Source organism: Borostomias antarcticus, assembly GCF_949987555.1.
Source record: "Borostomias antarcticus genome assembly, chromosome: 1".
Lineage (NCBI taxonomy): Eukaryota > Metazoa > Chordata > Actinopteri > Stomiiformes > Stomiidae > Borostomias > Borostomias antarcticus.
Window position 1 is genome coordinate 10,447,654 of NC_140234.1, and position 144,179 is coordinate 10,591,832.

Below are 144,179 nucleotides of genomic sequence, written 5' to 3' on the forward strand. Positions count from 1 at the left end.
TAATACAGCTCTGACTAGCTGCACCACCAGCACTAACATTACAGTTTACAGGCATTAAGTAGGACGCAAACTAAACTATTATCATTGATACAACTCTGTACAGAAAAATAATTGTCGGTCAACATATTGTATTCCCTATTGTTCAATAACTTCAATCTTACTTCTGCTTAATCAAAATTCCCGCTGTTGCCGACAGTCGATGCTCGATGTGCTGTGAGCTGCTGAGCTCGCGAGGCCCTCGCTGGGTCACAGAGGGAGGGAGGGAGGGGGGAAGTAGGCTACTGTACATTGTTGATTGGATAGCTTGCTGAACGCAGCTGTCAACCAGGCCTTAATTCCCAACCGTTTTGTTTCGCAAGTTGTGAATGGTAATTAAAAACTACAGTTTTCACTCTGTATTATTTTTGGTAGGGACAATTCGTGTTTCCGTGGCTTTGGTATGGACATGTCCATAGCGTCCATACCTAAAACTAGGCCTATCCCTACTAACACAGTACGTAAAACTGACGGGACACATTGGTGTAATTGTGGTAACTTTGCGACGTCACCAGCAGCGGACCTAGCTGACACCTAGCTGACACTTGCCTTTTCAGTCGCAAAATAACCAAAATAGCCGTCCTCAAGGAGACTGTAAGGGAACGTAGCCGCCACTGCTGCTTAAATCCGTAACTACGATGTAATTAAATAACGTGACAATGTGGTTACATCACAGTCCCAATCTGACTTTATTGGAAATGTGTCACAGTGGGTCAGAACATTTGTAAATTACTTAGGTTTTAAAATAAATTTTGAAGTCATACAGTTACAGAATTGTAATAATGAGGAGAAATCCTGCATGTCTGCTTTGTGTGTAATTTCTCATTTACAGTTAATATTAACACTAAAGATTTGCAGTCTAGGCCTAATAAAAATAATGATAAAAAATATGCCTATGAATAAAGTCCTAATTTTGCAACCTAAATGTGAGCAATGAACGCTGAGCAGTGAACGTTCATTCGAACATTGGGCTACTTTCTTAGTGACACATTTTAAGAACTAGACAAACAAGTTACACACTCTGTGCCAGTAGGTGGCGGTATGCACATTAAAGTTGTTTGCGTGCGATCCGCCACTAAACCCAGCGAAGAAGAAGAACTAAACTTCCGCTCCGTTTGAGACAGAAATGATTGAGAAAGACCAACATGTGCTGTCTTTGTGTCGACAACACAGATCATGTAAGTATCTCAATTTCAATGTATACATACATACTATGTATTTTGGTATCGTCCCAGATAAAACACCAACGTTATGTGCAAGCTACCCTTTTGTAATGATTATCTGCAGATGCTCTCTTTCCAATGTTGGCTAACTAGCTAGCCAGCTAACGTGATTAGCCTTTTTCTGTACATGGCTAGCTAAGTAGCCTACGTAAAATTACTCTCGCAATTATTGTTAAAACGTTCGCTTTTGTGTAATTGTAGCTTAAATTATAATGTTGGCTTGGCAACGTGAGAATATTTCAGTTGTGTACACTATAACTTTTATGAAGTGTTGTCGTGGGCCATTGTTTCCTAATTACGGGCAATGGTGGAGTCTTCTCAAGTCTAGCAGGCTCGCGCGAGCTCCTGCACGTTCGTACTGTTTCATCGCTTGGAATAAAATGCGATAATTAGCTTACTCATTGATTTCGCATTAACCCACGACACCGTTAGTATGTGTTTGTTTTTAGGCATTCATTTTTCCGATTTTAACGTTAACAGAATACAAGAAGCCCCAACAACGGAGCTAGGCTAGCTAGCAGGATTTGTTATAGCAGCCATCTTGGCTTTTGGCACGTGGTCCTGTGGAGTGTGCATGTCAGCCAACGAGAGGGTCACCCACCCACTCTCTCTCTCTCTCTCTCCCTCTCTCCCCTCCCATGCTCTCAGTTGCCAACCTCCCAGTTCTTGTTTGAACTGAGCAAGAAGCAGGTGAGCGGGGCAGGAAGAGGCGCTAAGACGGGGACAGGCATGGCCAGGGGCAGTCCTGGGACAGCACCACAGGCTCTGTGAGTCATGTTCAGTTGAATGCCCTCATGAGTATTAACAGAAGAGCACCATATACATATGCACACATACACTCTAACATGTCGCTCTCTCCTCAGCTCAGCCCAATGGTCTCTGATGGTTCTGTCTGGCCAGCCCTTAGGTGGAGAAACACCTGATCATCAATATAGGCACACGTAAGTACAAATGCACATACGTTTCCATAGACGGGATAAACAAATGGGAATATTGATATTGAGTTAGCGGTAGACATGTGAGATTCATAAGACGCATCACTGACGCCAGTGACGCCACAATATCAGGGAAATTGAGCAATTGCTTCCCTGTAGTGCAAACTTGCAAGATTCGCTCAGTTATTAACCCTTCTTGCCTTTTTTGTTGTTGGTTTTCTCTCTCCTCCTTCCTCTCTGTGCAGTTCTCCTGTGTGCTGAGCCGCTATCCCATGTATTGCCACTGCTGACAGGGTAGAGCTCAGCCCCATGCAGAAGTGAGTGATGAGGAGAGGTAAGATCATTTTCCCGTTTTTTTTCCCTCCAGTTTTAGGAACCGTCTCAAGAATGTGTTCCCCACTTTTATGCCTTTAAATCAGGGTTGGAGTATTCCAGGTGTGTGGCCATGGCCATGAACATCAGTAGAGGAGGGAACCAAGTGTCTCATTCTCTCTCCACAGTTGTGTGGTTGTAACCCCCCACTAGCTACATATTCATTCAATCTTTATTTAACCTCGTGAATCAATTGAGAGTAATCTCTCATTTACAATGACGTATAATCACTCTATATTTGAACTTGTACTACAGGTGAGATAATCCTTTTTAATGGTCTCTCTCATTGCTGTGCAAGACTTGGGTGTTCTCCTGCTCTGAGTGCCCATTCTCCTATACCTCCCAGATCTACCTCCACAAGCACATCAAGAGGAGCCATGACAACCTCTGTCTCTGCTGAGGAACACACAGAGCATTATGAAGTAGCCAGTGCCTTGGCGAAGGTGTTTGAGCAGCAGTCATCAATGGATTAACTCCCAAGACACAAGGAAGAGACAGCGCAACACACGCTATGACTCCAGTGACAAAGGTAATATAATAAAGTGCATTCAACAGTCCCAAAAGAGTACTACTTGAGTTGACTAATCTGAGCTAATTTACCTCTACTATATGTTCCAGTGCCCAGGCAGCCGGTCGGCAGAACTCAGACCAGACCAGCTATGCCAGGTGCCAGAGCCGGAAGGCCTGCTCTGCCAGTTATCAATGCAGGTATCCATGCATGTTTGTGTTGGTGAAATGTCTATGCATATTTGCACACTTACAGTTAACTCAGGACTGTCTGAAGACTCATGTACTCAGTTCACTAATTCGCTCATCTCACATCTCACTACTCGGCAGTAGATGTTCATCGCCCGGGTCCTTTGAGCCAAGGCGCTGTGGGCCCAGGCCCTTCAGCCCTTCAGACGTCCAGGCACGAGCAGCATGCATCAGCGATTAGCACCCCGGCCAGACCAGGTCAGGATCTGACATGTCTCATGTCGAGTTGATTCTTCCCCTTATGCCAGAATCACTACGCCGCCAGCACCATAGTTTCCTGCTCATCCCTTTATCCTCTGGTTTTCAGGTAGTTCTCTGATGCCATCGCCTGTGAGACCAACAGCTCCAGCAGGGTTGCCATCAAGCTCTGCAGATGCTGGTATGCTGAATTTTGTGAACTACTTCATGCTGCATGTAGGGATATACTTTGAGCTGAATATCCATTATGGGACTGTACAATTACTTATAGCCACATCTGTGTTTAATATCCAGACTTCCAGAGGATGATGTGTCAGCAGTTCTCCAGCGTCATGCAGAGTCTGAGGGAGATGGCACAGACAATGATGAGGCTGGAGCAGAGGCTGGAGCAGAGACTGTCCGGCGAGTCTGCAGACAGCTATCGGGGAGCAGTACTGGATGACCTGCACCCTGCTAAAACGGAGGAGGAGCTGCTGGTCTTGGAGGAGCAGCTGAAGGACAAGGATCATCAAAGGAAGATGGTGAGTAACTTCAAGGCAGAACTTTGTTCCTTATTTTTGCAGAGAAGTGTTAAGGAAATGTAAAAGTAAATGATTGTCTTTATGTTTTGCAGACACGATATCTGAGTTCCATTGGCGGCAAAGATCTGCCAGATGTGGTCCGGCGGGTGCTGTCAGCCATTGCCATACACAGTGTGGTGTGTCTACAGCGTCCATGGGAAGAGGGGGAAGAAGCCTCTGAAGAATATGACCCTCTACAATGTCATATTACGTAAGGGATTGTTCATATTTTCGCAAAATAATACATTGTCTTTGCTTCATGCCATGTGCATTGAAACCATTCCCTTTTTGGTTAAAAGGTGCAGTTATGGCCTGTAAGCCAAGCACCACTGTGACGGAGGTGTCTGCCCAGCTGCAGGAGATGCTGAAACATGCCCCTGCTCGATGCAAAAAGGTATGTGATGTCAGGCAGTTAATTTTCTCGTATCCAGTGACATGGCACGCTTCCAATGAACGTATGCGACTTGCTTTTACAGCCATTTCATTATGTCCTTAGGCATCTGCTCCAGCCCAGCTGACCTCCCCAGCCCAGCCCCTGACCGCAGCTCCAGCCCTGACCACAGTGGAGTATTCAGATGAGGATGACCTCTTCTGCCCAGACCCTCGATTCAGATGTGGGTGACCCCCAGCCCGTCTCCCTAAACCTGCCTTTCCAGCCCGCCAGGATGGATGCCTTTTTTGTTAATAGTTTTTGTAAATTTTAACCTTTTTTTTGTGGGATACAACGGTCTGTTCCCGGTCTGCCTGCCACAGAATGCGCACTGTTTCATTTTTGTTTTTAGAACTTTTGCAATTGTCAGATAATGGGTTGCTAGCCAGAGCTTGTACATGCTTTTTTTTTGCTTTTCTGGCTATGCGTAATGTGACAGACCGTAAACCTCATCCTTGTAAATATGTATACTTTTAATTTGTAATGTACTTTGTGTAATAAAATGTTCTATACTGTTCAGTCTTATATTGGTTTGTATCATAATGCTTGCTGCTATATCCCCATATAGCATTAATTCGTTTTTGTACTGGTAAATGCTAAATATAGCCAGTGGTACTGCAAATGCTAAATATAGCCAGTGGTCAGGGTTTAGTAAGTAAGTGACCATATTTGCACCGTGCGAAAAAGACGTGCAGACCAAGTCATATAAATACCTGTAAATCTAGTGTCAGCCAAGTGAGTTTATGACGGAGGTTCCTGCCCACGTTTTTTGCACGCGGCCGCACCGTATTTGCACCGTGCGAAAAAGACGTGCAGACCAAGTCATATAAATACCTGTAAATCTAGTGTCAGCCAGGTGAGTTTATAACGGAGGTTCCTGCCCACGTGATCACGTGCGTTCTTTGCACGCGGCCGCAACTTCGGAATGACGTGTCGTTCTTACGTAGCGTCTACTAAACGGCAGATCTCGCGTTTCCGTAAATGGCCGCGTAATTTCCGCACGCGGCGCACACGAATCGTCACCTATAGCGGCCGTATGTCGAACGTTTGCGCAACCTGCGTGTGTTAGTAGGGATGGCTGGATGACCAGTGAAGTCAGTCAAGGAGGAACCAGTACCGTCTTCAGAGTTTATAAGCTACATGACAAGCGATCAAAGACATCCCTTCTGAGAAACAGTGGCTTGGTATGCTATGGAAGCCCAGAGACAGGATGTACACATCTACTGTAGGTGTTGACTGTAGAAGCGCGCGTCCTCTGAGGTAAATGTGAACGATTTTCTGTGCGCGAGTAGCCTCACGTCACCAGTCTCTCCTAGTGCGCGAGGCTCCGCAACAGTCATGTGACTGAAAACTTTATTTGGTGCAGCGGGGGAGCAACACACAACAAACAGAACGCCGGTCTATGGCATGGATGTGGCGACATCGCACGCATACTTTATTACATGACTCTATTGGTACAATTTACATTTACCCGCCAGCGTAGCGGATAGCCTCCGAAATTTAGTCGCCAAATGGAAATTTTATCCGCCATTGGCGGGTGTTAATTTTCAACCCTGCCTGCAGCCCATAGATTACATGTTTTATAGGGTGTGTTAGGGTACTTATTTTCCAAAGTATGGTACAATGAGGTCTTGGGGCGGGTAAAAGGATCCATGATACGTTTTCATTTGCGTTTATGGTCTTCTAACGTTAGACTAGTCAAGATCCTGCAGTAGCCTATTCATATCTGCCTGGTTAGATTTCTATCTGATGTTGGCTAGCTAATGTTAGCTGGTGGTGTTATTAGCAAGCTGGCTGGATTTGGACCTGATCCAGGGCTCTTGTTCTTGTGCATTCCATTCATTTCAATATGAGAGGTGTGAACGGCCTATTGGTGGTATTTGGCGCAGCTGCACAGCGTCATGAGTTCATTTTCATTGATGAAGCTGGATTCAATCTATCTAAAACCAGGCGTCGGGGCCCAGATGTTACAGGACAAAGAGCTGTTGTGAATGTCCATGGGCAGCGTGGGGGAAATATCACCTTGTGTTCCTGGAAGAAGAATCAGTGTTTTGTGTTGTGTGGGAGCAGGTCTGTGAGCTTCAAGAATGTTAAGTTGGGGGAGGGGGAGAGCCCTTTCCACTAGCCCAGAGAGATAAGGAGGAGGAGGTCTTAAGATGAGGTCATTTTGGCTGAAGTATGAGACTCATTGTTTTCTGACCACACATTTGTACTCTGATATCCCTGCTCTGGAGATCAGACATACCTTGTGAGCTCACAATAAAATCATTTAAACATGCCTTAGTTTACGGAATATAATTACTAGATTGATTATCAACCTGCAAAAACCTAGATATGGCCTTTGAGGGCTGAAAACATTTTCAAGAGGTTCCTACATCTGCAAGGAGTTCTCCATCACCATGCCACCCTAGGTCCATCCAGTACTGCACACATGATCACGTTCTGATGGGGCGGCAGCAGCTCAGGAGGTAGAGTAGCCGTCTGGGAGCCTCCAGTTCAATTCCAGCTATCTCCTCTGCTTCGTTGACGTGTTCTTGAGTAAGACACTAATTTATCCCAAAGAGCAGGCTAACACCAGCTGGCCACCATTGGTGAGTGAATGAGAGAAGATATTGTAAAGCGCTCTATGCTTTAGAAGTGCACTCCACTCACAATGACATATCTGGTGCTCTATATAATGCAGTTGTACAGGATGGAGCAGAGCAGCCCAGGTTTGTTGTCATGTGGGATCATGTTAGTTTCCACCGGGCTGCTCTGGTCTGGGACTGGTTCACCAACCACCATACATAACTTCACAGGTGGATACACCGTTACCCCCTTACTCCCCATTCCTCAGTCCCATTGAGGATTATTTTCACTTTGGTGTTGGAAGGTGTTGAATATTGGTTGATTTTCAGAGAAATATTGGTTTAATATGATCCTGTTAGCTGTTCCTAATTATAATGATTGACCTCTGAGTATGGCTGTAGATGGAGCTTTCTGTAAGAAATGGTGTCCCTCTTCCATAGACTTATGAGATAAAGATGACATTCCATGGCTGGTACACTCTGTGCCAAACAGCAATTGTTGTGGTTAGCGCCAAGGCGGCGTAGGTTGACTTGACAAAACAAGGCCACAGAAGAGACCAGAAAGACAGTCTTATCGGAGAAGAGATGAGGGGGGGGTGGGGGCACTCAAACCACATAAGAACCGTGCTCGAGCTCAGATGATTTGATTTGAGTCCAGACATCATACAGACAGGTCAGCTGTACATTAGACTATATGCCATTGTCTTTTGTATGTTAAACCTTCTGTAATAAACAGCTTTTGATGTCGCTCAAATCCTGTGTTGGAGAGATTCATTTGGAATACACCTAAAGAAGGGACACTGGACTGTGTGGTATTGTGTGAGATCTGGGGCCGTCTTTTATTGTAATCAAAACACAACGCAGAGCTATAAGGACAATAATAAAAGACAACGAAAGTCAACAAAGGTCTATGAACACCAACCAGACACCTGCATGACTCTCCCTGGGAGCAATGGAAGAGGCATGCAGAGACACTGAGGTGGGGTCAGTCCAGGGTTGGATACTGAGGTTGGGTCAGTCCAGGGTTGGATACTGAGGGGGGGTCAGTCCAGGGTTGGATACTGAGGCAGGGTCAGTCCAGGGTTGGATACCGAGGCAGGGTCAGTCCAGGGTTGGATACTGAGGGGGGGTCAGTCCAGGGTTGGATACTGAGGCAGAGTCAGTCCAGGGTTGGATACTGAGGGGGGGTCAGTCCAGGGTTGGATACTGAGGCAGGGTCAGTCCAGGGTTGGATACTGAGGTGGGGTCAGTCCAGGGTTGGATACTGAGGCAGGGTCAGTCCAGGGTTGGATACTGAGGCAGGAACACAAATGAACACACTCTACAGTACCTCTCTCAGGTTACACAATGTTTATTAAAAAGGCTAATGAAAAAAAAATAAAAAAAATAAAAATTCTGAAAAGTTAGTTTAAAATGCCATCCAACCAACGCCAACAGTCACCAACAAATACATTTCCATCCCAGTTTGTATTCCATGTGTGGAGCGCATCCCCTGCTTTTAAAATAATCTCAAATCCAAAATGATACTCTACTTATTCCAATCTCTAATTGCAATCTGCACTGCTGTGATAACAATATTATAGCCTACCATTACTACTGGGAAATACATAAATACAATCACAGAAAAGGAGAGAACATAACAAGCAGAAATACAATCAAAATACCAGCAACAAATAGAAGTCAGTACAAAACTAGTTTGTTTAGACATAACAGAATTGATTTTGCAGAATAAAATAAACTGTAGGCCTACCTATGAAATATACTATAGACTTGTGTTGTATTGCATTTTGATAATGGCTAATGTTAGTTCAGCAATCTAGAACCAAGATTCCTTGCGAATAAAACATGCGCAGAGCACAAATTAATGTTCCTTTTGGTGGGAATAAACCGATAAGCGTATACATGACCCAATATTCGGTTTGGAAAAGGAATAAACCAGGGGACTTATTAGTTTTTTTAATATTTGGAATATGCCCATATTCTGTTTATTCAAACGGTTTATTGATGTTTACATGGCCATTGTCAATATTCCGTTTAAGCAAGGTTTATTGAGTGCATGTTAACGCACTCACTGGTTCACCCGAATAAACCAATTGCTTGTAGAATGATTACAGATCTGACTTCAGAATATTATTCCAGATTAAACTGTACAACATATTTGAGGGGTTCTTTTGCAAAAGCAAACATCTGCTTTTACTGGCCTATTAGGTATCCTAAATCATGTTTGCTCATATCTGTGGTGCGGTTTAAAATAGTAGGCTTATTCATCTCGATGGTGATGTTTTAGAACGACACCATGCGGGACAGACAGTTGGCATATTCGTAAAAACATATTACGTCATAATATGGGAGCTATATCGTGAGGGAATGGATGAAGGACTTAAAACAAACTGATTGTACACAATGATTTTGAACAATACATTGGAACATTTGGACTGTATTTGAGTATTGAATAGAGATATTATTGAAAAAGAAAAGGGCAGGAGTGCTGGGAAGTTCAGACAGGTGTGATCAAGGTGATATTTGCTGTTTGTCGGGAACACAAAAGACTGAGCTAGGGATCCTACCCACACGTGTAGCAGCATACCTCAATATATATCTTATATAGCGATAGCTCAATAAAAAGGTTTAACAAGAAAACTTTTTGCTAGTTTCTTTTAACAAGATAATTGAGGTGTCTACTCTTGTGTAGGTTATGATTTGAAATGTCTTCTTTTTGGGTGGAACCTGCAAACATGGAATACAGTTAAATTCCTCCTACGATATTATCCGCTTGTCTGATTAACTATAGTATACAGTAAGATACTATGTAGCTCAAACTCATGAATCATCTGTTTGATTGTTATAAGGTGAAGTGAACACAGAGTTACAGTGTAGCCCTATTCCTATAGTTTTTTTTTTCCAAAGGCCTCCAGATCTGCCTATTACACTAGAACGCATCGCCGGATTTCAAGCACCAAAACGTAGCCCCGGACGTATCGATCTGCCTCCGGGTTCGAGCCTCATTTTGGCCTCAGTAGTGTAACTGCCAGGCGCAGAGGTAGGTGAAAAAGCAGTAGTGTAATCCAGGCCTAAGGCTAGGGCTATGGGTTCTCTCCTGTATGAACACGCTGGTGTTTCCTGAGATGGTCCGTTTTAATGAAGTTCTTTCCACACTGTTCACAGTGGTATGGCTTCTCTCCTGTATGAACACGCTGGTGTGTCTTTAAATGTCCTGACGTAGTGAAGTTTTTTCTACACTGGACACAGTGGTATGGCTTCTCTCCTGTATGAAAACGCTGGTGTATCTTTAACTCTCCTGACGTAGTGAAGTTCTTCCCACACTGGTCACAGTGGTATGGCTTTTCTCCTGTATGAACACGCTGGTGTATCTTTAACTTTCCTGAGTCAGTGAAGTTCTTCCCACACTGGTCACAGTGGTATGGCTTCTCTCCTGTATGAACACGTTGGTGTTTCTTTAAATGTTCTGACCTAGTGAAGTTCTTTCCACACTGGTCACAGTGGTATGGCTTCTCTCCTGTATGAACACGCTGGTGTGTCTTTAAATATCCTGACCTAGTGAAGTTCTTTCCACACCGGTCACAGTGGTATGGCTTCTCTCCTGTATGAACACGCTGGTGTGTCTTTAACTCTCCTGACGTAGTGAAGTTCTTCCCACACCGGTCACAGTGGTATGGCTTCTCTCCTGTATGAACACGCTGGTGTGTCTTTAAATATCCTGACGTAGTGAAGTTCTTTCCACACCGGTCACAGTGGTATGGCTTCTCTCCTGTATGAACACGCTGGTGTATCTTTAACTCTCCTGACGTAGTGAAGTTCTTTCCACACCGGTCACAGTGGTATGGCTTCTCTCCTGTATGAACACGCTGGTGTATCTTTAACTCTCCTGACGTAGTGAAGTTCTTCCCACACTGGTCACAGTGGTATGGCTTCTCTCCTGTATGGACACGTTGGTGTATCTTCAACTCTCCTGACGTAGTGAAGTTCTTCCCACACCGGTCACAGTGGTATGGCTTCTCTCCTGTATGAACACGCTGGTGTTTCCTTAAATTTCCTGACATAGTGAAGTTCTTCCCACACTGGTCACAGTGGTATGGCTTCTCTCCTGTATGAACACGCTGGTGTTTCTTTAAGTATCCTGACATAGTGAAGTTCTTCCCACACTGGTAACAGTGGTATGGCTTCTCTCCTGTATGAACACGCTGGTGTGTCTTTAAATGTTCTGACGTAGTGAAGTTCTTTCCACACTGGTCACAGTGGTATGGCTTCTCTCCTGTATGAACACGCTGGTGTGTCTTTAAATGTCCTGACGTAGTGAAGTTCTTTCCACACTGGACACAGTGGTATGGCTTCTCTCCTGTATGAACACGCTGATGTGTCTTTAAATCTCCTGACGCAGTAAAGTTCTTTCCACACTGGTCACAGTGGTATGGCTTTTCTCCTGTATGAACACGCTGGTGTATCTTTAACTTTCCTGATTCAGTGAAGTTCTTTCCACACTGGTCACAGTGGTATGGCTTCTCTCCTGTATGAACACGCTGGTGTTTCTTTAAGTCTCCTGAAGTAGTGAAGTTCTTTCCACACTGGTCACAGTGGTATGGCTTCTCTCCTGTATGAACACGCTGGTGTGTCTTTAAGTCTCCTGACGTAGTGAAGTTCTTTCCACACTGGTCACAGTGGTATGGCTTCTCTCCTGTATGAACACGCTGGTGTTTCTTTAAGTCTCCTGACGTAGTGAAGTTCTTCCCACACTGTTCACAGTGATACGGTGTTGGCTTGTCTGTGTCTCTCTGTCTCTGGGCGGGAGCTGGGGTGAGGGGGGTGTTGGAGGTGGTGATAGGGAGTGATTGAGAGGAGGAGAGAATCTCTGGTCTGATCTGTCTGCTCGAGAGACGAAACAGAGAGACGTAGAGGTTGTCATGGCTCCTCTTGAGGTGCTTGTTGAGGTAGATCTGGGAGGTGTAGGTGAATGGGCACACAGAGCAGGAGAACAACTGAGTCTGGGACAAGTCTGACATCACTCCTGGGAGAGTGAAAGAGAAAGAGACAAACATTAAAAAGGATTCTCACACCTGTATTACAAGTGCAAATACTGTATAGTGTTTATACGTATGTAACTAGTGGGGGGCGAAACACGACACCACAACTTCAGATTGAGGACAGGAGAGAGAAAGATATGTAAGAGGTTCCTCTGGCTGAGCTCGAGTGAAGGAGAGCGACAGAGGAGAGAGAGGAGTGAGAAAATGAAAAGAGGAGAAAGGAGAGAAAACAAGCATGAATACATTGAAGCCCACGGCAATAGCTACCTTAGATAGCTAGAGTAAGCTAGCACTCCTAAAGATAAGTCAAGCTACCATGTTCCATGGCAACTAACAGCATTCCATTTTGTTCTGAGCAAGTGTGTCTGCCTAATATTGGCAATTTGCGTGCCTCACAACAGCGATTTGCACAGGCACCATTGCAGTTCATGACATAGTGCCCTCTGTATCGTTGCATCCATGAGTGTCCTGAATTTCACGCTGTATGCCCATGTCTTGCCTGCTGGCTGGCACCATGGGAAAAAGACAGAGGAGAGGAAGGATGGTAGAGGAGAGCTACTTGGACAGCGGTTATTATTATGACCAGCAGACCTCTGGTTCTTTCAGCTTTAAGGAAAGAGGTGGATGAGAGAGAGATGGAGAAGACAGAGGGAAGAAGAGTTGAGGACAGATACCTCTAGCGGTGGTCTTTTCTTCCCAGACGTAGTTGAAGGAGATGCTCTTGTATCTGTACTCCTGTCCGTACCAGACCAGCAGCTCCTTCCCGACAGCCAGCAGCCGCGAAACAGGATCCCTCCACGGTACTGAAACACTACCAGGTTCTGCTCTTCCTCAGTACGGGCACAGTTCACATACCTGGGGGAGAGAGGGGGTGGTTTCATAAGAACAAACAGGTGAGGGAGGGAGAGACAGGAGGAAGGAAGGATGAAGGAAGAGAGGGAGGGAGAAAAAGTGGGTGAGATGTAGGGACTGACTGTATGGAGGGAGGAAGGGAGGGAGGGAAACTTTCAAGACTGGAGAGATGGTTTATTTTGAGTGAGAGCAGCAGAATAGATTCTGGAAATATGAGAAATGAGCATGTGTTCATATTTCTTCACCTGATTGTAATGCCTAATTATTCTACAGTTTACACATGCAAAGATCATCAAAGATGACACGATCTCTAAAAAGCCTGCCTATTGTTGTCCTGTTTTATTGTTCATGAAGTCTTTCCCTTAACATAGCCTTTTAATTTGCATCTCATTGTTTATAGGCCTCTGGATTCATTTCTAGTTGCTTCTCTATGAACTTCCTTCTGTTAGTTCTATCACAGTCCCTTACCATCTCTGGATCCTGCTGTTTCTGTCTCTCTAGTGACATGTTCATATGCGCAGTTTGACTTTTTGATCAGGGGGGCAGTCAGTCCCAGCCTACTTCTAACAATATAGATTAGGCCTACTTCTATCAATATAGATTAGGCCTACTTCTAAAAATATAGATTAGGCCTACTTCTATCAATATAGCCTAGGCCTACTTCTAACAATATAGATTAGGCCTACTTCTAACAATATAGCCTAGGCCTACTTCTATCAATATAGCCTAGGCCTACTTCTATCAATATAGCCTAGGCCTACTTCTAACAATATAGCCTAGGCCTACTTCTAACAATATAGCCTAGGCCTACTTCTAACAATATAGATTAGGCCTTCTTCTATCAATATAGATTAGGCCTACTTCTAAAAATATAGATTAGGCCTACTTCTATCAATATAGCCTATGCCTACTTCTAACAATATAGATTAGGCCTACTTCTAACAATATAGATTAGGCCTACTTCTATCAATATAGCCTAGGCCTACTTCTAACAATATAGCCTAGGCCTACTTCCAACAATATAGCCTAGGCCTACCTCTAACAATATAGATTAGGCCTTCTTCTATCAATATAGATTAGGCCTACTTCTAACAATATAGATTAGGCCTTCTTCTATCAATATAGCCTAGGCCTACTTCTATCAAGATAACCTAGGCCTACTTCTATCAATATAGCCTAGGCCTACTTCTAGCAATATAGCGTGAGCGCAGCCAAATAGATTCTGGAAATCTGAGAAATCAGCATGTGTTCATATTTCTTCACCTGATTGTAATGCCTAATTATTCTACAGTTTACACGCACAAAGTGGAGTCCATCTATTTGTAGGCATCTGGCATGACGTGCACATAGTCCTCCGTGGGAGCAGTGAAAACAAGTGCCAGGGGAATGCTCAAGTCCAAGGCCATGTCAAACATGTACAAATATTGGGATTGCGATACATTTCACAGGAGAGCATATTGAGACTGGTAAGATTACACCCTGTGCTTCCCGTCTCAGTAAAAACTCCACCATACGAGAACAAAGCTGTATATGTACACCAGAGATAGTGTAGGGGTGCTAGGCAAGATGTACACACAAGTCAGTTACAAGGGGCAGACCAGACAGTTGCCATTGATAGTAGTAAGAGGGGAGGGGCCAAATCTCTTGGGGATAAATTGGCTAGAGGCCATTAGGCTAGACTGGAGGGCCATTTTCAGACTACATACAGGTCAGCAGCAGGAGTTGAGTGAGCTACTCTCAACACGGAGAGGTGTTTAAGGTGAGCTGGGCAGTTTAGTGGGAGCTACAGCAAAGATCTCTGTTGACCCCGAGGCCAAGCCAAGGTATTTCAAAGCCAGGCCTCTGCCATATGCCCTCAAGGACAAAGTTGAGACAGAGTTTGTTAGATTAGAGAAGGAAGGCATCATAGAGCCTGTGAGTTCCCGAGTGGGCCGCTCCCATAGTTCCTATACTTAAACCAGACAAAACAACTAGAATATGTGGGGACTATAAAGTTACCGTGAATCCAGTGTCTAAGATAGATAACTACCCAATTCCAAAAACTGAGGACTTGTTGGCAGTACTGGGGGGGGACAGAAATTCACCAAACTAGACATGTCTCAGGCATACCAGCAACTCCCACAGGATGAAGAATCTAAGAAGTTCACAACAATTAACACCCACCGCGGTTTATACCAGTACACCAGGCTACCCTATGGGGTGTAATCAGCCCCAGGCATAGGAGAGAGAAATGTGTCTTCATGGCACCAGAGGTGGTGTACCTGGGATACAGGATCAACGAAAAAGGAATTCATTCCGTAGCAGATAAGTGTTGAATCTGGCTGATTTTCAAAGAAATATTGATTTAATCTGATCCTGTTAGCTATTTCTAAATTATTATGATCGACCTCTGAGTATGGCTGTAGCTGGTGTGTTCTGTAAGAAAACGGTGTCCCTCTTCCATAGACTTATGAGATAAAGATGACATTCTTAGGGCTGGTACATTCTGTGCTAAACAGCAATTGTTGTGGTTAGCGCCGAGGCGGCGTATCTTATCTTGACCAAACAAGGCCACAGAAGAGACGAGAAAGACAGTCTTATCGGAGAAGAGACGAGGGGGGGGGGACACCCGAACCATAAGAACGTTGCAACGAGACCAATGCTTTAATTTGAGTTCAGACAGCATACAGAGAGGTCAAGTGTACATTAGACTTTATGCCATCGTCTTTTGTATGTTAACCCTTCTGGAATAAACAGCTTTTGATGTCGCTCAAATCCTGTGTTGGAGAGATTAATTTGGAATACATCAGAACAAGGAGACACTGGACTGTGTGGTATTGTGTGAGATTAGGGGACGTCTTTTATTGTAATCAAAACACAACGCAGAGCTTAATAAGGACAATGATAAAAGACAACGAAAGTCAACACAAGGTACAGGCCATTGCAAGCGCTCCACAGCCAAATGACCAGACACAGTTGAAGTACTTCTTGGGCTTCATGCTTAACTACAGTAGGACCCCACTAATCCCAACTTCAGAGATCCCAACCTCCCGGTCTACCGGACAGGCTTAAAAAACTTTTATTTTTAGCCTGCTATCTGGTTACTGGTGGGATTTTCATTACAGTACTGTACTTAAATCTGTCATAGTAAACATGTACTGTATCCTACTGTGAATAAAAACTGAACTGTATGTAGACCTACATGTTGCCTGTAGGCTGTAGCCTATTGTCACGTTTCATTTCTTTGTTACTCTAAAGCGGGAAAATGTCGAGCACAAAACGCAAACAAGTCGTACGAAGTACTGTATTTGATCAAAGCACGCACTCAAGTGGAAATTTGTTTATTTTATTATAGGCTATGCTATATGAGTTTAGTTGGCCATTTGATTGCAATTTTGATGCATTTTCACAAGTAATTAAGGGTATTTATCGGTGTATTATGAGTCTATATGAAACAAGTATACCACTTATTGAATTTGGTGCATTTTAACATACGTTTCAGTCATCCGGACATTTCAAGAGATACGAACGACCTTCGGTCCCGTTGGGTTCGGATAAGTGGGGTCCTACTGTACTACTTCCTTCTAGTCTAATAAACATGATGAATCACTTGAATATCTTTCCTACCTTGTAATTTCTTCGGAAAATGATATTTAGCTAATGTTTTGAAAACAACAAAGATGTGTGAAGCGTCACCATTATGTGCTCCACGTATTGACGCAATGACGTAGTACGCGATTTTCGGGGACCACCTCAAATTTGCTCTAGAGCGCATACTAATGGTCAAAAACTACATTGGATAACTTTTAAGGAGTAGTAAAGGGAAAAATCATGTTTAGCCTTGTTTTAAGGTTACTTATGATCATATACAAGAGTTTAACATTTTTTGAATGATTTTCCACAGTGCTATCCCACATCCATTGTATGACCAAAGCGGTGGTAGAGCAATTATCACACTTTCTCAAAAGTGCTAGTTTTGTCAACTTTTTGATCTGAACCATTGTATATGATCATAAGTAACCTTAAAACGGGGCTAAACATGATTTTTCCCTTTACTACTCCTTTAAGAAATTCCACCAGTATCTGTTTGGGAAACACTGCACCATTGTGACAGACCACAAACCGCTGCTGGACCTCCTGGGAGAGTAAAGGCATCCCACACCTCGCCGCAGCCAGAATGCAAAGATGGGCACTGATTTTGGCAGCTTATGAGTACACCTTGGAGTATAAGGAGGGCTCAAAACACGGGAACGCGGATGCACTGAGCAGGCTCCCCCTGCCGATCACGTCCGCTGCCACACCACGGGAAGAAGAGGTGGTAATGCTCATGGAGCACATGAATGGCACACTACAGTTAACGCAGATATGGGAGGGGACCCGGCGAGACCCCATTCTGTCCAGAGTACATCAGGCTCTGCTGCAGGACTCCTGGCCCTCAGAGTACTGCAACAACCCAGAAATGCAGCCATACATAAGAAAAAAGGAAGTGAGCGTGGAGGAGGGGTGCATACTGTGGGGAAGTAGAGTGATAATCCCACCTCAAGGAAGACGAATCATGATTGAGGAGCTTCATGAAGCTCATCCGGGGGTCCGAGGGTGTCATTAATGAAGTCTTTGGCCCGCAGCTACGTATGGTGGACAAACATGGACGGGGATTTAGAGTCCGCTGTGCGGGAATGTCATGCATGTCAGTCCTACCAAGCCACCCCTGCAACAGCACCGCTACACCTGTGGGAGTGGCCAGACCAACCATGGATGAAGCTGCCTCTGGACTTCTCTGGGCCAGTATTGGGGAATATGCTCCTCATCGTCGTAGATGCCTATTCAAAATGGATCGAGGCTCACCCAATGTCGTCTATTACTTCATCCATGACTATCGAGAGACCGAGAAGCATTTTTGCCACCCCTGCAGTGATTGTCAGTGATAATGGGACTAGTCTGGTCAGTGCAGAGTTCAAGAACTTCCTACAAAAGAATGGCATACAGCATGTCACAACAGCACCATACCACCCGTCCTCAAATGGCTGTGCAGAGCGGGCGGTGCGGGCGGTCAAGGAGGGACTCAAGAAGGTGGGGGAAGGTAATCTGGAGACAAAGCTATCCAGGTTCCTGTTCAAGTACAGATCAACCCCCCAGACCACCATGGGAGCCACGCCAGCTGAGCTGCTCATGAACCGCAGGATCAGGTCTCGGCTAGATCAGGTGCGTCCCTCGCTATTTACAAGTGTCTGATTCAGTCTATGTGAGGGGATACTCAGGTCAAGGTCAACTTTATTTATAAAGCACGTTTAAAATCAACCGAAGTTGCACCAAAGTGCTGTACAATATATAAAACTAGAAAGTACATTTCCTGGAGAAAATGTGAGGTGGGCTAGCTGCTGCAGCTGTATGTAACAGCTACTGCTAGAACTACTATGGACCAGGCAATCTCCATGCACCCACCAGCGAAGACCGTGGGTCTCTACCCCACTCTATAACGTGTTTGTTATAAGTACTACACTCAAAAATAGATAAGACCACTCATCATAACTCATAGTTTTATTGAGTTCAATAGCTGAAAGAGGAGAAAAGGAAGGAGGAAAGGAAGGATGGAAGGAAGAAAGGAAAGAAAGGATGGAAGTAAGGGAAGGAAGGAAGGAAGGAAGGCAAATGAATGAAGGATCGAAGGAAAGAAAGAAAGAAGGAAGGGAAGGAAGGAAGGAAAGAAAGAAAGAAGGAAAGAAGGATGGAAGGAAGGGATGGAAGGAAGGAACGATGGAAGGAAAGAGAAAGAAGGAAGGGAAGGATGGAAGGAAGGAAAGCGAGGAAAGAAAGCAAGAAGGAAGGAAGGAAGGAAAGAAGGAAAGAAGGAAGGAAGGGAAGGAAGGAAAGAAAGAAAGAAAGAAAGAAGGATGGAAGTAAGGGAAGGAAGGATGGAAGGACGGGAGGGAAGGAAGGAAGGATGGAAGGAAGGAAGGAGGAAAAGGAAATGAATGAAGGATCGAAGGAAAGAAAGAAAGAAGGAAGGGAAGGAAGGATGGAAGGAAGGAAGGAAAGGAAATGAATGAAGGATCGAAGGAAAGAAAAAAAAAGAAGGATGGAAGGAAGGAAGGATGGAAGGAAGGAAGGAAAGGAGGAAGGATGGAAAGAAGGAAGGGAAGGAAGGAAGGAAAGAAAGAAAGAAGGAAAGAAGGATGGAAGGAAGGGATGGAAGGAAGGAACGATGGAAGGAAAGAGAAAGAAGGAAGGGAAGGATGGAAGGAAGGAAAGCGAGGAAAGAAAGCAAGAAGGAAGGAAGGAAGGAAAGAAGGAAAGAAGGAAGGAAGGGAAGGAAGGAAAGAAAGAAAGAAGGATGGAAGTAAGGGAAGGAAGGATGGAAGGACGGGAGGGAAGGAAGGAAGGATGGAAGGAAGGATGGAAGGAAGGAGGAAAAGGAAATGAATGAAGGATTGAAGGAAAGAAAGAAAGAAGGAAGGGAAGGAAGGATGGAAGGAAGGAAGGAAAGGAAATGAATGAAGGATCGAAGGAAAGAAAAAAAAAGAAGGATGGAAGGAAGGAAGGATGGAAGGAAGGAAGGAAAGGAGGAAGGATGGAAGGAAGAAAGGAAAGAAAGAAGGATGGAAGGGAAGGAAGGATGGAAGGAAGGAAAGAAAGAGGGAAGGAAGGATGGAAGGAAGGATGGAAGGAAAGAAGGATGGAAGGAAGGAACGATGGAAGGAAGGAAGGAAAGCAAGGAAAGAGAAAGAAAGCAAGAAGGAAGGAAGGAATGGAAGGAAGAATGGAAGGAAGGAAGGAAGGAAGGAAAGAAAGAAGGAAGGGAAGGATGGAAGGAAGGAAAGCGAGGAAAGAAAGAAAGAAAGCAAGAAGGAAGGAAGGAAAGAAGAAAAGAAGGAAGGAAGGGAAGGAAGGAAAGAAAGAAAGAAGGATGGAAGTAAGGGAAGGAAGGATGGAAGGACGGGAGGGAAGGAAGGATGGAAGGAAGGAAGGAAGGATGGAAGAAAGGAAAGAAAGAAAGAAGGAAGGATGGAAGGAAAGGAATGAAGGATCGAAGGAAAGGAAGAAAGAAGGAAGGAAGGAAGGATGGATGGATGGAAGGAAGGAAAGAAAGAAAGGAGGAAGGAAGGAAAGAAAGGAGGAAGGATGGAAGGAAGGAAGGATGGATGGAAGGAAGGGAAGGATGGATGGAAGGAAGGAAGGATGTAAGGTAGGAAGGAAGGAAAGAAGGAAGGATGGAAGGAAGGGAAGGATGGAAGGAAGGAAGGAAGGATGGAAGGAAGGAAGGAAGGAAAGAAGGAAGGGAAGGAAGGATGGAAGGAAGGAAAGAAAGCAAGAAGGAAGGAATGGAAGGAAGGATGGAAGGAAGAAAGGAAGGATGGATGGAAGTAAGGGAAGGAAGGATTGAAGGACGGGAGGGAAGGAAGGATGGAAGGAAGGAAGGATGGAAGAAAGGAAAGGAAGGAAGGAAAGGAAGGAAAGGAAGGAAGGATGGAAGAAAGGAGGAAAAGGAAATGAATGAAGGATCAAAGGAAAGAAAGAAAGAAGGAAGGGAAGGGAGGATGGAAGGAAGGAAGGAAAGAAGGAAAGAAGGAAGGAAGGGAAGGAAGGAAAGAAAGAAAGAAGGATGGAAGTAAGGGAAGGAAGGATGGAAGGACGGGAGGGAAGGAAGGATGGAAGGAAGGAAGGAAGGATGGAAGAAAGGAAAGAAAGAAGGATGGAAGGAAAGGAATGAAGGATCGAAGGAAAGGAAGAAAGAAGGAAGGAAGGAAGGAAGGATGGATGGATGGAAGGAAAGAAAGAAAGGAGGAAGGAAGGAAAGAAAGGAGGAAGGATGGAAGGAAGGAAGGAAAGAAGGAAGGAAGGATGGATGGAAGGAAGGGAAGGATGGATGGAAGGAAGGAAGGATGTAAGGTAGGAAGGAAGGAAAGAAGGATGGAAGGAAGGAAGGAAGGATGGAAGGAAGGGAAGGAAGGATGGAAGGAAGGAAAGAAAGCAAGAAGGAAGGAATGGAAGGAAGGATGGAAGGAAGAAAGGAAGGATGGAAGGAAGGAAAGGAAGGAAGGATGGAAGTAAGGGAAGGAAGGATTGAAGGACGGGAGGGAAGGAAGGATGGAAGGAAGGATGGAAGTAAGGAAAGGAAGGAAGGAAAGGAAGGAAAGGAAGGAAGGATGGAAGGAAGGAGGAAAAGGAAATGAATGAAGGATCGAAGGAAAGAAAGAAAGAAGGAAGGGAAGGAAGGATGGAAGGAAGGAAGGAAAGGAAATGAATGAAGGATCGAAGGAAAGAAAAAAAAAGAAGGATGGAAGGAAGGAAGGATGGAAGGAAGGAAAGAAAGGAGGAAGGATGGAAGGAAGAAAGGAAAGAAAGAAGGATGGAAGGGAAGGAAGGATGGAAGGAAGGAAAGAAAGAGGGAAGGAAGGATGGAAGGAAGGATGGAAGGAAAGAAGGATGGAAGGAAGGAAGGAACGATGGAAGGAAGGAAGGAAAGCAAGGAAAGAGAAAGAAAGCAAGAAGGAAGGAAGGAATGGAAGGAAGAATGGAAGGATGGAAGGAAGAAAGGAAGGAAGGAAAGGAAGGATGGAAGGAAGGAAAGGAAGGAAAGATGGAAGGAAGGATGGAAGGAAGGAAAGAAAGATGGAAGGAAGGGAAGGAAGGAAACGAAGGAAATGAAGGAAGGATGGAAGGAAGGAAAGAAAGAAAGAAAGAAGGAAGGATGGAAGGAAAGGAATGAAGGATCGAAGGAAAGGAAGAAAGAAGGAAGGAAGGATGGATGGAAGGAAAGAAAGGAGGAAGGAAGGAAAGAAAGGAGGAAGGAAGGAAAGAAAGGAGGAAGGATGGAAGGAAGGAAGGAAAGAAGGATGGAAGTAAGGAAGGAAGGATGGAAAGAAAGAAGGAAGGAAGGATGGAAGGAAGGGAAGGATGGAAGGAAGGAAGGATGTAAGGTAGGAAGGAAGGAAAGAAGGAAGGAAGGAAGGAAGGAAGGAAGGAAGGAAGGAAGGAAGGAAGGAAGGAAGGAAAGAAAGAAGGAAGGGAAGGAAGGATGGAAGGAAGGAAAGAAAGCAAGCAGGAAGGAATGGAAGGAAGGAAGGAAGGATGGAAGGAAGGAAGAAAGGATGGAAGGAAGGAAAGGAAGGAAGGAAGGAAGGATGGATGGATGGAAGGAAGGAATTAATGAATGAATATGAATGCTACCACAGTAGTCAATAAAGGGTGCCTGTACAGAGAGCATGCACAATATGTTCCCCAAATTCAAATCCCAACTGACACTGAGCATCCTCTCATTCACTTGTCCACTTGACCATTCACATGCACCCAACCGTGAAAACGGCGTCTTTAGCCAACTCAGGGTCTGAGATGTGGGGACGGTGGCATGGATAGTGGCATGGTGGCGAGACTCCGCCGCCTCAGGTCAGAGGTTGTGGGGGGCAGGTCAGTGATTGCCAGGCCATCCCCATGCACCCCTCATTGGAGACCATGTGTCTATAGCCCACCCCGGGCGGAGCAGTAGCTGTGGAGGTGTTGCAGTAGGTGTTTGTTATAAGTACTGCTAGTACTACACTCAAAAATAGATAAGACCACTCATCATAACTCAGTTTTATTGAGTTCAATAGCTGAAAGAGGAGAAAATATAATAATATGAGTTTGCAGCCTGAAAAAGAGTGTCATTGAAAGAAAGAAAGAAAGAAAGAAAGAGGGCAGGTCAGTGATTGCCAGGCCATCCCCATGCACCCCTCATTGGAGACCATGTGTCTATAGCCCACCCCGGGCGGAGCAGTAGCTGTGGAGGTGTTGCAGTAGGTGTTTGTTATAAGTACTGCTAGTACTACACTCAAAAATAGGTAAGACCACTCAACATAACTCAGTTTTATTGAGTTCAATAGCTGAAAGAGGAGAAAATATAATATGAGTTTGCAGCCTGAAAAAGAGTGTCATTGAAAGAAAGAAAGAAAGAAAGAAAGAAAGAAAGAGAGAAAGAAAGCAAGAAGGAAGAATGGAAGGATGGAAGGAAGGAAGGAAGGAAGGAAGGAAGGAAGGAAGGAAGGAAGGAAAGGAAGGATGGAAGGAAGGAAAGGAAGGAAAGGAAGGAAAGATGGAAGGAAGGATGGAAGGAAGGAAAGAAAGATGGAAGGAAGGGAAGGAAGGAAATGAAGGAAATGAAGGAAGGATGGAAGGAAGGAAAGAAAGAAAGAAGGAAGGATGGAAGGAAAGGAAGAAAGAAGGAAGGAAGGATGGATGGATGGAAGGAAAGAAAGGAGGAAGGAAGGAAAGAAAGGAGGAAGGAAGGAAAGAAAGGAGGAAGGATGGAAGGAAGGAAGGAAAGAAGGATGGATGGAAGGAAGGATGGAAGAAAGGGAAGGATGGAAGGAAGAAAGGAAGGATGTAAGGTAGGAAGGAAGGAAAGAAGGAAGGATGGAAGGAAGGGAAGGATGGAAGGAAGGATGGAAGGAAGGAAGGAAGGAAAGAAGGAAAGAAAGAAGGAAGGGAAGGAAGGATGGAAGGAAGGAAAGAAAGCAAGCAGGAAGGAATGGAAGGAAGGAAGGAAGGAAGGATGGAAGGAAGGAAGGAAGAAAGGAAGGATGGAAGGAAGGAAAGGAAGGAAGGAAGGAAGGAAGGAAGGAAGGATGGATGGATGGAAGGAAGGAATTAATGAATGAATATGAATGCTACCACAGTAGTCAATAAAGGGTGCCTGTACAGAGAGCATGCACAATATATGTTCCCCAAATTCAAATCCCAACTGACACTGAGCATCCTCTCATTCACTTGTCCACTTGACCATTCACATGCACCCAACCGTGAAAACGGCGTCTTTAGCCAACTCAGGGTCTGAGATGTGGGGACGGTGGCATGGATAGTGGCATGGTGGCGAGACTCCGCCGCCTCAGGTCAGAGGTTGTGGGGGGCAGGTCAGTGATTGCCAGGCCATCCCCATGCACCCCTCATTGGAGACCATGTGTCTATAGCCCACCCCGGGCGGAGCAGTAGCTGTGGAGGTGTTGCAGTAGGTGTTTGTTATAAGTACTGCTAGTACTACACTCAAAAATAGATAAGACCACTCATCATAACTCAGTTTTATTGAGTTCAATAGCTGAAAGAGGAGAAAATATAATAATATGAGTTTGCAGCCTGAAAAAGAGTGTCATTGAAAGAAAGAAAGAAAGAAAGAGGGCAGGTCAGTGATTGCCAGGCCATCCCCATGCACCCCTCATTGGAGACCATGTGTCTATAGCCCACCCCGGGCGGAGCAGTAGCTGTGGAGGTGTTGCAGTAGGTGTTTGTTATAAGTACTGCTAGTACTACACTCAAAAATAGATAAGACCACTCATCATAACTCAGTTTTATTGAGTTCAATAGCTGAAAGAGGAGAAAATATAATAATATGAGTTTGCAGCCTGAAAAAGAGTGTCATTGAAAGAAAGAAAGAAAGAAAGAAGGAAGGAAATGAAGGAAGGAAATGAAGGAAGAAAGGAAAGGAAGGATGGAAGGAAGAAAGGAAAGGAAGGAAGGAAAGAAAGAAGGGGACGGTGGCATGGATAGTGGCATGGTGGCGAGACTCCGCCGCCTCAGGTCAGAGGTTGTGGGGGGCAGGTCAGTGATTGCCAGGCCATCCCCATGCACCCCTCATTGGAGACCATGTGTCTATAGCCCACCCCGGGCGGAGCAGTAGCTGTGGAGGTGTTGCAGTAGGTGTTTGTTATAAGTACTGCTAGTACTACACTCAAAAATAGATAAGACCACTCATCATAACTCAGTTTTATTGAGTTCAATAGCTGAAAGAGGAGAAAATATAATAATATGAGTTTGCAGCCTGAAAAAGAGTGTCATTGAAAGAAAGAAAGAAAGAAAGAGGGCAGGTCAGTGATTGCCAGGCCATCCCCATGCACCCCTCATTGGAGACCATGTGTCTATAGCCCACCCCGGGCGGAGCAGTAGCTGTGGAGGTGTTGCAGTAGGTGTTTGTTATAAGTACTGCTAGTACTACACTCAAAAATAGATAAGACCACTCATCATAACTCAGTTTTATTGAGTTCAATAGCTGAAAGAGGAGAAAATATAATAATATGAGTTTGCAGCCTGAAAAAGAGTGTCATTGAAAGGAAGAAAGAAAGAAAGAAAGAAAGAAAGAAAGAAAGAAAGAAAGAAAGAAGGAAATGAAGGAAGGAAATGAAGGAAGAAAGGAAAGGAAGGATGGAAGGAAGAAAGGAAAGGAAGGAAGGAAAGAAAGGAAATGAATGAAGGATCGAAGGAAAGAAAGAAAGAAGGAAGGGAAGGAAGGAAGGAGAGAAAGGAGGAAGGAAGGATGGAAGGAAAGGAGGAAGGAAGGAAGGAAAGTAGGATGGAAGGAAAGAAGGATGGAAGGAAGGGATGGAAGGAAGGAACGATGGAAGGAAGGAAGATGGAAGGACGGGAGGGAAGGAAGGATGGAAGGAAGGATGGATGGAAGGAAGGAAATGAAGGAAGAAAGGAAAGGAAGGATGGAAGGAAGAAAGGAAAGGAAGGAAGGAAAGAAAGGGAAATTAATGAAGGATCGAAGGAACGAAAGAAAGAAGGAAGGATGGAAGGAAGGAAAGAAAGGAGGAAGGAAGGAAGGAAAGGATGGAAGGAAGGAAAAAAGGAAGGATGGAAGGATGGAAGGAAAGAAGGATGGAAGGAAGGGATGGAAGGAAGGAACGATGGAAGGAAAGAGAAAGAAGGAAGGGAAGGATGGAAGGAAGGAAGGAAATAAAGCAAGAAGGAAGGAATGGAAGGAAGGAAGGATGGAAGGATGGAAGGATGGAAGGAAGGAAAGAAGGAAGGAAGGAAGGAAGGAAAGGAAGGAAGGAATTAATGAATGAATATGAATGCTACCACAGTAGTCAATAAAGGGTGCCTGTACAGAGAGCATGCACAATATATGTTCCCCAAATTCAAATCCCAACTGACACTGAGCATCCTCTCATTCACTTGTCCACTTGACCATTCACATGCACCCAACCGTGAAAACGGCATCTTTAGCCAACTCAGGGTCTGAGATGTGGGGACGGTGGCGTGGATAGTGGCATGGTGGCGAGACTCCGCCGCCTCAGGTCAGAGGTTGTGGGGGGCAGGTCAGTGATTGCCAGTCCATCCCCATGCACCCCTCATTGGAGACCATGTGTCTATAGCCCACCCCGGGCGGAGCAGTAGCTGTGGAGGTGTTGCAGTAGGTGTTTGTTATAAGTACTGCTAGTACTACACTCAAAAATAGATAAGACCACTCATCATAACTCAGTTTTATTGAGTTCAATAGCTGAAAGAGGAGAAAATATATTAATATGAGTTTGAAGCCTGAAAAAGAGTGTCATTCTGAATATTTCTTTGAATATAAGAAAGAAAGAAAGAAAGGAAGGATGGAAGGTAGGAAGGAAGGAAAGCAAGGAAAGAAAGAAAGAAAGCAAGAAGGAAGGAAGTAAAGAAGGAAAGAAGGAAGGAAGGGAAGGAAGGAAGGAAAGGAAGGAAGGAAGGAAAGAAAGAAAGAAGGAAGGATGGAAGTAAGGGAAGGAAGGAAGGATGGAAGGAAGGATGGAAGGAATGGAAGGAAAGAAGGAAGGATGGAAGGACAGGAGGGAAGGAAGGATGGAAGGAAGGAAGGAAGGAAGGAAGGAAGGAAGGAAGGATGGAAGAAAAGAAAGGAAGGAAGGAAAGGAAAGGAAAGGAAGGAAAGGAAGGAAGGATGGAAGGAAGGGAAGGAAGGAAGAAAAGGAAATGAATGAAGGATCGAAGGAAAGAAAGAAAGAAAGAAAGAAGGAAGGGAAGGAAGGATGGAAGGAAGGAAGGAAAGGAAATGAATGAAGGATCGAAGGAAAGCAAGGAAAGAAAGAAAGAAAGCAAGAAGGAAGGAAGGAAGGAAGGAAAGAAGGAAAGAAGGAAGGAAGGGAAGGAAAGGAAGGAAGGAAGGAAAGAAAGAAAGAAGGAAGGATGGAAGTAAGGGAAGGAAGGAAGGATGGAAGGAAGGATGGAAGGAATGGAAGGAAAGAAAGAAGGAAGGATGGAAGGACGGGAGGGAAGGAAGGATGGAAGGAAGGAAGGAAGGAAGGAAGGATGGAAGAAAGGAAAGGAAAGGAAGGAAGGAAAGGAAAGGAAAGGAAAGGAAAGGAAAGGAAAGGAAAGGAAAGGAAAGGAAAGGAAGGAAAGGAAGGAAGGATGGAAGGAAGGGAAGGAAGGAAGAAAAGGAAATGAATGAAGGATCGAAGGAAAGAAAGAAAGAAGGAAGGGAAGGAAGGATGGAAGGAAGGAAGGAAAGGAAATGAATGAAGGATCGAAGGAAAGAAAAAAAAAGAAGGATGGAAGGAAGAAAGGAAAGAAAGAAGGATGGAAGGGAAGGAAGGATGGAAGGAAGGAAAGAAAGAGGGAAGGAAGGATGGAAGGAAAGAAGGATGGAAGGAAGGAAGGAACGATGGAAGGAAGGAAGGAAAGAAAGAAGGAAGGGAAGGATGGAAGGAAAGCAAGGAAAGAGAAAGAAAGCAAGAAGGAAGGAAGGAATGGAAGGAAGAATGGAAGGATGGAAGGAAGGAAGGAAAGGAAGGATGGAAGGAAGGAAGGAAAGGAAGGATGGAAGGAAGGAAAGGAAGGAAAGATGGAAGGAAGGATGGAAGGAAGGAAAGAAAGATGGAAGGAAGGAAAGAAAGAAGGAAGGGAAGGAAGGAAAGGAAGGAAATGAAGGAAGGATGGAAGGAAGGAAGGAAAGAAAGAAAGAAGGAAGGATGGAAGGAAAGGAATGAAGGATCGAAGGAAAGGAAGAAAGAAGGAAGGAAGGAAGGATGGATGGATGGATGGAAGGAAAGAAAGGAGGAAGGAAGGAAAGAAAGGAGGAAGGATGGAAGGAAGGAAGGAAAGAAAGGAGGAAGGATGGAAGGAAGGAAGGAAAGAAAGAAGGAAGGAAGGAAGGATAGAAGGAAGGGAAGGATGGAAGGATGGAAGGAAAGAAGGATGGAAGGAAGGGATGGTAGGAAGGAACGATGGAAGGAAGGAAGGAAGGAAAGAGAAAGAAGGAAGGGAAGGATGGAAGGAAGGAAGGAAAGAAAAAGAGTGTCATTGAAAGAAAGAAAGAAAGAAAGAAAGAAGGATGGAAGGAAGGAAGGATGGAAGGAAGGATGGAAGGACGGGAGGGAAGGAAGGATGGATGGAAGGAAGGAAATGAAGGAAGAAAGGAAAGGAAGGAATGAAAGAAAGAAGGATGGAAGTAAGGGAAGGAAGGAAGGAAGGAAGGAAGGAAGGAAGGGAAATGAATGAAGGATCGAAGGAAAGAAAGAAAGAAGGAAGGAAGGAAGGAGAGAAAGGAGGAAGGAAGGATGGAAGGAAGGAAAGAAAGGAGGAAGGAAGGAAGGAAAGAAGGATGGAAGGAAGGAAAGAAGTAAGGATGGAAGGATGGAAGGAAAGAAGGATGGAAGGAAGGGATGGAAGGAAGGAACGATGGAAGGAAGGAAGGAAGGAAGGAAAGAGAAAGAAGGAAGGGAAGGATGGAAGGAAGGAAGGAAAGAAAGCAAGAAGGAAGGAATGGAAGGAAGGATGGAAGGATGGAAGGAAGGAAGGAAGGAAGGAAGGAAGGAAGGATGGAAGGAAGGAATTAATGAATGAATATGAATGCTACCACAGTAGTCAATAAAGGGTGCCTGTACAGAGAGCATGCACAATATATGTTCCCCAAATTCAAATCCCAACTGACACTGAGCATCCTCTCATTCACTTGTCCACTTGACCATTCACATGCACCCAACCGTGAAAACGGCGTCTTTAGCCAACTCAGGGTCTGAGATGTGGGGACGGTGGCGTGGATAGTGGCATGGTGGCGAGACTCCGCCGCCTCAGGTCAGAGGTTGTGGGGGGCAGGTCAGTGATTGCCAGTCCATCCCCATGCACCCCTCATTGGAGACCATGTGTCTATAGCCCACACCGGGCGGAGCAGTAGCTGTGGAGGTGTTGCAGTAGGTGTTTGTTATAAGTACTGCTAGTACTACACTCAAAAATAGATAAGACCACTCATTATAACTCATAGTTTTATTGAGTTCAATAGCTGAAAGAGGAGAAAATATATTAATATGAGTTTGCAGCCTGAAAAAGAGTGTCATTCTGAATATTTCTTTGAATATAAGAAAGAAAGAAAGAAAGAAAGAAAGAAAGAAAGAAAGAAAGAAAGAAAGGAAGGATGGAAGGAAGGAAGGAAAGGAAGGATGGAAGGAAAGAAGGAAGGATGGAAGGACGGGAGGGAAGGAAGGAAGGATGGAAGGAAAGGAAGGAAGGAAGGAAGGAAGGAAGGAAGGAAGAAAGGAAAGGAAAGGAGAGGAAAGGAAGGATGGAAGGAAGAAAGGAAAGAAAGAAGGATGGAAGTAAGGGAAGGAAGGAAGGAAGAAGGAAGGAAGGAAGGAAGGGAAATTAATGAAGGATCGAAGGAAAGAAAGAAAGAAGGAAGGGAAGGAAGGAAGGAGAGAAAGGAGGAAGGAAGGATGGAAGGAAGGAAAGAAAGGAGGAAGGAAGGAAGGAAAGAAAGAAGGATGGAAGGAAGGAAAGAAAGAAGGAAGGATGGAAGGAAAGAAGGAAAGAAGGAAAGAAGGAAAGAAGGATGGAAGTAAGGGATGGAAGGAAGGAACGATGGAAGGAAGGAAGGAAGGAAAGAGAAAGAAGGAAGGGAAGGATGGAAGGAAGGAAAGCAAGGAAAGAAAGAAAGAAAGAAAGCAAGAAGGAAGGAATGGAAGGAAGGAAGGAAGGAAGGAAAGAAGGAAGGAAGGGAAGGAAGGAAAGGAAGGAAGGAAAGAAAGAAAGAAGGAAGGATGGAAGTAAGGGAAGGAAGGAAGGAAGGATGGAAGGAATGGAAGGAAAGATGGAAGGATGGAAGGACGGGAGGGAAGGAAGGATGGAAGGGAGGATGTAAGGAAGGAAGGAAGGAAGGAAGGAAGGAAGGAAGAAAGGAAAGGAAGGATGGAAGAAAGGAAAGGAAAGGAAAGGAAGGAATGAAAGGAAGGAAAGAAAGGAAGGATGAAAGGAAGGAAAGAAAGAAGGAAGGATGGAAGGAAGGGAAGGAAGGAAGGATGGAATGAAGGAAGAAAAGGAAATGAATGAAGGATCGAAGGAAAGACAGAAAGAAGGAAGGGAAGGAAGGATGGAAGGAAGGAAGGATGGAAGGAAGGAAAGAAAGGAGGAAGGAAGGAAAGGAAATGAATGAAGGATCGAAGGAAAGAAAGAAAGAAGGATGGAAGGAAGGAAGGATGGAAGGAAGGAAAGAAAGGAGGAAGGATGGAAGGAAGAAAGGAAAGAAAGAAGGATGGAAGGGAAGGAAGGATGGATGGAAGGATGGAAGGAAGGAAAGAAAGATGGAAGGAAGGAAAGAAAGAAGGAAGGAAGGGAAGGAAGGGAAGGAAGGATGGAAGGAAGGAAAGGAAGGGAATGAAGGAAGGATGGAAGGAAGGAAGGAAGGAAAGAAAGAAAGAAGGAAGGAAGTAAGGGAAGGAAGGAAGGATGGAAGGAAGGAAGGAAAGGAATGAAGGATCGAAGGAAAGGAAGAAAGAAGGATGGAAGGAAAGAAAGGAGGAAGGAAGGAAAGAAAGGAGGAAGGAAGGATGGAAGGAAGGAAGGAAAGAAGGATGGAAGGAAGGATGGATGGAAGGAAGGAAGGATGGAAAGAAAGAAGGAAGGAAGGATGGAAGGGAAGGATGGAAGGAAGGAAGGATGGAAGGTAGGAAGGAAAGAAGGAAGGATGGAAGGAAGGGAAGGATGGAAGGAAGGATGGAAGGATGGAAGGAAGGAAAGAAAGCAAGAAGGAAGGAATGGAAGGAAGGATGGAAGGAAGGAAGGATGGATGGATGGAAGGAAGGAATTAATGAATGAATATTAATGCTACCACAGTAGTCAATAAAGGGTGCCTGTACAGAGAGCATGCACAATATATGTTCCCCAAATTCAAATCCCAATTGACACTGAGCATCCTCTCATTCACTTCAATGGAAAGGCATGTTGGCTTCAGACAGCTCTCTCTCAAAAAGTATAAAGGTGCCAGCCTAGATTTTGACACCGTATGAATCCTGAGAAAATGCTGAACATTTTAGGCTATTATATGTCCGTGTATCTTAAAAACTGTAGGCATGGCGACGAGTTAGAAAAAGTGTAAAAATGCAAAATTAGCAGCTCAAAAGGTAGAGTGTGGGCCCATACGTTTCAATGGAGAGCGCAGTTGCCAAACAAATCGTCATACAGCGAAAATTATAAGTTACACGGCTTAGATACTTACAGATGTGGGAACATAAGAATGTAACTTGACCCGCGGTATTCTAACAGGCGCTTTACGTCATTCCGCACCATCGCTCGCCTGCCCATAGGGGCGCAGTAATACCCCTCATTGACCCATTGCTGTAGCTCATCTCGCACATTAGATGAGCCTACCATTCTCAAACTCCTTGTTCTCTGTCTGGTTGTAATTTAATTATTACGAACAAAGCCTATCTATTTATATCTCTGTAAATGTCCCCGGGTCTATATCTGTTAACTGTCGGGACAAGTAGAAGTTTAATACATTAGGCTGAGTGTTCTCATATGGAACATGGCATCAGGACGAGTAAGATGGCTAACGGAGATGACCAGAGATGTGTTTGAAATGGTTCACTCACTCCCTCCCTATTACCATGGATGTATTGAGTGCGACTCATAGTGAACTACATGGGGAATGATTTAACAGTTTTGGGACACTACATGGAATGTAACTGCGTAAGATATTCATGACTCAAACAAGCAGATCACTGATGGCAGCAGGTTGAAATATCAGGTAGTATTCAGGTTCCATGTTTAGTTGAATGATAAATCCCATATAAATGGTTGGAATTCTAATGATGTGCAAGTGTGATTTTGTCAACTTTAGTGCAACTTTAGTCTGTTAATAGCAGGCTGTGAAGCTGCACGATAAGACCGTGATAGCACGTTAGCTCACGACAGCAGCTTCCATAATATTAACGGTAGCTGTCGGTGGCTAAAAAGCAGATAGCCAACTTTACAACAATGATTCCTGTAGCTATTTTGATTTTGATGCTATTAGTTCAACTTCTGTTTCTCGGGCAGGAACGGAGACAAACTCGCATTAGCAGCAAAGCAGCTAGAGGAATGATCTTAACATTAGCTAACTGCTTTAGCTACTGCTGGCTACCGTCTTCTTCACTTCTCCTTCGGTAAAACATGACACCGTTGTGTTGTGGTATTGTGGAGGGCTTAGGCAGAAGCAGGAAGAGAAACCACTTTTGCCCCATATAAGTAAAATAATGGTCTCATAAGCATTTTCGATTGTAAAATTGTGTTCACTTGTTTTAGTTTGCAAACATATGCAATTTTCTTAGCATATCTACTGGCTACATGATAACATAGGTTTCAAGTTTCGTGCGAGCAAGTCGTGCCTGCAAGCCAGGGAGAAATGACAGGAGACCGTGGCGGGGCTTAGAACCAGAGGGGTGCGCGAGTGACATTTGGGCAGAATGAACAGGTGAAATGAAAGCTCTCGAAGAGATCTTTCTAATGCTATTGGTCAGCTTTGTATGTAGTTTTAATGTGAAAGATACATCTTGAATGCAGTCAAGACAAATTATTTTGCCTCTTAACTTTTGTCAAACCCCCTGGTTCCAGTCAATTGGATTATAGGCTATAGGTACAATGACGTTACGTTATGAACACAAATAGCTTAACCTATAGGCCTACATAAAAACAATAGCCTAAAACCATGTTTATTTACAATGCATTTTCTTTCATTGATAGCATGCCAATAGTTAGGGTGAGGAACGACGCGCAGTCTCTTTAGCCCTGAGACCATCATCAGGCAGGCAGCTCAGGAGGTTGTTGGCTATATATATTATTATGATATTATGTCTAATAATACATTCGTTGAAAGTACACAGGCTGATCTACTATACGGAATTGGACCGAGGAGTGTTCTCATATGGAACTATGCTGCACACGCCCGCCCGCGACAAGAGCTGAATTGTAGTCATCTTTCCCCTCTGCGCGCAGGACGCGTGCGTCCCCCGCTCCGAGCGAGAACGCAGGCGGAATATCGCTCCCCGTCTGAAACGGCCTTGACTCCTGGAATCCCAAGGTCTTTCATATTGAAATTCTCTTGATGGTCTGGTAAGTTGCGAGACGTGTTAAGGGAGTGCATCAGTCGTGATCCTTGACAGTAGGCTACCAGCCTGCGCTGCGCTCAGCACAAAGTTGGATGAATGGATAGACTTATTGGAACCGTGGAAAATGTTTATTGCGCTCTTAAAATCATGAAAGCATAAATGTAAAAATGCAGCAACAGAAGTAGTCTAGATGAGATGGTGGTTTAAATGAATGGCAACACATAAATTGAGACATAAATTGAGACTGGTGATAATGCTGATAATCTACAGTAGGGCCTACCTCTGGCTGAGTTCATGGTTACAGCCATTCATCTCTTACACACGGGCCTATACAATACTTGCACAATCTACTTTGGACGTTAAATCCATCTATCAATCAAACTAGCGAATTCAATGGCCGGTCATGGCAAAGCACCCGCTAACGCAGGCTACCCCCCTCCCCACGATCCAGGGCTAGGAAACCGGTTCATCCAGTTTATTTGAATATAAAAGAATTTGGGGGGGGGGGGTTACAATAGTCTAGTCCAGGTTCGCTGGCGAGTGACGAGCTAGTCAGATGGCGCATGCATGTGTGGACATTGTAGGCCGATTCTGTGAAACCTAAAGAATAAAAGTAGGCTACGTTCAACATTCATTGGAGTGGTCCAGTTGGATAGGCTAGTCTAATCTAAATAAATTGAGGACCTGTATTTTCAGTGTTTGCTGGTAGCGAATGAATGCCACAGACAGACAGGGAGGAAATCTATTCGTTTCATTGTTTGTGCTCTGTATGCACAAGATAGTTAATGTTCGGATATAAATGGCAGTATAGCGGGAAAAAACCCTATCAAAGGCCAAGATTAGAAGGGATTTGAAGATGTAATTGGTCCTTTTAAATGGGCCTACTTTATCTTTTGATGCCTATTTGAACGGACTGCATCGATCAATGCAATGACTCTCCATGTTTTTAAGTTTTACCCTTTTCATCAATAAAACATCATTTTTACAACCATGTCTCATTGATTGGGAAGGCATTTAGAGCTGCCGGTCTATTAGCCTACATTCGGACTCAGAGGATAACATAACTGTTTATTGAGAAACAATTGCAGGCTGGCCTATATAAAGAAATACCACAATGCATGTAGTCTAGATATATTACATTATGTTTAGGCTATAGCCTACACTTTATGGTAGACTGCCCTCTCGCTCGCTAAGCAGGCTACATTGTGGCTGTTTTGTTCATCGCAGAAGCCTATAGCCTAGGCTACACATTAAAAAAATGTTGTTTTTTTATATAGACCTAGAAGGAATCAGAATATGTGGAAATTTAATTTTAGCCTATTTTAATACAATTCAAATTCTGCTTAGAGGGAATTATTTTAAACGGACATTATGACCTGAGCATAATTAATAATTATCTAAGTTAATATAGGCCTATGAGAACGCTTTTTACGATAGGCTAGGCCTATGCGTCTTGTGATTGTTCTGTAGCCTAGGCTACAACTTAAGGCTTATTTGGCCCTATTGAATTAATTTAAGCCTACTAGGCTACTCATTATCGAATTATCTAGTTGATATATGAATAAAACAATAAGCCGTTTTAATGGCTATGGGCTACTAGTTGTAGCTATACACGAGTTGATGCGCTCTGCTCTTACGCACGGTTGAGGCGGCAGCTCAAATACACTTCGCACATATCCTCTGCTATAGCCTCTCACAGACAGCTAGGTGCACTTCATGCATTGGTAGACAGTTCTGTTCTTGCTGCAGCTTGTCTTCACCATGCAGGTATTTTGGTGGGGGTATTCTTCTGTGGACACTGCGAGGGGCGCAGCCGGTGGCTGTTTGGAGGCCAGAGCGCGCAGCTCTTCAGCCAACTGGAGGATGTCGCGTCTGGGGAGGCTCTGCGTCTCTCCACCAGTCCCCAGTGAGTCCAAGCTCCCCCAATGAATAATACTTATTTATAATAGCCTACGTAGCGCGAAACTGTGCATATGTGACCGCCGCTGGTAATTTGGTCCTCAACTAGGCATTTTCATTTTTCAGTTTTTTACAGATTATGAAAGTGCAGATTGTAAGCTTTCAAATGAGGTCTCATACATTGAAATCTGAACATATTTGAAGAAGACATGCTTATTTGAATGCTAGTACTGCCAAATCAACTTAGCTGAGAAATCCCCCTCCAAAGTTCTCCAACATTTTCACACCTCTGACTGCCAGGTAATGAGCGTGAACAATAGCCTGGTAACCCCTCCCCCAGCCACTCCCCCACTGGACGATCTGTCATTATCTGTCAGAGTGGCTGTCAACTTGGGGTATTACCTGAGTGGCAGCCAAGTGGGGTGCTCTCTCACTGATGACCCCACACTCTTTGAGTCAGTATTAATCTTGTGTTGTGAATGCAGTTAAGAACAATATAAGATGAAGTTCAAATTTAACGTTCTTTATTGTCACATACATGATATAAAGTACAAGCATAAGTAGTTAAGTGTACAAAAAAAGGCAACAGTCTAAGTGTTAAAGTGTACAGTCAGTTGTCTGTTTTATAGACAAGGTGCATAGTGTTCATTGTGATCAAGTGTACAACAAAGTAATAACAGTCCCCAGCTCAATACTCAAGGTAATAACAACAGTACTCAGCTCAGTATTCAATATTCTAACAATGCAGTCTGTGCAAGTGTGGGCAAGTCTGTGCAAGAGAACAAGCAACGCTTCAGTATACAAACAGGAAAACAGGAAAGGCTGTGGCCTTTCTCCTGCAGTGCTGTCCGTCCTGATGATCTGCAGTGAATCTACAAGCGGACAGTCTTGTTCTGAGCTGCTGTGGAGTTTGGCGGGGGACATGTGACGTCTCGTCCCTCATCAGAACAGAACTCTCTGATCTTGTCAAAGAGATACATCTGTCTGGCCATGTCCAGTCCGGGTGGGGCTTGCACAAGAAGACCTTCTCTGGGGGGCAGGACATCAGGCTTGCGCCGGTGCCGGTGCATCACAGTGTTCTCTGGCCACAACCATGCCAGGTCTCTCAGCATCAAAACTGCAATAGAATAGAAGGAGGAAAATACATTAAACTATTGCCCACAGTACTGGCACTCCATATAGATAAAATAGTACCAGAATGTGTTGATTAAATAGACTAGTTAATGCATGATAGGATGAACGTATTCTCACCTGTTGTGCAAAATCAAAGCTGTAGTGCATAGTGATCTTCTTGCTGGCTGGTATGAAGGGAGAGCTGCAATTCCTTACAAGCTGGAGCTGGTTTTTGCTCATCCTGTAAACAAAACAAAGAAAAAGGTGTCAGACTACCATAGCTCTCATGCTCTCTCATTCTGTTTCTCTCTATAATATAGCTACCTAGCTCGATATTAGCTACCACGCTGGCTAGTTTAGGAACAAAGGGCTAGCTCAGCTAACTAGCATGTTAGCTAACGTTAGCTAGCTAGCCTTTGTTATGCTAGCTAGACTTAGTCACTTGTTTAGAAAGGAGCTTCTGCTAAACGACTAACGTTAATGTAATATAAACAGCACAGATAGTATAAAGATCAGCTTACCCCAAAGCAAAGCAGAATGCTTGGCGGTGGTGTGAATCTGGTACGTCGTTCGACGCAACTCTGCGCTTGGTAGCAACAAGTTGATACAGTCATCTCTGTATCACAGGTCATCAAGAATAAACTCCGTGTACGAACGAGTCCTGCTCTGCTGGAGTTTTAGCTGCTCTTAAAACTCTTTCCATGCCCTGGATGCCATCCCCGTCTTCTCTTTAGCAAACGCTGGAGCATCCATGGTTAAACTTGGGACAGTAAAATAATTGAATGTAAACACCGGCGTGTTGGGGAAGGGTGGGGGCGGAGAACCCGGAAGCAATAGCCAATGAAACCAAATCATGCTAATCGATCTGCCCGCCCCCAAGCCCGGCTCGAAATCAGCTAAAAACGAGCTTAGTTTGCAGACTAATTAAACGTATTTCGTGACCCTAAAACTGTTGTCTGTTATAGTAAGTAGGTTCTTCACAACTTCAACTTTGGTAATACACCAAAAAACAAAAAACGAAAAAAAACGTTTTTTTATATATTTTGCCCTCTAGCGCATTTCGGGGTTTGCCGAGTTGCGGACCAAATCACAAGCCGCTGTCACATATAATAGGCTGTAGCCAGCGCGAAACTGCGCATTCCCTATAGCCGTTCATGGAACGACTGGCGGCCGGTATAAATAAATAAAAACATACACGATATTTTCTTATTTGAATGATCTTGAATATATATATATTCAAGATCATTCAAATAACAAAATATTGTGTATATTGTGCATGTGAAGGCACTCACTGTCAAACCTGCCGCTATCTATGCACAAGATAGTTAATGTCCGGATATGATTGGCAATGAGTGATCTTTACTCATGGCAACTATGTCAATTTTGTATGGATCCACAAGTCGATCAAGCTTATTTTTTCTTTGTATCGTGCTGAAGCCATAAAGCCTACTGCGCTCAGACTTGGCTACATTAGCTGGTGCCCCGTCTTCAAATCTACTTCCGGGGTTTACGAGTAGCCTACCAGTTGAATGCGTTCCAGAAACAAAACGCAAAACCCCCACGTTCACCACATCTTTACTAACAAATATATTTACAATACTGTTATTTTGCGCATTTGACCTAACAGACACCACGTCTTGACCCGACGTCAGTTGCCAAGATAGATAGGCTACTGTAGGCCTAGATATAGGTGTTCGTAATAATTAAATTACATCCAGATGGCGAAAACATGTGTTTGAGAACAAGGTAATAATAACAATTAAACGTTATTTGTATAGCACCTTTCATACAGATAAATTCAGCTCAAAGTGCTTTACAACAGAGCATTTAAATTAAAGAATGTGAAACTTAATGCTTCATTCGTAGACTATAGGAGAAAAACAGAGCCCAGCCTGCTAAATCTACTCAGACGCCACCTGGCGGTGGTGCATCACTAAAACGAAATAACACCCGTCTGAAATCCCACGAGATTTCCAACGGGATTTCCCTGCCAAATACCGCGACGTGAAATGCTGCAGCATGTGACATTTCTAACTTCCCACATCTGTACATTGTAAGAATCAGCACAGTTGTGTGAAAGTTTTTATGTATAATACGTGTGAGCTTTCAAAACTGTAGCAGTGCCAGCAGTTTACAAAATGTGTAAATATTTTCAAAGCAACAGCTGCCACCACTCTAAAAACATAATGATACTGAACATTCCACCAGCAGTTTCAATGGCACAAAAATGACTATTAAAAGTTAAATTACTAAAAAACTATAAAAAATATCAAAAATCTGAATACATCTGTTAAAGAGCTAAACATCGTGAACATTTTAAAGTTTGAATGAAGTTTCTAGCACAAAGTATGAAGAAGTTATAAAGGAGACAAAAACGGGGAGAATAAAAAGAAGAATAACTAGAAAGTATATTTCCTGGAGAAAATGTGAGGTGGGCTAGCTGCTGCAGCTGTTTGTAACAGCTACTGCTAGAACTACTACAGACCAGGCAATCTCCATGCACCCACCGGTGAAGACCGTGCGTCTCTAGCCCACTCAGGGGCTGAGTTGTGGGGTCTGTGGCGTGGACAGTGGCATGGTGGTGAGACTCCGCCCCCTCAGGTCAGAGCTGGTCGAGGACAGTGTACCCCTCTCCGCGCCACCTACCCGCCTTCACCAGTGAAGACTGTGTGTCTCTAGCCACCTCAGAGGCTGTGTTGTGAGGTCCGTGGCATGGATAGGGGCGTGATGGCGAGACTCCGCCCCCTCCGGTCAGAGCAGGTCGGGGGCAGTGCACTGACATCCGTGCAATCTCCATGCACCCAACAGTGAAGACCGTGTGTCTGTAGCTCACTCAGGGGCTGAGATGTGGGGACAGTGGCGTGGATAGTGGCGAGACTCCGCCCCCTCGGGTCAGAGGTTGTGGGGGGCAGGTCAGTGATTACCAGGCCATCCCAATGCACCCCTCATTGGATACCCTGTGTCTATAGCCCACGCCGGGCGGAGCAGTAGCTGTGGAGGTGTTGCAGTAGGTGTTTGTTATAAGTACTGCTAGTACTACACTCAAAAATAGATTAGACCACTCATCATAACTCATAGTTTTATTGAGTTCAATAGCTGAAAGAGGAGAACATATATTAATATGAGTTTGCAGCCTGAAAAAGAGTGTCATTCTGAATATTTCTTTGAATATAAGGAAGGAAGAAAGGGAAGGAAGGATGGAAGGAAGGATGGAAGGAAAGAGAAAGAAAGAAAGTACAATCAAAAATAGATTAGACCACTCATCATAACTCGTAGTTTTATTGAGTTCAATAGCTGAAAGAGGAGAACATATATTAATATGAGTTTGCAGCCTGAAAAAGAGTGTCATTCTGAATATTTCTTTGAATATAAGGAAGGAAGAAAGGAAAGGAAGGATGGAAGGAAAGAGAAAGAAAGAAAGAAAGAAGGAAGGGAAGAAAGATGGAAGGAAGGAAAGGAAGGATGGAAGGAAGGAAGGTAAGGAAGGAAGTAAAAGGAAGGAAGGATGGAAGGAAAGGAAGGATGGAAGGAAGGAAGGAAAGGAATGAAGGATGGAAGGAAAGAAAGAAAGAAAAAAGGAAGGATGGAAGGAAGGATGGAAGGAAGGAAAGAGAGAGGGAAAGAAGGATGGAAGGAAGGGAAGGATGAAAGGATGGAAGGAAAGAAAGAAAGAAGGATGGAAGGAAGGAAGGATGGAAGGAAGGAAGGAAAGAAAGAAGTAAAGGAAGGATGGAAGGAAAGAAAGAAGGAAAGAAAGAGAGAGGGAAAGAAGGATGGAAGGAAGGAAGGAAAGAAAGAAAGAAAGAAGGGAAGGAAGGATTGAAGGAAGGAAGGATGGAAGGACGGAAAGAAAGAAAGAAAGAAGGAAGGAAGGATGGAAGTAAGGGAAGGATGGAAGGAAGGAAGGATGGAAGGATGGAAGGAAAGAAAGAAAGAAGGGAAGGAAAGAAAGAAGGAAGGAAGGAAGGAAGGAAAGAAAGAAGGATGGAAGGAAGGAAGGAAAGAAGAGAAGGAAGGAAGGACGGAAGGAAGGAAGAAATAAATATGAATGCTACCACAGTAGTCATAAAAGGGTGCCTGTACAGAGAGCCTGCACGTGTCCCCAAATTCAAATCCAAACTGACACTGAGCATCCTCTCATTCACTTCAATGGAAAGGCATGTTGGCTTCAGACAGCTCTCTCTCAAAAAGTATAAAGGTCACAGCCTAGATATTAACACCGTAGGAATCCTGAGGAAATGCTGAACATTTTAGGCTATGATATGTCCGTGTAGCTTAAAAACTTACATTGTACGAATCAGCACAGTTATGGGAACGTTTCAATATATAATATGTGTGTGAGCTTTCAAAACTGTAGCAGTGCCAGCAGTTTACAAAATGTGTAAATATTTTCAAAGCAACAGCTGCCACCACTCTAAAAACATAATGATACTGAACATTCCACCAGCAGTTTCAATGGCACAAAAATAACTATTAAAAGTTAAAATTACAAAAAAACTATAAAAAATATCAAAAATCTGATTACATCCGTTAAAGAGCTAAACATCATGAACATTTTAGAGTTTGAATGAAGTTTCTAGCACAAAGTATGAAGAAGTTATAAAGGAGACAAAAAACGGGGAGAATAATAATAACGAGAAAGTACATTTCCTGGAGAAAATGTGAGGTGGGCTAGCTGCTGCAGCTGTATGTAACAGCTACTGCTAGAACTACTACGGACCAGGCAATCTCCATGCACCCACCGGCGAAGACCGTGCATCTCTAGCCCAATCAGGGGCTGAGTTGTGGGGTCTGTGGTGTGGACAGTGGCATGGTGGTGAGACTCCGCCCCCTCAGGTCAGAGCTGGTCGAGGACAGTGTACCCCTCTCCGGACCACCTACCCGCCCGCACCGGTGAAGACCATGTGTCTCTAGCCCACTCAGGGGCTGAGTTGTGGGGCCGTGGCGTCGATAGTGGCGTGAGTGTGAGACTCCGCCCCCTTGGGTCAGAGCCGGTCGTGGACAGTGTAGGCCATGCCGGGCTACCCACCTGCCTTCACCAGTGAAGACTGTGTCTCTCTAGCCACCTCAGAGGCTGTGTTGTGAGGTCCGTGGCGTGGATAGTGGCGTGATGGCGAGACTCCGCCCCCTCCGGTCAGAGCAGGTCGGGGGCAGTGCACTGACATCTGGGCAATCTCCATGCACCCAACAGTGAATACCGTGTGTCTGTAGCTCACTCAGGGGCTGAGATGTGGGGACAGTGGCGTGAATAGTGGCGTGGTGACGAGACTCCGCCCCCTCGGGTCAGAGCCGGTTGAGGACAGCGTACTGCTCCCCGGACCACCCACATGCACCCAACCGTGAAAACTGCATCTTAGCATCTTTAGCCAACTCAGGGTCTGAGATGTGGGGACGGTGGAGTGGATAGTGGCGTGGCGGCGAGACTCCGCCCCCTCAGGTCAGAGGTTGTGGGGGGCAGGTCAGTGATTGCCAGGCCATCCCCATGCACCCCTCATTGGAGGCCATGTGTCTATAGCCAACGCCGGGCGGACCAGTAGCTGTGGAGGTGTTGCAGTAGTTGTTTGTTATAAGTACTGCTAGTACTACACTCAAAAATAGATTAGACCACTCATCATAAAACTATGAGTTGAGTTCAATAGCTGAAAGAGGAGAAAATATATTAATATGAGTTTGCAGCCTGAAAAAGTGTCATTCTGAATATTTCTTTGAGGAAGAAAGAAAGAAAGAAAGGATGGAAGGAAGGAAAGAGAAAGAAAGAAAGAAAGAAAGGATGGAAGGAAGGAAAGAGAAAGAAAGAAAGAAGGAAGGAAGGAAGGAAGGAAGGATGAAAGAAGAAAGGAAGGAAAGAAGGATGGAAGTAAGGGAAGGAAGGATGGAAGAAAGGATGGAAGGAAGGAAAGGAAGGAAGAAAAGGAATGAAGGATGGAAGGAAAGAAAGAGAAGGAAGGGAAGGATGGAAGGAAGGAAAGAAAGAAAGAAAGAAAGAAAGAAAGGAAGGAAGGAAAGGAAGTAAGGGAAGGAAGGATGGAAGTAAGGGAAGGAAGGATGGAAGGAAAGGAAGGAAGGAAATGAATGAAGGATGGAAGGAAGAAAGGAAGGAAAGAAAGAAGGAAGGAAGTAAGGGAAGGAAGGAAGGATGAAAGGAAAGGAAGGAAGGAAGGAAAGGAAGGATAGAAGGAAGGAAAGGAATGAAGGATGGAAGGGAAGAAAGAAAGAAAGAAAGAAGGGAAGGATGGAAGGAAGGAAGGAAGGAAAGAAAGGAGGAAGGAAGGATGGGAGGAAGGAAGGATGGAAGGAAGGAAGGCAATGAAGGATGGAAGGAAAGAAAGACAGAAAGAAAGAAAGAAAGAAGGGAAGGATGGAAGGAAGGAAAGAAAGGAGGAAGGAAGGACGGATAGAAGGAAGGAAGGAAAGGAAAGGAAGGATGGATGGAAGGAAAGGAATGAAGGATGGAAGGAAGGAAAGAAAGGAGGAAGAAAGGAAGGAAGGAAGGAAAGCAAGAAGGAAGGAAGGGAAGGAAGGATGGAAGGAAGGAAAGAAAGAAGGAAGGGAATGAAGGATGGAAGGAAAGAAAAAAGGAAGGAAGGAAGGAAGGAAGGGAGGAAGGAAAGAAGGAAAGAAGGAAAGAAGGAAAGAAGGAAAGAAATAAAGAAAGAAAGAAGGAAGGAAAGAAAGGATGGAAGTAAGGGAAGGAAGGATGGAAGGAAGGATGGAAGGAAGGAAGGAAGGAAATAAGGAAGGATGGAAGTAAGGGAAGGAAGGAAGGAAAGAAGGAAGAAAGGAAGGGAATGAAGGATGGAAGGAAAGAAAGAAAGAAGGGAAGGGAAGGGAAGGAAGGATGGAAGGAAAGAAAGAAAGAAGGATGGAAGTAAGGGAAGGAAGGATGGAAGGAAGGATGGAAGGAAAGGAAGGATGGAAGGAAGGAAAGGAATGAAGGAAGAAAGGAAGGAAGGAAAGGAAGGATGGAAGGAAGGAAAGAAAGAAAGAAAGGGAAGGAAGGAAGGATGAAAGGAAAGGAAGGAAGGATGGAAGGAAGGAAGGAAGGAAAGGAAGGAAAGGAATGAAGGATGGAAGGAAAGAAAGAAAGAAAGAAGGGAAGGAAGGAAAGAAAGGAGGAAGGAAGGAAGGATGGAAGGAAGGAAAGCAATGAAGGATGGAAGGAAAGAAAGAAAGAAAGAAAGAAGGAAAGGATGGAAGGAAGGAAAGAAAGGAGGAAGGAAGGATGGAGGGGAGGATGGAAGGAAGGATGGAAGGACGGATAGAAGGAAGGAAAGGAAGGAAGGAAAGAAAGGAGGAAGGAAGGAAGGAAGGAAGGAAGGATGGAAGGAAGGGAAGGAAGGATGGAAGGAAGGAAAGGAATGAAGGAAGGAAAGGAAGGATGGAAGGAAGGATGGAAGGAAAGAAAGAAAGTAAGGGAAGGAAGGAAGGATGAAAGGAAAGGAAGGAAGGATGGAAGGAAGGAAGGAAAGGAAGGAAAGGAATGAAGGATGGAAGGAAAGGATGGAAGGAAGGAAAGAAAGGAGGAAGGAAGGAAGGAAGGAAAGGAAGGATGGAAGGAAGGATGGAAGGAAAGAAAGAAAGTAAGGGAAGGAAGGAAGGATGAAAGGAAAGGAAGGAAGGAAATGAATGAAGGATGGAAGGAAGAAAGGAAGGAAAGAAAGAAGGAAGGAAGTAAGGGAAGGAAGGAAGGATGAAAGGAAAGGAAGGAAGGAAGGAAAGGAAGGATAGAAGGAAGGAAAGGAATGAAGGATGGAAGGGAAGAAAGAAAGAAAGAAGGGAAGGATGGAAGGAAGGAAGGAAGGAAAGAAAGGAGGAAGGAAGGATGGGAGGAAGGAAGGATGGAAGGAAGGAAGGCAATGAAGGATGGAAGGAAAGAAAGACAGAAAGAAAGAAAGAAGGGAAGGATGGAAGGAAGGAAAGAAAGGAGGAAGGAAGGACGGATAGAAGGAAGGAAGGAAAGGAAAGGAAGGATGGATGGAAGGAAGGAAAGGAATGAAGGATGGAAGGAAGGAAAGAAAGGAGGAAGAAAGGAAGGAAGGAAGGAAAGCAAGAAGGAAGGAAGGGAAGGAAGGATGGAAGGAAGAAAAGAAAGAAGGAAGGGAATGAAGGATGAAAGGAAAGAAAAAAGGAAGGAAGGAAGGAAGGAAGGGAGGAAGGAAAGAAGGAAAGAAGGAAAGAAGGAAAGAAGGAAAGAAGGAAAGAAGGAAAGAAATAAAGAAAGAAAGAAGGAAGGAAAGAAAGGATGGAAGTAAGGGAAGGAAGGATGGAAGGAAGGATGGAAGGAAGGAAGGAAGGAAATAAGGAAGGATGGAAGTAAGGGAAGGAAGGAAGGAAAGAAGGAAGAAAGGAAGGGAATGAAGGATGGAAGGAAAGAAAGAAAGAAGGGAAGGGAAGGGAAGGGAAGGAAGGATGGAAGGAAAGAAAGAAAGAAGGATGGAAGTAAGGGAAGGAAGGATGGAAGGAAGGATGGAAGGAAAGGAAGGATGGAAGGAAGGAAAGGAATGAAGGAAGAAAGGAAGGAAGGAAAGGAAGGATGGAAGGAAGGAAAGAAAGAAAGAAAGGGAAGGAAGGAAGGATGAAAGGAAAGGAAGGAAGGATGGAAGGAAGGAAGGAAGGAAAGGAAGGAAAGGAATGAAGGATGGAAGGAAAGAAAGAAAGAAAGAAGGGAAGGAAGGAAAGAAAGGAGGAAGGAAGGAAGGATGGAAGGAAGGAAAGCAATGAAGGATGGAAGGAAAGAAAGAAAGAAAGAAAGAAGGAAAGGATGGAAGGAAGGAAAGAAAGGAGGAAGGAAGGATGGAGGGGAGGATGGAAGGAAGGATGGAAGGATGGATAGAAGGAAGGAAAGGAAAGGAAGGAAGGAAAGAAAGGAGGAAGGAAGGATGGAAGGAAGGGAAGGAAGGATGGAAGGAAGGAAAGGAATGAAGGAAGGAAAGGAAGGATGGAAGGAAGGATGGAAGGAAAGAAAGAAAGTAAGGGAAGGAAGGAAGGATGAAAGGAAAGGAAGGAAGGATGGAAGGAAGGAAGGAAAGGAAGGAAAGGAATGAAGGATGGAAGGAAAGGATGGAAGGAAGGAAAGAAAGGAGGAAGGAAGGAAGGAAGGAAAGGAAGGATGGAAGGAAGGATGGAAGGAAAGAAAGAAAGTAAGGGAAGGAAGGATGAAAGGAAAGGAAGGAAGGATGGAAGGAAAGGAATGAAGGATGGAAGGAAAGAAAGAAAGGAAGGATGGAAGGAAGGAAAGGAATGAAGGAAGGAAAGGAAGGATGGAAGGAAAGAAAGAAAGTAAGGGAAGGAAGGAAGGATGAAAGGAAAGGAAAGGAAGGAAGGATGGAAGGAAGGAAGGAAAGGAAGGAAAGGAATGAAGGATGGAAGGAAAGAAAGAAAGAAAGAAAGAAGGGAAGGATGGAAGGAAGGAAAGAAAGGAGGAAGGAAGGATGGAGGGGAGGATGGAAGGAAGGATGGAAGGACGGATAGAAGGAAGGAAAGGAAGGATGGAAGGAAGGAAGGAAAGAAGGAAGGGTGGAAGGAAGGATGGAAGGAAGGAAAGGATGGATGGAAGGAAGAAGGGAGGAAAGAAGGAAGGATGGAAGGAAGGAAAGGAATGAAGGATGGAAGGAAAGATGGAAGGAAGGATGGAAGGAAGGAAAGAAAGGAGGAAGGAAGGAAGGAAGGAAGGAAGGAAGGAAGGGAAGGAAGGATGGAAGGAAGGAAGGAAAGAAAGCAAGAAGGAAGGATGGAAGGAAGGATGGAAGGAAGGAAAGAGAGAAGGAAGGAAGGATGGAAGGAAGGAAGGAAGGAAGGATGGAAGGAAGGGAAGGAAGGAAGGATGGAAGGAAGGAAGTTAGGATGGAAGGAAGAAAGGAAAGGAAGTAAGGTTGGAAGGAAAGGAAGGAAGGAAGGAAGGATGAAAGGAAGGAAAGAAAGAAGGAAGGGTGGATGGAAGGAAGGAAAGAAAGGAGGAAGGAAGGATGGAAGGAAGGAAAGAAAGAAAGAAGGATGGAAGGAAGGGAAGGAAGGATGGAAGGAAGGAAAGAAAGGAAAGGAAGGATGAAAGGAAGGAAAGAAAGAAGGAAGGAAGGAAGGAAAGAAAGGAGGAAGGATGGAAGGAAGGAAGGAAGGATGGAAGGAAGGAAGGAAGGAAGGATGAAAGGAGGGAAGGAAGGAAAGGAAGGAAAGGAAGAAAGGAAGGATGAAAGGAAGGAAAGAAAGAAGGAAGGATGGAAGGAAGGAAAGGAAGGAAAGAAAGAAGGATGGAAGGATGGAAGGAAAGAAAGGAGGAAGGAAGGATGGAAGGAAGGAAGGAAAGAAAGGATGGAAGGAAGGGAAGGAAGGAAGGAAGGATGGAAGGAACGATGGAAGGAAGGATGGAAGGAAGGATGGAAGGAAGGATGGAAGGAAAGAAGGATGGAAGGAAAGAAGGATGGAAGGAAGGAAGGAAGGGAAGGAAGGAAAGAAAGAAGGAAGGAAAGGATGGAAGGAAGGAAAGCAAGGAAAGAAAGAAAGCAAGAAGGAAGGAAGGAAGGAAGTAAGGAAGGAAGGAAGGAAGGAAGGATGAAAATATATTAATTAAGGAAGGAAAGGAATGAAGGATGGAAGGAAAGAAAGAAAGAAAGAAGGGAAGGAAGGAAAGCAATGGAGGATGGAAGGAAAGAAAGAAAGAAAGAAGGGAAGGATGGAAGGAAGGAAAGAAAGGAGGAAGGAAGGATGGAGGGAAGGATGGAAGGACGGAAAGGAAGGATGGAAGGAAGGATGGAAGGACGGATGGAAGGAAAGGAAGGATGGAAGGAAGGATGGAAAGAAGGAAGGATGGAAGGAAAGGAATGAAGGATGGAAGGAAAGAAAGACAAGCTGAATCCCAAATCGCGCACTTAGGCGAAAGTGCAGAGCACTCGCGGCCTTGTGGCCTTACATGCTCGTTCCCGCTAAGTCCACAAGGGCTCAGGGTAGTTCCAAAACGGAAGGGAAGGATGGAAGGAAGGAAGGAAAGAAAGCAAGAAGGAAGGAAGGGAAGGAAGGATGGAAGGAAGGATGGAAGGAAGGAAAGAGAGAAGGAAGGAAGGATGGATGGAAGGAAGGATGGAAGGAAGGGAAGGAAGGAAGGATGGAAGGAAGTTAGGATGGAAGGAAGAAAGGAAAGGAAGTAAGGTTGGAAGGAAAGGAAGGAAGGAAGGAAGGATGAAAGGAAGGAAAGAAAGAAGGAAGGATGGATGGAAGGAAGGAAAGAAAGGAGGAAGGAAGGATGGAAGGAAGGAAAGAAAGAAAGAAGGATGGAAGGAAGGGAAGGAAGGATGGAAGGAAGGAAAGAAAGGAAAGGAAGGATGAAAGGAAGGAAAGAAAGAAGGAAGGAAGGAAGGAAGGAAAGAAAGGAGGAAGGATGGAAGGAAGGAAGGAAGGAAGGAAGGAAGGAAGGAAGGAAGGAAGGAAGGAAGGAAGGAAGGAAGGAAAGAAGGATGGAAGGAAGGAAGGAAGGAAGGAAGGATGAAAGGAGGGAAGGAAGGAAAGGAAGGAAAGGAAGGATGAAAGGAAGGAAAGAAAGAAGGAAGGATGGAAGGAAGGAAAGAAAGGAGGAAGGAATGATGGAAGGAAGGAAGGAAAGAAAGAAGGATGGAAGGAAGGAAGGAAAGAAAGGAAAGGAAGGAAGGATGAAAGGAAGGAAAGAAAGAAGGAAGGATGGAAGGAAGGAAAGAAAGGAGGAAGGAAGGATGGAAGGAAGGAAGGAAGGAAAGAAAGGAGGATGGAAGGAAGGAAGGAAGGAGGGAAGGATGGAAGGAAGGAAGGAAAGGAAGGATGAAAGGAAGAAAGGAAAGGAAGGAAGGATGGAAGGAAGGAAAGGAAGGAAAGAAAGAAGGATGGAAGGATGGAAGGAAAGAAAGGAGGAAGGAAGGATGGAAGGAAGGAAGGAAAGAAAGGATGGAAGGAAGGGAAGGAAGGAAGGAAGGATGGAAGGAACGATGGAAGGAAGGATGGAAGGAAGGATGGAAGGAAGGATGGAAGGAAGGATGGAAGGAAAGAAGGATGGAAGGAAAGAAGGATGGAAGGAACGATGGAAGGAAGGAAGGAAGGGAAGGAAGGAAGGAAAGAAAGAAAGAAGGAAGGAAAGGATGGAAGGAAGGAAAGAAGGATGGAAGGAAGGAAGGAAGGAAGGAAGGATGAAAGGAGGGAAGGAAGGAAAGGAAGGAAAGGAAGAAAGGAAGGATGAAAGGAAGGAAAGAAAGAAGGAAGGATGGAAGGAAGGAAAGAAAGGAGGAAGGAATGATGGAAGGAAGGAAGGAAAGAAAGAAGGATGGAAGGAAGGAAGGAAAGAAAGGAAAGGAAGGAAGGATGAAAGGAAGGAAAGAAAGAAGGAAGGATGGAAGGAAGGAAAGAAAGGAGGAAGGAAGGATGGAAGGAAGGAAGGAAGGAAAGAAAGGAGGATGGAAGGAAGGAAGGAAGGAGGGAAGGATGGAAGGAAGGAAGGAAAGGAAGGATGAAAGGAAGAAAGGAAAGGAAGGAAGGATGGAAGGAAGGAAAGGAAGGAAAGAAAGAAGGATGGAAGGATGGAAGGAAAGAAGGAAGGAAGGATGGAAGGAAGGAAGGAAAGAAAGGATGGAAGGAAGGGAAGGAAGGAAGGATGGAAGGAAGGATGGAAGGAAGGATGGAAGGAAGGATGGAAGGAAGGATGGAAGGAAGGATGGAAGGAAGGATGGAAGGAAAGAAGGATGGAAGGAACGATGGAAGGAAGGAAGGAAGGGAAGGAAGGAAGGAAAGAAAGAAAGAAGGAAGGAAAGGATGGAAGGAAGGAAAGCAAGGAAAGAAAGAAAGCAAGAAGGAAGGAAGGAAGGAAGGAAGGAAGGAAGGAAGGAAGGAAGGAAGGAAGGATGAAAATATATTAATTAAGGAAGGAAAGGAATGAAGGATGGAAGGAAAGAAAGAAAGAAAGAAAGAAGGGAAGGAAGGAAAGCAATGGAGGATGGAAGGAAAGAAATAAAGAAAGAAGGGAAGGATGGAAGGAAGGAAAGAAAGGAGGAAGGAAGGATGGAGGGAAGGATGGAAGGACGGAAAGGAAGGATGGAAGGAAGGATGGAAGGACGGATGGAAGGAAAGGAAGGATGGAAGGAAGGATGGAAAGAAGGAAGGATGGAAGGAAGGAAAGGAAAGGAATGAAGTATGGAAGGAAAGAAAGACAAGCTGAATCCCAAATCGCGCACTTAGGCGAAAGTGCAGAGCACTCGCGGCCTTGTGGCCTTACATGCTCGTTCCCGCTAAGTCCACAAGGGCTCAGGGTAGTTCCAAAACGGAATTGCTAGGTCCACAAGTGCGCCACGCCGCCATTTTGCGCACTGTAACCGCACTTACCGAAAGTCCGCAATTTCACAGACTTAGGAGCAGAAAATACCCACAGCCCACAGCGTCTCATGTGACACAGTGCATGAGTGCATCCGAGTCATGATCCGAGTGCATCACACATAAATGATGACATTTGCAGATAACATTTATCTTGAAATCCACATGCTGCAAACATATCCCACCCAACCTAATTTTTTAATTGTTATTAAATTAAAACAGACGTCAATCGGTCAATTTGCAGAGCTGAAGGGAGCGTCAGAGCAGCCTCTGCGTCGGAGGAACGCGGCAGCCAATGAAAACGAAGTGGAGGGGCCTTGAGCGAAACTGGAGTGCTGTCCCATTTAATTCACGGCCCTGCACCCTCTGGCCCTTCCAGCTGACGTCAATTAAGTGCTCAGGCCTCAGGCCACAAGTGCGAGGGGCCGCAAGTGCGGTTTGCACACTCAGATTGGGATTCAGCTAAAGAAAGAAAGAAAGAAGGAAGGAAGGGAAGGATGGAAGGAAGGAAAGAAAGGAGGAAGGAAGGAAGGATGGAAGGATGGAAGGAAAGAAGGAAGGAAGGAAGGAAGGATGGATGGATGGAAGGAAGGAAGGAAAGAAAGCAAGAAGGAAGGAATGGAAGGAAGGATGGAAGGAAAGAATGAAGGATGGAAGGAAGGATGGAAGGAAGGAAGAAAAGAGAGAAGGAAGGAAGGATGGAAGGATGAAAGGAAGGAAGGAAGGGAAGGAAGGATGGAAGTAAGGATGGAAGGAAGGAAGAAAAGAAAGCAAGAAGGAAGGAATGGAAAGAGGGAAGGAAGGAAGGATGGAAGGCGGAAGGAAGGATGGATGGAAAGAAGGAAGGAAGGAAGGAAGGAAAGAAGGAAGGACGGAAGGACGGAAGGAAGGAAGAAATGAATATGAATGCTACCACAGTAGTCATTAAAGGGTGCCTGTACAGAGAGCCTGCACGTGTCCCCAAATTCAAATCCCAACTGACACTGAGCATCCTCTCATTCACTTCAATGGAAAGGCATGTTGGATTCAGACAGCTCTCTCTCAAAGTATAAAGGTCACAGCCTAGATATTGACACCGTAGGAATCCTGAGAAAATGCTGAACATTTTAGACTATGACATGTCTGTGTAGCTTAACTGTAGGCATGGCGACGAGTTAGAAAAAGTGTAAAAATGCAAAATTAGCAGCTCAAAAGGTAGTGTGGGCCCATACGTTTCAATGGAGAGCGCAGTTGCCAAACAAATCATCATACAGCGAAAATTATAAGTCACACGGCTAAGATACTTACATTGTACGAATCAGCAAAGTTGTGTGAAAGTTTTGATGTATAATAAGTGTGTGAGCTTTCAAAACTGTAGGAGTGCCAGCAGTTTACAAAATGTGTAAATATTTTAAAAGCAACAGCTGCCACCACTCTAAAAACATAATGATACTGAACATTCCACCAGCAGTTTCAATGGCACAAAAATGACTATTAAAAGTTAAATTACTAAAAAACTATAAAAAATATCAAAAATCTGAATACATCCATTAAAGACCTAAACATCATGAACATTTTAAAGTTTGAATGAAGTTTCTAGCACAAAGTATGAAAAAGTTATAAAGGAGACAAAAAACGGGATGAATAATAAAGAAAGAAAGAAATAGTGGGAATATCACAAGTTGGGCTAGCTTTTACAAGCTAGCCCACCTAATAAAGAAAGAAAGAAATAGTGGGAATATCACAAGTTGGGCTAGCTTTTGCAAGCTAGCCCACCTGGGAATTTCACAAGTTGGGCTAGCTTTTGCAAGCTAGCCCACCTAATAAACTAAAACAAAAAACAGAATAAAGTGCACATAATCGCAGAACAATAAAAGGACAGGACACAAACAGGACAGGGGATGTAGGCTATCAGGCCTCAAAAGCCAGTGAAAACAAGTGCGTTTTAAGCTGAGACTTAGAGCCCTAGGTTCTGTGCGTGTCTAATGTGTGGAGGGAGGCTGTTCCAGAGCTTTGGGCCAGCCACCGCGAAAGCTCGGTCACCCTTGGTCTTAAGTCTCGATCTAGGGACTATTAAAAGAGTCTCGGAGGAGGACCTCAGGCCAGAAGTGGATTCCGGCAACTTACAGAGAGGACCGGTCCAGTCTCTTGGAGAGTGAAAACACTGGATGGGAAACTGGTGAGACGACATCAGGATCAGATACGGCCAAGTTATGATCACAACCTGACTGACCCCTGTCTCTAAGAGGAGAGTGTTCCTGTGGACACAGCAGAGGAAGAACTAGAAAATCAGGCACACGAGGTAGTACGGGCACCGCCACAAGAAGCAGAGGATCCAGGCATACAGGTGCCGCCAGCAGAACTAGAGAATCCAGCACCAGATGCAGTGGCACCGGGGCCTCCAGACATTGGGGTTTTGGGAAATTGTTACCCAGTGAGAGTTAGACAGGCACCCACGTATCTCAAGGACTAAGTGGTAGCAGGGGCAGAATAATCCCCTCGTAGAATCAGACTAGGTTCAAGTGAATTTGTTCAGCACATAAAAGAAGGATTTTTGTAGACTATGGGGGGAGGAATGTTGTAATGTTCTGATTCATGTTGTATGTTATATTCAGTCAGGCAGTCAGGCGATATAAGGAGAGGGGCTTAATGTAGAGGGGGACCGGAAGTAATGTTCAGCAAGGAGATAACCACCAGAATGCGTAGTAATGGGGTCTGAAGTGCAGAATGCAATAAAGAGTAAATAATTGAGAGTGTATGATCCTTGACTTTATTACAGTAATTGTATAGCAACATGTAAACCTCAGTTGCTGGCGGTCCATCTGATGCCTGACCAGCCTCAGTGCAAATGTATAACTATGTGTGTTTATTCTATCCAGAATAAATCAGCCTTCAGCAGCAAGAAGTGGTCCAGCTATTTAATACACAATGCAGAAACACATGCGTACAAGACCAGACCGGTCACATCAGCAATTTGTTTTCAGTCAGCACAGGTGGTAGACTCTAGATAAGCTTATGAATTACGTTATACGGCCATGCTCTCCACTTAATGTCACCAGCGAATAAAAGAAGTGAACGCACGCAGCAACAGCGAAATTCACTGAAAACAGACCGCATGTCGGTATGTTCGCTTCACGCGCTTCCCTCTCAACATGGTCATACAAAACAGCTTGCTGAATTCCGAAAAGATGAATGAACTATTCTGTTTTCGATTCAAATGTGTAGCTATATGACCCTCCCCTGGACTCAAATTAAAAAGAACAGTAACCCTCTCCTGGACTCAAATTCAAAAACAGTCGTCTAACCCTCCCTTGGACTTTCGAAGTTCACTTCCTAAACCGAAGCCCCAAACGGCTGCGCTCTAATCTTTCAAAAATAAAAAATAACATACAACTTACCGAATTGAGGATTGTCGTAGCCTACAGTGAAAGGCTAGTGAGTAGGTTGTGATGGAAACGTTTGTTTACTCAAAAAGAATAAAGAGCTTGTCTCTTGTTTTCTTCAGATGGATAAAAAAAATCTTTGCAATGGGGAATCTTTACAGGCGTGACAAACAATGTTCAACTGTGAAAAGTTTCCAAGGTAGAGAGAGACACACATTACGAACACAATTTATATACACTTTTGGTCGTGACTGCTAGTCTTTTCAATGCTCTTAACCAATCGGTGAAAGCCGGGAACAATGACGCGTATCACTGTTCAGACCATAGACATAATAAAGAACTAGACTGGCCATTGTGCTGTAGAATTCCAATGGACTCACGTCCGACGTGGCAGCCATCTTGTGCAGGGCATCTCACTATGTGACGTCAATGATCCCACAGATTCACTGTGTAATGGTAGATGTTAGATCATCTGGGAGAAAGTCCCTGTAATTGTGCATAAGTGGCATTTCCTATCACTGGGATTAGCTGGAATGCTTGTATATTTATATTGCGACAAAAGACAAAAATGTTTTTTATTGTGACTTGCCAAGAGATTATAGATGCAGCCTGCCTCTGCCTCCCCCGCCAGTATACTGTTAAGGTCTACTCTGTATCTGGTGTATTCTCCAGGGTTCCCACTCATTTTTACCAATAAAAATTACAACTTTTCCATGATTTTTCCTTAACGTCTTGATGACCATGGGAACCCTGATACCCAGTAGCATCAGTATCAACTAGAAAAACAACGTAGCGGCTAAATGCCTCCGCCCAACAATGCAAGTTGCAGTTAACATTCAGTTGATCTTGAGAGAGGGCCCCTGTGTTGATGTGGATGGTGCTTGTGTACGCTAGCTTGCTGGTATTCTAGCTGTAATGCTAGCTAACACTAATGCTAGCTAGCATTACAGCTAGAATAGCTGTATCTAATTAGCATTAGATAGCTAGCATTAGCTAGCTAGCGCTAGTTTTATTGTTAGCGTTAGCATTAGCTAGCTAGTTTTAGTATTCAAAAGTGCCTTTTGTTTGACCTTGATCTTTGACATTTGAATACCAAAATCTTATCCAAATAATCTAATTAAATCCAACTGGCAAGGCTCCGAACCGGTTCGAGGAACGGAAACGAAAACCGAAAACGAACGGTATTTTATGAGGAACAGAAACAAGAACGAAAACAAAATGGTCTTTAATTGTTCCAGAACAGAAACGTTAATTTGAAATCTTTAAAACCGGTTAATAACGTTATTTTTTCGTTCTTTGTAGTAGGCCTATAAAGCTTTAAATAATTTAAAAAAAGAAGAAAATAAACAAAAAGCTGAGCCTTTTATGGCCGAATAGGCTAAATTGAATTTATTACATTTGTAGCCTACATCTTGTCCTGTTTTTGTAATGTAGCCTAGGCCCCTAAATCTGTTATTTCACAGTCGGGATCTTAAATGCTTTCTTAGCGAAATGAAGAGATTTAGATATTACAAAGACACTATAGCCTAGTTCAGACGTTTATGGTATGGTTAGAGATTATTAGCGTGTCGATACAGTCGTAGCCTATACCATATAGGCCTAGTGCCGTCTGAATAGGCCACGAGTAGGCCTAACGAAGCGCTCCGTTGAATGGCTATAACTTCCAGTCAGGTAAGGGCTTTTTATCGGCCTAGTGATCAAGAGATAGGCCTATTAAATGTTTTGCACTAAATTATATTTGCTGTCTTATAGGCATACAAGCAGCAGCAGTCTGGTGGATGTCTCTGAAATGTGTATCGCCACAAGAGAATATTTATGTTTGCTATCTCAACTGAACTCAAATTTGATTTATAGAGCACATTTAAAAATGACTGTGGTCGAGCCAAAGTGTTGAACAGGTAGGTGGCAAGACATAAGTTAATACATAATAAATAAATGACATAAAACATTATAAAACAAAATAAAAACAAACAATAGGCCTACAGGCGCAGAATAAAATAGCTTGCAGCAGCAGCAATATTTTTTAAAAGGATGATGAGCTATCATGAAGACTTATGATAGACCTGCACATTGTTTACGGTGTGGATTAAGGGCATACGGGAATAGGACTAATGTTGCGTATTTCTTGTAAGATAATCAACAAGGCTTCACTACAGCACACATCACCAAGGCTAATATTGTTTGCAATAAGGCCACCACAACCCTAGACTTGTTGATTATACCTTACAAGAAATACTGTAGGCCTATAGAGTCTTAATAGGTTAACACCCCCGGAACGGTGAACGGAACGTTATTTTTCGTTCTTAACCGGTTCAGGAACGCTACGCTGGTGGCGGAACACGAGAACGGAAACGTTAAATATGCTGGTTCTGCTCGGAGCGAACCGATTGAAAAATAATTTCGTTTTTAAGCCCTGCCAACTGGACATTTTGGCCGAATATGTACAAATTCTGTCAAGCCGTTCTTGAGATATCATGTTCAGCAGGCCAAAAACACCTTTTGTGATGTCAGTGACCCTTGACCTTTGACCCCCACAATGTAATCAGTTAATCCTTGAGTCCAACTGGACATTTTACCTAAATATGAACAAATTCTGTTAAACCGCAAAATACAAGTTTGACAATTAGCTATATGAGGGACTATCTCTATATACCCGCATAAAACAAGTCAAGATACTACATTATATAAAACTGTGTTAATAGTCGATGTGAGTGGAATAAATTATGTTATCTGTGTAATGTTAGCTTAGGGCAGCTAGACCAGTCTGTTATCCTAACCAGTTAGCTATGCAATTTAATTGTGAGATAAGTTAATAATTACCATTACAATACCCATATTAGGCTACCAACGTTATCAGACATACCTTGTGAGCTCACAATAAAATAATTTAAACATGCCTCAGTTTACGGAATATAATTACTAGATGTATTATCTTTGTTGTTGGACTTCTGTGCTAGTCACGGTTTGTAATAACAAACACCATGTTCGAACACAAGGATGCCCACAAGTACACCTGGCATCAGAACACCTTAGGCCGAAGGTCGATGATCGATTTTGTTATCGTATCATCTGATCTGAGGCCATGTGTTTTGGACACTCGGGTAAAGAGAGGGGCAGAGCTGTCCACTGATCACCATCCGGTGCCTGACCAGGACGTGGACTGAGTACTTGGACTTGGTCTCCGGGCGCCATGAACGATGGCTGCCCACTGCTCCTGGCTGCCCCTGGGAGAGGTAGGCTTGGGATGTAATAAAAACAGGGAACAGTTTCCACCGGCGGCCCCCGAAAGTTGCATGTGTGTGTGTGCCGTGTCGCCGTTCACTATGTAATGCGTGTGTCACTGTATGACAAAATAAAGACCCCCCCTGTCATTTTTTTAGAATCAGACCAGCAGAGTACTGTGCTAGCTTGGATGCTAGGGGGAGCAGCTATGGCTGGTGTTAGCGGACCTACAGTAGGAAGGGCCTCCTTGGCTTCTGCGGGCGCGTTTCTGCATCAGCTTACTAAATGGCAGTTCATAAGCCTTACTGGGTCATCATGGCTAGCTGAGTTGGTTAAGGCGCGTGGCGCAATGGAGGCCTCCCCTATGACAAGGACTGATTTGATAGCATTGCTGAAAGAGCAATTTTCTCTAGTGGCTCTGTGGGTAGAGCAGAGGAAAGAAAGGGAGAGAGCAGCAATTTGAGCTTGAGGAGAAAGACAGGGAGCTTGTAGAGGAAGAGAGAGAAAGACAGTTTCAGTGGGAGCTGGGGAGGATCCAGAGTTTGTCTTCTCTGGGTTGGTGTCGGTTGCCTCCTTGTGTTGGTATCTGTTTGCTAGTGAGACTGTTTGGTAACATGCTACTCCCTGCTTTGTGCCACCCCAGGAAGTATTACAAATTTATCCTGACGCTCATCTCTGAGGCCCTGAATACCAGAGGGAACCAAGTGTATGTATGGATGCATCTGCAATGAATTTACTTTTATATTGTAGTAAGTAAGTAAGTAAGTAAGTAAGTAAGTAAGTAAGTAAGTAAGTAAGTAAGTAAGTAAGTAAGTAAGCTTTATTTATATAGCGCTCTTCACAGCACGGATGCACAGAGTGCTTCACAGTTATAAATTAAAATGGCAATACAACTCGAGACAAAATTAAAACGACACAGAACAGAAAAAAACAACAACATTGCGAGCAGCAAGGCGTTATAGATGGCCGAATGCCTGTCTGAACATATGTCTTAAGAAGTTTTTTGAACATGAGTTCAGTGGATGGCTCTCTCAGGGCCTGGGGAAGAGCGTTCCAGAGTCTTGGCGCCACCGCCTCAAATGCTCTGTCACCCTGGGTTTTTAGTCTGGTCCGGGGCACCGCCAGGAGACCCTGGTCGGATGACCTCAGAGACCGACTCAGAGAGTGAGGGTGTAAAAGTTCTGAGATGTAGGCCGGGGTCCGTCCGTGAAGAGCTCGGTGGGTGAACACCAGGACTTTGAACTGGATCCGGAGGTGAACTGGGAGCCAATGCAAGGAGGCCAGGATGGGGGTGATGTGGCATGTCTTCTTTGACCTAGTGAGTAGTCTTGCAGCAGCATTTTGGACTAGCTGAAGTTGTCCCACAGAGGATTTGTTGAGGCAGGTAAACAGTGAATTGCAGTAGTCAAGTCGTGATGAAATAAATGCATGGACAGAGATTTCTAATTCAGTATGTGATACAATAGATCGGAGTTTGGCAATATTTCTGAGGTGGAAAAAACAGGAACGCGTTAGGGATTTGACATGTTTGTCCAAGTGCATAGCTTGATCAAAGAAGACACCCAGGTTTCTAACAGAGGGCCTAACATTTCCCTTGAGGGACCCCATGTGGTTTACCACTGTAGCGGCAGTCTTGTCATTAGAACGAACAAACCTTTGGTGCTTGGCCCCCTAATAAACGTTGCGATGCCTTGTTGGCGGATGGTCAGTCAGGGCAGCTTTTCCCAACAGTTCATAACACTTCACCCTCAACTGTCCACTTGTGCCCACACATGCAATGGCTATTTAGAGTGATCTGACACTTTCTTATACCTGTTCATCCCTTTCAGATCCATGAGGGGACGTCAACAAGTGCTCACTCAGAAGAGGAAGAGAAAGGAGATGCAGCCTTATGTCCACACATGCCAGACTGTGGTGGAATAGTAGCTACAGTACACTAGAGAGGGGTGAGGTTGTTATATACCAGCTCTGTGGCCTAGTGGTAGAGTGTCCGCCCAGAGACTGTGAGGTTGTGGGTTCGATCCTTGGCCGTGTCATACCAAAGACTATAAAAATGGGACCTTTTGCCTCCCTGCTTGGCACTCAGCATCAAGGGTTGGAATTGGGGGGCTACATCACCAAACGATTCCCGAGCGCGTCACCGCTCCCCCAGGGGATGGGTCAAATGCGGAGAACAAATTCCACACACTCAGGTGTGTGACAATCAGTGGAACTTAGTCTTAGTCTACAGTACCCTAGAGAGGGGTGAGGTTGGGGACAGATAAAATAAGACTGTTAATCTAGCAGGGAAAAGCTGTCTGTTTAACCAGGCTTGGTTTTGCAGTACAAACAAAGTCGGAAGCCTAAATAAATATTTTGCATCGGAGCTAGAGTGTGCAGCAACTCCCATTCTGCCAGCTGGCAGCCCTTGAATACATGGGCACTCAGTGTCAACCTACAGTGCAGTGCAGTGCTGGTGGGCCAGGCTAGGTTGGTGGTAACAGCTCCAGCTTCTCAGAAGTAGAGTTGTGGTTGGTGCATGAGCTCGAATCCTTGCATTCACCCCAAGATGTCTCGCAGTCCAAGATGGCGCGGACCAAATCTGCAGCCATCGTGTCGGTTCCGCTTAGATTGAGCCATTTGTTTCAATCAATCAATCAATCAAAGCTTTATTTATATAGCGCATTTCATACCCAGAGGCAACACAATGCACTTTACAGAGAACAAGGGAGGTGGGTATATGACCCACCCCTACATATTCCAGAGGGAAGGAAAAAAACAGTAATCACCCGGGGGCCAGATAAGTGAGCTGTAAAAATTATTCCCTGACCCCTCTCAACAAGGCGATCGAGCAAGCTCCTGGAGTATGTTTGTCTAACAGCTAAGAACATTTATAAAGCAACAAATTACATTAAATTACATGTTTGCTATTTGGGGGTACTTGATACTAGGTGCCACAGTGCCCATTCAAAATGTGCACACAGCTCCCTGTGGCCGCTGGGTGGTTTATATCAAATTGTGCCCAATGTGTGACACAATGACCTCAATACAGGTAGATGGCGCTCAAACCCTTCTGGAAAATCCAGCTAGAACCAGCTACAAACCTTAGCTGGTCATTATCTGAGCCCTGTACTACGAAGCTGGATTACGGGGTTAGCGCGATAACTTCAGGTTCAAGACTGGTTCATCCGTATCACGAAGGTGGATCTCTTTTCACCGCGTTATATCTCCATTATGCTGGCGAGCTAACCTGCTCGGTGGCAGGTTAAATTCCAGATTACGGCTCGACGCTATAAAAACACCGGTAGTCAACCAGTCAATACATGCGGAGAATGGCTTGTCCTTTCTTAGAGGATCCCGTGGAGCTCGGTGCGTGAATAGTTAGAGGGTCTCTGAGGAAGGCGAGAGTATTTAAGAACAGACAAAACCCATTAGAGATTCAGATGACTATTTATATGAAAGATACCGATTTTCGGCAGAAGGGATCATTTATATCTGTCAGCTGCTTGAGCCACATGTAGCTTGGTGTTTCTCAGAATTCGGGCTAATTTCAGTCCCCAGGGTGTATTTTCAATAAACACAGAATTTACACAAGAAATTCACATATCATTAGTTAGTATAGACAAAAACAAACCTAGAACTTTTTTTTATGGTTTCTCTAGCCCATGGTTTTAGCACATTTTATGTTTTGTTTTGTGGTAAAATGTGCTGTTTTGGTATTGTCCCCAACCCAGACTTTTCAAAGGTATTGCCATATCTCTCACATTATTTGTTATAAATGTATATATTTTTTAATATAAATTACTTCAATGTTACTTAAACTAATATATTGCATGCACACATTAATCATACATATCCATTTTGTACTTGATTTTGTTGATTATCTACCTGTCCCTCAATATCGCAGTCATCACCATCACGCTGTACATAATGCACTGTACAGCCTTTTTTTGAACAAATGTTTATTTGGTAACCATGGTAACCTGAGGTCATAGAGGAGCTCTTTGCTGTCAAGCAAAAAGACTGCTGTCTTACTGTCAAGAGAAGTAAGTAAATCTAACCTTTATTCTTTGTGTTAGGCTTGTGCACTTATTAGGCGTCATTACCATATACGTTGTAGTTCTGTATATTTAATGAATGTGAATGATGTTTTACCACTTTTACATGTAATTCAATGTAAATCATATGTAGCTAGCTATTTGACAGCCAGTTTCTAGTTAGCTGCTTGTTTTGGAAGGAAAATTTGAAAAAATGTCATCACCATCACATAACAACTTGTGATGGTGATGACACGTTGTGATGGTGATGACGCCACATACATTTATTCTGATTTCATGCTTAATAGCATCTTGAAAGAAATAATATAAATATGCATTTGTTTATAATATTTATATAGTAGGATACATTCATTTATTCATTAAATAAAGTGACATTTTTGTGTTTAGGTGTGACATGGCTCCGAAAACAGCCAGTCAACGAGCAAAAGCTTACAGAGACAGATAAAAAATGATCCAGAGAAAAATCAATTGAACTCTCAGAGAGAGAGAGAAAGATATCGTAAAAGAAGGGATGCAGGAAAATGGAAATCGGTTACTGTGATGAGCCCACGAGATCACAGACAAGAAAAGAAGAGATTAAATTAAAAGAAGAGGAAAATTTATCAGCAGAGGAAGAGAGCAAGGGACAAGAGCAACAGAGAACTGCAAGGACATATTGAAAATGAAATGGAAGATCCTGAGCTGTTTCTGTTCGGCTCCTGAAGATGCTCCAGAATCTGTGGTCCTCAACAAAGAGGTAAACTTTTCAGCAATACAAAAAAAGGAACCGACCACACACACACACACACACACACACACACACACACACACACACACACACACACACACACACACACACACACACTCACTCTCTCTCTCACCTCTAACTCCACAGGTTGAATGTCATGAGGAGAGGAAGAACATGAAGAAGGACACAAGACTGAGGACCCTGCTCCCCATCATCACCCCTGATGCCCCCTGGCTCCCTTCCATACCGGTAAGCTGTTGCATGACCATACTCAGGGAGCCCCTTACACCCATATTTCACACTGGTCATCTCATCTCAGCAACTTCCTCCAGCTCGTGCTTTTTTAAGTTGCTCAGAGTCCTCACACACTTTCTAGATAGCATTGCATTTGGGGCTATAGCAATTAGTGATAGGTCAGTGAGTCCATATCAGTAGTAGTAGTCAAAAACCAGTCAGTGTAAACACACCTGGTGGAGAACCCACGCCAGCATAATGTTAAACCCATTTGCTTTCCCCAGATTCAGATGGGTGATGCTACCTTCCTAGAGGAACCCCTCCACTTGGGCCCCTCTGTGGTCAGGCCTCCACCCAACCCAGGGCCAAGCACATCAGCAGGACCTGTGCTGGAGATACAGCCACGCCATCCAATGGTTATTACAGATAAAGAAATAACAATGGCTTTAGTAGGAGAATGGTGTGTGGTCTCCTATGATGGTGATATTTACCCAGGTGTGATCCAGGATGTCGATGATGAGTGTGTCCAGGTTAAAACAATGAGCAGGATTGGTGTCAATCGTTTTTTTTGGCCTGCAAGGGACGACATTATCTGGTCCAGGTATGAAGACATGCTTGGGCTCGTGCCAGAGGCTAAACCAGTCACTAAGAGGCATAAGATGCTGGATGTTTCTGTCTGGAATGAAGTTTCATCCATGATGGCAGAGAGGTTGGATGTCTAGTGTGTCTAACTGACTTGAAAAATCAAAAATTTGACCCTAAGGATGCACTTATAGTTTTACATTGCAATTTCAGGCAAATAAACTAAGTGTAGTTCACAGGTAAGATTAATTTTGTTGTGGTTACACTATGAATTTTGAAAGTTTGTTTAATGGGAGATCAATTTGATGTTCATGATTTTGAATCGTTCTGACTGACTGATGTACAAATCCTGTTCACAAAGAATGGGATGCACTTGTTTTGTTTTTTTTAAAGAAATTGCATTTATGACATGCTTGGGCTTAATAAATAAATGTGAACAGATTACTATCTGGTGTTTTGACTGAAAGTCACTTAAAATCGAATTATACTACTACAAACTTACATCAAATTACGATCAAAGGTTAGTATCATATGCATTTGTCATCACCAGAACAAAGGGTCATTACCAGAACGGCATTGTCATCACCATCACACTGCCAATATTTTAGCTTAAATTATGGTAAATTAAAATAATATGCAACAATTCTATATTATTTCAAGATGTTGGATAGTCTGAATGACCACTATATTACAATGCCTTTAATATTCGCCATTTATTCAATATAAAGTCATATTTCATGCCTGGGTCGAGTAACTGATCAAGAAGGATGACGCAAAAGTCACTATAATTCATGTTTCAACTACAATTCAGTAACTTTATTAAGTACTTGATAAGGTAGACATTATTTGAATCTGTAAAAAGTACAGATTTATCATTTAATTCATAGTTTCTCCATTAATTAGTGGATGTGATGGTTATGACACATTTTCCTGGCATAGTCAGAAAACCAACCAAAATGAATAAATTCCTTCAATTTATGGTCTCAACCAAGTTAATAATGTTATTCCTCTCAAAAGGACAGTTGAGTTGATATATACCAATTACTCATATTTGTAACTTCATTTTGCAAGATTCCAACAACCCAATTCGGCCCTTATTCTGAGAAACACCCAGCTACAGTCAAGTCATGCGCTTACAGTCCCACAGACTGTATGTATTGCTTTGCGGTTTCTTGCTACAGGTAGCTACATGGATGCTGTCGGCGATGCAGAAAACCTGAGTAAGAACACGGTCTGTCGCGCAATACGCAAGGTGGTCGTTGCCCTTACCAAGCTGCTTGACGCGTTTGTGACCTTCCCAGGCCACTTGCCCATAAAGTCCATAAAAGAGGGCTTTTATGAAATGGCAGGTAAGAACCTACTTGATATAGCCTACTGTAAACCAATATGACGTTTACTGTTGTAGCCAATGCTGCCCACTCTTTGCATAGGTTTCCCCAGAGTGATCAGTGCTATAGACTGCACACATATCCCAATCTCCGCCACCCTTGGAGAAAATGAGGGGGATTATGTGAAGCGCAAGTCATTTCATAGCATCAATGTGCAGGTAAAGACACTTCAATATTTGGCCTTCTCATTCCTTGATATGATTGTTGCAGGAGCTGATGAAAGTTAATTCCTTCATGGCACATATGGAAATATTCACATCAATAAATATCACCCCCACCTTTCAAATTCAATTCAATGTCATTATGAGAAAAGCACATGTACAACCAAATTAGTGTCAACAGGAGCAGCACAGAACAACTATACATCATCACATATCAAAAAAGAAACCATCATACCCCACCCCCGCACCATCAACAGTCTAGTGCAGTCCCTGTGTTCATTCAATAATAAATAGTCAGCAGACATGTAGCAGTAATTCAGTCAAATGCACATTCTACATTCACTTTTAATTATATGGTCTTATGTTGTGAACCACAAATACTTTTGCAGATGACGTGACCACAACGGCATGATCACCAGCCTTGATGCGAAGTGGCCTGGGTCAGTGCATGACTCCCGGATCTTTAGGGAGTCTACACTGTGCAACAAGTTTGAGCAAGGTATGGCAACTGTAGCCTACATAGTGTTTCTCATGTTATTTCCCACAATGCATGTGCGATACTGACCATGGCAATATTCCTCTTCACCTTCAGGGCTTTTCAATGGAGTGCTGCTTGGGGACAGGGGGCATGCGTGCATGCCCTTCTTGATGACACCCTATCCTAACCCAGAGCCACAAAACACATTCAATGTGGCCCTTACCAAGACGAGGGTCAGGATAGAGATGGCTTTTGGGGTTCTGAAAGGCCGCTTCAGCTGCCTGCGCGGGCTCAGGGTGGCCCCAGAGAGAGCCTGCCAAATTGTGTCGGCATGTGTTGTACTCCACAACATAGCTGGCATTAGGAAGGAGAGCCCCACCGGTCACCATGCAACCCCCTGATGTCGTGGACCCCATCACTTTGGATTACCCTACTGGCAGGGCTGTGAGAGGCCATCACCCAGCAATTTTTTGCATGAACATTGAACAGGAGGCATTTTGTGAAGTAACAACTTTTTATTGAAATGTAACTCAGATGTCCTCTCGTTTCTAGGAACAAAGAGAGAGACATGTTAGTTGAATTGTCATCCATGCCGGGAAATAAATGACGTTCTTACTGATGTACCTTCTTTTCATACTCCAGTTTCTCCACCTCACACCTCCACAGCTACAGCAAATGGAACAGACAAAGAACAAGATGGGAGCTACTGTACATGTAGGCTAGAAATACTGTACACATACTAACGAGGCAGATGGAAACCAATCAAACAATCAGTGGCACAGGTCTCTCAATCAGAGCCAATTTAGCCAGTTGTAGTCCTAGGTCCGCTATTGGGGCGGGGTTGCCAACAACAACAAGTACTGTACACATGTAAACATGTTGTCCCCCACCCATTATGCATGTTCCCTTGTGGTATCAAGCCCCCTGCTTCTCATTAGGCGTTTTTATACAGAGATCCCACTTTATTGCCCTGTAGAAGACCCCTCAATTTTCTGGCTTTGTTTGTTTATAATGAACCAAAGAAAGACAGCATAATGTGTGATTTTAGCATGCCGGCAATCTGTAATCGAGAGGCATGACCCTTGGACGCAACATTCACTAGTTGTTAAACAAATCCATGCACCTGTATGGTCAAAAGTCCTATAATGAATGTTGAAATACAGACATATCTGGTGCTACTAATGTCACATTATTTGTATCAATGATTGACCAAAGTAAGCTCCCTACAAACCATGGTAGAGTGAATAAGAGTACAATAACGTCTCCATCTAGTGGGCAAACAAGTCCATGCTCCTGTATGGTTTAAAGTCATATACTGTAATGAATGTTGAAATACAGACATATCTAGCTCTACTAAACACCTCAATCTCTACTCTCTGCAGATGTAGAAAGTACATTGTTTTAGTGACTTAGTCCTCTTGACCCCGTTCAGGGGCATAGGACGCCCACCAGAGCTCTCCATCTCCCTCTCTTCTGGGCCTGGGCATGTGCTTCCTGCCAGCTCACTCCAATGTTCTTCAGGTCTTGGAGTGTGGAGCTATTTTAATTCCACTTTCTCCTATTGACGGTGGTAGCTATGTCGTCCTGGTTTCTGATCCCTCACAGCTAATCATTTGTGGTCTTGATGGGCCACCATAGCTTGAGGATGTAACGCAGGCATTTGTTAACAAGAACCTGGATCTTTCTTGAGAGGCCCTCGGTTGTTTAACTAACATGAGGTTACATACAGCACTATGCAGATTAGCCTACTGACATGACACTATTCAGATTAAATGCAGCCTACTGACATACTTGCACTGTGCTGTATCTTTCCTAGATTAGATTGTTCAATACTCCAGCCTCTGACATTTAGGAGTGAGTGACAGAACCTTGGGGGCCGCCTCCCTGCTGACTTCAAAGTCCTGGTAGGAACCGAGAGAGAGAGAAAGAGAGAGCAGTATATCCTGGGAAATGGGGGGGGGGGGTTATCTGACAGCAGGTAGTTACTGTAGTAGGTATTTAGGTAGGTAGGTAGTTAGGTAGGTAGGTAGGTAGGTAGGTAGGTAGGCAGGTGTAGTTAGGTAGGTAGGTAGGTAGGTAGGTATTTAGGTAGGTAGGTAGTTAGGTAAGTAGGTAGGTGTAGTTAGGTAGGTAGGTAGGTAGGTAGGTAGGTAGGTAGGTAGGAAGGAAGGTAGGAAGGTAGGTAGGTAGGTGTAGGTAGTTAGGCAGCTAGATAGGTAAGTAGGTAGGTAGGTAGGTGTAGTTAGGTAGGTAGGTAGGTGTAGTTAGGTAGGTAGGTAGGTAGGTGTAGTTAGGTAGGTAGGTAGGTAGGTAGGTAGGTAGGTAGGAAGGTAGGTAGGGAGGTATGTAGGTGTAGGTAGGTAGGTGTAGTTAGGTAGGTAAGTAGGTAGGTAGGTAGGTAGGTAGGTAGGTAGGTAGGTAGGTAGGTAGGTATTGATCCCTGAGGGGAAATTACAATGGTACAGCAGAAAGAATACAAGCGCTGACAAAAACAGGCATAGTTAAATACAAATGTACAGTAAACATATCAAAATATACAAAGGGTAAGAATGAATAAACAAGTCTAAATAGGTTGCCTAGTAATGCAAACATATGTTGAGCCTACTGTAAATTGTGCAAAATACAACATTTCTAGAAATCAAGCTTCAGGGCCGTGATAGTGTCCTTTTTGTATTTGTTTCTTGGATTTGAATGGAGCATCTCTGCCCTCACACTTTATTTGATAGGTTCAGTCGTCGTTCATATTTTGTAATAATAAAATTGTTATCTGTGAATCCCTGTCTCTGTGCTTCATTTAGTTGAAGGCTCGTGGGTAGGAAACATTATGGCTATAGTTCCTGTGGAAGTCCCTAGGCGGCGCTGTCGCTCCACTACCACTCACTACACTGGCGCTGTCCGCAGCATCAGTGAGCAGAGACGGTGGTGAGTGGAGATGTATGACGTTAAGGCTAAAAAGTTAGCATTTCCGCCATTGTGGGGTGCAGTCCAAAAATGCCCAAAACAACTCACAGAATAGTTTTGTTCTAAAAGTTCAAATACATTATTGAAGATGAGCAATAGGCCTATGCTTAAAGAGCATTTCAACAAAGTTTTGTGTTGGAGTGTTATTGTACATTTTGACACCAAGATTTTCATTTTTACTGCAAATGTAGAAGATTATTATTCTTAATTTCTTCTTCTTATTATTGTTCTTATGATTATTATTACTACTACTACTACTATGAACTATGCTGAGTATTCCATTAACTATGTTGAGTATTCCATTATATTAATCAGCCTAGACTGTGAAAATCCACCCATTGTGATGTAACAAAAGACATCTAGGCTACATTTGCCGATGTAACAAAAGAAATCTATTAGCTTATGAGTGTCAACTTCTACCTGCCCAAGCACATTCGGATAACGCCAGCAGCATGTCTACATTAGCTCGTGTAGTTGTTTTCACAATATTTCTATTTTCACAACATATTCATTTTAATTCAATCTACGAGACGGTCAGTGATGTTGAGGGAGAGGCTGTGAAGATCTTTGACACGGCGTTTAACTCTCAAACTTCTGAGACAGACGTATGGGATGGGGATGTAAGTAGGCCTATGATGTGGGTGTATGGATAATTCTGAATTTGTATCTGAAATGTTGGTAGCTATCACTTTTACTAAAGATGAAATTAACTACCCTGCAACCGTGACAGCAGAGTGAACATAGTAGTTAAAGGAGAATGCTCGTTTTTGACAACCTGGACCTTATTTACGTCATATTATAAGACGTTTGACTCACCGAGATAACTTTGGTGTATTTCGGAGGTCTGTAGAAGAAATTTAAAATCCAGCGCGAGCCAAGTATATCCATGTAATGGCGGCGGACGGGGCACTGAGAATGCAGCTTCTAAAAAATCTATTTTCTGCCGCGAAACGGTTGTTTTCATCAATCTGTCTTTCTGAATCGCTATTTGTAGCTTGTTGTGGTTTTTCACATGCCTCTGTAATATGATCTTTAGAAACGTCTTTAGAAACTAAAAAGCTTCATCACTTGCTCCAGCACGCATGCGCACAGCGCGCAAACTGGCTATTCTCCGTTACGTCTGTAGGCTACACTCGCGGCTGTTATAGTAGTAACTACAATGCAATTATATTTAGTCTACATTACAGTACATTACATTACAGTTGTAGTATATTTTTATACTGTATTACATCAATACATCTGTATTACTAAGAATAATGAGTAAACTTCACTTTAGGTAGAACTCTGTAATTACAAGCAACCTAACATGTAGATTACAACAGAGGCTCTGTCCTGAGTAAACATTCCTTTGTCCTATGGGCCAATAAAGATAACACCTCTGAAGAAGAAATCAGGAAGTCTACAGTTGTAACGTGACACAGGAAGAACCTAAGATTGCCCCCATGTCCGGAGGGGGGCAGAGCTCAGTGACCTGTTGACCAATTACAAGACTAGTTAACCAGATCTGTGTTAAATGCACATCCCTTGTATGCAAATTTGTTTGTCATGTGATCTTGGCCTGAAGCCAAGTATATAAGCTCGCTACCTCGTAAAAAGAACCTTAGTATTGCCGAAGTTTTGACCTGTGAAGGCATGCTCACTAAATTGTTGTTTTGACCGCATTTTGCTCCTGAAGTCCTTTCATTATGCCCAAAAGTTAAGAAGAAAAGATACCACACAGTCATTTAGCAGACCCTTTTATCCAAAGCATTTAGCGTAGTCAGTGTAGGCCTACTGTTACTCACCAGGGGTGCGTTTCCCAGAGGCATCGTAGCGCAACGTTCATCGTAAGAACGGTCCCCCTCTAGAGAGGTCCCCCTCTAGGTGGCGATGCGTTTCCCAGAGCCTTCTTAGGTCAAGGTATACCTTGGCTACGAAGGCTCTGGGAAACATGGAAGTGAATGCAGCTGACCGCTCACTATGGCTCATTCACTTCCATGTATTTACAAACGCGAAAACTATGGCAGGGAAAAACAATCGGAGTTTAGTAATGATGAGTTTGTAATTCCATTAGTGTATTCAGCCTGTTATTTTGACTATTTTGGTTCTTGAAGTGGTGTTTTTATAATGAACCTTTAACATTGGAGTCAACGGGCACTTCTGCATTCTCCCACCTGATTAGGCTACGTCAGACTCGACCAATATGGCAGCCACGGGAAATAAGCGTATAGACAGAGACGTGGTCTGTGTAGAGACATACAGAGGAGAGACGTGGTGTGTGTGTGTGTGTAGAGAGAGAGACAGAGGAGAGACATGGTGTGTTTGTAGGGAGACAGCAGAGATATGGTTTGTGTATAGAGAGAGCAGAGACATGGTGTTTGTGTAGAGACATACAGAGGAGAGACGTGGTGTGTGTGTAGAGACATACAGAGGAGAGACATGGTGTGTGTGTAGAGACATACAGAGGAGAGACATGGTGTGTGTGTAGAGACATACAGAGGAGAGATGTGGTGTGTGTGTAGAGACATACAGAGGAGAGACGTGGTGTGTGTGTGTGTAGAGACATACAGAGGAGAGACATGGTGTGTGTGTAGAGACATACAGAGGAGAGATGTGTGTGTGTAGAGACATACAGAGGAGAGATGTGGTGTGTGTGTAGAGACATACAGAGGAGAGACATGGTGTGTGTGTAGAGACATACAGAGGAGAGACATGGTGTGTGTGTGTAGAGACATACAGAGGAGAGATGTGGTTTGTGTGTAGAGACATACAGAGGAGAGACGTGTGTGTAGAGACAGAGGAGGGACGTGATGTGTGTGTGTAGAAAGAGAAAGACAGAGGAGAGACGTGGTGTGTTTGTAGAGACAGAGGAGAGACATGGTGTGTGTGTAGAGACAGAGGAGAGACGTGATGTGTGTAGAGACAGAGGAGAGACGTGATGTGTGTAGAGACAGAGGAGAGACGTGGTGTGTGTGTAGACAGTCAGAGGAGAGACGTGGTGTGTGTGTAGAGACAGAGGAGAGACGTGATGTGTGTGTGTAGAAAGAGAAAGACAGAGGAGAGACATGGTGTGTTTGTAGAGACAGAGGAGAGACGTGGTGTGTGTGTAGACAGTCAGAGGAGAGACGTGTGTGTAGAGGCTCCTCAGAGGATGGGGATTAGCAGAGAGCACACATCTCTGGAACCAGGAGGCTCTGCTCTACCAGGAGGCTCTGCTCAGGCATCTCTTCGGTCCAGCTGCTGGTACCAGTGGTCTGGGTCTGCTGGTACAGTACAGACTGGTACCACTGGTGTGGTTCTGCTGGTACAGTTTTGAGCCAGTGGCGAAAGATGGGCAGCGACTCTGCTGTCCTGACGTCAGTGGTCAGTTTGTTCCACCTAACCTTGCATCACCAGGCTGTCCTCGAGGGAGAACCTGGTTTCTCTGTTCGCTGGTTTCACTGTTACTGTACATTACATTACAGTACATTACAGTCATTTAGCAGACACTTTTATACAAAGCGACTAACAATAATTGCATTTAACGTAGGAAAAGCCAATGTACTACTACTTGCCAGAACTCACAAGTGCATCTTCTTTCTAAAACAAGTGACTAAGAGCATAATCTAGTGCTGAAGGCAAAGTGCAAGAATAGCAATCAAAAATACAGTACAATACAATATAATAGAATAAAATACAATACGTGCTTAGGAGGGAGGATTGTTGTAGTACTTCTTGAAGAGATGAGTTTTGAGGCTGCGACGAAAGATGGGCAGCATCTCTGCTGTCCTGACATCAGTGGGCAGTTCGTTCCACCACTGCGCGGCCAGGACAGAGAAGAGCCGTGACCGCGTCGATCGACCGCAGTGGCCTCCATTACATTACAGTCATATCTTTTCAGTGGTTGGTTTTCACTCTACTCCAAAACTAGATCCGGTTCATGCCGCAGTGTTATCGTCCCTTGCCAGTCGCTAGGAGTTAGAATGCAGTCAGACTTCAGGGTTAGACTCAGAGTTTTTTGAACGTCCTGGAATACCCCCATGTGTCTGTTGTCTCGCTTGCTGGTGTTTACATTTCCATTAGGTCCTGTAGCTCTAGGCTGTACGTATTCAGCAATGACGTACAGTATGCAACATTGGTCAATTACACAACAGCATTAGTCCCCCAATATCATTACCGAAATATTGATATTGTAGAAGAAGTTCAGTTAATCTGGCATCATTGTCATTATCATCATGAATCAGTCTCATCACAACAGTTCTGATAACCCCAATGGGAGATGGGAAATGTAGTCTGTGATAACAGTTTTTTTTTCCTATACAGTCAGTGGAGGCCACAGATGATGTCCTTTCGGAGCAGTTCAGGCCAGACACTGTGCAGGATGGATTTTCCACAGTGCCAGCTGTAGAGGAGGAGCCCCCCTCCAACCTGGCAACCCTCAGTTATGAGGTATGAGGCATGTCGTGCCTGATGCATGTAGGATGGAGCTGTTCCTTCCATTGCCCTGTAGGCTAGCACAAAACAGAGGGACAAAAAAGAGACCAAAAGTAATGGGGAAAAAAAGGAATACAAATGAATGGGAGTGACAAAAAAACAACCAACATAGAACTGAATATAGTTGCAAGGATCAAAATGATAAATTATATTATTATGTCAGTATTAAATAGTCCCTCAGTTGCTTTCTAAAAGCTGTCTGAGAAGACGATCTCAGTGATAGTGATAGAGTGATAGAGTTTTGGACCTCTAAATTTAATGTTGAATTGATGGCGTGATGTTCGACAGAAAGGTAGGTGAAGTTGATTATTATGACTAGTTGGTTATTAATGGACCAATTAATGTCAACTTCAGGAAGAGTGCCACTAAAATGCTTCTTTGATTAATACAGGATGGGAGCCATCACGATACCCTCGATTCTGCTCTAGAGCTTCCTGCTGGGGTAGTTGGCGGTATGTGTTCTGTCCAAATATTGAGAGTCTTGAGATGTGCAAACCTTAATGTATGTGCACATTGTCGCTAATTAACTCATTCTGTGTGTAAAGGATCTCTGGAGTCACAGGTGGGCAATGCTACATTTCCACTACTGAGTCTCCAGAAGGACCTTGTTAGAGGGACTTATCTAGTAGTTCCTGCTGGAGTATGTAACGGTATGTGTTATGTCCAAACATTTTGAAAGTGTTGAGATATGCTAGCCTTCATTTATGTGCACTTTGTCACTAATTCACTCATTCTGTGTCTATAGGATCTCTGGAGGCACAGGCGTGCACAACAAAGGACATGCACAGCTCTGTCATGGCAGTGAAATGGAGGCCAGGGTCCAGGTTAAGAGCGTTGCCTTGGATCATTCTTCGGATCATAGTCATCAAGGTCATGACTACCAAGGTTTTCAAGCTTCCATGGAGCAGCATCCTCCTGAGAATCAGAGAGGTGGTGCATGGAAGGCATCGGGTTCCCTTCTCCCAGCTGTACGTGGCCGGTCTGCTCTACATACTTTTTTGTGAAGGGTATTTGGACTTGCTCCCTTTTGTCGTGCTGGAATGGACCGCTTTCAAGGACATAGTCTTAGAGTTCATCACTAGTATCGTCATTACGTTGTCGTGGAGATGCACCCTGAGAGCAAGACAAAAGGTGAGCCTTGCATTCAGCAAGTTGATCAACAGCCATCTGGAGCGCCACGACCTGCCCCTCAACACAGAGAAACACCGCCACGACCTGCCCCTCAACACAGAGAAGCACCGCCACGACCTGCCCCTCAACACAGAGAAACACCAGCAGGACACCCTGAAGAAGCTCCTCCAAAAACAAGAGAAGGCCCTGAACGTTCAGGTGAGCCAGCTGTATCTTAACCTCACTTTGGGAGATTCTCTTCTTTTCATTTCAATATTTTGAACCTTAAAACAATGAATTTTGGCGTCCGTGGTCCTGCGACAGAGCTGCGTCCGTCGCCTCATGGGCAGGAGGAGGCGGGAGAAGCGCCTCAGGAAGCTGGATGTTGCCAAGAGCAAGAGGATCATGCAGCTGCAGCGCAGGATCAATGAGCAGGTGAGCGCTGTGGCTATGAATATGGATGTTTATTAGGAGCTAAGTTAACATATTTGTACCCAAGCTGAATCTTGATTTGAGAGGTAGAGAGGTAAAAAAACAAACAACAACAAAAAAACATAATGAAATGATATTAACCGCCAAGAAATTGTCAAAGTTCAACTGATCCCCCACTAACACAACAGAGCACGATGACAGGAAATATTACAAACCTTTAAAAAAAATACTACAACACTACAACAGTACAATCCTACCACCAAGTAAAGAAAGCACCACAATCACTAGCCTACTTAAAATAGCCTACTAGGGGCCTACCTAAAAGAACTAGCCTACTATTGGTGCATTCAAGACAACTCGGGACTCAGGAACTCCAACTTGTGAAACACGAATTGAACGCTCGTCCAACTCAGGATAATAAATCGGGAACTTGGTATTATTTTGAGCCCCGAGTTGACGTCACAACATGGCGGCATAGTTTCAGTTTATTCAGTTTATTTTTTTACAGGGACAATGCACACCAATCAATAATTTTAGGAACATTTTAGTAATCGAGCACTCATAGTAAATGTGCCAGTGTTAGATGAGTAGCTAGTATATATAACGTTGACTACAATAATTTAATTATTAAGTGTTTGTCGTTGTTTTTACATGTAATTTGATGTCTGATTGTGCAATATATGTTTGTATTCTATATATGTCTCTCTGATTATAGCAATATGTGGACTTTAACAGCTATTTTACTGGCGAAATTAGTTAGCCAGCTGCTTTGCTGGCTAACATAACATAGCTAACGTTTGCTAGCTTACTTTTTGCTAGCTTACTTTTTTCTCCCGCGTTAAAATCTTCATGAATGCAATGACGTCTGGGGTCGGGATTCCCAACTTGGGAATTCCTGAGTCCTGCATTGTCTTGAACGCACCATATGTCCTGTCACACAGCGCGTCACACAAGTCTTTTAGCCTGCCTTTACATCCCCTGTGATACTTAGCTTGAAGTAGGCTTGTATTTCCCATTCGTATGCATACTGCATTCAAAGTACATAGCAGCTGTAATACGTACTAACAGTAAAAAGAAGAAGTATGCGATTTGGAACAAAGCCAGGGAGTTTTGCTGTGTCACATGGAAAGCTTGTGTGTCTTCCCACAGTATAAGGAGAACAGAGCGCTCAGTGAGAGGCTGCGAGGCCTGGAGAGAGGGGTGGAGAGACTGGGAGGTCTGGAGAGAGAGGTGGAGAGACTGCGAGGCCTGGAGACGTCCCGGGCTGCTGATCGCCTGGGGAGAGAGGTGGCCCACCGGGAGACACTCAGACTGAGGGAGGAGAGAGACGGTCTAAAGAAAAGTCTGTTCCACACAGAGCTCAAAAACAGCACCTTGGAGCGCTCACTCACCTCCACAGAGAGAGAGATACTTGGGTAGGAGCAAATGCATCTGGATGCACTTTCTCAATTCTTGCCAAATGATGTGATGATAATGAGAGTTTCTGTCTGTTTATTAAGGTTGAAGGAAGAGATCAATGCTCAAAAACAGGGGAGAGCAGCGGAGCGCCTGGAGACATTCAGACTGAGGGAGAGAGACGGTCTAAAGAGAAGTCTGATACAGACAGAGCTCAAAAACAGCACCTTGGAGCGCTTACTCACCTCCACAGAGAGGGAGATTCTTGGGTAGGAGCAAATGCATCTGAACAGGGCCGCCGCTAGGGGGGGGTGAAAGATGGCGGTTGTCCCGGGCCTCACGCTTTAAAGGGCCTCACGGCAGGCAGGAACTTTATTTTCATTCTAGCGCTGCCACGACTCAGAGCCGTGTCGGCGGGGAGACAGAGGCGTGTCAAGGGGAGGGGTTTCTCAATTCTTGCCAAATGATTTGATGGTAATGAGAGTTTCTGTCTGTTTATTAAGGTTGAAGGAAGAGATTAATGCCCATCAAAAACAGGGGAGAGAGGCGGAGCGCCTGGAAACATTCAGACTGAGGGAGAGAGACAGTCTAAAGAAAAGGCTGATACAGACAGAGCTCAAAAACAGCACCTTGGAGCGCTTACTCACCTCCACAGAGAGGGAGATACTTGGGTAGGAGCAAATGCATCTGGATGCACTTTCTCAATTCTTGCCAAATGATGTGATGGTAATGAGAGTTTCTGTGTGTTTATTAAGGTTGAAGGAAGAGATCAATGCTCAAAAACAGCTCATTGGTCACCAAGAACTCACAGGAAAGTGAACAAGAGAAAAACTAGTAGGGGATAACCACAGAGATCTAATGTTCAAATGCATTTAATTTGGGAAGTAAACATTATATTACATTACATTACACTCACTTAGCTGACACTTTTATTTAAAAAAATCATTTAACGTAGGAAAAGCCAATGTACTACTTGCCAGAACTCACAAGTGCATCTCCTTTCTAAAACAAGTGACTAAGTGCATAGTCTCGTGCTGAAGGCAAAGTGCAAGAATAGCAAACTAAAAATATAATAGGTGCCTAAGAGGGAGGATGGTGGTACTACTGTATCTCTTGAAGAAGTGAGTTTTGAGCCTGCGGCAAAAGATGGGCAGCGACTCTGCTGTCCTGATGTCAGTGGGTAGTTCATTACATCACTGCATCACGACAAGTTCCAGGGGTTTAATGGCCGAGGCAGGGCTGCCCCAGCAAGGAGGGAGTTGCACTAGTCCAAACGCGAGATGACAAGGGCCTAGATGAGCACCTCGGTACATGCATTTTCCCTTTACTACTCCTTTAATATAGTGATAGTATACATCTTACTGTATAGTAGAAGAATGAGGAAAAAACAAAAAATTGATGAGTGGAAGAAAAAATGCTATTTTGTAGTGTCTCCACTTAAGTTCTTTTGTAAAGCCTAGTTTTTATTTTTATTTCAGTCAAAAAGTAAAAAAAAATAATCGTTTTAAAACTAAATGTGTATATATTCTCACACCTAGTTTTCATTTTTTCGTTAGTTTTCGTTAACTATAATAACCTTGATCCAGGCCCTTCTCATCTCCCGCCTGGATTACTGCAACTCCCTCCTTGCTGGGGCCATGGCGTTAGCCATTAAACCCGTGGAATTTGTCCAGAAAGCTGCTCTGTGCCTGGACTTCAACCACCCCAAGTTTTTTCACACAACCTCCCTTCTCCGTTCTCTACACTGACTCCCTGTAGCAGCTAACATCCAGTTTAAAACTCTGGTACTAGCCTGCTGGGCAATGAAAGGAACAGCTCCCTCCTACCTCCAGGCCATGATCAAACCCTACACTCCCGCCTGACCACTACACTCTGCTACCTCGGGAGGACTGGTTGCCCCGTCACTGCGAGGCCCCTGTAGTCAAATGACGCGGTCACGGCTCTTCTCTGTCCTGGCCCCACAGTGGTGGAATTAACTACCCACTGACGTCAGGACAGTAGAGTCGCAGCCCATCTTTCGCTGCAGGCTCAAAACAGACCTCTTCAAGAGGTACAGTACTACCAGGAGTAGTACTGTACCAAGCACCTATTCTATTTTTAGTTTGCTATTATTCACTTTGCCTTCAGCACTAGTTTATGCTCTTAGTCACTTGTTTTAGAAAGGTGATGCACTTGTGAGTTCTGGCAACTACTTTAAATGCAGTTATTGTAAGTATCTTTGGATAAGTGTCAGCTAAATGACTGTAATATATTGTAATGTAGCTAGCTAGCTAGGCTTTAAGTGGATTAATTGGAAGGCTACAACATATTGACTTCATGTTCATACAAATCAAAACATTCACTGATTTTGTGTTTTGTGGATGGGTGTATTGCGGTTTTGAAATAAATCATTTTCATCTGGATATGTTTCACTAATAGGATAAAGATGATCACTTAGAATAACTTTGTATTGACTGGTAATGGCTCTACACTTTCAGTATCCAAGTGGTTTCACACTATGGACGTGTGGGGGAGCATGTGGTGTACACTAAGAGAATGCTATTGACCTGAATGCTTCAGGTGGTTCACATTCATTTGGGTATTTATGAGTTTTGTGTTCATATAAGAGCAGTTAAAACAGATCAGTCAAATTTGGCCTTGAACACTATAAAACGGGGGCTCATTTTAGACCTAGAACCCGGGTAACCCAGGTGAGTTGTGGCTCTGGGTGTGTATGGGGATGTTTTCCATCTGCTGGATGAACATAATATTGTCTTACCCATTCATTTCCTATAGCGGGTCATTTTACCCATTCAATTCCTATGGCGGGTCATTTTAAACCCAGAACAGCACCCTGATCAGCTTGGTCTCACACTACAACAGATTCAGCTTCATCAAGGTGATCAATATTTCATCTGCAACATGCATTTTCAAGTTGGCCATATAGAACTGCTAAACTAAAAAAGAACTGTACATGCTGACGAAAAGCGTCACAGGCAGAGGTCTGTGCTATCTGAGCGCTATTCTAGTTATTGTCATGTTTCTGTAACACTATTTAACTGGCCACCCGAAGACCTTCATCAACATGCAATGATAGCAGTCAACCACATAGTGGCGGTGTTGCACAGAGCTCAGCTAGGAGACCTCAAACTGCAAGCAGAGGATGCAGATTATCAGATTATAAACACTATGAAGAGTGAAGATGTTCTTCTAAAACTCACACAGACCTAGGCCTGGTCTCCTACTGGTACACTGGGCTCCTCCAGATACACTGGTCTCTACTGGTACACTGCACTCACAGAAATATTTAAGCCTAACTTTTAAGATTTATGTAATTTAATTGCATGACAAATTTCCATGAATTTGCTTTAGGTAGTTTTAACAAAAATGTACCTAATAAACTTTACATGATGCATATTTGTCAGTTTAATAAAACCTATTTATTTGAAATGCATAATCACCAGGTTTATGTATTCAGTATAAATAAAGTATTTGCTTTAAATGCATAATAATCAGATTATGTATTCAAAATACATAACGTATATTTGTTTGAAATGCATAGTAATCAGGTTATCTATTCAAGATTAATAATATATTTGTTTGTAATACACAATAATGAGGCTCATGCAATAAACCTAATTAAATCAAAATGCATCACATTTATGTAATGTTTTGATTAACACCCAATGGATTTAACATTCTTTTCCATTCACTTCATATCTAACAATTTCAGTTACATCAGTAGAATTTCCCCCAGTCTCTCACATACGTTTCTGTTATCGTGAGGTGAACCATAACCCTTACTGTACATATTTTGTTGTGTTTTGAATCTGTGACTTCCTGTACACAGCAGCTCAATGTAAATCAGGCTTTATACCATATTTCCATACAGCAAATGTGCTTGTTATGGTCTGTGGGCACAGCTTCAGAACTATGTAGCCAGGTGACCGTTAGGACGGCTGGCCAGTGAGGAACTGGCTACTCAGACAGGGACGCAAACCCCAACAAGATCCCCACTATGATGCCATCGGCCATGGAGAGGAAGCCATGAGGATGGAGGAGCATGTCTGTGAGACAGAGAGAGAGAGAGAGAGAGAGAGAGAGAGAGAGAGAGAGAGAGAGAGAGACGTTATAGACGTGCTAGGGACATACTAGATGTTTCAATCACACACACAGACACAAACAAACACACACACACACAAACAAACACACATACACACACATGCACATCATTGATTGATTGATAATTTCCTTAATAAGTCTGTACAGAAGTCTAGTGTTCACCTGTTTGTAGACCTCCTTGCCAACCCCATAACTGAGCATGTACTGAGATAGAAGAGAAATGAGGGGGGTGGGTTTAATCAACGGAAGATAAAAGATGGTGCCCCTTTCTTTGTCACCATAGGGAACTCTCCTTTATACTGTTTATTGAGAGAGAGAAAGAGACAGACAGAGAGAGAGACAGAGATGATGCTGCCAGCTAAGGTTGCTGCTCCTACAGTATGTGTGTGTTTGTGTGTGTCCATGTGTGTGTGTGTGTGTATCAGTCTATGTGTGTGTGTGCATGTGTGTGTGTGTGTGTGTGTGTGTGTCTGTCTGTGTGTGTGTGTGTGTGTCTGTTGGTGTCTATGTGAGTGTGTGTGTGTGTGTGTATTGATAGATGGCTCACTGTGAAGCTCATCCCCTGACAGCGTCCCTGCTGCTTGGCCTTTCCGGGCAGAAGCAGGAGTTTGGGATGATTCCCCCAGTCCTCATAGCTGAACAGGCTGCAGAACTTGAACTGTGGAAGAGAAAACAAGGCACACACACACAGCGGCTTGTCACACAGCCAATCAGAACACACATACCTGCTGATGCATGTTTGTGATAAGAACCCTGTTAGACGACTGGTGTCTGGTGACTAGTGAGCCAGTCTTGTCTTGTTATTGTTCTGTTTGGTGCGCCAGACCTCAGATAATTTGAGGCCCACATATTAGCTAGACAAATATTTGTCAAAGAATCATGTTATTGACATGTCACACAGCAAAATACATGATTATATCTGATGAAGGGCCAAAAAGCCTTGTATGTACGGCACTACAATATCATATAAATTCAACAAATTAATCAGAGTCTATGAATCGTGTCAACATTAATATTCCTGCTACATTGGCGAAGCACTTAATTGTACCCTAACTTACGCCTGATGTAATTTGCACACACAAACATACACAGACTGGACGTTCACACAGATTTGGGGGTGGGGGGGGGGGCGGAATTCCATCAGGTGTAAGTGGGGGGCTCTGGGGAAGAAAGGTTGGGAACCCCTGCTCTAATCTATATTGTGACACTGTTCGACAGTGTATAGCAGGCCACCATGGAAATGGAGAAAAGTTAAATCTGGTGTTGTGATCTGAGGTTGTTTGTGGTTGTTTCTGGCACACAATACATTTCACACTACATCTACCATGTCATGAAAATGTCATTTTTTAAATCATGAACATTAGAGATTTATTGATCAAGAATGTGCAGTGAATATGAGGAGAGCATGGCTGGCTTCAGATAGCTCTAAGTAAAAAATGATAAATGTTGCAGCTTATTTACACTGTAGCAATCCTGGATGAACATATTAGTAGCCCTACATACTGTGATGAGAATGGGTTGTGGGACTCTGGACTGTCTCACTGATTGACTGAATTGAACACAGGTGGGACTGATTGAGATGTAAGCAGACAACAGGCTGGTCAGATGAAGAGATGTAAACAAAATGAAGAAACAGTAACAGCTACAAATAAATACATAAAAACGTTTCAAAAAATCAAGTCACAGCACAATGCCTGAGTATGTACTGTACATGTATTAGCATATTTATTCTGCATCCCCCCTGGGTTGAACTCTTGTTGAGTTACCTGCCATGTGAGAAGCCATGGATGGTTTCATACTGACTTAAGCAATCACAAGGGCTGCATGTAACTGTCACAGGTGCATTGAGGTTTCAGCAGTTTTCCCAAAACCAAAGACCAAAGAATAAAACCACGGTATACACTCGACAAGTGAAGAAGAAAAGACAGAGCTTATAAACTTACAGACTTACAAGATGGCACCGGAAACACCAGGGACTATGCACAGCTACAGCAAATGGAACAGACAAAGAACAAGATGGGAGCTACTGTACATGTAGGCTAGAAATACTGTACACATACTAACGAGGCAGATGGAAACCAATCAAACAATCAGTGGCACAGGTCTCTCAATCAGAGCCAATTCAGCCAGTTGTAGTCCTAGGTCCGCTATTGGGGCGGGGTTGCCAACAACAACAAGTACTGTACACATGTAAACATGTTGTCCCCCACCCATTACGCATGTTCCCTTGTGGTATCAAGCCCTCTGCTTCTCATTAGGCGTTTTTATACAGAGATCCCACTTTATTGCCCTGTAGAAGACCCCTTAATTTTCCAAGTGTGTATCTCTGCAGGCCCAGAGACTTCCAGGGGGCGGGTCAACTGTCAATCAATTTCTACTTTGGCCAATCAGAGACTGACAATCGTCTTGTCAATCAAAAACTCATTTCGCCTGAAACGGTTGTCAATCCGTTTTGAATTTGGCGAATCGCCTTTCTCTTAGGAGAAGTGGCATGGTGGAAATGACGCTAGCTAAGTAGCTAGCTGTCTACATTGACTTTGTTTGCTAGCTTGCTAGTTAGGTAGGCCTAATGCAATTTGTTATGGAGTTAGATTGACTGGATTACATGACTGTGTGTGAGAGAGAGATTATATTTTTAATGCAAATCATGTAGCTTGAAAGACGTAATCCATCAACCTCCCTGATAAAAGCCCTACCAAGACTCCCCTTGGTATTCTCTTAGCATCAACCTCCCTGATAAAAGCCTTACCAAGACTCCCCTTGGTATTCTCTTAGTAGGCCTATGATCAATGTAATGGCTTGTGGGTAGAGGCTAGCAATGGTCTACACTAGCCCAGGGGCAGGGGAGCATCACTAGCCTACTGATCCATAGCCAGGACTGGGATGTCCTCAGTGGAGGTCCCAAGTCAGTCTTCTAGTCATTCAGCCAGCCTGTCAGTAGATGTGCTATACTTGTATTGATTTGTTCATACACTAGTATTCCAGCACGGGTTATGTTCTTGAATGCTTCTGGTGACTAGCAGTTCTCTTAGCAACCTAATTTAATCCCTATCACCATTTTCAGATCCACATAGGGGAAACATATGGCTGAGAGAGGAGTGTGGAGGAAAATCAACAGTACCACACACACACACACACACACTTACATAATCAACCAAGCAAGTTCTACCTTTCTATACCACAAATATCAGTTTGAGAACCTAGGATACATACAGCCCGCCTAAGGGGGTTCTAATGTACTGACCTCCCGGCACAGGCCTGACCCTGCTGGCAAGCTGCCTTGGGCCTAGCCAAGGAACAAGCGTTTCATCTTCTGCTCACCTGTATGCAGCTTATACCATGCTGACTGGCCTGGACTAGTCACCACATCCACAGTCTAGCCAAGTTAGAGATACCCTTGTGCATTTTACAAAACAAGTGTCATTCAATTAAGGTCATCATTTGTGCAGCATGTGTGCTGTAAGTGTAAAGACAAGATACAGATCATTTTCTCCAGGTTTTATTGAATAGCTTGTAGACCACACTGAAACACTGGGCTGACAGTTCAGTTGTACAAGGCAGACCTGGGAGACCATTCAGGACACCTTGTTTGGGTCGAGGCTCTGCTTAGTCTGCTGGCCCAGGTGAACTATCAAACTGGATGTACTGACGCTGAGAATGGAGACACACACACGACACAGCTGGCCGACACTTCCTGCACTCTAAGAGGTTAGGGTTAGAATAGAGACACACACACATGACACAGCTGGCCGACACTTCCTGCACTCTAAGAGGTTAGGGTTAGGGCTAGACTGAATGTAGGTTGGCATAAAATAATACATATTTATTTTTAAATGAGTGGAAAGATGCTGCCCATGCCTAGATCTTTATGTCTATTCAGCATGTCTGTTCTCACCCACTGAGGTCCCATCACCAAACGTGAAGCCTCGGATACAATAATAAAACAGGGGCAGACAATGAAAGATAGAGAGAGAGAGACAGATAGATAGATATGTAGACAGATGGGTTAAACATTAGAACAGTTAGTGTTGTGATCAGACGGTACAACCAAAATGTCACCTCAGTGTAGTGATGCAGACAGAGTTATGAACACCTGCTCCTTGCTTAGAAGGAGGTTATCATCTGCCCTCTGAAACATTCAGGACCAGGGCCGTACGCAGGATTTTTGTAATACCGAGGTCATTTAGTTGTGGTGCTTCAATCTGGTGCACTTTGAGAGCAGAATTAAGAGGCTAGATCTATAAAGAACACACATCATATTGGATTAATATCATCTTTAACTGAGAGCAGTGGAGGTCATCCAGAGAGGACACAACTTAAGTGAATGTTGATGAGAACACACCATCTATTAGAAACATGAGACTAGCTCCTCCTGTCACCTCTCTCCCAGCCTGGCCTCCTCCACTCTGATGTCCATGTTGGTCTCCTCCTGTCACCTCTCCTCCTGTCTTTTGTCCATGTTGGTCTCCTCCTGTCACCTCTCCTCCTGTCTTTTGTCCATGTTGGTCTCCTCCTGTCACCTCTCCTCCACTGTGGTGTCCATTTTCATCTCCTGTCCACAAATTAACAAAACATAAACATAAGCTATAAACACACACACACCCTGTCACGGCTCCACCGCGCCTGCCTCGCCGGTCCGTTTCCCCCGACTCTGTCTCTGTCTCTGTCTCTGGACCTGACCGTGCCTCTGGACCAGTGTTTGCCTCTGACTCTGCCCCTGCGTGTGAGTCTGGCCTCGGCGCAGAAGATGAGACCCCTAGCACCTCCCATAGGGCGCAGAGGGAACTGCGTGCCCATCGGCAACAGCGCACCCCCGACCAGCACCTGCAGTTCATCCCGGTGATTGCGCCTCTTCCAAATCTGCCACCGAGCGGTCCCACACCTGCAGATAATCAGCCAATCAGCACAAGGTTAAGTAGCCGCTCCACACAGCAGTCTGCGCCAGATCGTTGACCAACCTAGTGGGTATCACGACTCTAGCTGATTAGTTCTCTGTACTCGAGCCCTGTCTCACCGTTCTTGTTTTTCATTTATTCCTAGTTAACCTGCCTGACCCACGTCTGCCTGAGGACCACGAACCTGCCTGACCCACGCCTGTCTGACTACCACGCTCCTGCCTGACCCACGCCTGTCTGAGTACCACGCTCCTGCCCGACCCACGCCTGTCTGACTACCACGTCCCTGCCTGACCCCCGCTTGCCTCTCCGACCTGATCCTGCCTGGCCATACTAAATAAACACGCCTCCGGGCTTCACCTCCAAGCCTTTTTGAGTCTGCTTTTGGGTCCTCCTCCGCTAGCCCTAACACACCCATCCATCCATCCATCCACATTATTTTTTAATCTTGCCAGGATCTAACTTAATGTAGTGTCTCTTTGGCTAACATCAGGTATCTCACCTCTCATCTCTATGTCCTCTCCTCCTGTCCCCTCTCTTCCACTCTCTTGTACCTCTTGGTTTCCTGTCAACAAATTATATATTTTTAACCGAACATAATCATGCATACTGTGTATATTTATACACACCTACATACCTGTCTATTTGTTTATCTATATACAGACATACAATTTATCCCGTCAATGTGCTTTTCCCATCATGTTAAGTAAAGAGTAGGCAGTGTACCACCATCATCACCTCTTTCTTTTTTATCTTGTCCTCAACAGTTCGCTTTCCGAAGCTGAGCTTTGTTTGATGAAATCTTTTCATCTTCTCCCTCTCTTTCCCCCTCTCTCTCTCTGTCAGTGAAGAAAGCAAACATGGTCAACTGTTATGTGAATAACGGCCTCTGCTATAGTTGCAATGGAAAAGAGGGGGCTTCATTTCAACATGAATTTCAACCATTTACACGTCATTGACGATTAATCAGTCACAGACATGCAACGTGCCAGCAGTTGACTTGTGTGATTTACACTGTTCCTGAAGTACTGTCTGACAATAGGCTCTTTGCACAAGCTCTACTACTTCCTGAAATTCTACAGGCATTTTTATTTCCTGTCCTGTACTATTGGATGGAAGTGATTAATCAGGTGTGCGGCACAATGGTATAGGACAGGAAATAAGGATGCCTGTAGAATTTCAGGAAGTAGTGGAACTTGTGCAAAGAGCCTATTGCTTGGCAACACCAAACACCCAGTGTATGAGAAAATAAATATGATAGATTTCTTTGTAGCACTGCTCTGTTTGTGCATGTGCGCAGGTACACCGCTTTGCTAATGTTAATGTGGGTCAAGAATGGCCTACAATTAGCTAGCCACGTTGTAAGGCTCTAGGTACCTGGATCTGGAATAGAAAAGAAGGGAGCAGTTCAAGGACTATGCAAACACCTTCCCAGTCCAGTCCGCCTCCCCCTGCTGTTGGCTGTAGCCCTGGTTCTGGACCCAGACTGAATGTTTGATTGATCTTAAAATGACCTCATATTGGTATAATCACTGGTATGTAGGCTATGATTGGTTGGTCAAATAAAGGGAATTATTCGTTTTGGAACTTTTTTTTCTTGGGTGGACTCAATCCTATTTGGGTCCCTAAATTAGGCCTCAATCATCAAAACTTTGATTATAGTTTAAGGAGAACATAATCAATCTTGCTATAGATAAAAGCAATGGATTAAAATGGATTTAATAAGGATTTGTGCCTATTATTTCTCTCAGACTCAATCCTTGCAGCCCATAGATGAGATGTTCTATAGGGTGTGTTAGGGTACTTGTTTTCAAAAGTATGGTACAATGAGGTCTTGGGGCGGGTAAAAGGATCCATGATCCTTTTTCATTTGCGTTCATGGCCTTCTAGCATTAGACTAGTCAAGATCCTGCAATAGCCTATTCATATCTGCCTGGTTAGATTTATATCTGGTGTTGGCTAGCTAATGTTAGCTGGTGGTGTTATTAGCAAGCTGGCTGGATTTGGACCTGATCCAGGGCTCTTGGTCTTGTGCATTCCATTCATTTCAATATGAGGTGTGAACGGCCTATTGGTGGTATTTGGCTCAGCTGCACAGCGTCATAACCTCATTTTCATTGATGAAGCTGGATTCAATCTATCTAAAACCAGGCGTCGGGGCCCAGATGTTACAGGACAAAGAGCTGTTGTGAATGTCCCTGGGCAGCGTGGAGGAAAAATCACCTTGTGTTCCTGGAAGAATCAGTGTTTTGTGGTGTGTGGAAGCAGGTCTGTGAGCTTCAAGAATGTTAAGTTGGGGGAGGGGGAGAGCCCTTTCCACTAGCCCAGAGAGATAAGGAGGAGGAGGTCTTAAGATGAGGTCATTTTGGCTGAAGTAGGAGACTCATTGTTTTCTGACCACACATTTGTACTCTGATATCCCTGCTCTGGAGATCAGACATACCTTGTGAGCTCACAATAAAATCATTTAAACATGCCTTAGTTTACGGAATATAATTACTAGATTGATTATCACCCTGCAAAAACCTAGATATGGCCTTTGAGAGCTGAAAACCTTTTCAAGAGGTTCCTACATCTGCAAGGAGTTCTCCATCACCATGCCACCCTAGGTCCATCCAGTACTGCACACATGATCACGTTCTGAGGGGGCGGCAGCAGCTCAGGAGGTAGAGTAGCCGTCTGGGAGCCTCCAGTTCAAGTCCAGCTATCTCCTCTGCTTCGTTGACATGTTCTTGAGTAAGACACTAATTTATCCCAAAGAGCAGGCTAACACCAGCTGGCCACCATTAGTTAGTGAATGAGAGAAGATATTGTAAAGCGCTCTATGCTTTAGAAGTGCACTCCACTCACAATGACATATCTGGTGCTCTATATAATGCAGTTGTACAGGATGGAGCAGAGCAGCCCAGGTTTGTTGTCATGTGGGATAATGTTAGTTTTCACCGGGCTGCTCTGGTCTGGGACTGGTTCACCAACCACCATACATAACTTCACAGGTGGATACACCGTTACCCCCTTACCCCCCATTCCTCAGTCCCATTGAGGAATTATTTTCACTTTGGTGTTGGAAGGTGTTGAATATTGGTTGATTTTCAGAGAAATATTGGTTTAATCTGATCCTGTTAGCTGTTCCTTATTATAATGATTGACCTCTGAGTATGGCTGTAGCTGGAGCTTTCTGTAAGAAATGGTGTCCCTCTTCCATAGACTTATGAAATAAAGATGACATTCCATGGCTGGTACACTCTGTGCCAAACAGCAATTGTTGTGGTTAGCGCCAAGGCGGCGTAGGTTGACTTGACAAAACAAGGCCACAGAAGAGACCAGAAAGACAGTCTTATCGTAGAAGAGACGAGGGGGGGGTGGAGGCACTCAAACCACATAAGAACCGTGCTCGAGCTCAGATGATTTGATTTGAGTCCAGACAGCATACAGACAGGTCAGCTGTACATTAGACTATATGCCATCGTCTTTTGTATGTTAAACCTTCTGTAATAAACAGCTTTTGATGTCGCTCAAATCCTGTGCTGCAGATTCATTTGTAATACACCTAAAGAAGGGACACTGGACTGTGTGGTATTGTGAGATCTGGGGCCGTCTTTTATTGTAATCAAAACACAACGCAAAGTTTAATAAGGACAATAATAAAAGACAACGAAAGTCAACAAAGGTCTATGAACACCAACCAGACACCTGCATGACTCTCCCTGGGAGCAATGGAAGAGGCATGCAGAGACACTGAGGTGGGGTCAGTCCAGGGTTGGATACTGAGGTGGGGTCAGTCCAGGGTTGGATACTGAGGAGGGGTCAGTCCAGGGTTGGATACTGAGGGGGGGTCAGTCTAGGGTTGGATACTGAGGGGGGGTCAGTCCAGGGTTGGATCCTGAGGGGGGTCAGTCCAGGGTTGGATACTGAGGTGGGGTCAGTCCAGGGTTGGATCCTGAGGGGGGGGGTGGTTAGTCCAGGGTTGGATACTAAGGTGGGGTCAGTCCAGGGTTGGATGCTGAGGTGGGGTCAGTCCAGGGTTGGATACCGAGGTGGGGTCAGTCCAGGGTTGGATACTGAGGCAGGAACACAAATGAACACTCTCTCTACAGTACATCTCTCAGGTTACACAATGTTTATTAAAAAGGCTAATGAAAAAAAAACATTCTGAAAAGTTAGGGTTAGAGTTTAAAATGCAGCTGTCCTGCCATCCAACCAACGCCAACAGTCACAACAAATACATTTCCATCCCAGTTTGTGTTCCATGTCTGGTGCGCATCCACTGCTTTTAAAATAATCTCAAATCCAAAAAGTTAGGCTACTTATTCCAATCTAGATCCAATCTTCCAAAGAGATACAGTTGTAAGCCATGAACTCAACCAGGTATATTGGAATTTATTGAAACAGTCCCATTGCAATCACCATTTCATCTACTTTGTGTTGCAGTATTTTTTGTTTTATTCTTTCATGTTTTTAAAGCAATCGACTTTGACCAAGAGGACGAAATTAAGTCCATCCATTCACCCAATGTCATCTTTGAGCGCAGCATTCCATAGGCCTATAGGATAAGGCCTGCCGTATTATTCAGTTCACCAAGGATCTTCCTCAAGTTCCTCTTTTCATTTTCTCCAGTAATCCAAACTCCATATCCAATTCCTATTTTGATCATTGGCTCACAACTGAATAAACCAATTGCTTGTAGAGTGATTACAGATTTGATTTCAGAATATTATTCCAGATTAAACTGTATAAAATATTTGAGGGGTTCTTTTGCAAAAGCAAACATCTCCTTTTACTGGCCTAATAGGTAACCTAAATCATGTTTGCCCATATATGTGGTGCGGTTTAAAATAGTAGGCTTATTCATCTCTTGATGATGATGTTTTAGAACGACACCATTTGGGACAGACAGTTGGCATATTCGTAAAAACATTCACATACCCTGATAGATATTAATTATTATTATCGATATTAATTATTATTATCAAGTCTCATCATAATACGGGAGATATCGTGAGGGAATGGATGAAGGACTTAAAACTAAATGATTGTAAGGACTATATATCGGAACATTTGGACTGTATTTGAGTATTGAATAGAGATATTATTGAAAAAGAAAAGGGCAGGAGTGCTGGGAAGTTCAGACAGGTGTGATCAAGGTGATATTTGGTCAGGAACAGGAAAGGCTGAGCTGGGGAGTCTACCCACACGTGTAGCAGCATACCTCAATATATATCTTATATAGCTATAGCTCAATAAAAATGTTGAAACCTTTTGCTAGTTACTTTTCTTTGAACGGGAGAATATTATTATTTCAGATGCCTATTCTTATGTAGGTTATGATTTGAAGTGTCTACTTTTTGGGGGGATCACAGTGAAATTCCTCCTACGATATTATCTGCTTGTCTGATTAACTATAGTATACAGTAAGATACTATGTAGCTCAAACTCGTAAATCATCTGTTTAATTGTTATAAGGTGAAGTGAACACAGAGTTACAATGTAACCCTATTCCTATAGTTTTTTGTTTCTCATAGGCCTCCGGATGTGCCTATTACACTAGAACACATCTCCGGATTTCAAGCACCAAAACGTGGCCCCGGACATATCGATCTGCCTCCAGAAAAACTCAGTAGTGTAATCCAGTCCTAAGGCTGTGACTTTTCTCCTGTATGAACACGCTGATGTGTCTTTAACTCTCCTGACGTAGCGAAGTTCTTTCCACACTGGACACAGTGGTATGGCTTCTCCCCTGTATGAACACGCTGGTGTGTCTTTAAATATCCTGACGTAGTGAAGTTCTTTCCACACTGGTCACAGTGGTATGGCTTCTCCCCTGTATGAACACGCTGGTGTGTCTTTAAATCTCCTGACGTAGTGAAGTTCTTTCCACACTGGTCACAGTGGTATGGCTTCTCTCCCGTATGAACACGCTGATGTGTCTTTAAATCTCCTGACGCAGTGAAGTTCTTTCCACACTGGTCACAGTGGTATGGCTTCTCTCCTGTATGAACACGCTGGTGTGTCTTTAAATTTCCTGACGCAGTAAAGTTCTTTCCACACTGGTCACAGTGGTATGGCTTCTCTCCTGTATGAACACGCTGGTGTATCTTTAAATGTTCTGACGTAGTGAAGTTCTTTCCACACTGGACACAGTGGTATGGCTTCTCTCCTGTATGAACACGCTGGTGTGTCTTTAAATATCTTGACGTAGTGAAGTTCTTTCCACACTGGTCACAGTGGTATGGCATCTCTCCTGTATGAACACGCTGGTGTGTCTTAAACTTTCCTGACGTAGTGAAGTTCTTCCCACACTGGTCACAGTGGTATGGCTTCTCTCCTGTATGAACACGCTGGTGTGTCTTTAAATCTCCTGACATAGTGAAGTTCTTCCCACACTGGTCACAGTGGTATGGCTTCTCTCCTGTATGAAAACGCTGGTGTGTCTTTAACACTCCTGACGTAGTGAAGTTCGCTCCACACTGGTCACAGTGGTATGGCTTCTCTCCTGTATGAACACGCTGGTGATTCTTTAAATGTTCTGACTTAGTGAAGTTCTTCCCACACTGTTCACAGTGGTATGGCTTCTCTCCTGTATGAACACGCTGGTGTGTCTTTAACTCTCCTGACGTAGTGAATTTCGCTCCACACTGGTCACAGTGGTATGGCTTCTCTCCTGTATGAACACGCTGGTGTTTCTTTAAATGTTCTGACTTAGTGAAGTTCTTCCCACACTGTTCACAGTGGTACGGTCTTGGCTTGTCTGTGTCTCTCTGTCTCTGGGCAGTAGCTGGAGTGAAGGGGGTGTTGGAGGTGGTGATAGGGAGTGATTGAGAGGAGGAGAGAATCTCTGGTCTGATCTGTCTGCTCGAGAGACGAGAGAGAGAGACGTAGAGGTTGTCATGGCTCCTCTTGAGGTGCTTGTTGAGGTAGATCTGGGAGGTGTAGGTGAATGGGCACACAGAGCAGGAGAACACCCGATTCTGGGAGAAGTCTGACATCATTCCTGGGAGAGTGAAAGAGAGAGACAAACATTAAAAAGGATTCTCACACCTGTATTACAAGTGCAAATACTGTATAGAGTGTTTATAGGTATGTAACTAGTGGGGGGCGAAACACGACGACACCACAACTTCAGATTGAGGACAGGAGAGAGAAAGATATGTAAGAGGTTCCTCTGGCTGAGCTCGAGTTGAGGAGAGCGACAGAGGAGAGAGAGGAGTGAGAAAAAGAAAAGAGGAGAAAGGAGAAAAAACAAGCATGAATACATTGAAGCCCACGGCAATAGCTACCTTAGATAGCTAGAGTAAGCTAGCACTCCTAAAGATAAGTCAAGCTACCATGTTCCATGGCAACTAACAGCATTCCATTTTGTTCTGAGCAAGTGTGCCTGCCTAATATTGGCAATTTGCGTGCCTCACAACAGCGATTTGCACAGGCACCATTGCAGTTCATGACATAGTGCCCTCTGTATCGTAGTGCCCTCTGTATCGTCATGAGTGTCCTGAATTTCACGCTGTATGCCCATGTCTTGCCTGCTGGCTGGCACCATGGGAAAAAGACAGAGGAGAGGAAGGACGGTAGAGGAGAGCTACTTGGACAGCGGTTATTATTATGACCAGCAGACATCTGGTTCTTTCAGCTTTAAGGAAAGAGGTGGATGAGAGAGAGATGGAGAAGACAGAGGGAAGAAGAGTTGAGGACAGATACCTCTAGCGGTGCTCTTTTCTTCCCAGACGTAGTTGAAGGAGATGCTCTTGTATCTGTACTCCTGTCCGTACCAGACCAGCAGCTCCTTCCCGACAGCCAGCAGCCGACAGCAGCGAAACAGGATCCCTCCACGGTACTGAAACGCTACCAGGTTCTGCTCTTCCTCAGTACGGGCACAGTTCAAATACCTGGGGGAGAGAGGGGGTGGTTTCATAAGAACAAACAGGTGAGGGAGGGAGAGACAGGAGGAGGGAAGGATGAAGGAAGAGAGGGAGGGAGAAAAAGTGGTTGAGATGTAGGGACTGACTGTATGGAGGGAGGAAGGGAGGGAGGGAAACTTTCAAGACTGGAGAGATGGTTTATTTTGAGTGAGAGCAGCAGAATAGATTCTGGAAATATGAGAAATGAGCATGTGTTCATATTTCTTAACCTGATTGTAATGCCTAATTATTCTACAGTTTACACATGCAAAGAAGGATCCATCCCTGACACGATCTCTGAAAAGCCTGCCTATTGTTGTCCTGTTTAATTGTTCATGAAGACTTTCCCTTAACATAGCCTTTTTATTTGCATCTCATTGTTTATAGGCCTCCGGATTCATTTCTAGTTGCTTCTCTATGAACTTCCTTAGTTCTATCACAGTCCCTTACCATCTCTGGATCTGTCTCTCTAGTGACATGATGTTCATATGCGCAGTTTGACTTTTTGATCAGGGGGGCAGTCAGTCCCAGCCTACTTCTAACAATATAGCCTAGGCCTACTTCTATCAATATAGTCTAGGCCTACTTCTATCAATATAGCCTAGGCCTACTTCTAACAATATAGCGTGAGCGCAGCCAAATAGATTCTGGAAATCTGAGAAATGAGCATGTGTTCATATTTCTTCACCTGATTGTAATGCCTAATTATTCTACAGTTTACACACGCAGAGTCCATCTATTTGTAGGCATCTGGCATGACTTGCATAGTCCTCCGTGGGAGCAGTGAAAACAAGTGCCAGGGGAATGCTCAAGTCCAAGCCATGCCAAACATGTACAAATATTGGGATTGCGATACATTTCACAGGAGAGCATATTGAGACTGGTAAGATTACACCCTGTACTTCCCGTCTAAGTAAAGCACATTTTCACTAACACAAATCCCTATCCATCTATCCATCCATCCATCCAAGTATGCATGGATAACTATCTGTATGTCTTCTATATTTTACTTCGATTCAAAGGGCTTTATTGGCATGGGAAACATACATTTACAATGCCAAAGCAAACATCCCAAAAGGTCACAGAAATGTTATGGTTGAATTGAATGAATACGTAAGTGTAATATTTACAAATTTATTTAAATGGTAACTTTAAAGTTTGTATGTACAGTGTGTATATGTATAGTGATCAGTGCGGTGTGCAGGGACACTGATTGAAGATTTTCAATCGTGGAACCAAGCCAACCAGCCATCTGATCAATCGTGACCACAAGTCCGTATGGTAGAAGCCATAGCGCGCCACAGACTGGAAGAAGAGGAAGAGGAGTATGCCCACATGATGTACAATATCGATGATGAAAAAAGAGTAGAGTCATACAGAGAGCAGATGGCAGTGACTGGATGCAACATTGAGTTTGAAGTAGACACTGGGGCAAGCCTGACTATAGTGAATGAGAAAACATACAGGAAGATGGGAGGGGGGAAACTCCACCATACAAGAACAAAGCTGTATATGTACACCAGAGATAGTGTAGGGGTGCTAGGCAAGATGTACACACAAGTCAGTTACAAGGGGCAGACCAGACAGTTGCCATTGATAGTGGTAAGAGGGGAGGGGCCAAATATCTTGGGGATAAATTGGCTAGAGGCCATTAGGCTAGACTGGAGGGCCATTTTCAGACTACATACAGGTCAGCAACAGGAGTTGAGTGAGCTACTCTCACAACACGGAGAGGTGTTTAAGGTGAGCTGGGCAGTTTAGTGGGAGTGTGATAGTAAAAATGACTGATCTAGTCAAAAGGATTTACCAAGATTCGTTCAAAAGGTTAAGTCTGGTTTATTGTGAAAAGCATACGAGCGCAAGGACTTCCTGAAAACACAACAACAAGGGTGGTTTAGTCAGCGAAGTGAGCCTTCAGCCTCTTGGGCTTACTTTTATTAAAGCAAAACACAGGTATGGTGCTTCCAGGATGTGATTGGCTAATCTATTGTACGTCATATGAAATGGCAGGCGTGGCCAAGAGTACAGACATGTGACATGAGAAAAAGGGCGGCAATTGGGGACAAAGGATGGTTATTCTATTGTAGACAGATGGCCTTCTGGAAGCCATTTTGTATGTTAGCACAGCTATGTGAATATTTGGGGGAGGTGATGAATTACAAAAGGAGTGAGAGGACAAAGGTTTAAAGTGTTTGGATGTAAATTCCTGAACAGGAGCTACAGCAAAGATCTCTGTTGACCCCGAGGCCAAGCCAAGGTATTTCAAAGCCAGGCCTCTGCCATATGCCCTCAAGGACAAAGTTGAGACAGAGTTGGTTAGATTAGAGAAGGAAGGCATCATAGTGAGTTTCCGAGTGGGCCGCTCCCATAGTTCCTATACTTAAACCAGACAAAACAACTAGAATATGTGGGGACTATAAAGTTACTGTGAATCCAGTGTCTAAGACAGATAACTACCCAATTCCAAAAACTGAGGACTTGTTGGCAGTACTGGGGGGGGACAGAAATTCACCAAACTAGACATGTCTCAGGCATACCAGCAACTCCCACGGGATGAAGAATCTAAGAAGTTCACAACAATTAACACCCACCGCGGTTTATACCAGTACACCAGGCTACCCTATGGGGTGTCATCAGCCCCAGGCATAGGAGAGAGAAATGTGTCTTCATGGCACCAGAGGTGGTGTACCTGGGATACAGGATCAACGAAAAAGGAATTCATTCCGTAGCAGATCAGTGTTGAATCTGGATGATTTTCAAAGAAATATTGATTTAATCTGATCCTGTTAGCTATTTCTAAATTATTATGATCGACCTCTGAGTATGGCTGTAGCTGGTGTGTTCTGTAAGAAAACGGTGTCCCTCTTCCATAGACTTGAGATAAAGATGACATTCTTAGGGCTGGTACATTCTGTGCTAAACAGCAATTGTTGTGGTTAGCGCCGAGGCGGCGTAGCTTATCTTGACCAAACAAGGCCACAGAAGAGACGAGAAAGACAGTCTTATTGGAGAAGAGACGAGGGGGGGGACACCCGAACCATAAGAACGTTGCAACGAGACCAATGCTTTAATTTGAGTTCAGACAGCATACAGAGAGGTCAAGCGTACATTAGACTTAATGCCATCGTCTTTTGTATGTTAACCCTTCTGGAATAAACAGCTTTTGATGTCGCTCAAATCCTGTGTTGGAGAGATTAATTTTGAATACATCAGAACAAGGAGACACTGGACTGTGTGGTATTGTGTGAGATTGGGGGCCGTCTTTAATTGTAATCAAAACACAACGCAGTATGAGGGGTGGAAGTAACAAATTAATAAATAAATATGTTGTCGATTAAAATGTAATTGAATTAAATGTGTGATCGATTAAAATGCAATCAAATTAAATGTGTGAATCATTAAAATGCAATCAGATTGCATTAACCCCTGGAAGGAACTTGGAGCTACTAGACTGAACTAGAAACATAAGTATATTTTGGTTTCTCTACTGGCTAGTGCTAAGTCATCAGTGTTGTGGTGAAACTGCTTTGTTATTCAAGGTTATTGTGAGAGTTAGTTTCGGCCTGAGCTAGACTAATTGCCCTGTTGAGTGGGCTGTGGGAGTGGCCTGCTGAAGTGAGGATTTATAAACAGCACAGGGCCAAGTGTTCCCCAGATTGCATTAACCCCTGGAAGGAACTTGGAGCTACTAGACTGAACTAGAAACATAAGTATATTTTGGTTTCTCTACTGGCTAGTGCTAAGTCATCAGTGTTGTGGTGAAACTGCTTTGTTATTCAAGGTTATTGTGAGAGTTAGTTTCGGCCTGAGCTAGACTAATTGCCCTGTTGAGTGGGCTGTGGGAGTGGCCTACTCTCCTGGCAGACGATTAGCAATCAGCAGTGACAGGCCTTAAGCATTGACGGCTTAGACGGCGACAGCTCCCTCCGGCGTGCGACCGAAGGCTAGGGCGGCCAAAGGCACCGGGCGACTTATTCAAGAGCGACTTTGTCAAGTAAGACTGTCAGGAAGGTAGTACGTCTACATTTACCTCAGTACCTGTTTTGTTACCATTATGTGTTTGCATCCTATTCCTGTTGTGTTCCCTCTCCGGGGGTCACGCAGACACTGGGTCACCCCCAGACTCCGTAACCCCTCTAACCTCATCTATCCGACTGTCTCAACTCATAGAGAGCAAGTGGTGACAGGGGGACTTTGGAATTGCCAGTCGGCGGTGCCCAAAGCTGAGTTTATCTCAGGCTATGCATCCTTGCTCTCCCTCAGCTTCCTTGCTCTCACCGAGACATGGATCACACCAGAGAACACTGCCACACCCGCAGCCCTGTCAGATGTGTATTCTTTCTCCCACACTCCCAGAGCTGCGAGGCGAGGTGGTGGTACTGGCCTGCTCATTTCCCCAACATGGAAATACTCACTCGTCTCCATCCCACAGTTCTCCCCTCCCTCTTTTGAATTCCATGCTGTCTCTGTCATGTATCCAATCAAGCTCACCATTGCTGTTGTGTATCGCCCACCAGGTCCTCTTGGTGAATTCCTAGAGGAGCTCGATACACTAGTTTCGCACTTCCCAGATGATGGGTCCGCACTCATCCTTCTCGGGGACTTCAACATCCAGAGTGAGAAATTGGAACCTTTCCTCTCCTTCCTCTCCTCCTTCGATCTTCACCTCTCTTCTTCTCCTCCCACTCACAAAGCCGGCAACCAGCTGGATCTCATCTTCACTAGACACTGTTCCACCCCTAACCTCTCTGTCACTCCCCTCCATCTCTCTGACCACTATTTCATGTCCTACTCCCTCTCCATCCCCTCTTCCCCTGTAACTCCTCCTCCTACCCACATGGTTACCGCCCGTAGCCATCTCCGCTCGCTCTCCCCTACTGACCTTTCCTCTACTGTCACCTCCGCCCTCCCCGCCCCTGAATCCTTCTCTCTCCTACCCTCTGATACTGCCACTGATCTTCTCCTCTCTACTCTTTCCTCTTCTCTGGACAATCTCTGTCCCCTCACCTCCAGGCCTGCACGCCCAACTCCACCTGCCCCATGGCTGTCGGACTCAGTGCGTACTGATAGACGGAGCCTGAGAATAGCTGAGCGCAAATGGAGGAAAGGCAAGCTCCCAGAGGACCTTCTTAATTTCCAATCTCTTCTTTCCACATTCTCCTCCTCTCTGTCTGCTGCTAAAGCTGCTTTCTTCCGCTCTAAAATCCTAACCTCTGCTTCCAATCCTAAAAAACTCTTTGAAACCTTCTCTTCACTACTCCAGCCCCCACCTCCTACTCCCAACTCCTCCCTTCTCCCTGATGATTTCGCCAACTTCTTTGACAAGAAAGTTAACGATATCAGATCCTCTTTCCCCCCTCCCCCGGTCAACGCTCCATGCACGAAACTCACCCCCCCATCCCCACCCTCTCTCCACTCCCTGCTCCCCCCCTCCTCTCCACGCCCCACCTTATCCCACTTTTCTCCCCTCTCCCCCAACGAGGCCCTCAACCTTGTAACATCTAACCGCCCCACCACGTGCTCCCTAGACCCTGTTCCCTCGACTCTCCTTCAGTCTGTTGCACCCGAACTCCTTCCCTTCCTAACCCACCTCATCAATGCATCTCTTGTTTCAGGATGTTTTCCCTCTGCTTTCAAGACTGCCAGAGTCACCCCCCTCCTAAAGAAACCATCTCTCGACCCATCTGATGTCAAAAACTACAGACCGGTTTCCCTTCTATCCTTTCTATCCAAAACACTTGAACGTGCTATCTTTAACCAACTGTCTTCGTACCTCCACCAGAACGACCTCCTAGATCCCCACCAATCCGGGTTCAAGGCTGGCCACTCGACAGAGACCGCCCTCCTTGCAGTAACAGAGTCACTCCATGCCGCTAGAGCGAACTCTCTCTCCTCTGTCCTGATACTCCTAGACCTGTCAGCAGCATTTGATACGGTAGACCACCAGATCCTCCTCTCCACCCTCGAGGAGAAAGGCATCGATGGCTCTGCACACTCCCTGTTTGCATCCTACCTGACGGGCCGCTCCTACCAGGTGACATGGAGAGGGTCGACGTCGGAATCGCGTAGTCTGACTACGGGGGTTCCACAAGGGTCTGTCCTGGGTCCTCTCCTGTTTTCCCTCTACACTACATCTCTGGGCTCTGTCATTCGCTCGCATGGCTTCTCCTATCACTGCTATGCCGATGACACCCAACTGGTTCTGTCATTTCCCCCTTCTGATACAGAAGTGGAGACACGCATAGCTGGGTGCTTGGCTGACATTTCGGAGTGGATGACGACACATCACCTCAAGCTCAATCTGGACAAGACTGAGCTGTTGTTCCTCCCGGGGAAGGGCTGTCCGCACCGGGACCTGGCCATCACCATTGAAGACACAGTGGTGACCCCGACTCGGACTGCGAGGAATCTGGGTGTGACCCTGGATGACCAACTGTCATTTTCCTCACATGTCACATCCGTCACACGTTCCTGCAGATTCATGCTCTACAACATCAGGAGGATTCGCCCTTTCCTCACTAATGAAACGGCGCAGGTACTCATCCAGGCCCTGGTCATCTCCCGCCTGGACTACTGCAACTCCCTCCTCGCGGGGGCACCGGCGTCAGCCATTAAACCTCTGGAACTTGTCCAGAAAGCTGCTGCTCGCCTGGTGTTCAACCACCCCAAGTTCTCCCACACAACTTCCCTTCTCCGTTCCCTACACTGGCTCCCTGTAGCGGCTCGCATCCAGTTTAAAACTCTGGCGCTAACCTACAGGGCAATGAAAGGAACAGCCCCCTCCTACCTCCAGGCCATGGTCAAACCCTACATCCCCTCCCGACCACTACGCTCTGCTACCTCAGGGCGACTGGTTGCCCCGTCACTCCGAGGCTCCTGCGGTCGATCGACACGGTCACGGCTCTTCTCTGTCCTGGCCCCGCAGTGGTGGAATGAGCTGCCCACTGATGTCAGGACAGCAGAGTCGCTGCCCATCTTTCGTCGCAGGCTCAAAACTCATCTCTTCAAGAAGTACTACAACAATCCTCCCACCTAAGCACTTATTATATTATATTGCACTGTACTTTAGATTGTGATTCTTGCACTTTGCTTCAGCACTAGATTATGCTCTTAGTCACTTGTTTGTTTTAGAAAGAAGATGCACTTGTGAGTTCTGGCAAGTAGTAGTACATTGGCTCTTCCTACGTTAAATGCAATTATTGTTAGTCGCTTTGGATAAAAGCGTCTGCTAAATGACTGTAATGTAATGTAATGTAATGTAAATTCAATTATTCATTAAATTAATCATTCAATTATTCATTAAATTAATCGTTTAACTGCACTTTTATCATTTGAGTGCGCTTTTATCATTAGGGGCCATGCAGCGTAGCTGCCGGAACCCTATTGTATTTGCCTATATTATTAGGGGCCAGGCAGCGTAGCTGCCGGAACCCTATTGTATTTGCCTATATTATTATTCTCCATCTTTCACTGAAGTCTAACTTCCCGTGGACAAAAAATCACCAAAATTTGCACAAAGCTCCAGTACTATACCCAAAGTCCTCAACCTGCATTGTAGGTCAATAAACCTGAAGGTGGTGCTACAGCAACAGTCTAAACTTAAAAAGAATCATAACAAAACAAATCAGCCATAGGTGCTATCACTGTAAAACCACCACGTGAATGTAGTCCCAAGTGAGACAAAACTTTCATACGCTTTGACCTTGCAGGAATTTTGAAGTCCATCACTCTGATTTCTTCATAAACTGTAAAACCTATCAAACCTATCTCTTCCCACATTTTCTGTTCAATTGACACCAAAATATATCTACTGTATCTTCAGTCTGTCCTTACCAAACGATCCTCACAGATTTTTGAAATATGATAAATAGAGCCCACAGCACTTCAAAAAGTTTTACTGTTAACAGTTCTGTATACAGTTCCTATTAATTCTCGCCAAATAAATGTCTGATCCTCATAAAAAGTGACAACATTGGCCACATATCCAAGATGTAGTATGATTTTTTTCAGAATTTTATCTCAAAAATTGATTTTTTTTTTTTAAATGTTTAATTCTGTCCTCTGAAACCAACACTTCATACAGAGAAAACTACGTTACCCACAATCCAACGCAAGCTCCACAAAACTGAGACATCGCTGTTGGCAACCCTACCCCACCCCTGCCGAGGATTACAATGACTAAATCGATTGATTGGCAACTGACTGAGTACACAGCTGCTGAAGTTAATGTTCAATTATGAAAAAAAAGCTAACAAAACCTGTAACCAACATTTTTCAATCAATTAACACTAAAGTTGCTACACTGGATCTTCAAACTGTCATTCACAAACTCATTGACCAGATTATTGAATTATCAAAATTGATCTTACAATGCATCAAAATGTTTTACTTATTATTATTATTCTCCATCTTCCACTGAAGTCTAACTTCCCGTGGACAAAAAATCACCAAAATTTGCACATAGCTCCAGTACTAGACTTAAAGTCCTCAACCTGCATTGTAGGTCAATAAAGCTGAAGGTGGCGCTACAGCAACAGTCTAAAGTTTAAAACTTTAAAAAATCATAACAAATCAGCCATAGGTGCCATCACAGTAAAACCACCACGTGAATGTAGTCCCACGTGAGACAAAACTTTCATACACTCTGACCTTGCAGGAATTTTGAAGTCCATCACTCTGATTTTTTCATAAACTGTAAAACCTATCAAACCTATCTCCTCCCACATTTTTTGTTCAATTGACACCAAAATTGATCTACTGTATCTTCAGACTGTCCTTACCAAATGATCCTCACAGATTTTTGAAATATGAAAAATTGAGCCCACAGCACATCAAAATGTTTTACTGTTAACAGGTCTGTATACAGTTCATATTAATTCTCGCCAAATCAATGTCTGATCATCCTCATAAAAAGTGACAACATTGGCCACATATCACAAAAGCAAACAAAACCTGTAAAAATTAATAAACATATCTCATCCCACATTTTTCAATCAATTAACACCACACAACTTGCTCCACTGGATGTTCAGACTGTAATTCACAAACTCATTGACCAGATTGTTGAATTATCAAAATCGAGCTTACAATGCATCAAAATGTTTTACAAATGTTTTACCATACGATACGAATGTACAAAATTAACATTGGAATGTCAACTTTCTTGTTGTCCTCCTATTCGCTCGCTTATTGCTCCTAAACTTGTCGGAAATTGCCTGGCCCCGCCTCATCGCTGCGCAGCAGCTTTAATTAAAAGTGTGCTTTCATCATTAGTGTGCTTTTATCAGTAAACTGCACTTTTATCATTAGCGTGTGCTTTTATCATTAGATTGTGCGTTTATCATTACAGTGTGCTTTCACTTTCATCATTAGACTGCGCTTTTGCCCTTTCCCAACACACACCACTCTAACGATAAAGCCTTTATCATTAGACTGCTGTGTGTTGTATGTGTCAATCACCTGACCACGCCCACAGGCGTACATCCAGGCTATCCTTGTCGATTGGACATGTCTTTTGATGAAAAATGTCATGCGCATCACCGCAGTTTTCAAAAAATGGCGCAGGCAGCCTCTGATGTGCAGGGTTTTATTGTAAATAAACTTCAAGTCTGTCAAGATCTTGCCATCAGCGGCCCAAGCGACGACGTTCACCTTTTCAACTTGGAATGGCTAAATGTTTTCTTGTTAATGCACAAGCTAGCGGAGTTCAAATAAATCCAAGGGTGGTCGAGCTAGTAGCTGATGCTACAAGCGAACTTCTAACGTTACAGCTAACTGAAGCCAGTTTTTCCCATTGACGTACATGCAGACAGACGTGGTTTAGGAGGGAGACCACGTTTAAACATTTCTCAGGAAACGTTGGAGTGGTTTGTCAATTGCGGCTATTCCGCCTTTGGAATAGCTGAGTGCCTTGGAGTACACCCCAATACCATCAGACAGTGGCGATTCTAGACCTTTTTGACTGGGGGGGGGGGGCACAGAGATATGCCGGAGTGGCAATTCAGTTGTTTTTTCTGCATGCGTGCATGTGAAGAAGCAAAACACACGTTCCCAAAGCACAAGTCATACCTACAAGCTATAATGGCCTAAAGATTTTTTTTTTTTTTTTACAAACTGTATATTTCCACCCACTACAGGAACCACAATAATTAAAACGGTTTTAATAAACTTCACTGTAAGCGCCTACCATAATTTGTACTCACTGGTTCCCCAGCCTCCTCAGCACACACATCACAGGAATGGTCCATAATGTTTTGTGATTGAAATGTCAAAATCATGACACCAAACAAATGTAATCAAGTGTCCACTGTCCATAATTTATTATTTTAACATGTTACCTCCATATTTAGGCTACATTCAGAAAAAAAATAATCAGTTCACATGTCATTCAGACAGTTTATGAACAACAATACTGCAGCAGCTGATAGATTAGACTGGTTCTAGGCTACATACAGTGATGTGCACAGCCTGCATGTCAAGAGTCACCATTGCCAGCACTGTTGTCGGTAACCTCCCCTTGTCTTCGGGACCACGGGAACCAGATTTTGCAGAACCTGGCGCTGCTGCAGAACAAGCCCGAATGACCCCATAAACCAATCTCCATCCAAAAGCAAATGTTAAAATGAAACTGTTCATTTTCTGAAATTAAACTAACCACAATCTCATTGACATGATCAAGGTAATTAAATATGTTTACCAATGGGAAGTCTGGAACTAGCAGGATTTTGCCTACCCATGTGTAAGGCTGGAGACTCCAGCTACACATCCAAGATGGCTCTGGCTGTCATCCTTATCATCACTACAAACAGTGCTGGCTGCTGTCTTACATTTGAATGCTCTGATTTATTTTCATACTGTAAATAGTTGCATGACACACATCACTTTATAACACATTTCAGGGATGATAACTCATCTGGGATGAAAAAGGTGACAAAGAGCAAACCCATACACAAATCAAACAAATGACCAATTTTGGATTAAAAAACAGCCAATTCATCCCCTCCACCCACCTTTGAGTGAGTAGCAGCTACTACTATCAATCTGATGACAAAATGGAGTATCATGCAAGTTCAATTCTAGTCCCACTCCCATGACAGGACAGCAGATTACCTTAAATTTAGCCTAGCAATCAGAAAAACTTTCGTTTTTTGTAACATGTTTTTCATGAAGGCTAATGTGCATTTCAGCTAGCTAGCTAGCTATCATAACGCTAGCTAGCTGACTTTAGATTTACAAGCAAGTGGAAAGACGATGATGACACTAGCTAGCTTTCATTAAATCGTGTTACAAAGATAACTATGTTTAAACGTTTTAACTACTGACACACTCAAAAAAACCATCTTTCTGAGGGGGAGTAAAAGAATATGTGAGCCAAGTTCAAATACCTTCTAGTAAAGTTAGCTAACTGCTTGCTCCTGCAGAAAGCAGTGTCCGTGAGCTTCTGTGGTGGACTAAACCATTTTGTTAAGGGGTGTGTAGGAGGCTCAACTATTTAGGGGATTAAAGATCAGTCTCTCAGACTATATTTTCAATCAATTGTAATTTAGTTATGACACTGACTCATTCATTAGAAATGACACAAATACAGACAAAATCACAGCGGTGGCACCTGGGCCACCCCCTAGAATCGCCTGTCTGGTCGCGGTCGCGAGACCAGACATGTCCAATCGACAGGGATAGCCTGGATGTACACCTGTGGGCGTGGTCAGTTGATTGACACATGCAACACACGCCAGTCTAATGATAAAGGCTTTATCGTTAGAGTGGTGTGTGTTGGGAAAGGACAAAAGCACAGTCTAATAACAAAAGTGCAAGCACACTGTAATGATAAACGCGGACTCTAATGATAAAAGCACACGCTAATGATAAAAGTGCAGTTTAATGATAAAAGCACACCCTAATGATAAAAGTGCAGTTTAACGATTAATTTAATTATTAATTTAATTATTAATTTAATTAATAATTGAATTTGATTGCATTTTAATCATTCACATTTAATTCGATTGCATTTTAATCGACCACATATTTATTTATTAATTTTTGTTACTTCCACCCCTCATAACGCAGAGCTTAATAAGGACAATGATAAAAGACAACGAAAGTCAACACAAGGTACAGGCCATTGCAAGCGCTCCACAGCCAACTGACCAGACACAGTTCAAGTACTTCTTGGGCTTCATGCTTAACTACAGTAGGACCCCCCTAATCCCAACTTCAGAGATCCCAACCTCCCGGTCTACCGGACAAGCTTAAAAAACTTTAATTTTTAGCCTGCTATCTGGTTACTGGTGGGATTTTCATTGCAGTACTGTACTTAAATCTGTCATAGTAAACATGTACTGTATCCTACTGTGAATAAAAACTGAACTGTATGTAGACCTACATGTTGCCTGTAGGCTGTAGCCTATTGTCACGTTTCATTTCTTTGTTACTCTAAAGCGGGAAAATGTCGAGCACAAAACGCAAACGAGTCGTACGAAGTACTGTATTTGATCAAAGCACGCACTCAAGTGGAAATTCGTTTATTTTATTATAGGCTAGGCTATATGAGTTTAGTTGGCTATTTGATTGCAATTTTGATGCATTTTCACAAGTAATTAAGGGTATTTATCGGTGTATTATGAGTCTATATGAAACAAGTATACCACTTATTGAATTTGGTGCATTTTAACATAGGTTTCAGTCATCCGGACATTTCAGAGATACGAATGACCTTTGGTCCCGTTGGGTTCGGATAAGTGGGGTCCTACTGTACTACTTCCTTGTAGTCTAATAAACATGATGAATCACTTGAATGTCTTTCCTACCTTGTAATTTCTTCGGAAAATGATATTTAGCTAATGTTTTGAAAACAACAAAGATGTGTGAAACGTCACTATTATGTGCTCCACGTATTGACGCAATGACGTAGTACGCGATTTTCGGGGAACACCTCAAATTTGCTCTAGAGCGCATACTAATGGTCAAAAACTACATTGGGTAACTTTAAAGGAGTAGTAAAGGGAAAAATCATGTTTAGCCCTGTTTTAAGGTTACTAATGATCATATACAAGAGTTTAACATATTTTTGAATGATTTTCCACAGTGCTCACCCACATCCATTGTATGACCAAAACGGTGGTAGAGCAATTATCACACTTTCTCAAAAGTGCTACTTTTTCAACTTTTTGATCTGAACCATTGTATATGATCATAAGTAACCTGAAAACGGGGCTAAACATGATTGTTCCCTTTACTACTCCTTTAAGAAATTCCACCGGTATTTGTTTGGGAAACACTGCACCATTGTGACAGACCACAAACCGCTACTGGACCTCCTGGGAGAGTAAAGGCATCCCACACCTCGCCGCAGCCAGAATGCAAAGATGGGCACTTATTTTGGCAGCTCATGAGTACACCTTGGAGTATAAGGAGGGCTCAAAACACGGGAATGCGGATGCACTGAGCAGGCTCTCCCTGCCGATCACGTCCGCTGCCACACCACGGGAAGAAGAGGTGGTAATGCTCATGGAGCACATGAATGGCACACCACTACAGGTAACGCAGATATGGGAGGGGACCTGGCGAGACCCCATTCTGTCCAGAGTACATCAGGCTCTGCTGCAGGACTCCTGGCCCTCAAGAGTACTGCAACATCCCAGAAATGCAGCCATACATTAAGAAGAAAAAAGGAAGTGAGCGTGGAGGAGGGGTGCATACTGTGGGGAAGTAGAGTGATAATCCCACCTCAAGGAAGACGAATCATGATTGAGGAGCTTCCTAAACTCATCCGGGGGTCTCACCAATGAAGTCTTTGGCCCGCAGCTACGTATGGTGGACAAACATGGACGCGGATTTAGAGTCCGCTGTGCGGGAATGTCATGCATGTCAGTCCTACCAAGCCACCCCTGCAACAGCACCGCTACACCCGTGGGAGTGGCCAGACCAACCATGGATGAGGCTGCCTCTGGACTTCTGTGGGCCTGTATTGGGGGAAAATGCTCCTCATCGTCGTAGATGCCTATTCAAAATGGATCGAGGCTCACCCAATGTCGTCTATTACTTCATCCATGACTATCGAGAGACTGAGAAGCATTTTTGCCACCCCTGCAGTGATTGTCAGTGATAATGGGCCTAGTCTGGTCAGTGCAGAGTTCAAGAACTTCCTACAAAAGAATGGCATACAGCATGTCACAACAGCACCATACCACCCGTCCTCAAATGGCTGTGCAGAGCGGGCGGTGCGGGTGGTCAAGGAGGGACTCAAGAAGATGGGGGAAGGTAGTCTGGAGACAAAGCTATCCAGGTTCCTGTTCAAGTACAGATCAACCCCCCAGACCACCACGGGAGCCACGCCAGCTGAGCTGCTCATGAACCGCAGGATCAGGACTCGTCTAGATCAGATGCGTCCCTCGCTATTTACAAGTGTCTGATTCAGTCTATGTGAGGGGATACTCAGGCCAGAAGTGGATTCCGACAACTTATCGAGAGGACCGGTCCAGTCTCTTGGAGAGTGAAAACACTGGATGGGAAACTGGTGAGACGACATCAGGATCAGATACAGCCATGTTATGATCACAACCTGGCTGACCCCTGTCTCTAAGAGGAGAGTGTTCCTGTGGACACAGCAGAGCAAGAACTAGAAAATCAGGCACACAAGGTAGTATGGGCACCGCCACAAGAAGCAGAGGATCCAGGCATACTGGTGCCGCCAGCAGAACTAGAGAATCCAGCACCAGATGCAGTGGCACCGGGGCCTCCAGACATTGGGGTTTTGGGAAATTGTTACCCAGTGAGAGTTAGACAGGCACCCACGTATCTCAAGGACTAAGTGGTAGCAGGGGCAGAATAATCCCCTCGTAGAATCAGACTAGGTTTAAGTGAATTTGTTCAGCACATAAAAGAAGGATTTTTGTAGACTATGGGGGGAGGAATGTTGTAATGTTCTGATTCATGTTGTATGTTATATTCAGTCAGGCAGTCAGGTGATATAAGGAGAGGGGCTTAATGTAGAGGGGGACCGGAAGTTACGTTCAGCAAGGAGATAACCACCAGAAGGCGTAGTAATGGAGTCTGAAGTGCAGAATGCAATAAAGAGTAAATAACTTTGAGAGTGTATCATCCTTGACTTTATTACAGTAATTGTATAGCAACATGTAAACCTCAGTTGCTGGCGGTCCATCTGATGCCTGACCAGCCTCAGTGCAAATGTATAACTATGTGTGTGTTTATTCTATCCAGAATAAATCAGCCTTCAGCAGCAAGAAGTGGTCCAGCTATTTAATACATTGAAGAATATAGGTAAAAGTCCACAGTCTTAAAGTCAATGTAATGCTTGTTTGTGTGTTTTTGTGCTCATGTAAACAGTCTGGAATGTGCAGTGGAAGGGATAGAAGGAGACAGCTGATGCTGCTGTGGCCGTTCAGGGTAGTGGGTGTCAAGAGGTCACACTTAGGCCACAGGGGGGGCCTCTCCTCTGGGGTATTAATGACGCATCTCTATGGGACACTAAACAGACACAACCTAGACAGACAAAAATGGTGATTAAGATATCAAGTTAGGGTGACAGGCGACACATCTGTATGGTCACTCCTCCACCAATCTAGCTTCATCTAAACGGGCAGGCTTAGGCGTGGGGGCTGGGCCGAGAGAGCACTATTTAACGTCTCAACCAAACCTTGAGACTTTGATTTGGAAACGGTAGGCAACTCGGACGGACAGATTCGCTGCTCCCAGCAGGCAGGCCCGCTGATAACACCATGCGGGGAGGGAAGTCTAAGACCTTGACTTCGCGCCACAGCCGCAGCCAGCAGAGAAGCAGGGAGAGAGAGAGACGAGGGAAACATCCCAGAGAAGCAGGGAGAGAGAGAGACTAGGGAAACATCCCAGTGAAGCAGGGAGAGAGAGACGAGGGAAACATCCCAGAGAAGCAGGGAGAGAGAGAGACGAGGGAAACATCCCAGAGAAGCAGGGAGAGAAAGAGACTAGGGAAACATCCCAGTGAAGCAGGGAGAGAGAGACGAGGGAAACATCCCAGAGAAGCAGGGAGAGAGAGAGACTAGGGAAACATCCCAGAGAAGCAGGGAGAGAGAGAGACTAGGGAAACATCCCAGAGAAGCAGGGAGAGAGAGAGACGAGGGAAACATCCCAGAGAAGCAGGGAGAGAGAGAGACGAGGGAAACATCCCAGAGAAGCAGGGAGAGAGAGAGACTAGGGAAACATCCCAGTGTTCCATGTGATTGTATCTTTGTACAATAAATCTATCATCTGTCGCCGCTTCCAATCCCGTGTTGGGGTGATTTTATCAATACTATCACAACAAAGAAGGCTATCAACATCGTGGTTCATAATTAGATGGTGCTGCAACTCTTATCAAGGCTTACAAAGAATTACACAACGCAGAGCAACAGAAGAAGAACGCCAAAAGCCAACATACACAATGCCGAAACACATGCGTACAAGACCAGACCGGTCACATCAGCAATTTTTTTTGAGTCAGCACAGGTGGTGGCCTCTAGATTTGCTTATGAATTACGTTATACGGCCATGCTCTCCACTTAATGTCACCAGCGAATAAAAGAAGTGAACGCACGCAGCAACGACCAGCAACAGCGAAATTCACTGAAAACAGACCGCATGTCGGTATGTTCGCTTCACGCGCTTCCCTCTCAACATGGTCATACAAAACAGCTTGCTGAATTCCGAAAAGATGAATAAACTATTCTTTCTCACGTTTTCGATTCAAATGTGTAGCTATATGACCCTCCCCTGGACTCAAATTAAAAAGAACAGTAACCCTCTCCTGGACTCAAATTCAAAAACAGTCGTCTAACCCTCCCTTGGACATTCGAAGTTCACTTCCTAAACCGAAGCCCCAAACGGCTTCGCTCTAATCTTTCAAAAATAAAAAATAACATACAACTTACCGAATTGAGGATTGTCGTAGCCTACAGTGAAAGGCTAGTGAGTAGGTTGTGATGGAACGTTTGTTTACTCAAAAAGAATAAAGAGCTCGTCTCTTGTTTTCTTCAGATGGATAAAACAAATCTTTGCAATGGGGAATCTTTACAGGCGTGACAAACAATGTTCAATTGTGAAAAGTTTCCAATGTAGAGAGAGAGACAAATTACGAACACAATTTATATACACTTTTGGTCGTGACTGCTAGTCTTTTCAATGCTCTTAACCAATCGGTGAAAGCCGGGAACAATGACGCGTTTCACTGTTCAGTTCCGGTCTAGAGCCCGCCTCCTGAGACCGGAAACTTTCGGTTTTCTGGATATGTCATTGTAATATCTTGTACTATATTACATAATCAAGGTCGGACAGCGGCGTAACCATTTACTGACGTTTACTGATATACTTTGGATTAGTGCATTACAGGGCATGGCCATCACTGACTAACTGACACTGCACTGCTATATCTACCTAGATGATTAACAAGTAGTAGTGCTTAGGTGAACCTCTGTTGCCACCTACTGGACATTGTTAAGAACACATAACCCAACCATAGCATATAGTACAGTAATGGTAGTGACCAGTTCTGACATTACTATGACATTATTATTCTGACATGCATTATGCGTGACCTCTTCATTTATATGAGGTCTTATATTGAATGTCCAGTGCTGACCATGTTCCTCCTTGTTTTCCAAAGATAAAAAGGTGCAGTCTCTTCTTGTTCTTTAGTCCTGGACCTGGACCAGGGCTACTTCTTTCCATTCATTTGAATATGAGAGGTGTGAACACAAGACTACTGACGACCACTTCAGCCAGACAATACGTAGACTAGATGGTTCCCAAGTGTGAATGTGTCTGCTCTCCATCTTCAGCGCTATTGAAAAGCTGAATTCCTCCTCATTCTACCTATAAGTGCCAACAGTCTAAATCACCAGCAACTGAAACTGTCTTCTTAGGTACCTGGATCTAAAGGAGAAAAGAAGGGAGCAGAGTTCAAGGACTATGCAAACACCTTCCCAGTCCAGTCCGCCTCCTCCTGCTGTTGGCTGTAGCCCTGGTTCTGGACCCGGACTCGGAACTGAATGGTTGATTGATCTTAAAATGACCTCATATTGGTATAATCACTGGTATGTAGGCTATGATTGGTTTGTCAAATAAAGGGAATTATTAGTTTTGTGAAAAAAAATTATTGGGTGGACTCAATCCTATTTGAGTCCCTAAATTTGGCCTCAATCATCAAAACTTTGATTATAGCTTTAGGAGAGCATAATCAATTTTGCTTTAGATAAAAGCAATGGATTAAAATTGATTTAATAAGGATTTGTGCCTATTATTATTTCTCTCAGACTCAATCCTTGCAGCCCATAGATGAGATGTTCTATAGGGTGTGTTAGGGTACTTTCCAAAGTATGGTAAAATGAGGACTTGGGGCAGGTAAAGGGATCCATGATCCGTTTTCATTTGCGTTTATGGCCTTCTAGCATTAGAATAGTCAAGATCCTGCTGTAGCCTATTCATAACTACCTGGTTAGATTTCTATCTGAAGTTGGCAAGTTAATGTTAGCTGGTGGTGTTATTAGCAAGATGGCTGGATTTGGACCTGATCCAGGGCTCTTGTTCTTGTGCATTCCATTCATTTCAATATGAGAGGTGTGAACGGCCTATTGGTGGTATTTGGCGCAGCTGCACTGCGTCATGAGTTCATTTTCATTGATGAAGCTGGATTCAATCTATCTAAAACCAGGCGTCAGGGCCCAGATGTTACAGGACAAAGAGCTGTTGTGAATGTCCCTGGGCAGCGTGGGGGAAATATCACCTTTTGTTCCTGGAAGAAGAATCAGTGTTTTATGGTGTGTGGAAGCAGGTCTGTGAGCTTCAAGAATGTTAAGTTGGGGGAGGGGGAGAGCCCTTTCCACTAGCCCAGAGAGATAAGGAGGAGGAGGTCTTAAGATGAGGTCATTTTGGCTGAAGTATGAGACTCATTGTTTTCTGACCACACCTTTGTACTCTGATATCCCTGCTCTGGAGATCAGACATACCTTGTGAGCTCACAATAAAATCATTTAAACATGCCTCAGTTTACGGAATATAATTACTAGATTTATTATCTTTGTTGTTGGACTTCTGTGCTAGTCACGGTTTGTAATAACAAACACCATGTTCGAACACAAGGATACCCACAAGTACACCTGGCATCAGAACACCTTAGGCCGAAGGTCGATGATCGATTTCGTTATCGTATCATCTGATCTGAGGCCATGTGTTTTGGACACTCGGGTAAAGAGAGGGGCAGAGTTGTCCACTGATCACCATCCGGTGCCTGAGCAGGACGTGGACTGAGTACTTGGACTTGGTCTCCGGGCGCCATGAACGATGGCGGCCCACTGCTCCTGGCTGCCCCTGGGAGAGGTAGGCTTGGGATGTGATAAAAACAGGGAACAGTTTCCACCGGCGGCCCCCGAAAGTTGCATGTGTGTGTGTGTGCCGTGTCGCCGTTCACTATGTAATGCGTGTGTCACTGTATGGCAAAATAAAGACCCACCCTGTCATTTTTTTAGAATCAGACCAGCAGAGTACTGTGCTAGCTTGGATGCTATGGGGAGCAGCTATGGCTGGTGTTAGCGGACCTACAGTAGGAAGGGCCTCCTTGGCTTCTGCGGGCGCGTTTCTGCATCAGCTTACTAAATGGCAGTTCATAAGCCTTACTGGGTCATCTTGGCTAGCTGAGTTGGCTAAGGCGCGTGGCGCAATGGAGGCCTCCCCTATGACAAGGAGTGATTTGATAGCATTGCTGAAAGAGCAATTTTCTCTAGTGGCTCTGTGGGTAGAGCAGAGGAAAGAGAGGGAGAGAGCAGCAATTTGAGCTTGAGGAGAAAGACAGGGAGCTTGTAGAGGAAGAGAGAGAAAGACAGTTTCAGTGGGAGCTGGGGAGGATCCAGAGTTTGTCTTCTCTGGGTTGGTGTCGGTTGCCTCCTTGTGTTGGTATCTGTTTGCTAGTGAGACTGTTTGGAAACATGCTACTCCCTGCTTTGTGCCACCCCAGAAAGTATTACAAGTTTATCCTGACGCTCATCTTTGAGGCCCTGAATACCAGAGGGAACCAAGTGTATGTATGGATGCATCTGCAATGAATTGACTTTTATACTGTAGTAAGTAAGTAAGTAAGTAAGTAAGTAAGCTTTATTTATATAGCGTTCTTCACAGCACGGATGCACAGTGCTTTACAGTAATAAATTAAAATGGCAGTACAACTCGAGACAAAATTAAAACGACACAGAACAGAAAAAAAAACAACAACATTGCGAGCAGCAAGGCGTTATAGATGGCCGAAGGCCTGTCTGAACATGTGTGTCTTAAGAAGTTTTTTGAACATGAGTTCAGTGGATGGCTCTCTCAGGGCCTGGGGAAGAGCGTTCCAGAGTCTTGGCGCCACCGCCTCAAATGCTCTGTCACCCTGGGTTTTTAGTCTGGTCCGGGGCACCGCCAGGAGACCCTGGTCGGATGACCTCAGAGACCGACTCAGAGAGTGAGGGTGTAAAAGTTCTGAGATGTAGGCCGGGGTCCGTCCGTGAAGAGCTCGGTGGGTGAACACCAGGACTTTGAACTCGATCCGGAGGTGAACTGGGAGCCAGTGCAAGGAGGCCAGGATGGGGGTGATGTGGCATGTCTTCTTTGACCTAGTGATTAGTCTTGCAGCAGCATTTTGGACTAGCTGAAGTTGTCCCACAGAGGATTTGTTGAGGCAGGTAAACAGTGAATTACAGTGGTCAAGTCGTGATGAAATAAATGCAAGTATGTGATACAATGAATTGGAGTTTGGCAATATTTCTGAGGTGGAAAAAACAGGAACGCGTTAGGGATTTGACATGTTTGTCCAAGTGCATAGCTTGATCAAAGAAGACACCCAGGTTTCTAACAGAGGGCCTAACATTTCCCTTGAGGGACCCCATGTGGTTTACCACTGTAGCGGCAGTCTTGTCATTAGAACGAACGAACCTTTGGTGCTTGGCCCCCTAATAAACGTTGCGATGCCTTGTTGGCGGATGGTCAGTCAGGGCAGCTTTTTCCCAACAGTTCATAACACTTCACCCTCAACTGTCCACTTGTGCCCACACATGCAATGGCTATTTAGAGTGATCTGACACTTTCTTATACCTGTTCATCCCTTTCAGATCCATGAGGGGACGTCAACAAGTGCTCACTCAGAAGAGGAAGAGAAAGGAGATGCAGCCTTATGTACACACATGCCAGAGACTGTGGTGGAATAGTAGCTACAGTACGCTAGAGAGGGGTGAGGTTGTTATATACCAGGTCTGTGGCCTAGTGGTAGAGTCTCCGCCCAGAGACTGTGAGGTTGTGGGTTCGATCCCTGGCCGAGTCATACCAAAGACTATAAAAATGGGACCCATTGGCTCCCTGAGCACTCAGCATCAAGGGTTGGAATTGGGGGGCTACATCACCAAACGATTCCACCGCTGCTGCTCACCGCTCCCCCAGGGGATGGGTCAAATGTGGAGAACAAATTTCACACACTCAGGTGTGTGACAATCAGTGGAACTTAGTCTACATCTACCCTAGAGAGGGGTGAGATTGGGGACAGATAAAATAAGAATGTTAATCTAGCAGGGAAAAGCTGTCTGTTTAACCAGGCTTGGTTTTGCAGTACAAACAAAGTCGGAAGCCTTAATAAATATTTTGCATCGGAGCTAGAGTGTGCAGCGACTCCCATTCTGCCAGCTGGCAGCCCTTGAATACATGGGCACTCAGTGTCAACCTACAGTGCAGAGAACAAGGGAGGTGGGTATACGTCCCACCCCTACATATTCCAGAGGGAAGCAAAAAAACAGTAATCACCCGGGGGCCAGATAAGTGAGCTGTAAAAATTCTTCCCTAACCCCTCTCAACAAGGCGATCGAGCAAGCTCCTGGAGTATGTTTGTCTAACAGCTAAGAACATTTATAAAGCAATAAATTACATTAAATTACATGTTTGCTATTTGGGGGTACTTGATACTAGGTGCCACAGTGCCCATTCAAAATGTGCACACAGCTCCCTGTGGCCGCTGGGTGGTTTATATAAAAATTGTGCCCAATGTAAATGTGTGACACAATGACCTCAATACAGGTTAGATGGCGCAACTTGTCCTTTCTTAGAGGATCCCGTGGAGCTCGGTGCGCGAATAGTTAGAGGGTCTCTAAGGAAGGCGAGAGTATTTAAGGACCGACAAAACCCATTAGAGTTTTCGGATGACTATTTATATGAAAGATACCGATTTTCGGCAGAAGGGATCATTTATATCTGTCAGCTGCTTGAGCCACATGTAGCTACAGTGAAGTCATGCGCTTACAGTCCCACAGACTGTATGTATTGCTTTGCGGTTCTTGCTACAGGTAGCTACATGGATGCTGTCGGCGATGCAGAAAACCTGAGTAAGAACACGGTCTGTCGCGCAATACGCAAGGTGGTCGTTGCCCTTACCAAGCTGCTTGACGCGTTTGTCACCTTCCCAGGCCACTTGCCCATGCAGTCCATAAAAGAGGGCTTTTATGAAATGGCAGCTAAGAACCTACTTGATATAGCCTACTGTGAACCAATATGATGTTTACTGTTGTAGCCAATGCTGCCCACTCTTTGCATAGGTTTCCCCAGAGTGATCGGTGCTATAGACTGCACACATATCCCAATCTCCGCCACCCTTGGAGAAAATGAGGGGGATTATGTGAAGCGCAAGTCATTTCATAGCATCAATGTGCAGGTAAAGACACTTCAGTATTTGGCCTACTCATTCCTTGATATGATTGTTGCAGGAGCTGATGAAAGTTAATTCCTTCATGGCACATATGGAAATATTCACATCAATAAATATCACCCCCACCTTCCAAATTCAATTCAATGTCATTATGAGAAAAGCACATGTACAACCAAATTAGTGTCAACAGGAGCAGCACAGAACAACTATACATCATCACATCATATCAAAAAAGAAACCATCATACCCCACCCCCGCACCATCAACAGTCTAGTGCAGTCCCTGTGTTCATTCAATAATAAATAGTCAGCAGACATGTAGCAGTAATTCAGTCAAATGCACAAACTACATTCACTTTTAATTCTATGGTCTTATGTTGTGAACCACACTTTTGCAGATGACGTGACCACAACGGTATGATCACCAGCCTTGATGCGAAGTGGCCTGGGTCAGTGCATGACTCCCGGATCTTTAGGGAGTCTACACTGTGACACAAGTTTGAGCAAGGTATGGCAACTGTAGCCTACATAGTGTTTCTCATGTTATTTCCCACAATGCATGTGCGATACTGACCATGGCAATATTCCTCTTCACCTTCAGGGCTTTTCAATGGAGTGCTGCTTGGGGACAGGGGGTATGCGTGCATGCCCTTCTTGATGACACCCTATCCTAACCCAGAGCCAGGGCCACAAAACACCTTCAATGTGGCCCTTACCAAGACGAGGGTCAGGATAGAGATGGCTTTTGGGGTTCTGAAAGCCCGCTTCAGCTGCCTGCGCGGGCTCAGGGTGGCCCCAGAGAGAGCCTGCCAAATTGTGTCGGCATGTGTTGTACTCCACAACATAGCTGGCATTAGGAAGGAGAGAGCCCCACCGGTCACCATGCAACCCCCTGATGTCGTGGACCCCATCACTTTGGATTACCCTACTGGCAGGGCTGTGAGAGGCCATCACCCAGCTATTTTTTGCATTAACATTGAACAGGAGGCATTTTGTGAAGTAACAACTTTTTATTGAAATGTAATTCAGATGTCCTCTCGTTGCTAGAAACAAAGAGAGAGACATGTTAGTTGAATTGTCATGTGAGATGTTCCTTCCTGGAGAAGGAACATCATAGCGATGGAAGCAATTGAGTCATCTATAGATAGGGAGCACTAGAACCAATTGTGTCCCATCCCAATGCAACTCAGTTCCAGACAAATGTCCACACTCACCCTCTGTGTCAGAGCCTCCAATGCCCTCTGTGAGGATACAGACACTGTAGCGTCGTCTACTGGCTCCAACTGATGGGAAGAAAATATGTCAATGGTGTATTTAATACATACGTGACCACAGATTACATGCCAGTGTAGGCTATATGACAGGTTGCCTCCACTGTTACCCATGTATGGGACTGGGCTGTGTGTGTGGGTGGTGGCAGCAACACCAGAGTATCCCCATGGACTGTAGAGAAAGTTAATGCATTTTACTACTTACTCGCACAATGACTATTATTAATAAAAGTTTGCAATGAAATTGTGATTCGTTTTATTAGCAACCCTGTATTTTATTATTGAGTAATTGAAATACCTACCCTGTACATACTGTTGGGAGCTGCAACTGGCACCAGGGTCGGAGGAGACCCCCCCCTTCACCCCGTCCATCACAGGGCGACCCTCGTTGTTGGAGAGGGCCAGCTCCTCAGCAGGGGTGTAGTCCTTTGGAGCAGGGCCACCTCCAGTCTTTCTGGACTCATTTTTCTTCCTATTGGCTTCAAGCAATTTAAAAGGAATTGTAATTGTTCTATATGCCTTTGTACACTTCAGAACATCATCCTAAAAGTGATTTTTGTATTAAACATTACAACCCTGTTTATTGGAGAAATTCAAGTAGGCCTATGCCTAGGCTACTTACCGGTTTGGATTATGTTTTTATGTTTGTTATTCACTTGCTCCCATGAACGTTTTCCATTGCCAGGGTTTGCACTGAAGGTATATAAAAGAATAGTCCTAACGTTACATCTATGCAACTCATTCATGTTAAGGCATGCAAACGTCACATCTAGGCCAGCATAGTGCGTTCATCATGGGGCATGTAGCAAGTTATATGGCTATTGACCAAACAGCTATATTAATAAAATTTAATATTGATAAGCCTATTAACTTACGCATTCAAACAGTCAGACAGCTTTCCTTCATCGCTTTAGTTGCAGCAACCGTGTTAGTCTTGGCCAGAATACTAATGTTTGTAGTCTTCATATTTCTGAATGAGCGTCTGCTCCTCTTGTGTGAAGTAGGCGGATCTAGATCGCTCCATGTTTGTGATTGGCCAAACCGGCAAACCCCGCCTCTTTATATGTGCACGCGCGAAACTAGTTCAACACATCCAGATAAACTTCTCGCTCGAGTAAACGAGACAACAGCATCACGGATAAACGGAACCACGAAGGTGGTTATCAACTCGTTAACTCGACCCAGCTGATCTAATCTAGCTATGAGCGCGTGCACATATAAAGAGGCGGTGTTTGCCGGTAGATGGTTTCATACTGACTTAAGCAATCACAAGGGCTGCATGTAACTGTCACAGGTGCATTGAGGTTTCAGCAGTTTTCACAAAACCAAAGACTTAACAATAAAACCACGGTATACACTCGACATGTGAAGAAGAAAAGACAGAGCTTATAAACTTACAGACTTACAAGATGGCACCGGAAACACCAGGGACTATGCACAGCTACAGCAAATGGAACAGACAAAGAACAAGATGGGAGCTACTGTACATGTAGGCTAGAAATACTGTACACATACTAACGAGGCAGATGGAAACCAATCAAACAATCAGTGGCACAGGTCTCTCAATCAGAGCCAATTTAGCCAGTTGTAGTCCTAGGTCCGCTATTGGGGCGGGGTTGCCAACAACAACAAGTACTGTACACATGTAAACATGTTGTCCCCCACCCATTATGCATGTTCCCTTGTGGTATCAAGCCCCCTGCTTCTCATTAGGCGTTTTTATACAGAGATCCCACTTTATTGCCCTGTAGAAGACCCCTCAATTTCCCAAGTGTGTATCTCTGCAGGCCCAGAGACTTCCAGGGGGCGGGTCAACTGTCAATCAATTTCTACTTTGGCCAATCAGAGACAGTTTGCTAGCTTGCTAGTTACGTAGGCCTAATGCAATTTGTTATGGAGTTAGATTGACTGGATTACATGACTGTGGGTGAGAGAGATTATATTTTTAATGCAAATCATGTAGCTTGAAAGACGTAATCCATCAACCTCCCTGATAAAAGCCTTACCAAGACTCCCCTTGGTATTCTCTTAGTAGGCCTATGATCAATGTAATGGCTTGTGGGTAGAGGCTAGCAATGGTCTACACAGCCCAGGGGCAGGGGAGCATCACTAGCCTACTGATCCATAGCCAGGACTGGGATGCCCTCAGTGGAGGTCCCAAGTCAGTCTTCCAGTCATTCAGCCAGCCTGTCAGTAGATGTGCTCTACTTGTATTGATTTGTTCATACACTAGTATTCCAGCACGGGTTATGTTCTTGAATGCTTCTGGTGACTAGCAGTTCTCTTAGCAACCTAATTTAATCCCTATCACTGTTTTCAGATCCACATAGGGGAAACATATGGCTGAGAGAGGAGTGTGGAGGAAAATCAACAGTACCACACACACACACACACACACACACACACACTTGCATAACCAACCAAGCAAGTTCTACCTTTCTATACCACAAATATAAGTTTGAGAACCTAGGATACATACAGCCCGCCTAAGGGGGTTCTAATGTACTGACCTCCCGGCACAGGCCTGACCCTGCTGGCAAGCTGCCTTGGTCCTAGCCAAGGAACAAGCGTTTCAGCTTCTGCTCACCTGTATGCAGCTTATACCATGCTGATTGGCCTGGACTAGTCACCACATCCACAGTCTAGCCAAGTTAGAGATACCCTTGTGCATTTTACAAAACAAGTGTCATACAATTAAGGTCATCATTTGTGCAGCATGTGTGCTGTAAGTGTAAAGACAAGATACAGATCATTTTCTCCAGGTTTTATTGAATAGCTTGTAGACCACACTGAAACACTGGGCTGACAGTTCAGTTGTACAAGGCGGACCTGGGAGACCATTCAGGACACCTTGTTTGGGTCGAGGCTCTGCTTAGTCTGCTGGCCCAGGTGAACTATCAAACTCGATGTACTGACGCTGAGAATGGAGACACACACACACGACACAGCTGGCCGACACTTCCTGCACTCTAAGAGGTTAGGGTTAGGGCTAGACTGAATGTAGGTTGGCATAAAATAATACATATTTATTTTTAAATGGATGGAAAGATGCTGCCCATGCCTAGATCTTTATGTCTATTCAGCATGTCTGTTCTCACCCACTGAGGTCCCATCACCAAACGTGAAGCCTCGGATACAATAATAAAACAGGGGCAGACAATGAAAGATAGAGAGAGACAGACAGACAGATAGATATGTAGACAGATAGGTTAAAAATTAGAACAGTTAGTGTTGTGATCAGACGGTACAACCAAAATGTCCCATCAGTGTAGTGATGCAGACAGAATTATGAACACCTGCTCCTTGCTTAGAAGGAGGTTATCATCTGCCCTCTGAAACATTCATGAATTAAAATGGATTTAATAAGGATTTGTTCCTTTTATTATTTCTCTCAGACTCAATAGCTGCAGCCCATAGATTACATGTTCTATAGGGTGTGTTAGGGTACTTATTTTCCAAAGTATGGTAAAATTAGCACTTGCGTTTTCATTTGCATTTATGGTCTTCAAACGTTACGACTAGTCAAGATCCTGCACTAGCCTATTCATATCTACCTGGTTAGATTTCTATCTGAAGTTGGCTAGTTAATGTTAGCTGGTGTTATTAGCAAGCTGGCTGGATTTGGACCTGATCCAGGGCTCTTGTTCTTGTGCATTCCATTCATTTCAATATGAGAGGTGTTAACGGCCTATTGGTGGTATTTGGCGCATCTGCACAGCGTCAAGAGTTCATTTTCATTGATGAAGCTGGATTCAATCTATCTAAGGCGTCGGGGCCCAGATGTTACAGGACAAAGAGCTGTTGTAAATGTCCCTGGGCAGCGTGAGGGAAATATCACCTTGTGTTCCTGGAAGAAGAATCAGTGTTTTGTGGTGTGTGGAAGCAGGTCTGTGAGCTTCAAGAATGTTAAGTTGGGGGAGGGGGAGAGCCCTTTCCACTAGCCCAGAGAGATAAGGAGGAGGAGGTCTTAAGATGAGGTCATTTTGGCTGAAGTATGAGACTCATTGTTTTCTGACCACACATTTGTACTCTGATATCCCTGCTCTGGAGATCAGACATACCTTGTGAGCTCACAATAAAATCATTTAAACATGCCTTAGTGTGGTATTCTGCAGTTGTAAGATGTATCAAAGTATTAGCCGGGGAGACTTGCAGCTGCCATTCATCCTCTTTATTCAACAACGACCCAAGACACCTTCCAACACGGTCGTACCTCATTCTCTGTCCTCTAGCGCCCTCAGGCTGTAACAACAGGACACAACATTTCCCCTTTTCTTGAAGGAATTACTTCTTGTGTAAACCAGGCAAAAAATAAAACAATTTTGTAGGCTGATATTAACAAGTGTCAAATAACTTGGTATGTATATTAATCAGCAAAATGAATAACAACAATTGGCTCTTATGCAAAAACTAGCATTAATCGCTTAGTATAAAGTAACCGTCACATTGAAACATGAAATTAGACATTCACCTTTGTTATTCACATTGCATGAGGTTCTATTATTATTTTCCTTAACTCAGACCTCAGAACAGTATGAAATTATTTGGCAGCTGCCATTCATCCTCTTTATTCAACAACGACCCAAGACACCTTCCAACACGGTCGTACCTCATTCTCTGTCCTCTAGCGCCCTCAGGCTGTAACAACAGCCACAACACAACAATGTCATTATGAGAAAAGCACATGTACAACCAAATTAGTGTCAACAGGAGCAGCACAGAACAACTATACATCATCACATCATATCAAAAAAGAAACCATCATACCCCCCCCCATCAACAGTCTGGTGCAGTCCCTGTGTTCATTCAATAATAAATAGTCAGCAGACATGTAGCAGTAATTCAGTCAAATGCACATGCTACATTCACTTTGAATTCTATGGTCTTATGTTGTGAACCACAAATACTTTTGCAGATGACGTGACCACAACGGCATGATCACCAGCCTTGATGTGAAGTGGCCTGGGTCAGTGCATGACTCCCGGATCTTTAGGGAGTCTACACTGTGCCACAAGTTTGAGCAAGGTATGGCAACTGTAGCCTACATAGTGTTTCTCATGTTATTTCCCACAATGCATGTACGATACTGACCATGGCAATATTCCTCTTCACCTTCAGGGCTTTTCAATGGAGTGCTGCTTGGGGACAGGGGGTATGCGTGCATGCCCTTCTTGATGACACCCTATCCTAACCCAGAGCCAGGGCCACAAAACACATTCAATGTGGCCCTTACCAAGACGAGGGTCAGGATAGAGATGGCTTTTGGGGTTCTGAAAGCCCGCTTCAGCTGCCTGCGCGGGCTCAGGGTGGCCCCAGAGAGAGCCTGCCAAATTGTGTCGGCATGTGTTGTACTCCACAACATAGCTGGCATTAGGAAGGAGAGCCCCACCGGTCACCATGCAACCCCCTGATGTCGTGGACCCCATCACTTTGGATTACCCTACTGGCAGGGCTGTGAGAGGCCATCACACAGCAATTTTTTGCATGAACATTGAACAGGAGGCATTTTGTGAAGTAACAACTTTTTATTGAAATGTAACTCAGATGTCCTCTCGTTGCTAGAAACAAAGAGAGAGACATGTTAGTTGAATTGTCATCCATGCCGGGCAATAAATGACGTTCTTACTGATATACCTTCTTTTCATACTCCAGTTTCTCCACCTCACACCTCCACAGCTACAGAAAATGGAACAGACAAAGCTGCTGTACATGTAGGCTAGAAATACTGTACACATACTAACGAGGCAGATGGAAACCAATCAAACAATCAGTGGCACAGGTCTCTCAATCAGAGCCAATTTAGCCAGTTGTAGTCCTAGGTCCGCTATTGGGGCGGGGTTGCCAACAACAACAAGTACTGTACACATGTAAACATGTTGTCCCCCACCCATTATGCATGTTCCCTTGTGGTATCAAGCCCGCTGCTTCTCATTAGGTGTTTTTATACAGAGATCACACTTTATTGCCCTGTAGAAGACCCCTCAATTTTCTGGCTTTGTTTGTTTATAATGAACTAAAGAAAGACAGCATAAAGTGTGATTTTATATAGCATGCCGGCAATCTGGAATTGAGAGGCATGATCCTTGGACGCAACATTCACTAGTTGTTAAACAAATCCATGCACCTGTATGGTCAAAAGTCCTATAATGAAATTTGAAATACAGACATATCTGGTGCTACTAATGTCACATTATTTGTATCAATAATTGACCAAAGTAAGCTCCCTACAAACCATGGTAGAGTGAATAAGAGTACAATAACGTCTCCATCTAGTGGGCAAACAAGTCCATGCTCCTGTATGGTCTAAAGTCATATACTGTAATGAATGTTGAAATAAAGACATATCTAGCTCTAAACACCTCAAGCTCTACTCTCTGCAGATGTAGAAAGTACATTGTTTTAGTGACTTAGTCCTCTTGACCCCGTTCAGGGGCATAGGACGCCCACCAGAGCTCTCCATCTCCCTCTCTTCTGGGCCTGGGCATGTGCTTCCTGACAGCTCACTCCAATGTTCTTCAGGTCTTGGAGTGTGGAGCGTCTCCAGGTTTCTTGGCCTATCCTGTTTCCTCTTTCCCTGTGGATTGCAGTCCAGGGTCTGTCTCGTGATGTTATTTGAGTCCTTCCTAAGGGTGTGACCTATCTTAATTCCACTTTCTCCTTTTGACGGTGGTAGCTATGTCGTCCTGATTTGTGATCCCTCACAGCTAATCATTTGTGGTCTTGATGGGCCACCATAGCTTGAGGATGTAACGCAGGCATTTGTTAACAAGAACCTGGATCTTTCTTGAGAGGCCCTCGGTTGTTTTCAACATATCGGAGCCGTAAAGAAGGACGGTCTTCACGTTGGCCCATGGATCTCAGGGAATTCCTCTTTGGTCTAGCGGTAGATGTTTGGGATGAGGAAGGTCAGCGGTTCAATCCACACCTCACCCACATGTTACACATAGAACCCCTGTTATGCAGGCAGGACATCAGCTGAGGGCTTGAGGTACAGACATCTTATGTCAGGAGAAACCCAGATCACCTCATTACTCATTACCCAGGTTTCAATCCACTAACATGAGAGGTTACATACAGCACTATGCAGATTAGCCTACTGACATAACACTATTCAGATTAAATGCAGCCTACTGACATACTTGCACTGTGCTGTATCTTTCCTAGATTAGATCTTTCAATACTCCAGCCTCCGACATTTAGGAGTGAGTGACAGAACCTTGGGGGCCGCCTCCCTGCTGACTTCAAAGTCCTGGTAGGAACCGAGAGAGAGAGAGAGAGAGAGAGAGAGAGAGAGAGAGAGAGAGAGAGAGAGAGAGAGAGAGAGAGAGAGAGAGAGCAGTATATCCTGGGAAATGGGGGGGGGGGTTAGCTGATAGCAGGTAGTTACTGTAGTAGGTAGGTAGGTAGATAGGTAGGTAGGTGTAGGTAAGTAGGTAGGTAGGTGTAGGTAGGTAGGTGTAGGTAGGTAGGTAGGTAGATAGGTAAGTAGGTAGGTGGGTAGGTGTAGTTAGGTAGGTAGGTATTTAGGTAGGTAGGTAGGTATTTAGGTAGGTAGGTAGGTGTAGGTAGGTCGGTAGGTATTTAGGTAGGTAGGTAGTTAGGTAGGTAGGTAGGTAGGTAGGTATTTAGGTAGGTAGGTGTAGGTAGGTAGGTAGGTAGGTAGGTATTTAGGTAGGTAGGTAGGTCGGTAGGTATTTAGGTAGGTAGGTAGGTAGGTAGGTGTAGGTAGGTAGGTAGGTAGTTAGGTAGGTAGGTAGGTAGGTATTTAGGTAGGTATTTAGGTAGGTAGGTAGGTAGGTAGGTAGGTAGGTGTAGGTAGGTAGGTAGGTAGTTAGGTAGGTAGGTATTTAGGTAGGTAGGTAGGTAGGTAGGTAGGTGTAGTTAGGTAGGTAGGTAGTTAGGTAGGTAGGTAGGTAGGTAGGTATTTAGGTAGGTAGGTAGGTGTAGGTAGGTATTTAGGTAGGTAGGTAGGTGTAGGTAGGTAGGTAGGTATTTAGGTAGGTAGGTAGGTAGGTAGGTATTTAGGTAGGTAGGTAGGCAGGTAGGTAGGTAGGTAGGTAGGTAGGTGTAGGTAGGTAGGTAGGTAGGTGTAGGTAGGTAGGTAGGTATTGATCCCTGAGTGGAAATTACAATGGTACAGCAACAAGAATACAAAAAGCGCTGACAAAAACAGGTGTAGTTAAATACAAATGTACAGTAAACATATCAAAATATAGAAAGGGTAAGAATGAATAAACAAGTCTAAATAGGTTGCCTAGTAATGCAAACATATGTGAGCCTACTGTAAATTGTGCAAAATACAACATTTCTAGAAATCAAGCTTCAGGGTCTTGATAGTGTCCTTTTTGTATTCGTTTCTTGGATTTGAATGGAGCGTCTCTGCCCTCACACTTTATTTGATAGGTTCAGTCGTCGTTCATATTTTGTAATAATAAAATTGTTATCTGTGAATCCCTGTCTCTGTGCTTCATTTAGTTGAAGGCTCGTGTGTAGGAAACATTATGGCTATAGTTCCTGTGGAAGTCCTTAGGCGGCGCTGTCGCTCCACTACACTGGCGCTGTCCGCAGTATCAGTGAGCAGAGACCTTATATATTATATATACATATAATATAATATAATATAATATATAATAATACCATCCCTACAGTGAAGCATGGTGGTATCATCACCTGGCTAATACCATCCCTACAGTGAAGCATGGTGGTATCATCACCTGGCTAATACTATCCGTACAGTGAAGCATGGCGGTGGCAGCATCATGCTGTGGGGATGTTTTTCAGCGGCAGGAACTGGAAGACTAGTCAAGATGGAGGGAAAGATGAATGCAGCAATGAACAGGGACGCAAACCCGAACAAGATCCCCACTATGATGTCATCGGCCATGGAGAGGAAGCCATGAGGATGGAGGAGCATGTCTGTGAGACAGAGAGAGAGAGAGAGAGAGAGAGGGAGAGAGAGAGAGAGAGACAGAGAGAGAGAGAGACAGAGAGAGAGACGTTACAGACGTGCTAAGGACATACTAGACGTTTCAATCACACACACAGACACAAACACACACACACACAAACAAACACACATACACACACATGCACATCATTGATTGATTGATAATTTCCTTAATAAGTCTGTACAGAAGTCTAGTGTTCACCTGTTTGTAGACCTCCTTGCCAACCCCATAACTGAGCATGTACTGAGATAGAAGAGAAATGAGGGGGGTGGGTTTAATCAACGGAAGATAAAAGATGGTGCCCCTTTCTTTGTCACCATAGGGAACTCTCCTTTATACTGTTTATTGAGAGAGAGAAAGAGACAGACAGAGAGAGAGACAGAGATGATGCTGCCAGCTAAGGTTGCTGCTCCTACAGTATGTGTGTGTTTGTGTGTGTCCATGTGTGTGTGAGTGTGTATCAGTCTATGTGTGTGTGTGCATGTGTGTGTGTGTCTGTCTGTGTGTGTGTGTGTGTCAGTCTGTGTGTGTGTGTGTGTCTGTTGGTGTATATGTGAGTGTGTGTGTGTCTGTGTATTGATAGATGGCTCACTGTGAAGCTCATCCCCTGACAGCGTCCCTGTCCCTATATTATCGTGTCAACATTAATATTCCTGCTACATTGGCGAAGCACTTAATTGTACCCTAACTTACGCCTGATGTCATTTGCACACACAAACATACACAGACTGGACGTTCACACCGATTTGGAGGGGGGGGGGGGGCAAATTCCATCAGGTGTAAGTGGGGGGCTCTGGGGAAGAAAGGTTGGGAACCCCTGCTCTAATCCATATTGTGACACTGTTCGACAGTGTATAGCAGGCCACCATGGAAATGGAGAAAAGTTAAATCTGGTGTTGTGATCTGAGGTTGTTTGTGGTTGTTTCTGGCACACAATACATTTCACACTACATCTACCATGTCATGAAAATGTCATTTTTTAAATCATGAACATTGGAGATTTATTGAGCAAGAATGTGCAGTGAATATGAGGAGAGCATGGCTGGCTTCAGATAGCTCTAAGTAAAAAATGACAAATGTCGCAGCTTATTTACACTGTAGCAATCCTGGATGAACATATTAGTAGGCCTACATACTGTGATGGGAATGAGTTGTGGGACTCTGGACTGAGCATGGATTCACTGATTGACTGAATTGAACACAGGTGGGACTGATTGAGATGTAAGCAGACAACAGGCTGGTCAGATGAAGAGATGTAAACAAAATGAAGAAACAGTAACAGCTACAAATAAATACATATATAAGTTTTTAAAAATCATGTCACAGCATAATGCCTGAGTATGTACTGTACATGTATTAGCATATTTATTCTGCATCCCCCCTGGGCTTGAACTCTTGTTGAGTTACCTGCCATGTGAGAAGCCATAGATGGTTTCATACTGACTTAAGCAATCACAAGGGCTGCATGTAACTGTCACAGGTGCATTGTTTCAGCAGTTTTCACAAAACCAAAGATTAAACAATAAAACCACGGTATACACTCGACAAGTGAAGAAGAAAAGACAGAGCTTATAAACTTACAGACTCACAAGATGGCACCGGAAACACCAGGGACTATGCACAGCTACAGCAAATGGAACAGACAAAGAACAAGATGGGAGCTACTGTACATGTAGGCTAGAAATACTGTAAACATACTAATGAGGCAAATGGAAACCAATCAAACAATCAGTGGCACAGGTCTCTCAATCAGAGCCAATTTAGCCAGTTGTAGTCCTAGGTCCGCTATTGGGGCGGTGTTGCCAACAACAACAAGTACTGTACACATGTAAACATGTTGTCCCCCACCCATTATGCATGTTCCCTTGTGGTATCAAGCCCCCTGCTTCTCATTAGGCGTTTTTATACAGAGATCCCACTTTATTGCCCTGTAGAAGACCCCTCAATTTTCCAAGTGTGTATCTCTGCAGGCCCAGAGACTTCCAGGGGGCGGGTCAACTGTCAATCAATTTCTACTTGGCCAATCAGAGACTGACAATCGTCTTGTCAATCAAAAACTCATTTCGCCTGAAACGGTTGTCAATCACTTTTTAATTTGGCGAATCGCCTTTCTCTTAGGAGAAGGGGCATGGTGGAAATGAAGCTAGCTAGTTAGCTAGCTGTCTACATTGACTTAGTTTGCTAGCTTGCTAGTTACGTTGGCCTAATGCAATTTGTTATGGAGTTAGATTGACTGGATTACATGACTGTGTGTGAGAGAGATTATATTTTTTATGCAAATCATGTAGCTTGAAAGACATAATCCATCAACCTCCTTGATAAAAGCCTTACCAAGACTCCCCTTGGTATTCTCTTAGTAGGCCTATGATCAATGTAATGGCTTGTGGGTAGAGGCTAGCAATGGTCTACACTAGCCCAGGGGCAGGGGAGCATCACTAGCCTACTGATCCATAGCCAGGACTGGGATGCCCTCAGTGGAGGTCCCAAGTCAGTCTTCCAGTCATTCAGCCAGCCTGTCAGTAGATGTGCTCTACTTGTATTGATTTGTTCATACACTAGTATTCCAGCACGGGTTATGTTCTTGAATGCTTCTGGTGACTAGCAGTTCTCTTAGCAACCTAATTTAATCCCCATCACTGTTTTCAGATCCACATAGGGGAAACATATGGCTGAGAGATGAGTGTGGAGGAAAATCAACAGTACCACACACACACACACACACACTTGCATAACCAACCAAGCAAGTTCTACCTTTCTATACCACAAACATAAGTTTGAGAACCTAGGATACATACAGCCCGCCTAAGGGGGTTCTAATGTACTGACCTCCCGGCACAGGCCTGATCCTGCTGGCATGCTGCCTTGGTCCTAGCCAAGGAACAAGCGTTTCAGCTTCTGCTCACCTGTATGCAGCTTATACCATGCTGACTGGCCTGGACTAGTCACCACATCCACAGTCTAGACAAGTTAGAGATACCCTTGTGCATTTTACAAAACAAGTGTCATACAATTAAGGTCATCATTTGTGCAGCATGTGTGCTGTAAGTGTAAAGACAAGATACAGATCATTTTCTCCAGGTTTTATTGAATAGCTTGTAGACCAGACTGAAACACTGGGCTGACAGTTCAGTTGTACAAGGCGGACCTGGGAGACCATTCAGGACACCTTGTTTGGGTCGAGGCTCTGCTTAGTCTACTGGCCCAGGTGAACTATCAAACTGGATGTACTGACGCTGAGAATGGAGACACACATGACACAGCTGGCCGACACTTCCTGCACTCTAAGAGGTTAGGGTTAGGACTAGACTGAATGTAGGTTGGCATAAAATACATATTTATTTTTAAATGGATGGAAAGATGCTGCCCATGCCTAGATCTTTATGTCTATTCAGCATGTCTGTTCTCACCCACTGAGGTCCCATCACCAAACGTGAAGCCTCAGATACAATAATAAAACAGGGGCAGACAATGAAAGATAGAGATGGACAGACAGACATGTAGACAGATAGGTTAAAAAATTAGATTAGAACTCTTAGTGTTGTGATCAGATGGTACAACCAAAATGTCACCTCAGTGTAGTGATGCAGACATAATTATGAACACCTGCTCCTTGATTAGAAGGAGGTTATCATCTGCCCTCTGAAACATTCAGGACCAGGGCTGTACGCAGGATTTTTGTAATACCGAGGTAATTTAGTTGTGGTGCTTCAATCTGGTGCACTTTGAGAGCAAAATGAAGAGGCTAGATCTATAAAGAACAACACGCATCATATTGGATTAATATCATCTTTAACTGAGAGCAGTGGAGGTCATCCAGAGAGGACACAACTTAAGTGAATGTTGATGAGAACACACCATCTATTAGAAACATGAGACTAGCTCCTCCTGTCACCTCTCTCCCAGCCTGGCCTCCTCCACTCTGATGTCCATGTTGGTCTCCTCCTGTCACCTCTTTTCCACTGTGGTGTCCATGTTGGTCTCCTCCTGTCACCTCTCCTCCTGTCTTTTGTCCATGCTGGTCTCCTCCTGTCCCCTCTCTTGTACCTCTTGGTTTCCTGTCAACAAATTATAGATTTTTCACAGAACATAATAATGCATACTGTGTATATATATATACACACCTACCTGTCTATTTGTTTATCTATATAAGCGGCACACCTGATTAATAACTTCCATCCAATGGTATAGGACAGGAAATAAGGATGCCTGTAGAATTTCAGGAAGCAGTGGAACTTGTGCAAAGCAAAGAGCCTAATTGCTTGGCAACACCAAACGTCCAGTGTTTACATGAGAAAATAAATATGATAGATTTCTTTGTAGAAGCACTGCTCTGTTTGTGCAAGTGCGCAGGTACACCGCTTTGCTAATGTTAACTTGGGTCAAGAATAGCCTACACCTAGCTAGCCACGTTGTGACGGCTAGGATCATGGATGTATTCACTAACTAGCTATTTAGCTAACGAGGCATCTCAGCATCTTCGTCTACGTTCTTAAATGTGAGCATTTAGGCGCTGTCAATGTTATAACTAATTGAAAATACGTTAAAATAACTGCTTATTGTTATGTTACTTGTGTCAATCTCCCTTACCTCGAAAGACGTCCAATATGTTCGCTTGATCGTCCGCAGCTGACACTTATTAATGACAAATTAGCTTTGCGTCTCACACCCCTTCTCCTAAGAGAAAGAAGATTCGCCAAATAAAAAGTGATTCAACCGTTTCAGGCGAAATGAGTTTTTGATTGACAAGACGATTGTCAGCCTCTGATTGGCCAAAGTAGAAATTGATTGACAGTTGACCCGCCCCCTCGAAGTCTCCGGGCCTGCAGAGTCTGAACAGTGAAACGCGTCATTGTTCCCGGCTTTCACCGATTGGTTAAGAGCATTGAAAAGACTAGCAGTCACGACCAAAAGTGTATATAAATTGTGTTCGTAATTTGTGTCTCTCTCTACCTTGGAAACTTTTCACAGTTGAACATTGTTTCTCACGCCTGTAAAGATTCCCCATTGCAAAGATTTTTTCATCCATCTGAAGAAAACAAGAGACAAGCTCTTTATTCTTTTTGAGTAAACAAACGTTTCCATCACAACCTACTCACTAGCCTTTCACTGTAGGCTACGACAATCCTCAATTCGGTAAGTTGTATGTTATTTTTTATTTTTGAAAGATTAGAGCGCAGCCGTTTGGGGCTTCGGTTTAGGAAGTGAACTTCGAATGAACAAGGGAGGGTTAGACGACTGTTTTTGAATTTGAGTCCAGGAGAGGGTTACTGTTCTTTTTAATTTGAGTCCAGGGGAGGGTCATATAGCTACACATTTGAATCGAAAACAGAATAGTTTATTCATCTTTTCGGAATTCAGCAAGCTGTTTTGTATGACCATGTTGAGAGGGAAGCGCGTGAAGCGAACATACCGACATGCGGTCTGTTTTCAGTGTATTTCGCTGTTGCTGGTCGTTGCTGCGTGCGTTCACTTCTTTTATTCGCTGGTGACATTAAGTGGAGAGCATGGCCGTATAACGTAATTCATAAGCAAATCTAGAGCCCACCACCTGTGCTGACTCAAAAAAAATTGCTGATGTGACCGGTCTGGTCTTGTAGCCTACGCATGTGTTTCTGCATTGTGTATAAACCCTACTAACACAGTGGGTTGCAGCAACGTTGCACATAAGTTGTACTTAGGTAAGTTGCAACGTTACCATCAGGCGATGTTGTGACAACGTCCATCTAAGGTCGAAAATAACTTTACCCTCCTAAGTCTAATTAGACTTTTCTGCAACGTTGCAGAAACATTTGCAATATGGGTCCCTGCAACGTCATTAAATAAACGTTGCAGTGACGTTGGATTAAAGTCCTATTAGGCTAGCAATCGGGCTATCCCGTGACGTCACTGCTTGCTGGTTCACAGTTAAAGTAGGCAGGATTCTTTGCCAAACTGCTCCTGTCTTTTTAATTTTTTTTTAATTTTCGCTTATATCCTTCATATTGTACTGTATGTTGAGGTTAATAATGCATCTTAGAAATGTTATTGATTGTATATTTCCCTGTTTGTTATAAATTGAATGCTTTTTCATTAATTAAAAAAAATTCTAACTTTTCGGTGTCGACCAAGATATCATTTTTCAAAAGACGTGTCGAGAAAACCCATTCATTCTCTCGGCATTATGGAACGCTTCCACTAGGGGGCGATGAGATTACTTTCCCTCCCTATAGATGGGTTCGCCGCCTACGTCACAGCAGAGCGAGCACGCAGCCTCTTTGGGAAAAAGGAACGAGCGAACGAGGAACGAACTCGCTAGCTACTCGTTTCATGTAGCTAATTATGCCTCAAAGCTGCTGTGCTGTGAACTGTACAAACAGAAAAGGACAAGATGATGGCCTCAGATTCTTCAGCATCCCCTCGAGATGTCACCCTTTTCAGAGGAACCGTCGAAAGCTGTGGTTTAAAGCCATAAAGAGAACAGATTGGGGACTAACAAACACAGTGTGGTGCGCACTTCAGCTCTGGTAAGTTATACCAGTTACCTCGGGGTTTTTTTCCTCATCAAATTACATTGATTTGACTGTTGGTTTAGCTATTTAATTGTTTACTTACCGGTAATAATTTAAGTAAACAGAAGTAACTCATAACCTGCACGCTAAACTAAGTTCAGGAATTGGAAGCCCAATGCTAGCTAGCTAACGTTAGCTAGTGCTAGCTAGCACGCTACCTATTGATAGCTAGCTAACGTTAGCTATTGCTAGCTAGCACACTACCTAGTGTTAGCTAGCTAAGTCAAGGCCCGAACTTGACTAACGTTTAGACAATATTGCAAATAATCCGACAAACTATTGCAAACCTTTTTTCTGTTACTGCTGGCTTTGTGTTCGCCGCGAACATTTGCAGAAACATAAGCAAGCGAAAGGTCTGAGCTGGTAGTTTGTGTTAGTTAACGTTACTCTAAAATGGCCACTGCACATGTGAATTGTTTGTTGTTTGACTCTGCTGAATTTGAGACTCCCATTGGGAGCTCACTCGTGTCAGGCTTTCTAAGGACATCACGAATCTTAGGCTAATATTACATAGGCAACAGTGAAGGGGAAGCCAAGATAATGCTTTATATATTTTCCATTTGTCTGGAAAGTGGGAGACAGAACAATGCCACCCACGAGGTAAGCGGGTTACCGGACAATAGCGTTAGCTCGAAACAAAGATGGAGGCAGCTTTGTTTGCCACATTAGTAGTATCGGTGGTGGATATTGTTGGAGTTCGAGTCAAAAACAGGCGTTCCTGTTAAAACTGAAACTGCATGTTTGTGTTGAAATGAAATGTCTATGCCTACTGCACACTGATAGTTGGACTATTTTTTATTTATTTTGAATACCATTTTACTCATCTTGCAGATTTTTCAAGCTTGTCCCATGTGGGCGAGCGGGGCCCAGGCCCCATGTATAGCACCCCAGCCAGATCATACAGCACCCCAGCCAGACCAGGTAAGAGTGGCATGTACTGCTGTGGTGTCTACCTGTCTTGTCTTTATTTAGTTTCCCTCCAAATGCCAGAAGCCAAAGCCAACACCATAAAGTTTCCTGCTAATCCCTTTAGGTTTTCAGTTAGCTCTGTGATTGGCTTTTTTAGATTGAATACCATTTACTCATCTTGCAGATTTTCCGAGCTCATCCCCTGTGAGCGAAAACCATGCGAGCCCAGGCTTCATGTATAGCACCCCAGCCAGACCAGGTAAGAGTGGCATGTACTGCTGTGGTGTTTTGATGTCTACCTGTTAATGTCTTAATTTATTTTCCTTCAAATGCCAGAAGCCAAAGCATGCTGCCAACACCATACAGTTTCCTGCTAATCCCTTTCCTTTATCCCTTTTGTTTTTCAGTTAGGTCTGTGATGCCGTCGCCCAATAAAACGGCTCCAGCACCATTGACTCCATGTAACCCTCTACCTAATCGATGCTGCTCTGCAGATGCTGGTATGGGACTACTTCATGTTGCATGCAGGGATATATTTTGAGTTTCATTTAGTTTTATGTCAATGTACTTATAGCCACATCTGTGTTTATCTAGATTTCCAGAGGTCTGTACATCAGCAGTTCTCAGAGATGCGGGAGCAACTCCGTGAGCTTGCACGGACTGTGAGGGAACTGGCCCAGAGCACGTGGCCTGTGGAGTCTGGAGCCCAGGGAGAAGTGCTGGATGTACTGAACCCTGCCCAAACGGACGAGGAGCTGCAGGTCTGTGAGGCCAGGTTGAAGGACCGGGAACATCAGAGGAAGATGGTGAGTGTCTGCAGGGCGGAACTTTGTCTTATTTTTGCAGTGCAGGTAAGGGTACAGTAAATGACTGTCTTTGTTTTGCAGACACAATACCTAGGTGCCATTGGTGGCAGAGACTTGGCGGACACAGTCCGGCGGGTGCTGTCAGCTGTAGCCACACATGCGGTGTGGAGCGCCTACAGTGTGCACGGGAAGAAGGGGAAGAAGCCAATGAAGAGTATGACACTCTTCAATGTTCTAACACGTAAGAAATGGTTCATATTTTGAATATTTTTTAATACATCGTCTTTGTTCCATGACCGATGTGAATTGAAACCATTACCTTTCTTGATAACTTAAAGGTGCAGTGATGGTCTCCATGCCAAAGGCTATGATGGCGTAGGTGGCCGCCCAGCTGCAGGAGACATTGAAACATGCCCCTGCTAAATGCAGAAGGGTAAGTGATGTCTTTTTCTTTGGTTTCTCCTACCCAGTGACACTGCATGGTTCCAAAGATTGTGTACCACTTTTTTGTGCATGTATGTGCGTTGTGTATTTACGGCCATTTCATTGTGTCTTTAGGTATCTGCAGAAGTCCGCCTGAGCACAGCCCATCCAAGAACAGTCCATCTGAGCACTCCCCAGCATTCTGATGAGGAAGACTTCCCTTCCTAGCTGCCCCCCAGCCCATCTGACGCCCACCCGCAGCCCATCTGAGCACAGCCCCCCCCCCCCCCCCCCAGCCTATCTGAGCACAGCCTGCCATTTTTTTTTTTTAAATAACTTTTTTTGTAAATAACTTTTTGTATTTTTTTTTTTTCATCCTTTTTGTTTTTAAACTTGTTTATCATGTTGCAGGCCAGACATTGTGTACTTTTTTAATAAAATAAATTGTTCTTGACTGAATGGTGTTGTCATAACTTTTGTACCATAATTTTGCTTGCTGCATTGACTATGACATTAATAGGCTCTTTGCACAAGCTCCACTACTTCCTGACACTCTACAGGCGTATTTCTTTCCTGTCCTATACTAGTGGATGGAAGTGATTGATCAGGTGTGCTGCACACCGGATTCATCGCTATTGCTATCCAATAGTATAGGACGGTAAAGAAATATGCCTGTAGAGTTTCAGGAAGTAGTGGAGCTTGTGCAAGGAGCTGATTTGTTTTGTAATGCAAATTATAAATGTAGCCAACGGAAGTGTAGACCACGTTGCAGCAACGTAACAAAGTAATATATAAACGTGTATACAACGTTGCAGCAATATACATCGAAATCATCGCGGAAATCACAACGTTGTGTACACATTGCAGGCACGTTGCAGACACGTTGGACCTGCACGTTGCAGCAACTTGTGTGCAGATACCGCGTTTGCGTTGCATGCACGTTTAACTTGACGTTGAGTGGACCATACAAAAGTCTAAATTGCACGTTTCTGCAACATTGCTGCAACCTGATTGTGTTAGTAGGGAAATAGCTGGACCACTTCTTGCTGCTGAAGGCTGATTTATTCTGGATAGAATAAACACACACATACCCTACTAACACAATCAGGTTGCAGCAATGTTGCAGAAACGATTTAGACTTTTGTATGGTCCACTCAACGTCAAGTTAAACGTGCATGCAACGCAAACGCGGTATCTGCACACAAGTTGCTGCAACGTCCAACGTGTCTGCAACGTTGTGATTTCCGTGATGATTTCGATGTATATGGCTGCAACGTTGTATACACGTTTATATATTACTTTACTTTGCTGCAACGTGGTGTACACTTCCGTTGGCTACATTTATAATTTGCATTACAAAACAAATCGGCTCCTTGCACAAGCTCCACTACTTCCTGAAACTCTACAGGCATATTTCTTTACCGTCCTATACTATTGGACAGCAATTGCGATGAATCCGGTGTGCAGCACACCTGATCAATCACTTCCATCCACTAGTATAGGACAGGAAAGAAATACGCCTGTAGAGTGTCAGGAAGTAGTGGAGCTTGTGCAAAGAGTCTATTAATGCCATAGTCAATGCAGCAAGCAAAATTATGGTACAAAAGTTATGACACAACACCATTAACAGTTAAGAACAATTTATTATATTAAAAAAGTACACACAATGTCTGGCCTGCAACATAATAAACAAGTTCGAAAAAGAAAAAGGATTTAAAAAAAACATAAAAACAAAAAGTTATTTACAAAAAAAATTACAGGCTGTTCTCAGACAGGCTGGGGGGGGGGGGGGCTGTGCTCAGATGGGCTGCGGGGGGGCGTCAGATGGGCTGGGGGGCAGCTAGGAAGGGAAGTCTTCCTCATCAGAATGCTGGGCTGTGCTCAGATGGACTGTTCTTGGATGGGCTGTGCTCAGACGGACTTCTGCAGATACCTAAAGACATAATGAAATGGCTGTAAATACACAACGCACATACATGCACAAAAAAGTGGTACACAATCATTGGAACCATGCCGTGTCACTGGGTAGGAGAAACCAAAAAAAAAAGACATCACTTACCCTTCTGCATTTAGCAGGGGCATGTTTTAATGTCTCCTACAGCTAGGCCAGGGGTGACAAACTCAAATACACAGTGGGCCAGAATTTTAAACTTGAACAAAGTCGCGGGCCAACATTGAACAAATGAAAATTTTAATATGGACCCAAACAAGTTTTGCTTTAACATTGAATATGCACTTATCAATCACTTTCGCTTTTGGTGCGCATCAATGGTGTGCACTAACATATGTGAATACGCCCTCAGACACAAGTGTTGGTGCTCCATCTGCTCAGTAGAGAAGCTTGTAAAACCCTGACTGTCCTACAGCCAGGCAGACAGACAGACAGCCGGCATGCAGACAGACAGACAGGCAGGCAGACAGGCCGGCAAGAAGGCAGACAGGATTGAATGAACAGGAACAGAGCAAACACAGCGGCCGGCTAGGTCAACACAGGTGTCTCTATCACAGTGAGACGTTACATAACGTAAAGCTTCTGTTTTCTGCCTTTCTTTTCGCCATTTTTAAGAAGGGGTAACATGGTTACAGTTGTAGTATGAGATTTCTATGACTACTGTCACAGAAGAGAGGGCGTTTCTGGGTCCTGTCTTGATTGACGCACCAAAACAACAGCAGAGCATTATGGGATTTGTAGTATTAGCGGTGAATGCGCTGTATAATACTGGCGGGCCAGCTCTAGTAGTCATTTGGTATTGCCTCGCGGGCCAAATATAATTACACTGCGGGCCAAATTTGGCCCGCGGGCCAGAGTTTGACACCCCTGAGCTAGGCGGCCACCTCCGCCATCGTAGCCTTCGGCATGGAGACGATAACTGCACCTTTAAGTTATCAAGAAAGGTAATGGTTTCAATTCACATCGGTCATGGAACAAAGACGATGTATTAAAAAATATTAAAAATATTAACCAAACATTGAACATTGAAGAGTGTCATACTCCTCAGTGGCTCCTTCCCCTTCTTCCCGTGCACACTGTAGGCGCTCCACACCGCATGTGTGGCAACAGCTGACAGCACCCGCCGGACTGTGTCAGCAAAGTCTCTGCCACCAATGGCACCTAGGTATTGTGTCTGCAAAACAAAGACAGTCATTTACTGTACCCTTCCCTGCAAAAATAAGACAAAGTTCTAACCTGCAGACACTCACCATCTTCCTCTGATGTTCCCGGTCCTTCAACCTGGCCTCAAAGACCTGCAGCTCCTCCTCCGTTTGGGCAGGGTCCAGTACATCCAGCACTTCTCCCTGGGCTCCAGACTCCCCAGGCCGCATGCTCTGGGCCAGTTCCCTCACACTCTGCGCAAGCTCACGGAGTTGCTCCCGTAAGTCTGAGAACTGCTGATGTACTGACCTCTGGAAATCTAGATAAACACAGATGTGGCTATAAGTTCATTGACATAAAACTAAATGAAACTCAAAATATGTCCCTGCATGCAACATGAAGTAGTCCCATACCAGCATCTGCAGAGCTGCATCGATTAGGTAGAGGGTTACACGGAGTCAATGGTGCTGGAGCCGTTTTATTGGGCGACGGCATCACAGACCTAACTGAAAAACAAAAGGGATAAAGGAAAGGGATTAGCAGGAAACTGTATGGTGTTGGCAGCATGCCTTGGCTTCTGGCATTTGAAGGAAAATAAATTAAGACATTAACAGGTAGACATCACAACACCACAGCAGTACATGCCACTCTTACCTGGTCTGGCTGGGGTGCTATACATGAAGCCTGGGCTCGCATGGTTTTCGCTCACAGGGGATGAGCTCGGAAAATCTGCAAGATGAGTAAATGGTATTCAATCTAAAAAAGCCAATCACAGAGCTAACTGAATGGGATTAGCAGGAAACTTTATGGTGTTGGCTTTGGCTTCTGGCATTAGACACCACAGCAGTACATGCCACTCTTACCTGGTCTGGCTGGTCTGGCTGGGGTGCTGTAAGATCTGGCTGGGGTGCTATACATGGGGCGTGGGCCCCGCTCGCTCACATGGGACAAGCTTGGAAAATCTGCAAGATGAGTAAAATGGTATTCAAAATAAATAAAAAATAGTCCAACTATCAGTGTGCAGTAGGCATAGACATTTCATTTCAACACAAACATGCATACCTGGATTGTACAGCACACGTGGATTGTACTGGACCGCTGGCAGAGGCCTTTCAACTCCGGCACCTGGCACCTGGTCTTTGGCCTGCATAGTGGGGACCAATGGCTGCCCAGGGCTTGGAATATGTAGTGGAATATCAGTAAATTAGCTCAGATTACTCGATTTCAAAAGTACTACTCTTTTGGGACTGTTGAATGCACTTTAGTATATTACCCTCGTCACTGGAGTGATAGCGTGTGTTGCGCCGTCTCTTTCGAACGTCTTGGCACTCGTCCATTGACTACTGCTGCTCAAAGACTTTTGCCATGAGCCTGGCACCTTCGTAATGATCTGTGTGCATAAAGTACCATAATCAATACATTTCAGCCATCCTTTTTTCCTCAGAATAATGAGTCATGATCTTCCCCCCACCCCCATCAGTATTTTTTAATAGCTTAAAATGCAAACAGTACCAGTTGTGGACTTTGGGAAAACCCGGACTCTGTGGAGCACCCAGCCAGGGTTAGGTTCCACACAGCTCTTTATCCGTTGGCTGACTCATTAATTGGCCAGGAACACATCTGCAACTGTGAGTGAAACCATTAGTAGCCGCTTCCCTGTACAATTGAAAAGTAGCACACCAAACACACAAACATGTTCTTACCCCATCCTTTTTGGAGAGCCAGGATACTGGGACAACCGACAGTGTCCTCCCCCAGAAACTCCACACTGCAATAGTCTGCCCAATAAACAAAAAAATATTAAGTTTATAAACACACAAGGACCCTATGGGAAAGTAGGCAGAGGGGAAGAAGCGACTAAAACAACAATTCAACAAGTCATTACAGCCGATAAGTAATTAGTGACACGCCACTATTCTATTCTTTTTTTTTGATTCTCTGCCGGCCCAGGACAGATGCGGTCAATCATCAATCAATCGTGTGGGAAACATGAAGCTAGTTTAGGCATTAGCCACTGCAGTGCACAGAATAAATGTATAAGGCCTGTGAATCACACGTTACTACTCGCAGTTTTAACAGGAACGCCTGTTTTTGACTCGAACTCCAACAATACACACCGATACTACTAATGTGGCAAACAAAGCTGCCTCCATCTTTGTTTCGAGCTAACGCTATTGTCCATGGTAACCCGCTTACCTCGTGGGTGGCATTGTTCTGTCTCCCACTTTCCAGACAAATGGAAAATATATAAAGCATTATCTTGGCTTCGCCTTCACTGTTGCCTATGTAATATTAGCCTAAGATTCGTGATGGCCTTAGAAAGCCTGACACGAGCGAGCTCCCAATGTGAGTCTCAAATTCAGCAGAGTCAAACACATATTCACATTTCCCTCAGTCCAGCGGCCATTTTAGATTGCGTGGTAGCGTGGTAGCGTGGTAGCGTGCTAGCTAGCATTAGCTAACGTTAGCTAGCTATCATTAGGCTTCCAATTCCTGAACTTAGTTTAGCGTGCAGGTTATGAGTTACTTCTGTTTACTTAAATTATTACCGGTAAGTAAACAAATAAATAGCTAAACCAACAGTCAAATCAATGTAATTTGATGAGGAAAAAAACCCTGAGGTAACTGGTATAATTACCAGAGCTGAAGTGCGCACCACACTGTTTGTTGGTCCCCAATCTGCTCTCTTTATGGCTTTAAACCACAGCTTTCGACGGTTCCTCTGAAAAGGGTGACATCTCGAGGGGATGCTGAAGAATCTGAGGCCATCATCTTGTCCTTTTCTGTTTGTACAGTTCACAGCACAGCAGCTTTGAGGCATAATTAGCTACATGAAACGAGTAGCTAGCGAGTTCGTTCCTCGTTCACTCGTTCCTTTTTGCCGAGAGGCTCCGTGCTCGCTCTGCTGTGACGTAGGCGGCGAACCCATCTATAGGGAGGGAAAGTAATCTCATCGCCCCCTAGTGGAAGCGTCCCATAATGCCGAGAGAATGAATGGGATTTCTCGACACGTCTTTTGAAAAATGATATCTTGGTCGACACCGAAAAGTTAGACTTTGTTTTAATTAATGAAAAAGCATTCAATTTATAACAAACAGGGAAATATACAATCAATAACATTTCTAAGATGCGTTATTAACCTCAACATACAGTACAATATGAAGGATATAAGCGAAAATGTAAAAAAATTAAAAAAGACAGGAGCAGTTTGGCAAAGAATCCTGCCTACTTTAACTGTGAACCAGCAAGCAGTGACGTCACGGGATAGCCCGATAGCAATCCTAATGCTAGCCTAATAGGACTTTAATCCAACGTCACTGCAACGTTTATTTAATGACGTTGCAGGGACCCATATTGCAAATGTTTCTGCAACGTTGCAGAAAAGTCTAATTAGACTTAGGAGGGTAAAGTTATTTTCGACCTTAGATGGACGTTGTCACAACATCGCCTGATGGTAACGTTGCAACCTACCTAAGTACAACTTATGTGCAACGTTGCTGCAACCCACTGTGTTAGTAGGGAACCCTCTCCTGGACTCAAATTCAAAAACAGTCGTCTAACCCTCCCTTGTTCATTCGAAGTTCACTTCCTAAACCGAAGCCCCAAACGGCTTCGCTCTAATCTTTCAATAATAAAAAATAACATACAACTTACCGAATTGAGGATTGTCGTAGCCTACAGTGAAAGGCTAGTGAGTAGGTTGTGATGGAAACGTTTGTTTACTCAAAAAGAATAAAGAGCTTGTCTCTTGTTTTCTTCAGATGGATGAAAAAATCTTTGCAATGGGGAATCTTTACAGGCGTGACAAACAATGTTCAACTGTGAAAAGTTTCCACTGCGAAAAGTTTCCAAGGTAGAGAGAGAAACAAATTACGAACACAATTTATATACACTTTTGGTCGTGACTGCTAGTCTTTTCAATGCTCTTAACCAATCGGTGAAAGCCGGGAACAATGACGCGTTTCACTGTTCAGACTCTGCAGGCCGGAGACTACGAGGGGGCGGGTCAACTGTCAATCAATTTCTACTTTGGCCAATCAGAGGCTGACAATCGTCTTGTCAATCAAAAACTAATTTCGCCTGAAACGGTTGAATCACTTTTTATTTGGCGAATCTTCTTTCTCTTAGGAGAAGGGGTGTGAGACGCAAAGCTCATTTGTCATTAATAAGTGTCAGCTGCGGACGATCAAGCGAACATATTGGACGTCTTTCGAGGTAAGGGAGATTGACACAAGTAACATAACAATAAGCAGTTATTTTAACGTATTTTCAATTAGTTATAACATTGACAGCGCCTAAATGCTCACATTTAAGAACGTAGACGAAGATGCTGAGATGCCTCGTTAGATAAATAGCTAGTTAGTGAATACATCCATGATCCTAGCCGTCACAACGTGGCTAGCTAGGTGTAGGCTATTCTTGACCCAAGTTAACATTAGCAAAGCGGTGTACCTGCGCACATGCACAAACAGAGCAGTGCTTCTACAAAGAAATCTATCATATTTATTTTCTCATGTAAACACTGGGCGTTTGGTGTTGCCAAGCAATTAGGCTCTTTGCACAAGCTCCACTACTTCCTGAAATTCTACAGGCATCCTTATTTCCTGTCCTATACCATTGGATGGAAGTTATTAATCAGGTGTGCCGCTTATATAGATAAACAAATAGACAGGTAGGTGTGTATATATATACACAGTATGCATGATTATGTTCTGTTAAAAATATATAATTTGTTGACAGGAAACCAAGAGGTACAAGAGAGGGGAAGAGAGGGGACAGGAGGAGAGGACATAGAGATGAGAGGTGAGATACCTGATGTTAGCCAAAGAGACACTACATTAATTAGATCATGGCAAGTTTCAAAAATAATGTGGATGGATGGATGGGTGGGTGGGGGTGTGTGTGTTTATAGCTTATGTTTTATTAATTTGTGGACAGGAGATGAAAATGGACACCACAGTGGAGGAGAGGTGACAGGAGGAGACCAGCATGGACAAAAGACAGGAGGAGAGGTGACAGGAGGAGACCAACATGGACACCACAGTGGAAGAGAGGTGACAGGAGGAGACCAACATGGACAAGAGTGGAAGAGAGGTGACAGGAGGAGACCAACATGGTCACCACAGTGGAAGAGAGGTGACAGGAGGAGACCAACATGGACATCAGAGTGAAGGAGGCCAGGCTGGGAGAGAGGTGACAGGAGGAGCTAGTCTCATGTTTCTAATAGATGGTGTGTTCTCATCAACATTCACTTAAGTTGTGTCCTCTCTGGATGACCTCCACTGCTCTCAGTTAAAGATGATATTAATCCAATATGATGTGTGTTCTTTATAGATCTAGACTCTTAATTCTGCTCTCAAAGTGCACCAGATTGAAGCACCACAACTAAATGACCTCGCTATTACAAAAATCCTGCGTACGGCCCTGGTCCTGAATGTTTCAGAGGGCAGATGATAACCTCCTTCTAAGCAAGGAGCAGGTGTTCCTAACTCTGTCTGCATCACTACACTGAGGTGACATTTTGGTTGTACCGTCTGATCACAACACTAAGAGTTCTAATCTAATTTTCTAATCTAATTTTTTAACCTATCTGTCTACATGTCTGTCTGTCCATCTCTATCTTTCATTGTCTGCCCCTGTTTTATTATTGTATCCGAGGCTTCACGTTTGGTGATGGGACCTCAGTGGGTGAGAACAGACATGCTGAATAGACATAAGGATCTAGGCATGGGCAGCATCTTTCCATCCATTTAAAAATAAATATGTATTCTTTTATGCCAACCTTCATTCAGTCTAGCCCTAACCCTAACCTCTTAGAGTGCAGGAAGTGTCGGCCAGCTGTGTCATGTGTGTGTGTCTCCATTCTCAGCGTCAGTACATCCAGTTTGATAGTTCACCTGGGCCAGCAGACTAAGCAGAGCCTCGACCCAAACAAGGTGTCCTGAATGGTCTCCCAGGTCCACCTTGTACAACTGAACTGTCAGCCCAGTGTTTGTGTGGTCTACAAGCTATTCAATAAAGCCTGGAGAAAATGATCTGTATCTTGTCTTTACACTTACAGCACACATGCTGCACAAATGATGACCTTAATTGTATGACACTTGTTTTGTAAAATGCACAAGGGTATCTCTAACTTGGCTAGACTGTGGATGTGGTGACTAGTCCAGGCCAGTCAGCATGGTATAAGCTGCATACAGGTGAGCAGAAGCTGAAACGCTTGTTCCTTGGCTAGGACCAAGGCAGCTTGCCAGCAGGGTCAGGCCTGTGCCGGGAGGTCAGTACATTAGAACCCCCTTAGGCGGGCTGTATGTATCCTAGGTTCTCAAACTTATATTTGTGGTATAGAAAGGTAGAACTTGCTTGGTTGGTTATGCAAGTGTGTGTGTGGTACTGTTGATTTTCCTCCACACTCCTCTCTCAGCCATATGTTTCCCCTATGTGGATCTGAAAACAGTGATAGGGATTAAATTAGGTTGCTAAGAGAACTGCTAGTCACCAGAAGCATTCAAGAACATAACCCGTGCTGGAATACTAGTGTATGAACAAATCAATACAAGTAGAGCACATCTACTGACAGGCTGGCTGAATGACTGGAAGACTGACTTGGGACCTCCACTGAGGGCATCCCAGTCCTGGCTATGGATCAGTAGTGATGCTCCCCTGCCCCTGTAGTCCAGGCACAGCGGAGCTGTGGATATCGTAGTATTTAGTACACACACACACACACGCACACACAGACACACATCAGTCCACATCCGGCTTAGGCCTGGACCTGATGCTCTTAGCCTTTCTTGCTCCGAAAATTTAATTTAATATTATTTATTGTTCTTTAAATGTTCTTAGCCATTAGACAAATATACATCTATATACATCAGCAAATGTAGCCTAGATGTCTTTTGTTACATCACAATGGGTGGATTTTCACAGTCTAGGCTGATTAATATAATAGAATACTCAACATAGTTAATGGAATACTCAGCATAGTTCATAGTAGTAGTAGTAGTAGTAGTAATAATCATAAGAACAATAAGAAGAAGAAGAAGAAGAAAATAAGAATAATAATTTTCTACATTTGCAGTAAAAATGAAAATCTTGGTGTCAAAATGTACAATAACAATCCAACACAAAACTTTGTTGAAATGCTCTTTAAGCATAGGCCTATTGCTCATCTTCAATAATGTATTTGAACTTTTAGAACAAACTATTCTGTGAGTTGTTTTGGGCATTTTTGGACTGCATAATGGCCGAAATTCTAACTTTTTAGCCTTAACGTCATACATCTCCACTCACCACCGTCTCTGCTCACTGATGCTGCGGACAGCGCCAGTGTAGTGAGTGGTAGTGGAGCGACAGCGCCGCCTAGGGACTTCCACAGGAACTATAGCTATAATGTTTCCTACACACGAGCCTTCAACTAAATGAAGCACAGAGACAGGGATTCACAGATAACAATTGTATTATTACAAAATATGAACGACGACTGAACCTATCAAATAAGGTGTGAGGGCAGAGACGCTCCATTCAAATCCAAGAAACGAATACAAAAAGGACACTATCAAGACCCTGAAGCTTGATTTCTAGAACTGTTGTATTTTGCAGAATTTACAGTAGGCTCAACATATGTTTGCATTACTAGGCAACCTATTTAGACTTTTTTATTCATTCTTACCCTTTGTATATTTTGATATGTTTACTGTACATTTGTATTTAACTAGGCCTGTTTTTGTCAGCGCTTCTTGTATTCTTGCTGCTGTACCATTGTAATTTCCCCTCAGGGATCAATACCTACCTACCTACCTACCTACCTACCTACACCTACCTACCTACCTAACTACACCTACCTACCTACCTACTTACCTATCTACCTGCCTGACTACCTACACCTACCTACCTACCTACCTTACTACACCTACCTACTTACCTACCTACCTAACTACCTACACCTACCTACCCACCCACCCACCTACCTATACCTTACCTCTCTCTCTCGGTTCCTACCAGGGCTTTGAAGTCAGCAGGGAGCGAGGGGAGGCGGCCCCCAAGGTTCTGTCACTCACTCCTAAATGTCGGAGGCTGGAGTATTGAACAATCTAATCTAGGAAAGATACAGCACAGTGCAAGTATGTCAGTAGGCTGCATTTAATCTGAATAGTGTTATGTCAGTAGGCTAATCTGCATAGTGCTGTATGTAACCTCTCATGTTAGTGGATTGAAACCTGGGTAATGAGTAATGAGGTGATCTGGGTTTCTCCTGACATAAGATATCTGTACCTCAAGCCCTGAGCTGATGTCCTGCCTGCATAACAGGGGTTCTATGTGTAACATGTGGGTGAGGAGGGGATTGAACCGCTGACCTTCCTCATCCCAAACATCTACCGCTAGACCAAAGAGGAATTCCCTGAGATCCATGGGCCAACGTGAAGACCGTCCTTCTCTACGGCTCCGATATGTTGAAAACAACCGAGGGCCTCTCAAGAAAGATCCAGGTTCTTGTTAACAAATGCCTGCGTTACATCCTCAAGCTATGGTGGCCCATCAAGACCACAAATGATTAGCTGTGAGGGATCACAAACCAGGACGACATAGCTACCACCGTCAAAAGGAGAAAGTGGAATTAAGATAGGTCACACCCTTAGGAAGGACTCCAATAACATCACGAGACAGGCCCTGGACTGCAATCCACAGGGAAAGAGGAA

At 44.1% G+C, this 144,179-nt stretch overlaps 1 protein-coding gene, 1 long non-coding RNA gene and 2 pseudogenes across 4 annotated transcripts; all 4 read left to right on the forward strand.

Moving 5' to 3' along the window:
- Positions 1-2,572: 2,572 nt before the first annotated feature.
- Positions 2,573-59,038, forward strand: LOC311307590 (uncharacterized protein; the record flags this gene model as incomplete). The annotated part of the gene is made up of 6 exons (XM_084436415.1): positions 2,573-3,095; positions 3,185-3,274; positions 3,404-3,520; positions 3,630-3,701; positions 3,815-3,996; positions 58,982-59,038. Exons 2-6 carry the CDS (start codon positions 3,226-3,228, stop codon positions 59,036-59,038), a joined length of 477 nt encoding a protein of 158 aa, XP_084292541.1. The 5' UTR covers positions 2,573-3,095; positions 3,185-3,225.
- Positions 59,039-60,389: 1,351 nt separating this feature from the next.
- LOC311312366 lies at positions 60,390-61,612 on the forward strand. Its single transcript, XR_014630564.1, has 3 exons — positions 60,390-60,723; positions 60,862-60,963; positions 61,233-61,612. It is a non-coding gene; the product is annotated as an uncharacterized lncRNA (long non-coding RNA).
- A 34-nt stretch (positions 61,613-61,646) lies between these two features.
- LOC311307682 (putative nuclease HARBI1) lies at positions 61,647-64,035 on the forward strand (annotated as a pseudogene). The gene is made up of 5 exons: positions 61,647-61,657; positions 62,602-62,879; positions 62,961-63,076; positions 63,469-63,578; positions 63,672-64,035. The product of its transcript is annotated as a putative nuclease HARBI1 (transcript).
- A 49,099-nt stretch (positions 64,036-113,134) lies between these two features.
- On the forward strand, positions 113,135-120,243 carry LOC311307778 (putative nuclease HARBI1; annotated as a pseudogene). The gene is made up of 4 exons: positions 113,135-113,321; positions 113,376-113,491; positions 119,671-119,780; positions 119,874-120,243. The product of its transcript is annotated as a putative nuclease HARBI1 (transcript).
- The last annotated feature ends 23,936 nt before the right edge of the window (positions 120,244-144,179 follow it).